Below are 142,384 nucleotides of genomic sequence, written 5' to 3'. Positions count from 1 at the left end.
GTCTCTCTCTCTCTCTCCTAGAAATAAATAAAAAATATTAAAAAAAAAAAAAAAAAAAAAGAATTCCAGGAAAGATGGGGCACCTGGGTGGCTCAGTCGGTTAAGTATCCGACTCTGGCTCAGGTCATGATCTCACGATTTATGACTTCAAGTCCTGCATGGTACTCTCTGCTGCTAGTGCAGAGCCTGCGTCAGAGCCTCTGTCCTTCTCTCTCTCTCTCCTCTCTCTACCCCTCCCCAACTCTCTCTCTCAAAAATAACATAACATAAAAAAAAAAAAAATTCCAGGAAAGAGGTTTTAAAAAGAAATTCTAAAGAAATCAGAACCCCAGAACCCTAAGCTCTTTGGCAATTTTACGTTTTAAGAACACAGATTAGTCCCTTCCAAGTGGTAGAAATCAGACAACTGTTACTATTCCAGAAGAAGGTGAAAACATGAAATTCAGAGGAAATCGTCAGGAATAAGACTTGCACAATCCTTTCCCCTCCCATTCTTCCTACAATGCTACACATCAGAGGATTTTGTTTTCATATGCCATAAAACACACTAATAAATTGAAGAAATTTTACTGAAATGACCAGAAGGATACTTCATGTTCTGTCAAAGTAAGAAATATCTTAAGAAACTATTCACTGAATAATTACATGTCTACATTACAAAAATCAAGTAGTCAACTATTATTAAACATAATAAAAATAATATATTATTGGTGAGGAAGAAAGGGTGTAAAGAAACTGGCTCAATGTTAAGGTGTCAGTGGCTGGTTGGTATGCTGGGTTATAAAAACTTGTATCTTAGATTCACAAACAAATACTAATTCAAAGATGTTGATTTCAAAGTATTAAAAGCAACAATTTCTAGCTCAACATGAATTTGCCAGAAAAGCAATACCTTATTTTTTTTTAAAGCATTCTAATTCAGATTCATAAGCTAATGAAGAAGTTTATTAGGGGAAACATTTCACAAAAGATTCCATTTTTAATTGCATCATTTTATTAGTCTCTTGCATTATCACAGACTGATTATTATATGGAAAAAACATAAAAACTGTAAAAACTTAAAACTCAATTTTCTTAAAGTTTGCATTAATACTCAGTCATTCTTTTTTTTTTTTTTTTTTTAATGTTTATTCATTTTTGAGAGAGAGAAAGAGGCAGAAGATCTGAAGCGGGCTCTGTGCTGAGACCAACATTGGACCTTAAACAACTGAGCCACCCAGGTGCCTCAATACTCAGCCGTTCTTATAACTTCAGTGATTATGGATAATGAATACAAATAATTACACTTAGGGGTGGCTGCTACTGAATTCTTACACCAGGTATTCATCTGTTCCATTTTACATTTTGACAATGACACAAATAATGGTTTTTAAAGTATGATAAACATTTAAAATAAAATTTGCTGTTCCCTAAACAATTTAATAATAATAATGTTTTTTACATTTCTATAAAGCATTACCAAATCTAGCCTTGGAAAAATCTAACTTGGGGGTTATTCTGTGAAACAAAACTTACATATTACGTATTTTTTTATCTGCTAAATTGTTATATCACAATTGAGCCTGTAGACCAAAGAAAGAACCATTGACCTGAAAAATCAATATAACTCAATGTATCGCAACTAAATGGGATAAAACATTACTAAACAAAAGCCTTAATTTATATGTAGAGCATTCAAAATAGTTCAAAGAGGATTTAGGTTTTTCAAAATGGTAACTAACACTTCTGTAGGAGTTACTTAAAACTTTAGAATTGGTAATAGTATTAATAATTTTGGGCTTCTCCCTTCTCTGGACAAAGCTAATATTTTAGTTGACATTTAAAACATAAATTAATGTGTCTAATCACCAATATTTGTCCAAACATACTTTTGATCATCTTTTTCATATTTGTTCACTGCTGTTCCGCAATTACTACTTTTGACTGTTTTACTCTAGCAATAAGGATCATGCTCTTTAGAATATAAATCTCTAATAATTTAGAGTTTAGTAGAGGCACATGTACAATTATATTTTTTAAAATTCCGCAAATAAAGCAAAACTAGATACCTCACAGTTTTTCCAAAGTTCCGAATCAGTCTTTCCACTGTGTTGTAGCTCTTGCATTAAAGAGGTTAGGACTCCAACTGTACCTTGAATTACAGATGGTCTGGTCTTCCCTGAGAAAGAGGATACCCCATTTGTACTAAGGTGGGGACTACTTCTGTTGAAACATAAATAATTCAAATGGTTTTCTTCATTCTACCAAGTGTTGAATAATTCAGCAGTTCAAGTTTAGCAGAGCAGTACAAAACCACTGATATTTAATCCTTCTTAATGGCACCTCGTTTGTTGAAAATCTGATCACGTTTGTCCACAAAAAGAAAATAGGAGTAAAAAGACAACACTTATTTAAGAACCCAACAGAGAGACCCTCTCCAGAAGGGCAAGAACGCTCCAAAGTGCCCGCAGAAAATAAGTCTAGGCCATGCAGTAAATAAGAAAAGGGCCTGGCTTCTCCAATCCACCTTATCCCAGAGGGTTATTACACTCCACTGTGAAAACAGCCTTTTTATTGTGGTGGAGACTCTTTCTCACTGCCCAGAACTGCAGTCAAGTCTTGTTAATCAGATCCCCCTAATTTGGTGATAAACTGATGCTTATCTTTTTTGCACTATCTTTCAATAAAAGTTGTGCCAAGCAAATTAGCAGCAAATATTCAGACTTATTTAGCCTATTCATTGTATAAAATAGCACTCATTCTTTCCAGGAGGACTGCTTTCCCAAACTTGAGAGGAAGTTATTTCAGATTTGCTTTATACAAACACAAAGCATAATTAAGAACAATAAAATCTGTTTAAATTCCAGTCTAAGAGGTCATTTTTCATTTATTGATAACCTACATTGTTTCATAAAGAGTTCCTTAAAAAAAGAAAAAGAAAAACAATACTAATTTTTTTTAAAACAATACTAATTAAAATAACAGAAAAACAGTAACAAGTAGGATCAGTGAAAGATTAATACAAACCCAAGGGAAAGAACAACATACATGTTGTCCTTAACGGATTTACACAATTGTACCATAATCAAGTCTAAATTTGGCTGATTTAACTGCCAGCCACAATGAAAAGGGAGACAATTTCAGTTACATAATTTTCATTACAAGGGCATATTTAGGGGGCACCTGGCTGGCTCAGTTGGTGGGACACACAACTCTTGATCTCAGGTTGGTGAGTTCAGGCCCCACGTTGGGGGTAGAGATGTAAAAAATTGTTTTGATTAAATCTTTAATAAAGAAAAAAAAAGGACACATTTAGGTTCCCCTAGGAAAATTATGTTCTAAAACGGATTTCCTCAGGGGTGCCTGAGTGCTTAGTTGGTTAAGCATCTGACTCTTGGTTTTGGCTCAGGACAAGATCTCAGAGTTTTTGAGTTCGAGCCCCACATTGGGCTTTGCACTGACAGTGTGAAGCCTGCTTGGGATTGCTTTCTCTCTCTCAAAGATAATAAACAGAAAAAAAAAAAAATTAAAGGGATTTCTTCATAGGGGCCACCAAGTGATAGAGGAAACAAATTTTCAGTACATGGGTATAGATTACAAAGACACACATCTCTCCTGGACCATCTGCCACACTTTTCCACCCTTTCCCCTTGCTTTCTCATTTTATATATTCTTGTAAGCTGCCTTATATTCCTCCTGAGGAGGGCAGAGAAGGAACAAACTTTTAAAAGAATTAATGAATTTATTACACACAATTTCATCAAGACCTACTGTGTTTGAAGATATCTGACCCTTTACCAGGAGGCCCCAGACTGGTGTTTTTTTGCTTCCTTGCACCTGCTTGGTATACAGCTGGTCTCCTCTCTAATGGACTCTACCCCTTTGCTGTTTTTAAGCTACCAGAAATTTAGAAATCAAATAATCCAAATTTGTCAGATTATGCACGAAATGAAAGTAAACAGGCTCTGATTAAAAACAAACCAAAGGGGCACCTGGGTGGCTCAGATGGTTAAGTGTCCAAAATCTGATTCCGGCTCAGGTCATGATCTCACGGTTCATGGGTTCAAGATGTACATCAGGCTCTGCGATGTTTGGAGCCTGCTTGGCCTGCTCTGTACCCCCCACCCCCAACTCTCTCTGCCCCTCATTCTCTCTCCCTTTCTCAAAAATAAATAAACTTTAAAGAAAAGTAAACATGGAATAGCTTAAAAAGAAAATGAGTAAGGATAGCATCTATTTTTGTCCACTCAGGGTCTGTTTTTTTGCTTACTTCCTAGTATTCAACTTTATTTTTTTTTCCTAGTATTCAACTTTAATTGTTACCTCCCAGATTGGTGAGGTAGTTCTGAAATATTAAACATTACTTGTATGTAAAAGCAGTATAAAGTCAACTAAAATTTAAAGACATGCTTGTAATCTATGAGGAATTTTTAAAAGTATATAGAGAACTGTAACTAAGAAAACAAGTTCTTTTTCACAGTGGTCCCCATGCAAAAGTATAGTATCTCTGGGAGAAACAAACAACAGGGAAAGACAAACTATTCTGGACTGAAACAACTATTCCTGAACAGCTCCTGCTCAGGGATTGTTGTTATTTAAATGCAAACCAATGACTGTGATGCTATTTGGATCAACTGTGCAAATAAAATTATTTTGATTTGTTGTTACATTAAAAAAAAAAATCTATCCCATTCTTACCTATTACTATTTAAGTTCAGTCCAAAAGAATGGGGAGGATTTTTTATATGAGATTCTATAGAAGATGACGTTTTCCGTAAGGGTTTCACCAAATCAAAATCTTCCATAGTGTATAGAAATCGTTACACTCTCTTATTGGGAAACGTAGGCTCTTTCAATGTTTGAAGAAACTGAATCCGAGTCATCTTCAGATGCTTCATCGTCTACAGGCATTTTCAGTGGCTAACATTCAGAACTCGGAAGTATCCTAAGCTCCCAAGAGAGTCTGAAAATGAATGGAGGAAAAAATACTATAAAAAGCCACTAAATCTAGCAACTGTCTTTTCATTAATTTGGAAACCTTGATCCTTTTATACAAATCGGCATTAAGAACAGCAACATTATTTATAACCGTTAAAATGCAGAAACAATCCAGTGGCCATCAACTGACGAATAAACTCAGGTTGTATATACATATAATGGAATATTTCTCAGCCATAAGAAGAAATTAAATACTGATACATACCACAATGCGGATAAACACTGAAATATTCTGCTCAAGTAAAGGAAGCTCAGTAAAAGATCACATAATGTCTGATTTCATTTATGTGAAAAATCTAGAATAGGCAAATCTCTTGAGACATAAAGTTGATTTACGGTTGCCAGAAGCTGGGGCATGGAGTGGCCAAAAATGGGTATGAGCTGTCTTTTTAGGGTGATGAGAAGTTCCAGAATTATACAGTGGTGATGGTTATACAACCCATCTGTGAACATACTAAAAACCAATGAATTGTACACTTTAAAAGGATGCATTTTACAATATGTGAATCGTATTTCAAAAAATTACAATAAGGGTGATTTGGAAAAGTAGCATCATCTTTTCCAGGTAATATTTCAGAATTTTATGTGTTTAACTATCAAGGTTCTGGACACTATTCTATGTAACAATTGGAATAGTTACATGCCTTGTTCATTTAAAAGCTCCACCCAGTACCCATGTCTGCTGATTTACACAGGGGATAAACTGCAACTACTTAGTTATTTAATTTGGTATTAAAAACAGCCAATTAAATGGTTAATAACACTTGTCTCTCCATCACCTGGAATGCATTTTGCACTACACAGCTTTTATTACTCCCTGCATTTATTACTTCTTAAATAAACTATTTGCCAGGTCAACTAAAAATAACTAATTGATGCAGGTTAACTGATGCTAAGCCTACAGAGACAAATCAGCTGTAACAATTCAAACACCATGCTTCCTACTTAGGGAAATCAAGTTTGTTTGTTTTTTTTAAGTGAAGGAGCAAGGAAAAAGAAAAACATTTATGCTGCTTATAAGATAAAAGGTTAAGGGAGTGTAAAAGAGGAAAATTACCTAGTATTCTGATTCCACTACGCTCCCACTTCTAGGGCCTGGTTTTACAAAGCACAACCCTAAAAAACATCAGTTCATAAAAGAACCATTTCCTTGGGGGAAGGTAGGTTTTGTGAGAGCCAAGGGTAACTGGACCTACCTAAATGGATTTCTCCCCAGTGGCTCAGCCCATCACCAGCCACAAACGGGGTATTGAAAAGGTCTGGGGCTGCACCTTCCACCTGGCAACGAAAATATCTGGATTCAAATCACCCCGGTCTTCTACCAGGAAAGCACAAGGCTCTCCAGGGACTTGGGTCTGCGACCCCATCTATTATTTCGCCCGCTGAAGTAATCCGGATACAGGAGATGCAGACGGAAAACCACTCGAAACGCAAAGATGCTTCCCCGGTGGGGGAGGGAAGGAGGGGAATGGGAAATGAAGAGGGGGAAGGGGAACCCGACATAAATGCAAAATTGAAAGGAAAACAACTCGATGGACAATGAATATAAGCACAGAACCATTTTTTATATCTCCCAGTAACGAAATGTGATGCTTTTGGTCACCAAAACCCTTAGCATAAAAACGGTCGCCGGGGGGTGGGGGGGAAGGTATGGTACAGACTGGGGTCTGCTGAGACTCGAAAAGTTAACCAGGTGTTTCGCTTTGCTGGGAGTCCGAGGGGGTAAGGAAGACGGGGTTCCAGAGGTTTTGAGGCCAGATCGGACATCCTCGCCTTCACAGCCAGACCTCAATTGCTGGTGGGGTGACTCTCGGGTCAAAGTGGGACGGCGAGCAAGAACCAAATGCGGTCGCCTGAACTGTGGGCAGCCCGGAGGCGAGAGGAAGAGCCGCTGCTCCCAAAACTACAATCGCGATTCCCAAAGTAAACCAGACCTTACCAAAAAAAAAAAAAAAAAGATGATGATGAAGAAAAATGCCACAAGCCCCCCGCCCCTCGGAAAGGGACGCTCTGCGATTGGGCCGCGCGGGTGTCACTCAAGGGCACTGAGTCTAGAAAAGGAACCCGGCGGCAGGCAAAGCCCCCACATAACCGAGGGCTGTGGTGGGGGTTGTGTTGTGTGGCTGTCGTCCTCCCCCGCCCTGAGCCCATCAGCACACTTAGGGTTCTGCTAAGTCCCTGTCTTCCGAGCCTCGTCCCCTTACCCCCTGCGACTGACGGCTCCCCACAGGCCCGCGACCACTCACCTGGCCGGGACTCCCACAGTGGATGTCAGGGTCAAGCGAGCGGCCTCTCGCGACCGTTAAACTCGAGGGAGCGTGCGCGCGCCCGGCGTCCGGCCTGTGATTGGTTGCTCTAAAAGGGGGCGGAGACGGTCGTACCGCAGCGCGCCCGTCCGCCGCCCCTTTCTCTACCCGCCCCTTGTGTCAAAGGGGCAGATCCGACGCTTGGGAAATAGGAGGGGGCGGAGCTTCTGCGAAGTTCTCCTGTCTGATTGGTTCTCTGGGAACCTACAGGTGCCACGCGAAAAATAGCCTCCGCTTCCCGCATGCGCAGTTGGTAAGAATGAGCCCAGGGCAAGTGAGCGATGCCATGGCAGGAGTACTGCGCGTGCGCAGACCCAGGAGCGCGATTGCGATGCACCTTCTGCAGTGGTTCGGGTTACCCCAGAAAGTGACGGGGGGAAGCCACACCTGAGGCCAGGTAAGCGTCCGTGGAGCAGCCAGCCTCCTGTACGGTTGCCTGCGACTGTCAAGGACTCTGGAGAGAGGACTGGGAGCTGGGATTCCTGACTTTCCCACCTTGCGATCCTGATTCGTGCAACCAGTTGACCTGAGGCACTGCTGGCGGTGAGGTGCCCCGGTCCAGACACTGAGCTCAGTTTTCTCTGCACCCGGTTTGCCCTAAGCTGCTGGGGGTCTTTCCCCAGGCTCTTCGAGGACTGGGGTGGGGAGGGGAGGACAGCCCACCGCCTTGGAAAAAATATGTCCACCGAAGCCCGAGAAGAAATGGAAAGATCTTCATTTACTTGTTCAGCAGAGCTTTATAGAGCTCTTAGCACGCAGCAGGTGCTGTTTCAAACTGGCACATAGTGTCAGCATGGCTCTTGCCAGGCCTTTCAAGGAGCACAGAGAATCCGTGTTCCTCCCTGTGGGCCCCACCATTTCGTTCTCTGTTCACTTCACATTCTTTTTTTTTTTCTTTTTAATGTTTATTTATTTTTGAGAGAGCATGAGCAGGGGAGGAGCAGAGAGGGGGAGAGAGGATCCGAAGCTGGCTGTGAATCGTTAGCACAGAACTTTGAGATCAGGACCTGAGCCGAAGTCAGATGCTTAAGCTACTGAGCCACCCAGGTGCCCCTGTTCAGTTCACATTCTTAAGACTAGTTAACCTTTAAGGCCAGCTCTTAGATTTCCCTTTGGGTCCAAAGTAAAAGAACTTCCCTGGCCCGATCATGTAGCTGTGGCTGGGAAGCCAGGATGCACGAGAAATGTATTGGCAGGAATGACAGATCTTCAAGGCATTCCATCTCATCTGAGCCTCCTAACAACTCTGTCTCAAAAAGTAAAAATCCAGTCTGTATCCAAAACCCCATCTGTGTATGGAAGATTTCAAGCTTAAATAAACTTAATCCATAACCCACCCCATTGTGTTAATCCACCTGTGCTCATGTAATACCTAACCAAAATCAAAATCAAACTAATTCTAAGCACATGGCTCTGACTTCAGTGATTATATTTCAGGCCCACACACACAAAAAAATAAGAATAAGAATAAGTTTTATCACTAATTTCAGTTGGTCATAATTGTACATAATTTCATTTATTATTTGAGACATCGAAGAATCTTTTACACTCAGAGGAACTGAGAAGTGTGAATTACTGAGACATCTCCAGGCAAACTGAGTTGTGTTACCTTACAAGAAAAAATATTAACCCCAAAATTGAGTACTGGTGATTAGTTCCTAACCATGCAAGAGGTAGGAAGTGATCACTTTTGGCTGCAAAATCCAAAGGGTTCTGTTCAGTTTGAGGATGTAGGTTTTTGGTTGTTTTTGGCTATGTGGTCTTAGGTACCTTTTTATCTATTAATGTCCTAATAAGCCAGTGTATTCAGGAGCTACTATTCTGGTTAACCAAGTTATCTTGTTTATGTTTTGTTTGTTTAATTTTTTTAATGTTTATTTATTTTTGAGAGAGAACAGAGTGCAAGCGGCGGAGGGGCAGAGAGAAAGGGAAACAGGATCTGAAGCAGGCTCCAGGCTCTGAGTTGTCAGTACAGAGCCTGACACAGGGCTTGAACTCAGGAACCACAAAACCATGACATGAGCTGAAGTCAGACTCCTAACTGAGCCACCCAGATGCCCGTTTTGTTGTTGTTGTGTTTTTTAATATTTACTTTTGAGAGAGTGAGATCCAGGATGTGATAGGGGAGGTACAGAGAGAGAGAGAGGAAAACACAGATCTGAAGCAGGCTCCAGGCTCTGAGCTGTCAGCACAGAGCCCAATGTGGGGCTCAAACCCATGAACTGCAAGATCATAACCTGAGCTGAAGTCAGATGCTTAACCGACTGAGCCACCCAGGCAGCCCCAAAAAAGGTAGTTTTTAAAGCCCATAGACATTATTTCTGAATATAGAAAACAGAAGTAGGCGGCTTCAGAAATTCCAGTAAATGTATAATAGCTTCATCTAATCTAAACTGACCTCCCATCCTGGAGATTTTGTACTACTTGTGTGCAAACTGACTCCACTATTTTATGGTCTTGATGATGGTATAATTACTATAGGACTTTATCATAACAAATTGCTCAAGTATCTCTTTGACCTTGAAGACTTCACACTGACAGCCTTTGAGCAGAGATCTTTCACATTGCTGTGGATAAGACTAGGCTGTACAGTCATAATGGCTGATAATGGCTTGTGGCATTTGGTGTCTGTTAACCCAGAGTTGCTACTCTTTATGTCCAAACAGTTTGTCATTTGGGGGGGGCCAGGTCTCCACAGCAAAAAAAAAGAGAAAAAAAAATATGAGGAACTTTAAAACTTTATAGTTTAATTATTAAGCATGAAATCATCAGCTATATATTTAAGTTTTTGAGGGGCACCTGGGTAGCTCAGTCAATTGAGTGTCCAACCCCCGATTTCAGCCCAAGTTATGATCCCCGGGCTGTGGGATCGAGCCCCACTTTGGGCTCCGCACTGAGTGTGGAGGCTGCTTGGGATTCTCTCCCTCTGCCCCTTTCCCCCGCCAGCATACACTTTCTCTCTCTCAAATTAAAAAATATGTAAATTGTTTCATCTTTCTTGTCCTTCACGATTTTTCTTCCCATATCAGATAATCCCTAAGGATCTTCATGTTTAAACTAGGACTTGCTTGGGTGAAGGTGGTTTGTCTTTCAATGTGAGCCTGCTGTTAAGTCACACTGTATTCTCAGCATCATAATTATCTCCTTGGCACCTGATTTCATAGACTACAATTATGACCTCACCAGATAGCATGTCTTTGGTAATTTCATGATTTTCAAGTACTTCTTAAATTGGTCCATACAAAGTGAAATAATTTGCAAGTCATTATTCTAGATGCCTTTCCACTCTGATCCTGGCTAGCTCGGTCAGAAGAGCATATGACTCTCGGGATCTTGAGTCACGAGTTCAAGCCCCACACTGGGGGTAGAGATGACTTAAATTTAAAAAGAAAAAAAAGAGGAAGTGTCAAGAAGAGAAAGTTGAGGAAAATAAACTAACTAACACTGTTAAGGAGTTGGGGGAAAGAACAGATCTAGAGATGTTATGAAAGGTGAAGGGAAAAAGGATAAAAAGAAAGCTGTTGAAATGATAAGTTTAGTTTAAAAATGGAATACCTGGCACTCCTGGGTAGCTCAGTTGAGTGTCTGACCAGCTCAGGGCATGATCTCAAGGTTCATGAGTTTGGTTCATGAGTTCGAGCCCCACATAGGGGTTGTTGGCAGGGAGCCTGCTTCAGATCCTTGTCCCCTTCTCTCTCTGTCCCTCCCCCATGTATGCACGCGCTCACACGAGCTCTCCCTCAAAAATAAACATTAAAATAATAATAATGGAATACCTAATGTTCTTCCAAGATAAATCCTCCTAAATTAATCCCTTCTTTTCTTTATTCCTGCCAAATATGATAATGTATTTGAAAGTACCTTGAAAGCAATAAGTCCTAAACAAGTACAAGGTATCATTCATAATAATAGAGGTGTTGAGAATTTAAGAACATGTAGAGTGTTATTACTGCTGCTTTTTTATGTGTTTCTGTCATATTTTAACAGTTGGCGGGGGGCGCCTGGGTGGCTCAGCCAGTTAAGCGTCCAACTCTTGATTTTGGCTCAGGTCATGATCTCACAGGTTTGTGAGTTTGAGTCCCACATCGGGTTCTGTGCAGACAGTGCGGAACCTGCTTGGGATTCTGTCTCTCCCCCTCTCTGTCGGCTCCTCCCCTGCTCATTCTCTCTCTCTCTCTCAAAATAAATAAACTTGAAAAATTATAATTAAAAAAGCCAGTGCAGCTGATAAAATTATAAAGTTCCTGTTAGATCCATAAATAGAGGAAAATCACAGCAATGCACACAAATAGGACAGGTGTCATTCTCTGTGGATTCAGAGTTTTCTGTTAAAAAAAAAAAAAAAAAGGAATGGGATGTTAGTGTCTATGAATTAAAAGCTTTTCTCTTTATCTCCTTCATGAGTTGTCTCTTGAGCTCTGTTACATTGAGACCAGACCTCGCGCCGTCCCCAGCTGGGCATTTCCTGCTCAATCTATTATGCTCATCTTAGTTGAGAAATAACCCTCTGCCAGCACTTCCTGTGAGTGAAAGGTGCTTTATCTTCAGAGCGAACCCCCAAGCCCAGGAAAGGACTTGGTCTCTTTCAGGCCTGAGCCACAGCCCCCAGCTGTTGCACTCTGGGAGGTGCTCCAGCCCCCGGAAGGCCTTCAGACAAGCCAAACGGGGATGAGCTGGATGGAGCCCTGGCTGCTTTTTTCTCACTCCCATTTTCCAGGGCGCACCTAAGTGTACTAGGAAACGTGGACTATGATTAAGCATTTCTCAGAAAATCATCCTCTCCCTTAGCTTCTGGTGCCATCAGCTGGCCATTGTGTCCCTTTCGAGATTCACCACCGTACGCCAGCCTGTGCCAGGCACCGTGCACCGTGTCTGGTCCTTCAGCGTCAATCACGTCACTGTTTTGCAGCCTGTCACTTTTTCTCTTGCTATGGAAGGGGAAATGGGACCATAACCAAGCAGGTAACCGGCACTCCAGAATATGGCCTCCGCTTCTTAAATATTAGAAGCATGAGAAACACCAGCTTTTGGAAGTGTCTGTCTGTCCCAGCAGGCGGAAACACTTGCTCGGTCCTGCGTCCTAGTACAATGCTTCTCAGACTTTGGGAGTGTGCCTCTGAGTCACCTGCGGATCTTCATGAAATGCAGGTTCTCAGTTAGGAAGTCTGGGGTAGGGCCTGACAGTCTCCATTCCTAACAAGCTCCCAAGTGGTGCTGTCGTTACTGCTCTGCAGACCATAACGAGCAAGATTCTGGAGCTACACTGTCTGACAGGGTAGATTTTGAAGACTTCATACAAATAATAAGGTATCTCAATAAATTGCATATTGATTACATGTTGAAATAATATTTTGGTCATACTGGGTTAATATAGTAAGTAAAGTCTATTTTAATAAATATCTTTAAAATACATTAACATTAAACTATTTGTAAAAAAAATAAAAAATAAAAAATAAAAAAATAAACTATTTGTAAAAAATTAATTAATTAATTAATAAAATACATTAACATTAATTTCACAGTTTTTTTACTGTTTTTATTTTATTTTTTTATGTATCTTTTTAATGCTTATTTATTTTCGACAGAGAGACACAGCATGAGTGGGGGAGGGACAGAGAGAGAAGGAGACAGAATCCAAAGCAGGCTCCAGGCTCTGAACTGTCAGCGCAGAGCCCGATGTGGGACTCAAACCCACGAACCATGAGATTATGACCTGAGCCAAAGTCGGATGGCTTAACCAACTGAGCTACCCAGGCACCCCTGGGTTTTTTTGTAAGATTTTATTTTTAAGTGATTTCTGCACCCAATTTGAGGCTTGAACTTCCGACCCCAAGATCAAGAAGTCACATGTTCCACAACTGAGCCGGCCAAGCACCCCTTTCTACTGTTTTTAAGGTGATACTAGAAAATTTGGAATTTCACACATGGCCTATGTTATGTTCATATCGGACAACACCAGTTAGAACACTAACGTAACAGAAACAACGTTATCGGTGTTCTTTTTCCGGATGACCCCATTTCTCAATCCCCTTTTTACCATTTCACATTCTCTATTTGTTCAAATCAATATTCATTCAGTTCTTTTCCTGTGAATGTTTTCTGTCCCCGCCATTACTCTCCTTCACACCTCCCTCATCTCCATCTTTTCCATCATCGTTCGGGGACTCCCATCCAGCATTGAGACAGTCCTAAGAGCCGCCACCATACAGGCAGCAGCGCTGCTCAGAGCTTTTGACCATGACTCTCAGAGTGGGGTTCCTGGAGGCAAGAGCCTCACCTGGGAGCTGGTTAGGAATGCAGAGGCTCGGGCCCCACCCGAAGCCTAGGGAGGCGGTATCCTACTTCCCAGGATTACCCAGGGCTCTGTCTTGGGAGGGCTTTAGCAGTCGTCTTTCCTAAGGCACCCCATCCCCATTCACCCCCACATCTGTTCCTTCGGTTGGCTTTGGTGAAGTTTCTCCGAGGTTGAGGTAACATGAAAGTTGTGGTTAAAGAAAAAATATTTTCTCTCTTTCTCTCTCTCTCTTCTCTCTCTCTCTCTCTCTCTCTCTCGGAAGAATAAACCATGAATTTTGGGCCAATGGCATCCAGAAGGTGAGTCCAGAGATTGAAATCCTATGACTTCCTCCAAACAGATTCAGATATCCCTCTCTGTCTCGGAGGCACAATGGGAAAGGCATCAGCGTCTCATCTTCGCCCATCTCGGGAGCATTAATGCTGCCAGTGAAGCGGGCCTCACCTCGCCGCGTCTGGCTTCCGTGTGGCTGGTTTGCTGCAGTCACAGGCCACGTTCCAGAGCCGACCGCACCACCCCCGCAGCTAGACGCCTTCCTAGGCGGGAATGGGTGGCGGCTGAACAGAATGCAGATTCCAAGTCCTGTAGTAAGCACTCCGGTGGGCTTGGGCGCAGCACAGTCCGAGAACCACTGCTCTCTGTAGCATCTTCTCCATTCCGGGCTACAGCACATCTCATATTTTGGGGCATCTTAATTTCTCATTTATGCGACAGGCTCCCTGGGCTCCCTGAGGCCCACGCCGGGCACCTAGTAGGTGTTGAAAATATGCACTGAACAGATTCACGTTCCCTTTTATAAAGTCCTCACGCCTGTTATCTCTGACTTGACCAAGTGGGAAGGGACTGGGACAGTGAGAGAGGCTTTAAGCCAAACTGCATCAGCTGTTCGGGGCCGAAGCCGTCAGAGGAACGGAGGGCAGGCCGGGGTGGAGAGCCGGCCCTGAACGGAGGGCACGCTCGCGGACAGGGACTGGGGCGAGCCGACACACTCCCGGTTTCCCCTTACTAGCACTTCTTATTACCACTTTTCCTTTTCTCCTTTTTAATGTCACGATGAGCTCTAATTGAAGCCGCTTGTATTGTTCCCCAAAGACTCTGAGTTGCTCAGCGGGTGTCACAAAAACTGAAACCCAATCCGAATTCTTCTCTGGGCTTTGGGGAAGTGGAACCATGGGTGAGTTTGTCATTTTTAGCAGTCACTGGAGTAGAGCCAACACTCCAGGAGATACTAAAGTATTCAGAACCGTCCGATCAGCTGTTAGAATTAGCTGTTAAACAAAACAGCCAGTAACTGAACACCGGGGGCCCTCGTGAACTCCAGTCAGGCGGGAGACCTTCTAGTGTGTGTGTGGCTCTGAACTAGGACAGAAAGGTAGAGACTGGAAACGCAGAAGGCCAGTGACAAAGCAGCTGATAAACGCACTCTCCTCTCCGCCCTTTGTCTGGGAGTCTCGCCTTGTCTCAGACTCCCTTCCTTCCTTTGTCCCTACACTCCATTCCAAGGCTGCCCTGCCCGGTCAGATTTACCAACCAGCGGAAGAGAAAGCCCAAGGGAGGCCCTGGGCTCGAATTCATGACGAATCTGATCCAGGGACTAGATGCTGTCTGGTACACAAAGGAATCTTGTTCTGTGGACTGAAAGCAGAAATAAGGGAAATGGGGATTTGGGGCATCGACTCCATCTCATTCACTCAGTTATAAGGGGGTGGATTCTTTGTTGCAGCGATTTCAGAGAAGTGCCTGAGTTTATGGGTTTATTGTTTTTCCGCTCCTGAGCAGACTTTGGAGAGATTTGACACACAATAAATAAACCCAGGTGTCATCGTTTTTAAGTGACACTGGCACTGGCACCCTCTGTTTCAAAATCTAGCCCCTCGCAGCAGCCACAGCATCTTACCAACAAACACCACGCTAATCCTCACCCCCCGGGACTGACCCACACGCTGAACGGTGTACTTTTCAGAAAGAAGTTACAAGTTGAGGGACGCCTGGGTGGCTCCATCGGTTAAGCGTCCGACTTCAGCTCAGGTCATGATCTCCCCATTTGTAGGTTCAAGCCCCATGTCGGGCTCTGTGCTGACAGCTCAGAGCCTGGAACCTGCTTTAGATTCTGTCTCCCTCTCTCTCTGCCCCTTCCCCAGCTCGTGCAGTCTCTCTCTCTCACTCTCTCAAAAATAAAAACATCTATTGAAAGGAAGGAAGAGAAGAAAGTTACGAGTTTAGACCATAACGTCAGTCATAGAATTGAAAATTGGCATTGGCATAAGGCTTGAAAAGTAGATTTCATTGTTATTGTTTTCCATAGAGAGAGATGAATACTTACTGTTACTCTAGAGATGGCCAGTGTCATCTCAGGGCCAGCTGAACGCATTACTCAGATAGGTACACGTACATATTTACAAGCAGCAATGCCCAGCACTATGTGTCTGCATTGAGCTTCCTCAAAGCTTGTTAGAGACCCGCGTGGGCTCAGTGGAAGTCAGCAGCCAGACCTGCCAGGGCAGAAGGTAAGTGAGCTGAGAGCAAACCTGTGGAAAGTATTTGGTGCAGGTTAAGCAACTTTTGGCTTAGGCATACTCTACCTCCTACCTATGTTAGAGACCGGGGGCCATCAGCTTGAATTTACAGGGTTTCAAGTGGTAAAAGTAGCTATTTCAAGTCTGAAAGGAAGCAGTTGTTAAAAAGGGCAGTTCATCACGTTTTAGCGCTTACACCGTCTTGGATCAAGAAGCATCAAGTTCATAGTTCCCATAATCCACCTGAGTGACACGAATTTTGCTACAAATTTCCTGCCTCCAAAGGTGTTCACCGACAGCTCTTTCCAGGATTTTTTTTTCCTCTGATCTTTATGCCTGTGCCCGATGGGTGAAGGGCTTATTCACCCATTTTCCAGAGAAGAAGACGGGCCTCATTTACCCACCTTTGAAAGGAGCTTATGTCTTTCCGCTCGATCTGCCCTCCTCCCTGGAGGAAAGCAAAGGCCCGTGGGTCCACCACGTCCTGGGAGCTCTGACCGTCCCCACTGTTACTTGTCAGCGAGATGCTTCCGCCCTCTGCTACGTCTCAAGAAGCTATTTCAATTCGATGGTTAAATACTGCTTTCCTGGGGCGCGTGGGGGGGCTCAGTAGGTTAAGCGTCTGACTTCAGCTCAGGTCATGATCTCACAACTCATGAGTTCGGGCTCTGTGCTGACAGCTGAGAGCCTGGAACCTGTTTCCGATTCTATGTCTCCCTGGAACCTGTTTCCGATTCTGTGTCTCCCTTTCTCTCTCTTTCCCTCCCCTGCTCTGCTCGTACTCTGTCTCTCTCTCTCTCTCTCTCTCTCTCTCTCTCTCAAAAATAAATAAGCGTTTAAAAAAAAGGTCCTAATAAATGAATACTGCTTTCTTTTTTTAGCATCTTCTGACTAGACTCTAAGCTCCATGAAGACAGAGGCTAGCTCTTTTCCACCTCGCACCACTCACTACACCCCGTGTGGCATTTTGAACCTAACCTTACCAAAAATCCGTTGGTGTGATGGCTCTAGTGAAGAGAGCCACTTGGATCACATTGTTGGCAGTGCATCTGAGGGAACAGATGTTCCTATTCAAACCCATGAAACTGGAAACATTAAAAAACAACAATCATGACATTGATTGATAGTGATATTTACCATGTCAGACTGTTTAAGCTCAGCTATAAAATAGACTCGCATACTGTCGTCTTTACATTTTAATTCCAAAGATTCTCAAATGTCGAAATCATGTCGCTTGACTCAGATCCTAATTCCTGCTTGATGCCCTGTGTCATACCTCCTTATCGAATTACGGCCCTGTTCTGTTGCATGTCACACTCAAAACCTCTCCTTCCTGAGAAAACGGCACCTCTGGGTGCTTCGACGACATTTTGAGTCCGTCATAAAATATTTATCAGCTGGGAGGGTGTGTGCTGCTAAGATCACAGGAGATGAATACAAGGCGATGCGTCGCTCGACGTCCTATCTTTGCCCATTTCCTAAATACCCTCGGTGACGGATGGGTGGCCGTCATCTGAACTGGTTTATAAAAGGTTGTCCTAAAGCCCGAAGTGTCATCTTGAGAGCAGACACATCTTCCTGAAAGGCTGTCTTTTTTCCTCCAACTCAGGTCCTGAGCACGCGGAGCCGTTCTCCATGAGTTCCTCGGGTTTCTTGCGCTGGTCCGCACCGCTGGCCAGAATGTGCACAGCGCCATGGGGGCTGCGGCTTCGGGAGAAGCCAGCGCTGTTAGCCCCGGGGGCGGCAGTCACTGCGGTCCAGATGGCAGGCAAGAGGGACCGCCCCGCCCCGCTGCCTCCCCTGGATGAGAGTGACCTTGAAGAGCAGTTCGTGAAAGGGCACGGTCCGGGAGGCCAGGCAACCAACAAAACCAGCAACTGTGTGGTGCTGAAGCACATCCCCTCGGGCATCGTTGTCAAGGTAGAGGAGGAAGCCCTCCGGGGGTCTCTGGGTTTCGGGGGGCTCGAGTGGTGGCGGCGGCCAGCCGACATGCATTCTCCTTGCCGCCCAGGCAGCGGTGGGCACTGCAGATCCCGGCTCCGGCCCTGGGGCAGAGCCTCAGAAGCCTCCTGCCGGGGTCCTCTGACACCAGGGGACGCCTGCTGGCCTGGCACCCAGCGGGCAGCGCATCCTTGCCAAACCACAGGGTGCACACAGCTGGCAGAGCTGCCGCGGGCTCCGGTCCCCGAGCAGCACGCTGGCCCAGGGTGCAGCCAGCCATCCCAGCCCCTGGTGACCTGGCCGGGTCCCTCTGTCCCCTCTTGGGTAAATGTCAGTGACACCATGGGGCACCGTGGTGGCTCAGTCGGTTAAGCAGCTGACTTCGACTTAGGTCATGATCTCATGGCTCATGAGTTCAAGCCCCACATTAGGCTCTTAACAGCTCGGAGCCTGGAGCCTGCTTCAGATTCTGTGTCTCCCTCTCTTCTCTGCTCCTCCCCTGATCACGCTGTCTCTCAAAAATAAATGTTAAAAAAATTTTAAAAAACGTCAGTGATACCTGCCCTTCTGAGAGTGAGGTAACAGAGGCACCTCTCTAGCCCTCAAGTAACATACAAGATGGCCGGCTGCCTGTAGGAGTCTTCCTTTTTTGTATGAAAACCAGTCTCTGATCAGAGCATCACCAGGTCTCGGCACATTTCGAAGCCCTAGGAAATACAGAAATGCTTTTCCCCGCTCTCCTGGTTTGTTAGTAGTGGGCCCGCTGCCTCAGTGGAACTGGCAGTCCATTCTGAGTGGGCAGAGGGCCCGAGTGGCAGCAGGGCCAGGGGAGCAGAGGAGATGGAAATGCAGGGTTCCTCGGGCCGGATACTGACGGCGGAGGCTGTCGGCACATCCGCACAGGGGGTGGCGCTGCGCAACTGTGCGCCGTCAGCCTTTGTCCTCGGGAGCCCTCCCGCCCCACCTTTTCCGTGGTACAAATGTGGAATCGGGCACAGAGAGGTTAAGTAACTTGCCCAAGATCCTACAGCCACAGGCATCGACCCAGGGCAAGCCCAGAGTCTGGCTCCTAACAGCTGCTCTTCACCGCCAAGGTTTTGAGCCGAGAAGCCTATCAACTAAAACCTCATTCGCTTTTCTTTTTTTCTCCATCGCTTTTTTCCTCCTTGAGAAAAAGTGTCCATTCCTGAGCAACAAATAATATTCTGAAGCCTGACGTGATTTCTGTTAAACTATTTTATAACCTTACTGCAGACTTGCCTTTAGTAGTATGCTTTCGCTCTGATTTCGCAGACTTCTTTATCAGGTAGCTTTGCAAGGCACTCACCCTTAATAACTCAGGTATGACATAATCAATGTTATGGCTGACTAACAATGAAGATGCTATCTCCCTCCTTGAGATATTTATAAATGTTTTAAGTTAGTTTATTTTCAGAGAGAGAACACAAGCAGGAGAGGGAGGGAGAGAGAGAGAATCCCAGACTCCGCACATCAGTGCAGAGCCCAACGCGGGGCTCAAACTCACAAACCACAAGATTATGACCTGAGCTGAAGTCAGGCGCGTAACTGACTGAGCCCCCCAGGCGCCCCCAGATTTTTACATTTATAAATGATGCAGAGCATTTGTTCCCTGGCCACAACTAGACACAGCAATTGATGTTTTCAAAACTATTTGGGGACTGTACGTTATTGCTGTCATTGCTTCCAAACAAAGCAATGCTCTTAATTATAAAATAATCACAGAGAAAGCCACATCATACACTCGCTGGGGGCGGGGTAGGGCAAGGGCTGAGCAGAGCAGAGCCAGAAGGGCACATGGTCTTTGTTCTGTCACAGACTCCATGGGATTCTTGACCAGTGGCCTTGCCTCTTGGCCTGTCCCCATCTATAAAGTGACCAGGTTGAGTGCCATGGTGTCTGAGGTCCCGTCCACAACGAACTGTCTCACGTTATAATTTCCTGTCTCCTGCAGTGCCACCAGACAAGATCAGTGGATCAGAACAGAAAGCTGGCCCGGAAAACCCTACAGCAGAAAGTGGATATTTTCTACAATGGTGAAAACAGTCTTGTTTACAAAGAAAAACGGGAGGCAGAGAAGAAAAAGCAAGAGAGGAAAAAAAGAGCAAAGGAAACCCTAGAAAAAAAGAAACTCCTGAAAGAACTGTGGGAATCAAGTAAAAACGTCCACTGAGATTCAGAAATCCTTTTTTGTTTGTTTGTTTTGAACTAATATCTACACCCAGTGTGGGGCTTGAACTCATGATGCTAAGATCAAGTCTCTCCACCGACTGAGCCAGCCAGGCGCCCCTGAAAGAACAGCGGATTCTGACTAAAGAACCTGCCAGATGTGTACAGGGAACAATGGTGGGGCGTTTTTTAAAGTTTTATTTATTTTGAGAGAGAGAAAGCAGGAGGGGAGCAGAGAGAGAGGGAGAAAATCCTAAGGAGGCTCCACACTGTCAGCCCAGAGTCCGATGCGGGGCTTGAACTCATGAACCGTGAGACATGACTTGAGCTGAAATCAGGAGTTCAACACTCAACCAACTGAGCCACCTAGGTGCCCTTATAGATGCATATTAAAAAAAGTTTAGGGGCTCCTGGGTGGCTCAGTTGGTTAAGCGTCTGACTTCAGCTCAGGTCATGATCTCGCAGTTCGCGGATTCAAGCCCCACATCAGGCTCTGTGCTGACAGTTCAGAGCCCAGAGCCTGCTTCAGATTCGGTCTCCCTCTCTCTCTGCCTCTCCCCTGCTCATGCTCCGTCTCTCTCTGTCTCTCTCTCAAAAATAAATAAACATTTTTTTAAAACTTTTTTTTTTTTTTTTTAGTTTATTCATTTGGGGCACCTGAGTAGCTAAGTCAGTTGAACACCTGACTCTTGGTTTCAGCTCAGGTCATGATCTCACGGTTCATGGGTTCAAGCCCCACGTTGGGCTCTGTGCTGACAGTGAAGAGCCTGCTTGGGATTTTTCTCTCTCCCTCTCTCTCTGTCCTCCCCTCCCCCCCACTCTCTCTCTCAAAATAAATAAACTTAAAAAAATACTATTAAAAATTAATAAAACTTTATTCATTTATTCAGAGAGAGAGCGTAATTAGGGGAGGGATGTTGGGTGGCTGGCGGTAATTAGACGGATGTCACCATATTTTTTTTAAGCTACACATTTGTGTGATTGTATCTTCTTTTATTATCAAAAAAGCAAAACTTGTTTGGAAACATTAATAAGGAAGGTCTGGTTGGGGGGGGAACTGTGGAGCTGAGTCAAACATCAATGGCATTTAGTGCCACCTCATCCGCTGGGAGGTCATTGTTTGGTGACACTTGATGTCACTTAGCTTAATGTTATGCTAAGAGAACAAGAAAACGTGGAGAAATATGTACAAGTCAGTAAGTTACTTGCCTGTTTACCCCATTAACTTAATAGACTGCATGTTGTCAAATATCCTTTCTGAAGTGAAAATACACAACTGAGGCGCCTGGCTGGCCCAGTCAGCAGAGCACGCGGCTCCTGATCCTTAGGGTTGTGAGTTTGAGCCCCACGTGGGGCGTAGAGCTTACTTAAAAAAAAAAATACACCCAACATTTCCTATATGTTGGTTTATATGTAGATTTACAAGCTGGAGGTCCAGATCCTAATTTGCAAATTTGTGCAACACCGATCACTCAGGCTGGACCTGACCCTACAACTGTTTGGGGGTTTTAGGGTAATAGCTTGGCTTGTCAGAACACATCTGGAGTTCACCCATAAAACAAGTAGGGGAAAAAACCATGAGGTGAGCAGGCCTATGTCAGACATAGTCCGCAGTCAAAACCAGCCCCTCCCACAGGCACAGACGGAACACCCAGGGCATGGATCCAACTCAGTTTACCTTCAGGGCAGCCAGGTAAGGCTCTTCTCACCTCCAGTGACCTGGTTTGGAAGTTTAAGCCGCTTCCAGGACCCTTCCCCGTCTAGACCTCCATTCAGAAGGCAGCCAAGTACCTGGAATGGCACATGACAAGCCAGTAACTTGAAGTGAAATTTGGGAGCTGCAGACAGGAGGGACAGAGGTTTCAATCTGTCTCCTCTCTTGCACCTTCTGGGACTTGCAGTCACGTGCACGAAAGAGGCAGACAAGCCCGCTCCCTAGAACACAATCTTAGCAGCCATTAGATCAGACACGGCTGGGACCTTGACTTTCGTCTGCAGAACTGCCCCTCATTTGTCTCTGTCTCCCCCTCACTACAGTGAATCCACGTTACACGGGATCAGTGCCTAAGGGATGTGGTCAAATTACCGCAAATCCCTTCGGAAGGCACTGCTGGAGGCCACCAGATTTTCAACACATCTGGCGCAACCCAGTTTTCCCGCCAAGGAGCAGCCCATCCTTCGGCGAGCACAGGCCAGCTCGAGTTTGGCGGCTGCATTACATGAAAACCAGATTCCTTTTTTTTTTAAGGCCTTATTTTTTTAAGACAGAGGGCGCGAGCAGGGGAGGGGCAGATGGAAAGACACAAGAATCCGAAGCAGGCTCCACCCTCCGAGCTGTCAGCACAGAGCCCGACATGGGGGGTGGGGACGCGTTCAAAGTCACAAACGCAAGATCGTGAGCTGAGCTGAAGTCAGACACTCAACCGACTGAGCAACCCAGGCACCCCTGAAAAATATTCCTTTAGCACCCCGGAAATGTTCATAGGATAAGCACCTCAAGATGGAGAATGGCCTCATCATGGGCGAGGCAGCGGGCAAAGTCAGTAACACTGCTTCCGCTAATGCATTCATCCCGGCGCACACTTAAGTCGGAGGCAGTTAAGACGCGCTGGAACACTACTGCACTTGACCCTACCTTCTGACTTAAGCAAACACATCCCTTCCTCCACACGTGGTGTTAACAGCATTGTCACACAAAATGTTTCTGGGCCAGCTGGGAAAACACTCTGTGACAGGTATCTCCCACTCCCATTGAGGAGATGTTTTTTTAAGATCCCACGTCAGAATTCAAGGAACCCACACCTTCATACAAATTGTTAATGAAAATAAGCTTTATTACATCAAGTAATAAATACATACAAAGATGCAAACAGGTTTAATCATTTTCTTCCAGATGTTTGGATCAACTTACAGGAAAGGCAGAACTGAAATCCACACACAGTCTTAGTAGGAATATTTTTGGGGGTTCTCGTTAGGTTTGGTAGGTTGCTCTTTCTTCTGTATTTATAACTTGTGCATTTTTAAGTTTGACCTCAAAGCACTAATAGTCATGCAGGCAAATGCTTAAGCACAAAAGAAGTTACATTAAGCGGAATCCACACCATGTGGCAAACGTATGCACTAGAAACAAACCCTGGAGTTGTTCTATTAGCTTATGAAAAGGAACGAAGAACAATCTGGGTAACATAACGGTATTCAAAATGGAGAATAAAACGGAGACACTGGTATCTTTGCTGTGAGATAGGTGTCTTTTCCGTGCATCTTCTAAATCAATGCTTAAAAAAAAGTAAGAAAAGAAAAAAAAACCTTGGGTAATTCCTAACTATTTAAAATGTAAATCCTAATCAACTGCAAAATATTTCTCAATCTTAGAGCCTCATGAACCATGGAAGGGACACGGGAAGGAAAAACCAAACTGTTACCATATTGAAAACAAAGAGTTTCTTGTGAACGTGGGAGCTGAGCTAGAACTTCTCTTCTTGGAAGATGGAAACCTTTCGCACTAACAGGCAGCTAGGATCTGGCGTTCCGTTCCGTTTCCGCCAAGCACTCCCGAACCAGTCCTCTGGCGTGAATGATGCCTGGGAGAGAAGCAGAGGCTGAGAATCATGCGGCAGGGCCCTTCCAGAAAGAGAGGGCCCTTGACAACCCAGCTGAAAAACCCTCACCCTGGAAGGGACCTGGGGACGGTATCCAAGCCACCCCAGGATTCCAGTGGTTCGGAAAGCCACCAGCATCCTGTCCCCTCCTCGGAGGCCTTCGCTCCTGGCCAGGACTCCTCTCCCTGGCTCCCTGACAACCCCTCCCCGCACACAAGCGGCCAGCCAGCAAGCTCTCGTCACGTCATGCCATCAGATGACTCGAGTAAACGTGTCTCCCGCTTTCATTAAGCCTGACCCACTTTGGAGATTCCATGACTTCAGACCATTATTTTCCTCTGGCTTCTTCAGATTCTAAACTCTAGAAAGGGCTTGTCCAATGTCCAGCCTGCACAGTTAGGATGCAAGACTGCTCACTTATGTTTGACCGTGGTCCACAGTGACGTCCGCCCACTGGCGTGCCTCGGGCACCTTCTGCCCTGCAACATACGCCCCGTGCATCTTTCTCTCTGCAGTGATGGTTACGGTTTGGTTGGTGGAGTTTTTTTGTTTTGGCCTTTACTGAACTCCGTTGAGATACTGATCTCATTTTAATAGACACCAAGAATCTATTCCTCCTGAGAGATGACTGCCGGAGGGCACTGTGAATGACATCCCCCAAGTCACGTAGGCGTCCCACATGTCACAACTCTTATCTCTGAGCTTTAGAGGACCTTTTCTGGAAAGGGCCAGACAGTAAATATCTCCAGCTCTGTGGGCCACACGGTGCCTATCACAACTACTCAACTCTGCCACCATATCGACAGAGGAAGCAGCCATTATAAAAGCAATGGGTATGGACATCTTCCAATAAACCTTTACTCATGGACACTGAAATGTGAATTTCCAGTAATTTTACATGTCACGAAATCAGTTTTTAACCTTACAAACTAAAAACCATTCTTGGCCTACTGGCTACAGTGTGCCGATCGAGCTCCGTGCGCCTGACTCCCGGGCGCCTTTTATGACCCTTCTTCGCCTCGTTATGGCATAAACTTGGCTAGCTTGTCCTTGGCTTATCGGTGATCATGACCATGGGACCAGCTACTCACGCAACACATGCCCTGGAGGGGTCCCCGGGCTTATCTGTATGCTGACTTGAACCACTGGTTTTTTGGGTGACTGCAGACTGCCTGCTCGACTCTGGGGTCCAGTATCTCTCCAGAGATTTCCACCCAGGGAACCAGCACATCAGGTGCCAGGACTGTCTTGCTTCTCCGGACTCCAAACGGCAGCCCCGACGCAGAGCGATGCCCACCTCACCCCCAGGTTAGGTCAGGGTCAGTCCCACCGCTTCCCAAGTCCTCTCCAGGCCCAGCCTCTAACTGCCAGCTCCCCTCCCGCACACCTGTGCCCTTCAACCAGCCAGTCAGCTGGTATCCCCACAAAGGCTTCGTCAAGAGCGGCGAAGGTCACAGCAGCCCCTCTTGATGCCCCACGTTTATAACCACAGAACGTTCCTCTCGTTTCTCTCTGAATTTGCCTCTCCAACCTTCTTCAGAAACCCCAGATCCCTTCTGAAATTAAACTGGCACCTAGGCCACTGCTGCTCTGAACTGCCACCTTCTACACCAGAAACCCTCTTCCCTCCCCACCCGACTCACGTAGTGAGGGGGCAGCCTACCTCACCTGCTCCTGTCCTCAGCCGGACAGCCACATCTTCATGGAAGTCCCTTGTCTTCTGTGGCATCATGCTCCCGCCCACCCTCCCCCTCCAATCACAGAATTTCGCAGTGTTCTTGCTTTCCCTGCCCAGGCTGGGCCAGCCCCACGCGCCCCCTCAGGCTCTGCTCCACAGATCTCACAGCAAAGGGCAAGACAGAGCCAGGACCGCAGGACTCCTGGCCACCGGCTCACCCGGGGGAGGGAGCCTCGTGTGTCTGGGCCCCTGCGGCTCCCCGGGACCAGTGCCGGCCAACGGGAGACAACGCTGCAGGATCTGCGCCGCACAGACGCCTTGTTTAAAGCACGTGGACCCTCTGGAGGCGCGCAAGGCCTTCCCGTCAGATCCCAGGGACGGTCTCCATCCCACATGCCTGCCCCCGCTGTCCCTGCCTGCTGCCGACATGCCACATGGGAGCCCAGGGAGCCCCTGGGGTGTGGGGGACTCTCCTCCCAGAAAATCCTTCCCAGCAGTTAGCACCCAGCAGGGGGGCGGCGCGCGTCTGGGGAGTCCGGGGCCCACGACTCACCTCGTTTTAGTCTCTCCATGGCGCTCTTGCTCCCCGCATAGGTGGGTCTGATCTCCTTCCCCAGCTCCTCGATGATGGCCAGCAGCTCGGCGTATTTGCTTTGGGGTACCTGGCTGTTCCCAGTTCCCTAGAATGAGAAGGAAGAGTTTAGATGGACCGAACCCTAACCTGACCCCAAGGCCACGGTCAGGGCCCTACCACGAGCCAGCCGCAGCAGCGAGGGCAGGGCAGGGAGAGGCCGGCCCGGAGGGTGCGGGCTGCGGGGCCTGTCTGCCATCCCTTACGCTCTGCGGCCCACGGAGCTTTTATCATCGCAAACGAGGAAAAACGAGGACTGGTTTTCTGGGCAAGAAAGGGTAACACCGGGAGTTTCCAAGGACCCAGGTGAACGTGCCAGAACATCCCGGGGCGGGGCGGGGGGGGGGGGGCGAAGGGCCGCCCAGAGCAGGTGCACGAGGCAGGGGCCACCCCTCAGGTCAGGAGGACTACAAATAACTGCCAAAGCCCATCTGGAGAGAATCCAGAATGGTTTCCAATTCCCCACCCGGCAGGGCCCACCCCACTAAACCCCTTTGTCTCAAGATCCCACCCTCCACCCAAGCAAGCACCGCGATGAGCGCGGCGGGGGTCCCCGCGGACCCCAGCGTGGCCCCGCCTGCTCCTCCCTCCTCCTCCGCTGCCTCTGCCTCCCGGCCTCCAGGGCCCCCGCCTGTCCTTGCCCAGCTCTTCAGCGCCCTCCGCGCCGCCGCGGATTCTTCAGGCAGTTGCGCTCCCGCGCCCACACCCACTTCTGCCCCTGGGACAGCATGGCCGGCCACCACCCCATCCCAGGGGCAGCCTCCACGGCGACCTCAGAACGCAGCCACGTTCCCATGGCGGCAGAGAACCCTACCACGGCCACGGCCTGGCCAGGTCCCTCCACGAGGGACAGGCAGTGAGGCCAGTGCCAGCGTCGACCCGCTCAGTGGTGAGGAACGGGATCTCTGCGAGGTCGCCAAGCAGGGGCCAGTCTCATAAGTGGCAGAATCAGGTGGAAACCCAAGCAGCCTGGCTGAAGAGCCACCAGCCCCCGATGAAGTGCATCTGGGCTCCAGGAGGATACGGGCCGTCCTCTATCTTTGCTGGGGCCATGACCTTGTGGGGAGGAAGTAGGCAAGGGTCCCCTCTCCTCTGTCCAGAGGAGAACCTAGGTCAGGCCTCACTTCCCCAAGACCAGGGATCAGAGACCCCAGCCAGGGACACACACGGGCGGTGGCACCAACGAAACAGCAGGCTTCTAGCCTTTCCTTGGGTTCTCCCACCCCCATCTCTCGGTGCCCCCATGACCCCGCTGCCACCCCCCATCTGTCGGTGCCCCCACAAACCACCCCCCGCTCTGAGGCCTCGAGACTTGAACACAACACCAAGCCAGAAAGCTCAGACGGCTGCTCCGTTACACCGTTTTTACTCCTTCATCTGTCCCACTGGCTCCCCGCCCTGGACGGTGGGAAGCGCGGCCCCTCAGTGGCCAGGCCAGCCCCAGAGCCGCCCCCACCCCCCCGTGCCAGGCAGCCCCCCACTGCCTACCTGGGTGTAGCCTAAAGATGGTGGCCCGTAGTCACTGAGCAGCTGGCGGTACTGTGAGGATGTGGCCATACTGGTGGAGGGCGGGTGCACGCTCCCAGCTATGGGGGAGGAGAGAAGAGTCAGGAATCGTGTAGTTGTGCCCAAAGCAAAGACTCTGGGTCTTGCAACAGTCCCCCTGCCCAAGACCCATGCCATCAACAGTGGTCTTTTGTCTTCGTAGGATACAACAGACACCCTGCTCCCGTCCTCTAGTTTGGTGATGGCCGACGCAGCCCAGATGAATCGTAGGCTGCAGCTCACTGCTCCTCGTAGCCACCACCGGAGAGGACGCCACTCATCAGCCACACAACTTCCCATCCATGCAGTCAGGATGGGTAGCGCAGATGAAACCCGCTGCCGCTCTCAGCCTAATCCTTGCTAGTCCCTTTTCCCTGGGTCCCGCTCCCCAGAGGTTCATGACCTAGAGCCCCATCACTGCCACAAGAGGCCACCGGCTCCTACGGCTGGTCTGCATCAGGCTAAAACCTGTCGTGTGCCCAAATCTCTGCTGGCCACACGGTAAGGAAGGCAGACAGAGGGTCTGGAGGATGAGACACAACCCTGGCTGGAGATGGGTTCACTGGACACCAAGTCCGGGATCCAGAGGGTATCACAGCTTCCCTGTGTCCCCAGAAGCCTCTCCATCTCCCTGAGCCCCCAGGGCCCCCTCCCCAGAGAGGGGACAGGACTCCTGACGGTCTGACTCGATGCCCGGATGGCTCACATCCAAAGAGGGGAGGGAGAAGGCCCCGTTTGTGGACTGCAACACTCGAAGACACCGTCCCTTGGCCGTGAGGGACCACGTGGGGACAGGACCCAGCTAAGAATGGAGACTCCTGGATGGGGGCTGGGGAGTCATCAGCAGGGAGTTTCCGGCTCCAGCTCAGTAGCTGGAAGCATGCAGACCCATAATGGCGTCCAAGTGGCCATTAGCGGGTAGAGGATGTCCTGCAGAATTACAAGCAGCGGTAACCATGGAGAATTTACCTAGCCCTCCTCGGCGGCCGCCGCCTGCCTCCACGCCCAGTCGAGGAGCAGCTCCCCCTCTGCCTGCCGCCCCCAGAGCCGAACGGTCTCGCGCACACGGCGGACTACGCAGACTTGGCCCCGGGGATGGACAGCTGGTGCCAGGCTGGCCAAACCGACCAGCTGCTCATCTGGTGTGAGCAGGGGAGGGAAGGGGAGGAAGGAGGCTCAGGGGCTCAGGCGGATGGAGTGGAAGGGGCCCGAGGGGGGGCCTGGAGCCCCTCTCTGTAGAGAGACAAACAGTCCAGAGAGGGGAGGCGGTCCCCTGAGCCACATGGCACAGAGGAGGCTGGCCCCCTGACACCTGTCCCTCCCTCCAGGAGCTGGGGACAGCTCTGTATCCAAAATGCCTTCCTCGCTCTCAGGCCTGCCCTGGATCTCACCCACCCACCCACCCCCACGCCCCAGGACCCAGGTTTAGGCTCAAATGTGGGATGCCCAGTCAAGAAACAAAGGTTCTGCCACCTCTAAGCTGCTCGGTAGGCACATCACTGGGCCACTCCTAGCCTCAGTGGCCATGCCTCTAAAGTGGGGATGATAAAACACCTGGCCACGGGCGCGTGCCGCTCAGGACAGGGGCGCACTACTAGCACATCCGTGACCTCCATCCAAGGCAACCGCGCACGTGCGGCAGCCCGAGCACAGGAACAGGGCAGGGTGGATGCACCCCAAGCACCCCTCGCCCCATCAGCCAAACCCCAACTTCCTGAACCCTCTGATGCGGGCAGTGAGTGGCATTTGCAGCCCCAGGCCCGGGTCCCAGTCCTGACGCTACAAGACATTGGCCTCTCTCCGAGGCCAGGATGCTAAATGTCCAGGCCACAGGGGACAGATCACCACAGAGCACCTCAAGTGTCTAGAAGATTCCAGTTCTCTGGCAGGAGGTAATGGGACTCGGGGGTGCGTTCCCTGCACTACCCTTCGCCCTCACCTCTTGTCGTTCGTGTCCCTGTTTCTCGCCTCTGCGGCCCATCCTCTCTCCTAGTGACGAAGGCCTGGGCCAGGAGCCGGTCTGGCTGTGCCACTGCTGGCCGTGTGACCTTGGACTAGGGCCTTGCCTCTCTGGGTCTCAGTTTCTCCATCTGTCTAAGGGAATGGTTCCCAACAGAATGTCTAAACGCTCTAGGTCCCACTCTTCCACGGGGCTAGGGTTCGGTCGGGGGGGGGGGGGCTGAGGGAGAGGGAGGAGAAACTGCCCAGTTCGGGCTGGGGGGAGGGTCAGACAACAGCTCTGGGCTTGCCTCTCCCATCGCCAGGTGACGCAGTACATGACCCCGATTCTGTGCCAGTGCCAATCCCTTACTCGGTGTTGAAGGTGGGGGCGGGGGGGGAGCCTCTGTGGCCCTGGAGAGAGTTGGCAGAAGGGCCCTGAGTTCGACTCCTGCGGACACACGGAGCCGGTGCATCGGGCTGCAGGAGGCCAGGGAGAAAACCAGACTGGGCGTGAGCACGGCTGTCTCTGAGCATCACAGACAATGCGCGCAGTGTGCGGGGACCAGGGAGGGCCCGGAGCCGAGGGAGGGATTGGCAGAGGCCAGCAGCTCCTGGGGCCAGGCGCAGCTCCCCGCCCCCACGCCAGACAAAGAGCAGCCTGGGCCTGGGGAGCTGGCGGCCTTCCCGCCACTTGGGGCGCCTGGGGAGGGGGGATGTGCTCTCCGGCGGGGAGGCGGGGGCTTTGTCTAACTCCGCCACCGCCGGCCAGGCCGCGGCTTGGCAACCCGCGCGGAGGCAGGGCTGGAGGGCGTGAGGGATGATGACAAGGAAGCCGGAGGAGCGGCAGCGAAGAGTCCATCTTGGATGCAAATGGCAGGGACAGACTGGGGCTTTCTAAAGGGTCCACGGGGAAGGGCACAGCCCGCCACCGAAACACCAGATTAGCTGGGGGCTTCAGCGGTCCTCCTGGAATTCTCCATAGAAGAAAACCTGTGCACAGTGCCAGCCAGCCCAGAACAGGGCGTCAGGGGTCCTGAGTGGGTGCCCCTGGCACTTGACCCCAATCCCCAACGGTCCCAGTTTAAGGCACCTGCCTCAACTACACTAGGGCAGGCCTGAGGTTTCCGGGGTCCAGGTGGGCAGCAAGACCTTCCACCCGCCCACCCCGGAGACGGGCGCGGGAGTCAGGCAGAGATCCCACCTGGGCCCCAACGCCTGTCTTTGTAAGGTCTGCAGACCCCAAAGGTGCTGAGAACATTTGAGAAAATAGTGGCTTGTTTGCTCTTGGGACTCAGTAACCAAAGTTAACCAATTCAACTATGCCCCCCACCGCACCCTGCATCTTAACCCCTTCCAACCCCCCAATCGTTGTCCCGTACCTTAAAATACATATACTTGATTTTCGGGGTCCCTCTTCAGATTTTTGGACTTATGGACTCATCCTTTGGAGACAAGGCCCAAAACTTGCGGCCAACTGCCAACGTGGCATTTCTGACCAGCAAGGCCAATCCCCTCCCCCACAGGGCCTCTGCCCCCTCCCCCCTCCAACGCGCCTGCTTTTCTGGAAGTCTATTTCTAACCAAGTGTCTAAAGGAGAAAAGACCCAGGCCACACCTGGGTCACACCCTAACTCACAATTTTCTTCCCCCCACCCCCACCCCCGCCCACCCCGTGTCTCCCTTGATCCCTGGGGCAAGCCCCTAGGCACAGCCTAAAGCTCCTGACAACTTCTGGAGGAGTTTCTGGGATCGCCCAGGTCCAGCGCCGGGAAGGGAGAGGACGCCCCCTCCCATTCATTCCCTGGCTACCGCAGAAGGGGCCTTCTAAGCCCAGACTTGGGGGCTCCGAGATTCGGGGTCTGCACTGAAACGCCGCTCTCAGCCCACCGCCCGCAGGCACTCCGGAGCCCCCAGTCTCCAACTTCTGTCACTCCGCGCACGCCTGAGGGGACCTCCGGCGTGCCGCGTTCCGGGTACCCCTGCTCCGGCGCGCCCGGCCGAGGCCCCCCCACCCCGCCCTCTGACGATCGAGTCCCACCGCCGGTGACCCCAGCGGCCCCGCGCCCTCAGGGGCGCCCGCACCTGGCACGTGGGCCGCCCCCGCCCTGCCCACGCATGGCTTGGGCCTTGCTCTCGTGCACCCCTGCGGCCCGGGTTCCCCCCCCGCCACCCTCGACCCCCAACCCGGGCCCGCGCCCCCGCTCCCCAAGGGCGGCCCGGGCCCCGCGCCCCGCGCCCCGCTCCCGGCGTGGCCCGGCCGCTCCCGACTCCCGCCGGCAGGGGCCCTCGCCGAGCCGCCCAAAAGCCGGAGGAAAAAGGAGCAGAGAAAAGCCTCCCCCGCCCTCGCCCGCCGCGCTCCCCGCGATCCCTCGGCCGCCGGCGTGGGGGGGACCGCGGCGGCCGCCCGCGCCCCCGGCCCCGGCCCAGCCGATTCCCGCCGCGGCGCGGGGCGCCCCCGCGAACTTTGGCGGCCCGGGCGCCGGAATCATGGCGGCGGCCGCCGCGCTGCCCCGGGCCGGGACCCGGCGCCCCCGGCCACCGCGGGCCCCCGGGAGCCGGGGCCGGGCGCGCCGGCCCCCAACTTGGCTGCACTTGGGGCGCGGCGCACGCGGCCCGCGGGGCGCACTCACTCACCGGCGTTGAGGGAGGCGGCGGGCATGTGCGCGGCCAAGTTCGGTTTGTAAGACATCCCCCCGAGCGGCGGGGCGCGCCGGGGCGCCGCGGGGCCAGGCCCGCGAGGGCGGCGGCGGCGGCGGCGGCGAGGCCGGGCGGCGGCGAGGCGGGCCCGGCGTCCGAGCGCCCGTCCGTGCGCCCGCCGAGCTCCCGCGCACTTTTTGTTGTTGACGGCTCGGGCCGCACCGGCAAATATGGCCGTCCCTCACCCTGACACCCGCTGCAGTATATCACCCATACATCGGGCGGGCGGGCGCAGGGGCGGCCGCAAACTTTGAGCGGAGCCAGCGGGGCCGGCCCGGGCCGGGAGGGGGCGGCCCGGCGCGCCGCGGCCCGGCGTCAGGGGGCGGCTCCGCCCGCGGCCGCGCCCCGCGCCTCCGGCCGCGCTCGGCGCCCGCAACTTGGCAAAGTTTGGGGGGCTGGGTCCCGGCGGCGCCCGAGGCCCGCGTGGGTCCCTTTCTTCCTCGGGGCTCTCGGTGTGCCTGGAGATTCGCCGTTTTACCGCTTCGTTTCTCTCCTTTTTTTTTTTTTTTTTTTAATAGGTAGGATTTCAGAATTACTTTTTCCCCCTTGACTGTGGGGGCAGGGATGGAAAATTACCTGGAGAAAATGGTGGCGAGTGGTATTTTTAAGCACGTAGATCATTCCAGACGCCGAAGTCTGGCCGCTCCCCAGAATAAGAACAACGAATTCTTGACATTGATTTCAAATAAATTTCATGTCCCTGTCTGTATTAAGTGGTTTTTAACTCTTTGGGGGCCTACGAGTCTCCTTGGATTCTGACAAAAGCCAGCAGCGTCTCCTCTGGAAAATTCACCCTTCAATCCACAAAATGTGTGTGCATCTTACTTTAGTCAGGTATTTAAGAAGCGCCTACTGTGTGCCCGGCACCGGTCCAGGCGCCAAGGAGAATGAATTTGATAAAGTTTCCAGTCTTCTGGAGTTTGCATTACAATTTTTGATTCTCCTCCAGCCCCTCCTCAGGTCTGACCAAAACATATCAAATATATATCTTGGATTTTATGACTAAGCTTTTGAAGGTACTGCCTCTTGGGGTTCCACTTAAATAATAAAGCTCCTCAAAATACACAAGATGCCCACCCTTTTCTGCTATTTTTAATCTCCATGCCTTGCAGATTTTTTAATTAGTCACAGACCTTCAGGCACATCTGGATCTAGTGAGGAAGGCATCAAGCTCTCAGCCAAGAGGGAAGGGATACCACACACGCCTGCCTGCCTAACCTTTAGGATTAAAAGTGCAGGTCAGGGGCACCTAGCTGCCTCAGTCAGCAGAATATTGACTCTTGAACTCCAGGTCAGGGGTTCAAACCCCAGGTTGGGCGTGGAGCCTACTTAAAAAAGAATAAATATTTTTTAATGTTTATTGCTTGATACTTGTTTTGTTTATTTATTATTGAGATAGAGCACAAGCTGGGGAGAGAAGGCGGGGGCGGGGGACACAAGCCAAAGCAGGATCCAGGCTCTGAGCTGTCAGCACAGAGTCTCATGTGAGGCTCAAACCCATAGACCTACAGACTGCGAGATCACGACCTGAGCTGAACTCAGACACTTAACCAACTGAACCACTCAGGCGCCCCAAATATTTTTTAAAAAGTGCAGGTGATACCCCCTCTCCAGCTTAACCATCGGCCCCGGTGATCAGCCTCAGGCTAGTTCAACCAAGGATGCTCAAGGAAATTTTATTTAGTGAATGAATTAATGCCACCCTCTCCTATGCTGCCCCAGGGGCCCACTGAGTAGCACTGTCCAATGAAAATATAAATGCGAGCCACAAATAGAATTTTCAATTTTTTAGTGGTCACGGTTTAGAAAGTAAAAAGAAACTGGCAAAATTGGTCATATACTTAACCCAATATGTCTTCAACAGTATGATTTAATTATATAATGAACATAAAGACATTAAGGTACTTTATATTCTTTTCATCTTACAGTCATCAAAACCGAGCGTGTGTTGTACTTTCATAGTACATCTTAATTCAAACTAGCCACATTTGTTTTTATTTAAAAAGTTTTTTAATGTTTAGTTTTGAAAGAGAGAGAGTGAGCAGGGGAGAGGCAGAAAGAGGGAGACACAGAATCTGAAGCAAGCTCCAGGCTCTGAGGACAGAGCCCGATATGGGGCTCGAACCCATGAACCACGAGATCATGACCTGAGCCAAAGTCAGATGCTTAAGGGACTGAGCCACCCAGGTGCCCCTAGACCAGCCACATTTCAAGCATGCAATATCCACGGGAGTTAGTGGTTTGCCCATTGGGCAACGCAGGGCTAGAAGCTGCAAGCAGACAGCTCATGAAGCAGACACATCTGGGCACCGATCTGGCTCCACCCATTTGAGTCTTCCTTGACACAAGAATCTGACTCTCGGCGACCTGCCCCATCCCTCCTACAAATGGTCTGGGCTATTCTCTTTCAATATTAATTTTTAACACATTGCTCATCCCCCTTACTTTAAGGTCTGATCATCACCAAAATAAGTTTTTACCTTTTGGAGTTTTTTTGTTTGTTTTTTATTTTTTTAACGTTTTATTAATTTTTTAAAGTCAGAGGGGCGCTTGGGTGGCTCAGTTGGTTAAATGTCCAACTTCGGCTCAGGGCATGATCTCGTGGTTCATGAGTGCGAACCCCGCATTGGGCTCCATGCTGATAGCTCAGAGCCTGGAGCCTGCCTTAGATGCTGTGTCTCCCTCTCTCTCTGCCCCTTCCCTGCTCATGCTCTTTCTCTCTCAAAAAATAAAAATAAACATTAAAAAATAATAATTTTTGAAAGTCAGAAAGAGACAGAACGTGAGCGAGGGAGAAGCAGAGAGAAAGGGAGACACAGAATCCCAAGCAGCTGTCAGCACAGAGCCTGACGCGGGGCTCGAACCCACAAGCTGTGAGATCATGACCTGAGCTGAAGTCAGACGTTTAGCCAACTGAGCCCACCAGGTGCCCCTCCTTTTGTTTTTAATTGACATATAATTTACTTAGCATAAAATCTGCCCTTTGAAATATACAGTTCACTGGTTTTTAGTATACTCACAGTTGTGCAGCCATCATCAGTACCTAATTCTAGGACATTTTTGTCACCCCCTAAAGATACCCAATGGCAGTCACTGCCCACTTCTTACTACTCCTAGCTTTAGGCAACCACTGATCTAAATTCTGTCTCTATGAAGTTACCTATTCTCAACATTTCACATAAATGGAATTATACAGGGGCGCCTGGGTGGCTCAGTCAGTTGAGTGTCTTGATTTCAGCTCAGGTCATGATCTCACCATTCGTGAGTCCAAGCCCCATATTGGGGCTCTGTTCAGACAAGTGCAGAGCCTACTTGGGATTTTCTGTCTCCCTCTCCCTCTCCCCTGCTCATTCTTTCTCAAAATAAATAAACATTAAATAAATAAATAAATAAATAAATAAATAAATAAATAAATATGGAACTACACGATATGTGACCCTTTGTGCCTGGGTTCTTTCACTTAGCACGATTTTTTCAAGACTCATCCATGTTGTAACACAAATCAGTACTTTTTTCCTTTTTTATGGCGGAATAATATTCCACTGTATGGATAAGCTACATTTTGTTTATCTCCATACCTGTTGAGGTCCATCTGGATTATTTCCACTTTTTGGCTATTGTGAAAAGTGCTGCTATGAACGTGGGTGTGCAAGTGTTTGTGTGAACATGTTTTCAATCCTTTGGGATCCATACCCAGGTATGGAATTGCTAGGCCATGTGGTAACTCAGTTTCGCGTTTTGAGAAACTATCAAACTGCTTTCCATAGTGGCTGTGCCGTTCTCCACTCGCAGCAGTGACGTGAAAGTGTTCCAACTTCTCCACGTCTTCACTAACATTTTTATTATCTGGCTGCCTTTTTTTTTGTTTGTTTAGGCTTCCTAGTGGGTGCAAACTGGTTATCTCATGATTAATTTACATCTCCCTAACGAATAGTGATGTTAAACATTTTTTCCCGTGCTTCCCAGCCATATCTTCTTTGGAGAAATATCTATTCTGATCCTTTGCCCATTTTTACGGCTTTTTTTTTTTTAACGTTTATTTATTTTTGAGAGACAGAAACAGAGCCTGAGTGGGGGGAGGGGCAGAGAGAGAGGGAGACACAGAATCTGAAACAGGCTCCAGGTTCTGAGCTGTCCGCACAGAGCCTGACGCAGGTTCAAACCCATGAACAGCGAGGTCATGACTTGAGCCAAAGTCAGACGCTTAACCGACTGAGCCACCCAGGTGCCCCTTATGGGTTTTTTAAAGATTTTATTTTTAAGGAATCTCTACATCTAATGTGGGGCTCAAACTTAAGGAATTCTTTATATGTTCTGGAAACCAGTTTCTTCTCAGATGTATAATTTGCAAATAATTTCTCCCATTCTGTGTGTTGTCTTTTCATTTTCTTATTTCAAAAAAAATTTTTAATGTTTATTTTTGAGAAAGAGAGAGACAGAGCACGAGCAAGGGAGGGAGGGCAGAGAGAGAGAGAGGGAGACGCAGAATCAAAACAGGCTCGAGACACGGGCCTCGAACTCACGAACCACGAGATCATGACCTGAGCCAAAGTCGGAGGCTTAACCAACTGAGCAACCCGGGAGCCCCATTTCTTTTTCTTTTTCTTTTTTTTTTTTTAAGTTATTTATTTAGTTTGAGAGACAGAGAATGTGTGCGCATAAGCAGGGGAGGGGCAGCAAGAGAGTGAGAGAGAGAAAATCCCAAAGTAGGCCCTACACTGACTGACAAGGCTCGAACAGGCTTGAACAGCACAGGGCTTGAACTTTTGAACCTCCAGATCATGGCCTGAGCCGAAATCAAGAGTTGGACACTCAACCAACCAAGCTACCCAGGCGCCCCTCTTTTTTCATTTTGATACTGTCCTTGGACACACACCAATTCTTAATTCGATAATTGAGGTCTGATTTATCTCTTTTTTTCCTTTGGTTTTACTTGTGCTTTTGGTGTCATATCAATTCCAGGGTCACAGAGATTTTCACCTACGCTTTCTTCAAAGAGTTTTATAGTTCTATAGTTTTATACTTTGTTCTTACATTTAAGAGTTTAACCCATTTTTAAATTTTTTTGTGTGTGTATGGTGTGAGATGGGCCCAAGTTCTTTCTTTGTATGGGGGTACCTGGTTGGTCCAGTACCATTTATTGAAAAGACTATTTTTCCCCATTGAATGGTCCCGACAGCCTTGTTGAAAATCAGTAGATGATAAATATGAAAGTTTATTTCTGAACTCTTAATTTTTGTTCCATTGACCTGTATTCCTTTTTTTAATCAAAAAATTTTTTATTTATGTTTTATTTATGTTTATTTTTGGGAGAGACAGATAGAGACAGAATGCAAGTAGGGGAGGGGCAGAGAGAGAGGGAGACACAGAATCCAAAGCAGGCTCCAGGCTCTGAGCTGTCAGCACAGAGCCTGACGCACGGCTCAAACTCACGGACCAAGAGATCATGACCTCAGCTGCAGTCAGAAGCCCAGGCGACTGAGCCACCCAGGCACCACATCCACCTGTATTTCTATCCTTACACCAAAATGTCACTGCTTTGATTACCCTGGCTTTGAAGTGAGCTTTGAATTTAGGAAGGGTGAGCACTCCAACTTTGTTTTTCTTTTTCAAGATTGTTGTGGCTATTCTGGGTTCCTTGTATTTCCATAGGAGTTTCAGAATTGGCTTGTCCGTTTTTCCAAAAACAAAAAAGGCAACTGGAATTCCAAAAGGGTTTGTATTAAATCTGTGTAGCAATTTGGGGAGTATTGCGTTTTTTTTGTTTTTTTTTTAAGTGTTATTTTGAGAGAGAGTGAGCACAAGCAGAGGAGGGACAGTGAGAGAGAATCCCAAGCAGGCTCCATGCAGTCAGGATGGAGCCCGACCCATGAACCTTGAGATCGTGAACTGAGCGAAAATCAAGAGTCAGACCCTGAACGGACTGAGCCACCCAGGCGCCCCAGGGCATTTTGCCACCTTAACTACAATATATTATGTCTTCCAGCCCATGAATGCAGGATGTCTTTATATTGACTTAGGTTTTTTTCCCTTTAATTTCAGCAATGGTTTTTATAGTTTACAGTGTTCGAGTCTTGTAGTTCTTTGGTTAAACTTATTCCTAAGTATTTCACTATTGAAAATGTTGAACATCTCACTGTTGAAAATGGAATGGTTTTCTTGATTTTTGTATTGTTCATTGCTAATTTATTTTTTTTAATATATTTTTAAAATTTATTTTGAGAGACAGCGTGAGCAGGGGAGGGTCAGAGAGAAAGGGTGTCACAGACTGAAACAGGCTCCAGGCTCTGAGCTGGCAGTCAGCACAGAGCCCGACGCAGGGCTCGAACCCGCGAACCGTGAGATCATGACCTAAGCAAAAGTCGGACGCTTAACCGACTAAGCCACCCAGGCGCCCCTGTTCATTGCTAGTTTATACAAATACAACTGATTTTTGTGTATTGCTGTCTATCCTGCAACTTCCCTGAACTTACTTTTTGACGCTACTGGTTTGCTTAGCTGTCTATATGGTGTCTTTACGATTTTCTGTATATAAGGTCACGTCTTCTGTAAAGAATGTTACTTCTTCCTTTCCAAGTGGGATGTCTTTCATTTCCCTTTCTTGCCTAATTGCCCTCACTAGAATCTCGGGAACAATCTGGGTATAGGTGGTGAGAGCAGACATCCTTGTCTCGTTCCCAGCGTAGGGGGGGAGGATTTCAGTGTTTCACCACTAAGTACCGATGTTCACCGCAGGCCTTTCCGAGATGCCCTTCATGAGGCGGAGGAATTTCTCTTCTATTACTAAGTTTGTGGAGCATTTTTATCATGAGAGTTGGATTTTGTTAAATGCTTTTTTCTGCATCTGTCGAGAGGATCATGTGGGAATCCTTTTCCCTCTATTCAACAAATATGCATTGACAGTCTCCTAAGTGTCAGACGCTATTCTAGAAGCACCGAAGGAAGACAACCCCCATGCTGTCGTGAAACTTCGTGCTCTAGGCACAGACACATTTAGCTCTCCCCCTTCACCCCTCCACATCGGAGTCATTACCTCACCCCTCACCTCCCACTGTTTCTTACTCTTCTTCAGGCCAGACTGGGTTATGAGCCTGGTCCTTGTTCAGCTTCACACCTAAGCCTTCATTACACTAACCTTGACCCTGTGCTCCAGTGGGCAAACTTCTGCTCCTCCATCGAAGGCCAGCTCCACTCTCCCCACCTCTGAAAAGCACCCCCGCCCCCGGCTGGCTGCCCTCTATTGACGCCCACTCTTGCCTTTAATCTGGTCTGTCACCTTCCTGAAGAATTGCATCCTTGCATGTTCTAGTCAGGGACATAGAGCGTTTCATAAATGGCCTCCATATGGCCCTAGAAATGAGAGCCATTCTCCCCTGTAGGAAGGTCTGCAGTTCCCAACCTGTTTCCTGCTCACAGCTCACTTTCTGGAACAGATGTCTGGGTCTCCTTGCAAATTACCTGGAACTTGTTGGCTTCAAACGACAGAAGTGTATTCTCTTATGGTTCTGGAGGCCAGAAGCCTGAAATCAAGGTGTCCCCTCCAAGACTCTAGGGAAGGACACAAGCAGAGGATTCTCTGCTCTCCCAGCCACTGGCGGCTCCAGGTGTCCCTTGGCTTGTGGCCGCATCACTCCAAGCCTGTCTTCACACAGTCTTCCTCTCGCCTTGTCTTCTCCCCTCACAGAACACTGGTCGTTGGATTTACGAGCCACCCTAATCTAGGATGATCTCATCCTGAGATCTCTTTTTTTTTTTTTAATTATTTTTTTAATGTTTATTTTGAAAGAGAGTGAGCCGGAGAGGGACAGAAGAGAGACAGAATCCCAAGCAAGCTCTGAGCTTCAGCACTGAGGGCCTGACGCAGTGCTCAAACCCACAAACCGTGGTGACCTGGGCCGAAATCAAGAGCTGGCCACTTAACCACTTAACCGACTAAGCCACCCAGGCACCCCTCATCTTGAGATCCTTACTTACCTGTGTAACGATATCCGCCCCCGCCGCTCTAAAAGGTCACATTTAATGATTCCGGGTGGACATCTCTTTTAGGAGGCCACCATTCAACCCACTACAACAGGCTTCAAAAAGGATCTGGAGTTTTCTCCCTTTCTTCTCTTCCTTTTGTGTCTGAGTTAAAACCCCTAGAAGGAGAAGCAAAGAGACCTAGCAGCTCCATTAAAAACATGTCTGTGATGACACTTGAAGAAGAACCTTTTAATGAGTGGTTTTAGAATGCTCTAGAATGTTTCCCTATTAGTTCAATGGGTATTTCACAGGTTGGCTTGCCAGGGAGCAGAGCAGATGAAGGAAGGACACCGGGAAGCCTGGTGAAAGAGCTTGGCACATGGGGCGCCCGGGTGGCTTAGTCGGTTAAACGTCCAACTTTCGCTTAGGTCATGATCTCGCGGTTCGCGGGTTCGAGCCCCGCGTCGGGCTCTGTGCTGACTGCCAGCTCAGAGCCTGGAGCCTGTTTCAGTCTGTGACTCCCTCTCTCTGACCCTCCCCTGCTCACGCTGTCTCTCTCTCTCTCTCTCCTAGAAATAAATAAAACATTAAAAAAAAAAAAAAAGAAAGAGCTTGGCACAAATCAGGAGACATTATTTTAGCTCTGGGTCCACATATACTTCTTAGCCCTCAGATAGCTTATGTAACCTCCCTGGGCTTTAGTCTCAACTGTAAATTTGGGAGGTTTGATGGGACAGAGCTCTAAGAATTCTGGCAGCTCTGACATCCTAAGAAAGCAGGGAGACAATGCACAGGCCATTTTCTCTAATGATCTCTCAAGCATCAGCCCAGAAAGGCCTTTGCATCATCACTTTGGAGCCATTTCCATCACCGGACAACATTCTGGGGGCAATCTGCTCAAGGCGGGGTACACCTGCCCCAGGTGGTAAGAAGGGGCGCTCCTAGGACTGGGGGATATTAGGAATTCTATTTACATGGGATTTACTGGGTACATATTACTAGAGCAGCACACACAGAACTTACAAATAGCCTAATCAACAGTAGTTAAAGGTATTCTCAGAAAAAAACTTTCTACTCAGAAAAAAACTTTCTACTTTTTTAAAAAAACATTTTTTTGAACATTTATTTATTATTGGGAAACAGAGAGAGACAGAGCATGAGCAGGGGAGGGACAGAGAGAAGGGGAGACACAGAAATTGAAGCAGGCTCCAGGCTCTGCACTGTCAGCACAGAGCCTGACGTGGGGCTCGAACCCACAAAGTGCGAGGTCATGACCTGAGCTGAGGTCGGACGTTTAACTGACTGAGCCACCCAGGCGCCCCAAGAAAAAAGCTTTTTCAATATATGACCTAAAAATGTTTGGAGACCACCGACCTAAGGAACTCGTTACGTAGGTGGTCCGACCGCCAGGCAAGTTGTGGGCGGCAGTACCACGGTTAGCTTAGCACGGTTAGTGACTCCCATGTGGTGTATGTCCTCAGGACACTAAAACCCTACTTAATTTTATATCAAGTCAGGTTTTGATCAGAGAGCTATTCCCAAGTGTATTAACTCTCGGTTATGCTTCTGTCATTACTCCTGTTTGTACGCAAGGAGCCAGCAAGCTTCTCCTGCAAAGGGTCAGAAGACAAATTTCGTAGCCTTTGCCATAGAGTTTGGCCATAAGGTCTCTAACTATGCGAGTCCGCCACTGGAGCACTAAAGCAGCTTTACACAACACATAAAAGGGATGGCGCGATTGCGTGCCAATAAAACTTTATTTACAAATACTGAAATTTGAACTTCAGGTGGTTTTCGCAGGTCATAAAACGATCTTTTTATTTTTTTCCACCATTGAAGAATGTAAAGACTATTCTTAGCTTGCAGGGTCATTCAAAAACAGGTGATGCACTGGCGTGGCCCGTGGACTGTAGTTCGCCAGTCCATTTTTGACCACGAAAGTTTGTTTCTCAAGCTTGATTCCCTGTGGTTAGCACACTGAAAAACAGAGCTTGTATACATTCGGGGGCATATTGAACTTATTTTCATATCACTACCTCTGAACAAGAAACACAGGCCAAAAAGAAACTGTGGGAACACAAAGCTAAACAAAAACCCAGTATTAGCGCAGGAACTGAGAGAAATGTACAATTTATCTTGATCTTGGGCTAGAGATGAAAATGGGCGGAATTCTGGAGCCTTCCTGCTCTAACCAGTGGGCACCTTCACAGAGCACTCGACTTCCTTTTACAAAGGGGTTCATGCTGTTAAGCTTCCTATCATCCTAATTTTTTCTAGTTTGGATTTCTCTAGTGATTAAGGGCTCGCACATCAATCTCTGTTGAAAACTCATCTTGCCTGGAACCAACCAAAGGTAAGTATTTTGGTGTTTTTGTTACTTACAAAGTTCCCCTCCCGAGTTCCCCAAGAAAGGATACCGAGGAAATGGGCGAGACAGACCACCTTGAAGTGGTGAGATGGGAACTGGGGGCGGAGGGGGCCAAGTGGTATAGGAGCAAAAGCGGCGTTCCTCGTTACGTTCTCATCTGCCTATTGACTTCGGTCACGTGGTATTAGTTAAGCCAACAACCCAAAACATTAAGTATTCCAGACTGATTTGGCATTCACGTAGCCCTTACCTTTGCGTGACACTCTGGGGTGGTTCTTAAATGAGAGGGTTTGGTGATTTGGGACCAACCGTAAGGCGCTTGCCTCTCCTAACCCAGTAATGCACTCGATGCCCAGAGTGGGCAGCTTTCAGGAGATGAAGCCAACGTGCTGAGAATTGGACTCTAAAAATAAGCATTTTGCACATTTCTTTTAGTCTCCTTTCTCTCCATAAAGGCCTCCACAGATGGCTTCTTTACATCATGCTCTCAAATGACTAGCTGTTAAATATTCATACTTATGGAAATTGTACTGTACGTACTCCAACCCCACCCCCACCCCCGCCAGTTAACATTCGTATTTCCCGTATCTCAAGGCCCTTGTTCCTGGGTCTTGTCCTCCGTAGACCACAGACTCGTGCACACACATACACACCCATCGCAGACACCAACTTTTGCCTCTTTATGACTAATTTGCCTAGAGCAGTGGTTCTTTTATTTTGAAAGCTTATTTTGTTTCTCTTGAGAAGTGGGGAGGGGCAGAGAGAGAATCCCAAGTAGGCTCCGAGCCATCAGCAGAGCTCAATCCGGGGCTTGAACTCATAAAACCATGAGATCATGACCTGAGCCAAAATCAAGTCAGATCCTTAACCTAATGAGCCATCCACACCCACACCCACACCCACACGCCCCTCGGGCAGTAGTTAAGTGTTTGCGGCTCAGGTCATGATCTCATGGTTCCTGAGTTTGAGCCCCAGGTAGGGCTCTGTGCTGACAGCTTGGAGCCTGGAGCCTGCTTTGGATTCTGTCTCCCTCTCTCTCTACCTCTCCCCCACTCACTCTGTCTCTCTAAAAATAAATGTTCAAAAAACTTCTTTTAATCCTAAGTTTCCTTTCAGTCTTCAAGCTCAACTTAAAAATACTTTATTTTGTATTTTTAAAAGATTTTTATTTTTTAAGTAACCTCTACGCCCAGTGTGGGGCTCAAACCTACAACCCTGAGATCAAGAGTCGCATGCTCTACTGACTGAGCCAGACAGGCGCCCCCTCAACTTACCAGTATCTTAATAACATTTTTGTTAAAACGTATAACACTCCCTTGTTCCATTAATACTCCATTATCTCACGTATTTGACAGATTAACATTAGTGCCATTTACAAATTTGATTAAGGATTTCAAGCTACAAATGGAGTATGGTTCTCTTAAGCATTTCAAAACCCATAAAGACTCACAAGTAGGCCGTATTCCAAACATTAAAAAAGAGGGGCACCTGGGTGGCTCAGTCGGTTAAGCATCCGACTTCGGCTCAGATCGTGATTTCGAGCCCCTCGTCGGGCTCTGTGCTGACAGCCAGCTCAGAGCCTGGAGCCTGTTTCAGATTCTGTGTCTCCCTCTCTCTCTGACCCTCCCCTGCTCACGCTGTCTCTCTCTCTCAGAAATAAATAAAACATTAAAAATTAAAAAAAAAAAAAGTCCATCCACGCGTGGACACCCTCCCTCCCACACTGCCTTTCTCTAGGACAGCACTGCTGGACCCTGGCCCAGGCCACTGAAGCTGGACACGAGCCTACCCCAAGCCGGCTCCCAGATCTGTGCAGGTCTCATCTGTGAAGAGTGAGGGGGCTCCAGCCTCACAGGGAAGGAGGCTCATCTCCCTCCTGTGCTGTTTTCTCGACCGTTCGTTCCCTGTTCTCTGGCTTCCCAGGGCCAGCGCGGGACTGGGCCTCCTTGCCCATCCTTACGGTCTTATCAACGAGCCCCAGAGCTCAGAGTGGCATGACTCAACCCGGCCCTGCCCGCCCCCGCGTCTTTGGTCAGTCACCTCCCGGGCCTGCCCTGCTCAGCCACGTAAGCATTCCTGATGTTTTCTAACGGCCGGCACCACAGGAATCTTTTTTTTTTTTTAATATTTTGTTTATTTCTAGGAGAGAGAGAGAGAGAGAGACAGTGCGAGCAGGGGAGGGTCAGAAAGAGAGGGAGTCACAGACTGAAACAGGCTCCAGGCTCCGAGCTGGCAGTCAGCACAGAGCCCGACGCGGGGCTCGAACCCACGAACCGCGAGATCATGACCTAAGCGAAAGTCGGACGCTTAACCGACTAAGCCACCCAGGCACCCCCGGGACCACAGGAATCTTATCTGCTGTCTTGACAGTAGAGTGAGTACCCGTGCGGAATCACTGCTGGGGACAGCATGTGACCCGATGCCAGACACACACAGCTTATTCAATTCTTAGTAAATACAGGCACCGATCCCCCCAAATGAAGACACTCAACACCTTCCATAGTTCGTGAGCAAAGCAACTTGTCCGAGAACTAGGGAAGGACTGACCACCGCGGAGAGGAGCACAGCGAACACTCCACCGCCACCGGCACACAGCAGGCGCTCCAAACTCCCTGCGAGTTTTCTACATTAACTCGTCTTTTCATGAACAGAGCTCAAATCTTGGGACTCACAGACCAGGTGGTTGCTCAACACCAGGAATGATTTTAAACAAGAACCTTGTGCCTGCCCCCAAGTCCTCCAACACTGGAGGCTGCCCTTCCGTTCTGTGGCACCGTGCAGGGCACACCCTCACGAGCGGAGCCTCAGGAGCCAGGGGGAGGCTGGAGGACCTCAGCCCAGGCCCTGCTGCACTGTCCACAGGCGCGCCGGTGTGCACACTTCTCACTCTGCCAGAGTGCTGGCCTGGGTGGCTCTGTCAGCTGAGTGACCCACTTTTGATTTTGGCTCAGGCCATGATCTCATAGTTCATGGGATCGAGTCCCCTGTCAGGCTCTGTGCTGACAGTGTGGAGCCTGCTTGGGACTCTCTCTTTGCCCCTCCCCTACTCTCTCTCTCAAAATAAACAAACTTAAAAAAAAAAAAGAGTACTGGCTTCCATCCTATCTACACTGTGCGAAGTCTCCTAGAATTCATTCTAAAGAAAATGTTGGGGCGCCTGGGTGGCTCAGTCAGTTGGGCGTCTGACTTCGGCTCAGGTCATGATCTCACGGTTCGTGGGTTCGAGCCCCGCGTCGGGCTCTGTGCTGACAGCCAGCTCAGAGCCAGAAGCCGGTTTCAGATTCTGTGCTTCCCTTTCTGACTCTCCCCTGCTCACGCTGTCTCGCTCTCTCAGAAATAAAAAAAAAAATTAAAAATTAAAAAAAAAAAAAAGTCAACGTTAAAAAGTCCACACCCCCAAAAGGAGAGCTCTCTCAGTGAGCGTGGTGGCACGATGCAAGCCCAGCAGGTGCTCAGCACCCAGATAAAGAACACACAAAGAGGGAAAAAGTGTATTAGCCAGTTTAATTTATTTAAGAATCTTACAAAAAAAAGAAAACAAAACAAAAAACACGACAACAAAAAACTAAATACAGAATTTGTTATGCTTCATGGTTGATCATTTTTTACTTGCAAGGGTAAACCTCGCTAAATGCAGCCAACACACTTTTATTGCATGAGACCCAATTTTTAGTTACAGATCAAAATGGCTGGAACAACCCTTTGTGGACACCGGGTACTGTGATAACCACGGAAGGCTAAAGGAAGCAGTGCAGTGGCGTCAGAACAGTGCGTCCCCTTCACACACTAACACACATTCAAGACAGAGTAGCAATATAAAAAGGGAGATTTAAAAAAAGAGAACCAAATAAAAACAGCCAAGGGTTTACATCCACCTCTGTTTTCAAATTGTCTTTGGATTCCATCACACATGGTCTCAAGATGCACCAAGTCAGATCAGTAAAGGGGGAAGATCTATGCCTACATAGAAAAGTATCCTTTGCTCAGTGGAGGTAGAACCTGGCAAAAGTTTTATTGCAGAGATACAGCCGCGTACCTCTTCCCACCTCTCATGGCTGATGGTAGATACAAGTGGTTATTGAAAAATAATATCAGTAGTTTGCAAATTCAGTATAAACCATGAACAGGATGATTTTTTTTTCCAATGGCGGTGAGACTGCAATGTGCTACGTAGAAAAAAAGCTCTCTGCCCCCCAAAGCGGGAGTCAGAAAGGCGGCTCAAGCTTCTTTATCCTCTTCAGTGCCACAAATACTGTCATAGCAAGAAAGGCCCTTGGGGGGCAGAGGGGTGGCGAGGGGAGCTGGAAGAACGGGGTGTCCTCACTAAGGGCCCTGTGGACTGACCTTCAGACCAGGAGGCGGCCTCACCTGGCAGTAGCAAAAAGAACCGAGTCTGCCAGGCTGCGTCCCCCGCCGCTCGGCACTGCTGCGCGCCACAGCTCAACCACCCCTTGGGCACCAGGGGAAGCAGGTGAGCAGGGTGGGTTTGGGCCAGGATTCGCACTGAAGCTCATCTCTGACAGGGCCTAATTCAAGGCAAGTTAGGTTCCCAAGACTTACCTAAATGCAAACAACTTCTCAATTTTCAGCAAGTCTACCAAGTTCAATAGTGGTAAATGGAACGCGTACGTGAGGAAAAGGCCCGAGAAATGCTCACAGCGAGCCCTCCGAAAAGGTACAGGGGAACATTTCCTTAACGGTGCAAAATCTTTACAGAGAAACCAATTTTGCCTCCCAGCGGATGATGACCACCCTTGTTAAGAGCCACCCCAGGTGGCAACGCTTCCCTGTCGGCAACACTAATGGTCAAGAATGCCTTAATCCACCTCAGCAGCTAGGTCTGTGGCTGATCCAGGCAAGGTCAACTCACCAGTAGCAGTAGCTGGTGGAGACGGCAGCTCAGGGGACCCCGCTGGCCAGTCTGTCCCGTTCACTGCCCGCTTTACCCTCAGCGTACAATCAGCCGTGAGCTGAAGGCCGTGGAAGGCCCCACAGCAGCCGTGTTGCTCTCTGGGAGGACAACTGTTCCTTCCAGTACATTCTTCAATGTCACCTGTCCAAAAGGAGACCCACATGTACCAGGCCGGTCTCCCCACCTGCTACTAACATCCTTAACAGGCGAGAGCAGAAGCAGATTACCTGTGCTCTCTGCAAAATCAATTCCTGATTATTACTGCTGACTGGTACAGGCCTGACCTGTTTAATTAAAGAAAACAACACGCACAGAAACTCTGCAGCAGCAGGGCCGCAAACCACTGTTCAGACCTGCAAGAGCTGCTTCTCAGCGGGAGAGCCGCAGACGAAGGATCTGGTACAGGCCTGAAAAATGGCAAGGGCAGGAGCAAGGCAGGTAACTGAAGAGCTATGTTTGATCCCAAACGCACTGAAGAAGTTAGAGGAGCTTAAAGAAGTCGTGGGAAGAAATTTGTTTTTATGTGAAAACATCAGGCTCACTACAGCTTCCAAAGAGCAACATAAATGAGCATAACTAGTCATATAATGACAGTATCAGAAATTGCACTCAAGTACATTCCCCCCAATACAATGCATTGCACACAGTAAAAATCTGTAATAAAAATGCAAAACACAATCAGGCATGTTGAAAAATATTAACACAAAACAGACATAGGAATTCTATAGTCAAGATGCAAAACTGAATCCTAAAATACATGAACAAATTCAACTAAGAAGTTTTTCATACTTTTATAGATATAAAAAAAAATTAGAAGATGCCCCGTATGGGAAGTCAAGAAAAGAATAAATAGGATTGAAGGGAGGAGGGAAAGAGAAAAAAAGTGGGTAGGGTCCCAATTTACAAGAAATATTTACATTCAGAATTCAAAAGAACTCAGCATTTCTATATATACACATTTATGTACATATATATAAGTACAGCATAAAATCAGAAAGTGGGTTTTGGGATTTCACCTCAAGTACTCAGAAAGAAATTACTAGCTAGCTTGACTTGCAGGTATCTATTTAGATGTGTTTCCTTCACTTACATGCCCTTAAAAGACACCGCATTTGTACTGGAAAATCAGCATCCCATGAGGAATTTTCACAAATGGTTTTCACTCGCAGCTACCGCCGCGACGGGGACTGCTTGCCGTGTTGCAGTAACAAACTGCGCCCAGCCCTATGAGTGGGTTACGCAGTTAGCCTGGGAGATCCTGGGCACAGGAGGGGGAGGCAACAAATGCCCATCGTCACAGCGGCTGCCTTTGCCACTGGGATGCCTGAACTAACCAGACATCCGGCTAACCAGCCTAACGGCGACTCTCACGTAGCACCACTCCTAGAAACTATCAAATAACACTCAGGTATGTTTTTAAACTAAGTATTTAGATAGGGACCTTCCTCTTAATATCTTATCAAGAAAAGGACCGAAAGGGAAAAAACTTTTCCTCTGCTCCGACTTTCATAAATTGAGATGCACCAATCATATGTAATCCGCCACTCTTTGCCCTCATGCTAAACTGGAAGCAGAGGGGGCGGGGGCAAGGGCTCCCGTCACACAACTGGTAAGTGCTGCCCTAGTCATGCCTGTTACAAGTTCTAATCGCATCACATGGAGGCTAGCAAATGAATGCCCCATGGGCCACAGACACGAAACTGAGCGTCTTAAATGTTATATTCCCCTAGAGCTTGGTAATCTAGAACTTTTACCTTCACAGCTGAAGCACGCTAAAATGAAAAGGGTCATTGTTGCAGCTCAAAAAAAGTTCTCAAGTGCTAATTAATTGGACTGGAATAAATATATGTACACAAACACACACTACTACGTTGCTTTGGATGCAAGTTCTTGCTAACTTATACACAGATGTAAAGAAAAGGTATTAAAGAGTGTATCTGCAATATAGCAGCAAAAAGGGAAAATTGCTTAGGATATTTACTTTTTGATCAAGTTGTGTTTAAAGAAATACTTTGTTAATACTTCTAGGAATTTACACATCATTGATACCTATCTGGATGATCACACTAAACTGCAGATAAAGACCTTGTGGTGTGGAGGTTGCTAAATTAGGGGAATAGTAATTCCCCCCAAGATACCATCTGAGCAGCTCTGGACTCAGGAAGTGAGTGGTTTTCAGCACAATCGACACTGTAAACTCTGAAAACACTAACATGATTTACAATCAAATCTTTGTGCTCAGAGCCATATTGCTAAAAAGGGAGGAAAGGCATTGCAGGGGCCAAATGGACTCACATCGGGTTCGGCAAGGCCCTGGGGTCAGACGTGGCATTCAGATCCTGAAACACACGGACCTGTTCTATAGAAGTTAGCTGTTGTTAAGACTTGATTTTTTGACAGAGGAGGACCCTGAATGCCGGGTTTCCCATGCTGGCCAACCTGAACGTGCTGACTTAGATGAAGATGAGGGCACAGTGTAAAGGTCGTTATGTTCAACCTCCAGAGAGGGGGTGAGCAGCAGACTCAAGGTGCCCTGATGGGAGGAGCACAGGCGTGTGGCACCTCAACAGCCCCCCCAAACACACACTGGTTGCCTTTTTGAGGTCTCCTTTCAGACTTTTCAGAGGTCTTACTTCTGGACCTTATTTTTAAGAGCAAACCAATGCCGTTCCTCAATGAACAGAACACACTTATGCCCCTTTGTATCAAGACAGCTATTCAAAGAACCAGCACCACATCAGGAATAGTGGGGGTCAACTGACCACATTCGTCTCCCTGGAGGGAGCAGTTCTGCTAGGGTTCCCTTCCCCAGCTCTACTTCACTGCAGCGTGAGGATGGATGGATGCCGAGCGGGCTACCGGATTAAAGCACAGGAACTGACTGGGAAGTTCTGCTGCAGGGGGGATGGTCCACCCTTGGCTGCCAGCTGGGTCCAGCGGCCCTGACAAGGAACACTGGTTGATATTCACACGGATCACTGCCTGAGATAGAAAGCCTAGACTGAGGATAAAAGTTGCATCCACTTGGCAAAACATGCCAAAGAACAGAAATGATTCTCAACGTGTTCTTTCAGGTATCAAGAATAAATAAATCCAAAGGAAACTTACGGTAAACTCGACATAAGCAAACTCAGGCTTAAAGAAACACAGGAAGATGAAAGCCCTAGCCTTCGACCACCGAACAGACATCTTGCCTGATTCTGCAAGAAGTTTCAAAAGTGACAAAGGAGAACAATTCAACTTGAGAAACATTCAAAATGACTATCATTGCACCCCTTCCTCGACACCATCTCAGTTTTGAGGGGCAGGTTTTAAGCCAGAAAAGAAGGCTACCTGGCATGCTGGGTAACACAGCGGTTCTGCAGAACCCCCGTCACACACTGCCTCTGAAGGTGGGGAGGGCCTAAGCAAGAGTCCACTTCTGGTTAGTATAACAACTTTTTATTTGACATCTACAAGACTGTGGCATCTTGCAGCTTTTGACCAGGTTTATACAATCTCATTTTTATCAATAGTGCAACCTGTGCAGGCAAAACAAAGGGAAAGGAAAACAAAAGGAAACAAAAAAACCAATTGTCCCCTCACTTGTTTTCATAAACATCTATTATAGGCGAAACAAAACTTACCCATATTATAGATAAGTATCTATTCACATTTGTACATTACCATTTTTAACAGCTTGAGATAAACTCTACAATGTCTTACAACACATTAAACAATATTCAAGTTACTGGGTAACAACAATAACAACAAGAAATAAACATACAGCAGAAGCCTCAAGTGTTTCCTCATTGTCTAGTTTACAGCTCAAGTACGGTTTCCTTTTTTATGAGTGACAAATTAAGATAATGAAGTAAAAAAAGATTGTTTGCAGGATGGAAGCCAATTTGTACTTCTAAAACTATCTTTAAGTTAAGGAAAATGTAATTTTAAGAAAAGGAGGCTTGTAGCCATTTTTGCAGCACACATTAGGAATACTATTAATACATTAAAATTAACTTTTAAGAGTTTTACCACAAAAAAAAGTATATACTCATTACCTTGACAAGAAACCTGGGACAGGGAGAAGGAGGTGGGGGGGGGGGGAATCCGCGGGGTGAGAAGCAATACCCAGGTATAAACACTATAAAAATGCAATAACCAATGCTGTACATCTACAAATGTTTCTCTCTGTTACTTGACTTGTTTTAATCTTGTTTACGCATGCTTTCAAAGACATGCACTGTCAGAACAAAAACTAAAAAGAACCCGAATGCATGATATGCAACCTTTCATTTCATGCTTTAATAAACCTATTGTTTAATACGTTGGAAAAAGAAACCAATATATATTTTCTATATTTATAGACTCAAAACACATGCATCTGGGGATAACTCCCACAGCAATTGCATGGATGTACTGCGTTAACCCTGAGCACTGTATAACATAAAAGTAAAGCCAGTTTGGGAAGTTCCAAGCATTTTTAAACCAATTGTGGTTTGTAGCCTTTAACAAACTCACAAACAAACAGACACACACGCACGCATCCGTACCCCTCTGCTCGCCCAAAGTAAAAGCATATGGGAAGTACCATGGGAAAAGCAAAAGGAAAGACATATGTACCACCATCGGCACTGCTGATTTTCAGTTTTGCTATCTATTCCAGGTTTGTCCTTATTCCCAAAAAAATTAACGAGAGAGAGCACAACTGAAAAAAATTATAATTCTTTGGAAACTGTCCCTGATTTTTATGCAAATGATATGCTTCAACAGCATTTCAGATACATCCATGTTGAAACCTGTCTGTTCTTAAGCGTTGCTCAAGTTGGCGATGCTCTGCGGGTGACGCTGCTGCCAGAGCTGTTTCTGTTGGACCGCAAGCTGTTGAGACTGGTCTGAAGTTGACAGGAGATTTACAAGAGGAGACACACAATTTGCAGGAATGATCAGACCTGCAATTAGAAACAAGAATTTATCAAGGCCGTAACCAGGAAAAATCTTACTGCGGTTTTTTACAGCTTCATAGCACATTCCAAATGAAGCGTAATATTAAGTGTTAAGGATTAAGACTCCACCCAAAAACTAAACGAATACTTAAGAACCGAGCTGTCCCTTCAGAAGTAACCCAGTTCCTCAGCAGCACTGCTCGCAGAGATCTAAGCACACGCACATCTACTGCAACACCATCTTCTTGGTGGAGGAATGAAGGTCTGCTAGTGTCTTTCTATCTACTGTCTTCGCAGCTCCACAAATGCAGGCGAACACAACCGTCTTTGGCAAGTATTAACGTACGCAAAGACTCCAGAAGAGTGGTTGTGAATTCAACTGCTTTTAGTGAAGCAGGTACCTTCTAAGTGGGCACACCACAGATGTCAGCAAACTGTGGGAAGTATTCGCCCTCCGTGAAGGAACTTCAACTCCTCCCATGTGGGAACAGGGGCTAGATGTTCCACATAAACTGTTGTGTGTGTGTGTGTGTGTGTGTGTGTGTGTGTGCGTGCACGCGCGCGTGTGCACGCACACACACGCACAGGTACACGGTTTTTGAGAAAACAGAACCCAGCCTTTTGATTTTTAAATGCTGGCAACTAATTCAAATGCAAACTTGTAACAACCAAAAATATTGGAGGGTCAAAAAAAAAAGGTCAAGGACTGACTCTGGCCCACGGGTTGCCAATCCGCAGCCCCTTGATAAAAAGGAAGGTAGTTGTAAATGCAACAAACACGAAGCCACATGGAAAAGTGCAGTAACGATGAATTCTTGCGAGGCCTGCTGTTTAGAGAATGGCGGGAACAGCTAGCCTGGTCTGCTCATGCGCTCTGCAAAACTCCAGTCCCTCCTCTGTGCAGTGACTTCTGTTCCAGTCTCAATTTGCTCAATGACTAGAAACTAGTAGACTTCAGAGAATCCTGAGCAAGAAGCTGGGCTTAGTCTTTACACCAGAGAGCTTGCACAGACAGCAACAGTGAGGAAGGGGAGCAAGAACAGCTGAGAGCAGCCTAAAATAAATGACATCGTAACTTTAGCTAGAATCAACAAGGCCCATTCAAAGGCTTAACTTCCATTCAACCTTTTAGGAACATATAAAGCAAACTCTACCCCATTACTGGAACAGATACTAATTCTACAGTGTTAGAAGCAAAGTAAGAAAAGGATAGGATCTGATTTTTCCCGATAGCTCAAACCCCTCCAAATTAGACTCACCTACAATCCGTTGTCCATCCTCTGTTCTTAGCCGAACAATCTGCATTTTCACATTTGTGCCACTGACGGATGCTAGAACACCCTCAACCTTTGTCCAGACACTCAGTACGGAGCCACATAATACATAATATGTGCGGCAACGGAGACCTATTTCACAAACTAATCCCAAGCTTGCTTTTTTGCAGTTGCCACGCCTAGGAAAAATGGGGGGGGGGAGAATGTATAAGTATACACATACACACACGTGAACAGCTCGCAAAGTCTACCTATGTTTCAAATGGAAAGTGTCCTAGCACAATTTGCCTTTATTGACAGTTTCTTAGATTACATTCTTTTTGACATAGTGGATTATGCTTTCCAATTTAAGGTGTCATTACTGGTTTATTAAATTTCTAAAATTTGTTTTAGAAAATAAAATTTCTGGGGCCTGACTCCGGTTAAAAAGGTTTATTTACTGGGTTTGATACCCATTTAAACATCTGTCATTTTAAAAATTTTAATTTACATCCAGGTTAGTTAGCATATAGGACAATAATAATTTCAGGAGTAGATTCTAGTAATTCATCCCCTATGTAGAACACCCAGTGCTCATCCCAACAAGTGTCTTCCTTAACGGCCCTTGCCCATTTAGCCCCCCTCCCAGCCGACAACCCCTCCAGTAAACATTTGTCACTTTAACATCTGTTAGTTTACTATATTGATGCTAGTTTATAAAATAATTCTGCCGGTTACTTCTAAAGTATAAAACCAATGTATTATAAAATCATGTGAGAAAGTCCTCAGCAAACCAAAAGAATGAAACTATTAAATTTTTTTAAAACTGTAAAAAAAATAAATAAATAAAAGACACGGTTTATAAAATTATACAATTCTTCAACAAAATTATCTTTTAATAGTAACTCAAAAGAATACACAGTATTGGACACTTTTCTTGCTAATACTCAAAGCAAATGTTTTAGAAAGGACTACTGTAAGTTAACTTTAAGAATATTTGATCTTGAAAGTTTTCCCTAATTTCCAAAAGCACTAATTTGCTCTCAAAATGACAACAAATTTATCTTCCTACATGTGTCTTAAAAGAAGAAAAAAACCTAAAAATTCATCTATGTCCTATATTCCTTTTCATAAATGAGCCAGATACCCCAGTGACTACTTAATGGGTAAGGAAACAGTGAGGGAACTACGACGTGCAGGGTACTGAATCCCCCCCACACCTACGGGCCCGGAGCGGACACAGGAAGTAAGGGGCCGCCGCAGTGACTGGAAGGAGCGCGCCCCAGGCGGCCCAGCAGCGCCGCAGAAGCACCCGCAGGGCCAGCAACTGTAATTTCCTACAGGTTTCCTAGCCTCAAAAATGAAAGTGATTTGAGACGCCAGTACATCTTTTTTTTAAGAAAGAGAGAAAGCAAAAAATTAAGGGAAAAAAGGAGAGAAGGAGGGAGAGAAAGTCAGCTTTAACAAGGAGGTGGACGGTCAAGTCTCTACTGCCAGGGAGCAGCTGGCTGGAAGTAAAGCATTCGTGAGGAGCAGGGGACACCTCAACAGCACGTGGCCCACAGACACACAAGCATTTCTGACTGAAGGAACGACACCTAACAGCACATCATTTGTTCATGGACTTCGAGAGACAGACAACTAAAAAGCAAACGTGGGCTTCAATTAAGTCTTGATTACATTTTGGAAAATACGGTGAGAAACATGAAAATACTAACCAATAAGCATGAGTACAAGTATCTGCAGATGAATTATACTGATCTAACCAGTGGATCAGGGCATCATCTGAGACTACCTGTAAAATAAGACAAAAATTCCATTGAAACAGGATTGTTTTAAACTCACTGGTTGCCTTCCTATGGTCTCTAAAGCCAACTTAAAATCCTCTCGGTACAGAAAATCTGGCCCTTGTTACCAGCTGCATTGGAATACCATTCATAAAATCCTGCCAACAGGTTCTTCCTATATAACAAATGTCTCAAATAGCCAGCTTAATGATAACTGTTGAAATTGGCTAGGAAGAATAGTAATACAAGGTAATACTAAGAATAAATCATAGTAATGCTAGGAAAAAAGTATTCATTCACCGTTTCTCTACAAATTGTTACAAAACATAAATGTATTTAATGGTTCTATTTTTTCTAGTTAATGCTGGAAGTTTCCTTTTCTGACAACAGAAGCTCTTTCAAATAATCATCTTAAAGTTTCTTAAATGGTTGGTAATATTAAGACTGGTATGTTAATATAGCAAAATTTGACAAAATGTTTTCTAAAAACAATTTTCCTATAATCAAATAGGGAAAATTGGTAACATGATTTTATATACAGACACAAAGCGCTCCTAAACATGGGTTCAATATATTATTATAAAACAAGTATTCATAAACAATATAATGTACAAATGAAAAGTTACCTTCTTATATTTCTTTTTTAGATCAGCATAAATTTCTAACTTGAGCTGTTTTCCAGTATTTGGTCTATAGACTAAGAAAAGCTTCTTTTTTGGGTTCACTTCTTTAACTAAGATGGCAGTTTTCTTGTTGTTCCTTATCTATTAAAAGAAAGTGAGAAAGTATGAAGGTTCGTACTGCACACCTTACGATACACTTGTGTTTTGTACCATCACATTAGCAATGCAACCCTCTGAAAGGCTGTAACGCCACAGCAGCACCCGAATCCATAACTGTGGAAAAGGACAGCAGCTGCTTGGCCACCAGAGTCTCACCAGGTCTCAGCAAAATGAAGACTGTTGGATCTGAATTCTGAGGGTCGCTCAAAACATAGATTGAGGGCCAAAATACTCTTTAGGAGATTGTTTAGAATAAGCTTTAAAGCAAAAATGTCCAGTGGAGACAATTTTGCTTCTTCTAGTCCATGTTCTTGCCTCAGAGATCTATGAGGTAGGAGTTTAGGGAGGGGGCAAGTAGGGAATTCACAGGAAAATCCTTTTACCTCTATTGTTCTTTTTTTTTTTTTTTTTAATATATTTTTAATTTATTTCTAGGAGAGAGAGTGTGAGCAGGGGAGGGTCAGAGAGAGAGGGAGACACAGACTCTGAAATTGGCTCCAGGCTCTGAGCTGGCAGTCAGCACAGACCCTGACGTGGGGCTCGAACCCACAAACCGCGAGATCATGACCCAAGCGAAAGTCGGACGCTTAACCGACTAAGCCACCCAGGCGCCCCTCTATTGTTCTTTTTTAAGTGTTTATTATTTTTGAGAGCAAGCATGAATGGGGGAAGCGGGGGGTGGGGGGGGAGACAACACAGAGGATCCTAAGTGCGCTCTGCGCTGACAGCAAAGAGCCTGATGCTGGACTCAAACCCACAAACTGTGAGATCGTAACCTGAGCTGAAATTGGACACATAACCAACTCGGCCACCCAGGTTCCCCCGTTTCTTCTTTTATTTACTCTGAGAGAGACAGGGAGACAGGGAGACCATGTGCAGGGAAGGAACGGGGGGGGGGGGGGAAGAAAATCCCAAGCAGGTGCCAGGTTATCGGCACAAGAGCCCAACGCGGGACTCCAACTCATGAACTTAAACCTGAAATCAAGAGTCAGACATTCAACTGAGTGAGCCACCCAGGCGCCCCACCTCTACTCTATGTTTAAAATTTTTTATAATAAAATTTTGTAAGAAAAATCTACTCTCTTTGAAGTTACAATGAAACATAACCTCTAAGATCACAGTTCCCTGCACTCATCTAGTCCATAGATAGCCGTCTATCCCTATGTTCGTAGAGGGTGAATGAGACGTCACATGACCTGTGAACAGTAAAGCTATGACCCAAAAAACCAAAATGTTGGGCAAATGGTATGTAATACATACATACATATATACATATATATACATCGGTAACAGGGGAAGCAATGGGTGTATCAGACAAATGATGTAGCTTATACATATTTTTAGTTTTTGAAAAAAGTTGGAGTTATGGCAGAAATACTAAGAAGAAGTAAAAAAAAGCCATTAAACACAAGGAAAATTAAGATTGGAAAATTAAGATCTCCTTTAAAGAATGGTGAACAATTTCTAAGCAATAGTCTCTGGAGCAAAACTGAAGGAAAAAGAAAAGTTTCAAAGTAAAGATACTTTCCTAGCCCCTCTACAAAACAAATTGCTCTCTGAGCTACTAACTTGACATTCTTACACTGATAAAAGAAAAACACTTAATATTTTTCTTCTCTCATGGACATTAAATATCATTTGTCTGTTGTTCAAATGATTTGAAACATTGTTTATATAATTACGAGGTCTATAAAACAATAGTTAAGGTAAAAACTACATTATATGATGCTTTATCCATTGATGTGAAACACTCAATAAAATTAATATACTTGGAAGACATTGTTTAAAGCACTTAACAGTATAATCCATCTTTACAGTGTCAAGTTAGTTCATTACAATTACAAAATAAATCATCACTTCCCAGTGGAAATAAGTGATTTTGACATGGTTTTCCTAATGTTAACACACATTAAACACTGTAAAGCACATCTGCTTATTTTTGTACCGTGTCAAAGACGACACCTGCACCTTCCTGGAAGGACGCCCCTTCTAAGGCTCCAACCGCCCGCTGCTGCCATGCAGGAAGCAACAAAGGACCATTATCACCACACCCTTCCACTCAAAGGGAGATGAGGATCAGCACTTTCCTCAAAACCTACCAGTGTGTAAGTTCTGGCCATCGTTGGAACAAAGAAACAATAACCAATGCCCTAACCAGCATCAATAAAAATCCCATCTATGGGAGAATAATAAAATCTGTTGAATTCTGTCAGTAATTGTGATATAATACTGGTTTTGTTATTATGTTGCTACAGTTTTATAAAACGTTACCGGTGGTGAAAACTGGTATCCAAGGAATTTCTTTGTATCAGTTCTCATAACCTCATGTGAATCTACAAGTATCTCAGTAAGACTTTCAAAAAACTAACTTAACCAGGATCCAGATTCAGGGTGACAGCTTTGCTCTTGGATCAAGGGCCAGTAAATCAGGACTGTGACCAAATCTGGCCTGAGGCTCCTAAGCTTAAAACAGTTTAAGGAAAGAAGGAAGGAAGAAAGGAAGGGAAAAAGGAAAAACTAAAAACAAAAAAGAATACTCAATAGAAACCATCCACAGTCTACAAAACCTAAAATATTTACTATCTGATCCTTTATAGAAGTTGTTTAGGGACACCTGCTCTAGATAGCTTATGACATCACCATATATGGTCTCTCTTATGCAGTTACATCTTCAACTTGGTCTTTAATTTATAGTTGGTCTCTCCACAAATCTGACAAATCAAAAATAAAATGTGTATACATACAATGAAACATCATTCAGTCGCACAAAGGAATGAAGTACGGACACATGCTACAACATGAATGAACCCTGCAGGCTTTTATGCTGAGGGAAAGAACCAGACATAAAAGGACAGGTATTGTATGACTGCACTTAGATACACGAGGCATGCAGATATGCAGGTTCATAGACAGATGGTACTTAGAGATTATTAGCAGCTTAATGGAAGGGGGAATGGAGAGTTAGTGTTTAATGGTTATAGTTTGTGTGGGATGATAAAAAAAGTTTTGAAAATGGACAGTGGTAATGGTTACGCAACACTGACCATCATTAATGCCACTGAATTATACACTTGAAAAGCGTTAAAATGGTAGATTTCATTACATATTTTACCACAACTTTACAAATTAACAATGTACCAAAAGTTACTGAACTATATACACTGAAGTGGTGAATTGTACGGTGTAGGAGTTCTATCTTCATAAAGCTGTTTAAAAGAAATGAAGGAACAAACTTAGAAAAACTCAAGAGAAAATAACAAAAGGCGAAAATCTAATCAACTTCCCTTAATGTTTATTTTTGAGAGAGACGGAGTGAGAGGAGTGGGGGAGGGGCAGAGACAGAGGGAGAGACAGAATTTGAAACAGGCTCCAGGCGCTGAGCCATCAGCAGAGACCAACGCAGGGCTTGAACACAGGAACCACAAGATCATGATGTGAGCCAAAATTGGACTGAGCCACCCAGGCATCCCTCTAACAGTTAGATAAGAAATCTTGATAAAAGAGACATTCAAGGAACCATACTAAAGCCTTTCCAAATAAGCATAACTTAGAAAACTTCCTGAAATAAAAAGGTTCGGGAAAAAAAAGATTCAAAACTACCTATTCAAACAGCATATCACATACCTGAAAACAGTAACCTAGAATGACTAATACCAGGATATACATTCACAAACTTAACAAACTCTAAAGGGAATCCTTTGAGCATGTAGATGAAAACAAAAAAAATTTTTTTTTTAAATTAAAAGGGAAAATTCCGGGCACCTGGGTGGCTCAGTCAATTAAGCACCCGACCCTTAATTTCAGCTCAGGTCATGATCTTGCAGTTTGTGGGTTCAAGCCCCACATCAGACTCTGCTGGGAGCACAGATCCTGCTTGGGATTCTTCCTCTCATGATGCCCCTCTCCTACTTGTGCTTTGTCTCTCAAAATGAATAGATTTAAAAAGGGGAGGAATTCACTGAACTGTGTAAGATTTACATTCTTTATGCATGTATGCATGCTATACTTTAATTAAAACATGTAACACAAAAGCTGAGAAAAAATTCTTTAAAGGGAAAGAAAATTACAACATCACTGAACAATGACAGCAACTCTTCACCTCAGAAGGACAAGTGGTAGCATATTAAGATATTCAAGGGAAGAAAATGTGAACCAAAGACATCATGTCAGGATGCCTAGTTGATCAGTCAGTAGAGCACGCCACTCGTGATCTTGGGCGTTCGAGCCCTATGCTGGGCATAAAGCATACTTACAAAAAAAAAAAAAAAAAAATTAATCAACAAATAAAGATGTCATGTCAGGTAAAGTGGTTTTTAAGTACAAAGGCACAAACTTTGAGCATTCAAGAACTCAGTGAGTAATGCTCCCATAGAAGCCTTTCTTGAGGATTCCACTACAGAATAGGCTTCAAACAAAATGATTAGAGATAGTAACCTCAGAACTAGTGAGAGGTGAGCATTAAGTGTAAGTTAGTTACCCAGAGCAAAGATTAACTAAAAGCATACTACGTAAGTGCCATATGCTGACAATGCAGAAAAACACTGTTTTAAAATGGGAGAATGGGGAGAAGGAGAAGCAAAAATAAACCCTCATGCATTTCTTCCAAATTATTTTCAGGAATACTTAGGAATACTAGCGATATTATTTTATCATCCTATGTGCAATAGAGAATAAAGATTATTACTGTAGAAGGAGAAAACACAGTTAAATACCAGAGAATAGGTGACATAAAAATTCCAATCTTTAAGAAGGAAGTTCAAGATATTAGGCCATATATGATTTCATACAGACATGAATGAATGCATTTGTGGATAGAGGGATGTGTGTTGACATGTAAATGAACATGCATGTACACAAGTACACGTTTATACACACCAACCTCCTCCTTAGCTCTACCCACAAATAGTAAAGAATTGTTTACACTAATAACTAAAAATGAATCAATGTTTAAGATACAAAGCTTAGGGCGCCTGGGTGGCTCCGTTGGTTTAGCATCCAACTTCAGCTCAGGTTCATGAGTTCAAGCCCCACGTCAGGCTCTGTGATGACAGCTCAGAGCCTGGAGCCTGTTTTACATTCTGTGTCTCCCTCTCTCTCTGCCCCTCCCCTGCTTGCGCGGTCTCTGTCTCTCAAAACTAAACATAGAAAAATAAAAGATATACAACTTAATATAGGACTAATGAACTAAGCAGTCTTTTATATTGGCAAAAAAAAGGTCATTATACCACGAAAAAAAGTCCAATTAACTAATATATAATAATTCAAAACTTGCACCTAATAACAGCCTTCAAAATACATTAAATGAAAGTGTCTATAAAAGGACAAACCCAGTTTCAGTGATAAATGATCAAAACAGGGAAAGCTAAATACATTGGAAAACCGGCACAAAGCAAATAGATAATTAGAATTCTGGCAATGGTAATGCATTATCTATCTGAACACTTAACACTGCAAGGAAACAAGTCTTACCTGCAATGACAAGTAAAAGCCATCATCTGGTCCTGTCAGCTCAGCCCAAATCTTGGTAGCTTCCTCCCAAGACATTCCTCTCTCCACACTAATCTATAAAAAAAAATAATAGAACTTAAGTTACATTCATTTCTGTGAGCGCCTGTCACAAAAAGGAAATTACATTTAAATGTGCACATTTTCCAAACTTACAGTGTATAACTCTACATGACCAGAGGTTGAATATCCTGGAGTCAGAAACTTCTTAACATCACTTTTCCTCACTTTTTCATCTCCAGAACCAAGATCTTAAAGAAAAAGCAACATGTAAGTGGAAAAAGAACATTTTATTAGGAACACACATGACATTTTCAAGTTTCTCCACTTACCTAAAATTCCCATATCATATCTTCCATTTTTTTTGGCATTCTGAACAACAGCTGTAAGCGTGTCTGCAAAATACTGAAAGAGTGCATTCTGCTGGTGCACCTCCATGCCGAGAATTCTGTTTAAGAATTTTCCTATGTTATTATAATCTGCAAGAACAAGATTATATAAAAGATTTAATATATTCAAATGGCAATTAAAATCCACTTGTGCCTGGAATTAAAATAAAAAACAAGATGGGGTGCCTGGGTGGCTCAGGTCATGACTCAGCTCAGGTCACGATCTCGCTGTTCGTGAGTTCAAGCCCTGCATCAGGCTCTGTGCTGACAGCTCAGAACCTGGAGCCTGCCTCATATTCTGTGACTCCCTCTCTGCCCCTCCCCCACTCACGTTCCATCTGTTTCCGTCTCCCCCAAAATAAACATTAAAACACACACACACGAAAAAGTTCATTCACCTAAGCCTAGACAAAGTCTCCCTTCTCCCCCATGCTCTTCCCTCAAAGCCTCAACATCCCCCTGCTCCCAGAACAGAGCTGTAATCGGACTATGTCTACCTCTAGCAATTAGCATGACCACATACACGTTCCAGAAGATAATGATCTTACTGAATTTCTGCGTCTTCAACTCTACTTACTGCAAGTATGAACACAATTTAGCATATGAAAATGTTTGTTCTCCAACATGAATTAAATTTCTTAAAATGTTTTATTTATTTCTGAGAGAGAGAGAGAGAGAGAGAGAGAGAGAGAGAGCGCGCGCGTGCGCGCAACAGGGTAGGGGAGGGTCAGAGAGAGAGGGAGATACAGAATCTGAAGCAGGCTCCAGGCTCTGAGCTAGCTGTCAGCACAGAGCCTGATGCGGGGCTCAAACCCATGAACCGTGTGATCATGACGTGAGCTGAAGTCAGATGCTTAACCTTAAGACTGAGCCACCCAGGCACCCACCAACATGAAATCTTGACTCGTAAAGTTCTTTTTTTTTTTTTTAATGTTTTTTTATTTATTTCTAGGAGAGAGACAGCATGAGTAGGGGAGGGTCAGAGAGAGAGGGAGTCACAGACTCTGAAACAGGCTCCAGGCTCTGAGCTGGCAGTCAGCACAGAGCCCGACGCGGGGCTCGAACCCACGAACCGTGAGATCATGACCTAAGCGAAAGTCGAACGCTTAACCAACTAAGCCACCCAGGCGCCCCTTGACTCGTAAAGTTCTAAGTGCTATACATCTGTGAAGCTCAACTTTGGCTGCAAATTAAAGCTTGGAACTGTGGGAAATTAGCAATGTCTAAGCCCCAGCCCTGGCTTTAGCATTTTTTTAAAAGCTGGACAGTTGATCATATATGCAACCTGGGCTGAAAATTGCTGCTGTAGGACAGAATAAAGGTGTAATCTCCTTTGTATAACCACATTAGCAAAACCAGCCAGAGTTCTTTATGAGCACTGAGGAGCGACTGAGAAAGGCAAACTTGAAGCTTCAAGTTGACAAAACACAAACAAAAGGGGCTGGAATAATACAGCAATGTACAAAACTTGTACTCTTACCCTTATCTAGAGTAAGAATGCCCGAGCGATCTTCTATATTTATCAGGCCAACTCCGATCAGTCCCTGTCGAACATCTGTAAGAAATGAATAAAAAACCGTATAGCCCAAATGACTCAATGAGCTGTTACCTGACCAATCAAACTACATCAAGTTCCAACATTAAAACACAGCCTGAAGTATTTTTCATAGCTCCTATTAGCCGAATGAAATGGAACGTACCATCCCCACAGGTCTCCAGGCACTCCAAAATCCTACAGTACTCAAACTTCACACTACACTATTTCATTAAAACATTTTCTTTCCAATAGCAGTCTTTGGAGGTGGAGATCTCTGGTTATACAGCTGTCACCCAAAGACAGTTGTCACCCACAGAATATAAACAATTTGGGACATGTAAAGAAGACTAGCTGATTAAATAATTATGTAAACAAGCTATTAATCTTGCTTCTCTCCCAAACCTTACCCATCAGCACTGACAAGGTAGTACATAAGATAAGCAACACGTGTAACAGTTAACATGTTCTGAATTGTGTTACTAAGAAGGCAGTATATGAGGCTTTTGTTTTGAAGTTTATTTATTGGGGCATCTGGGTGGCTCAGTCTGTTAAGCATCGGACTTCGGCTCAGGTCATGATCTCATGGTTTGTGAGTTTGAGCCCTGCATCAGGTTCTGTGCTGACAGCTCAGAGTCTGAAGACTGCTTTGGATTCTGTGCCTCGCTCTCTTCCCTGTCCTTCCCCTGCTTGTGCGTGCTCTCTCTCAATCTCTCTCAAAAAATTAATAGAAACATTAAAAATACAGTTTATTTATATATTTATCTATTTAAAGAGAGAGCGAGCACTTGCATGTGCGTGAGCGTGCATGCCAAGCAGTAGAAGAGGAGAGAGAGAATCCCAAGCAGGCTCTGTGCTGCTAGCATAAGGACCAACATGGAGCTCGAACCCATGAACCGCAAGACCGTGACCTGAGTCGAAAGCCAGAGTCGGATGATTAACCAACTAAGCTACCTATGCACCCTAGTTTATAGGGCTTTTTAATACTCATGTCCAGGCTCTAAATCAGACTTACAGAATAAGGGTCTAAGAGAATAGTGGATAGGAAAGCATGATTGCATCCTATCTACACATTCAATAAATCAGCCACTACTCTGTTACCCACACAAAACTGTTTAAATTCTGTAGGTGACAAGTGTGCAGCCAGAGATCTCTGCTACCAAAAATCCTCTTTTGGAAACCAGTCTTGAGGGAGAAAATCTGTACAGAAAGATACCTGTATAATTTCATCACTGTTTATGATGGGAAAAAAATGAAAAACACCTGAATACTAATAACGGAATGATTAAAAAACTGTTGTATAGTCTAACTGTAGAATATTATCCAAATGTTCAAAATATATCAGTGCTGGGGCACCTGGGTGGCTAAGCTGGTTGAGCGTCCAACACTTGATTTTGGCTTAGATCACAATCTCATGGTTCGTGAATTCAAGCCCCAGATTGGGCTCTGTGCTATCAGTGAGGAGCCTGCTTGGGATTCTCTCTGTGCCCTGGCCCTACTCATGCTGTCTCTGTCTCTCTCCAAACAAATACATGAAATTTTTAAAAAGGAAAAAAAATTAAAAAAAAAAAAAAAAAGTGCTACAGCTATGGATTTTTAAGAAGGATCTATAATGTTATTAAATGAGAGAAGTACACTGTAAGTGATATCAACAATATTCAAAAGAAAAGCCCTGTGTTTAGACAAACAAGGAGAAAAGATGTGGAAGGCGGCCCCTGTTCAGCCTGTCACCATTTGTGACCTCAGCAGTTAAGAATGGAAAGGGGAGATAGAGGGGAGAGTATTGGTTTTCATTACATACTTTTTAATTTTTTTTTTCATTGCTGGTAAGTAACATTAAATTTACTTATTTTTTAAAAGATTTTAGGGCGCCTAGGTGGCTCAGTCAGTTAAGTGTCCAACTTCGGCTCAGGTCATGATCTCATGGTTCATGGGTTCAAGCCCTGCGTCAGGCTCTGCGCTGACAGCCAGCTCAGAGCCTGGAGCCTGTTTCAGATTCTGTGTCTCCCTCTCTCTCTGCCCCTCATGCTCTGTCTCTCTCTCTCTCAAAAATAAATAAGCTATGAGAGAAAAAATTTTAGGATTTTATTTTTAAGTAATCTCCACACCCAGTGTGAGACTCGAACACACAACCCCAAGATCAGGGGTTGTGTATTTTATTTTATTTTAAACATTTTATTTATTTCTGAGAAAAAGAGAGTGAGTGAGCAGGGGAGGGTCAGAGAGAGAGGGAGACACAGAATCTGAAACAGGCTCCAGGCTCTGAGCTTGCAGTCGGCACAGAACCCGACGCGGGGCTCAAACCCACAAACTATGAGATCATGACCTGAGCCTAAGTCGGCCGCTTAACCGACTGAGCCACCCAGGCGCCCCAGGGGTTGTGTTTTTTAGCAACTGAGCCATGAGGTGTCCCAACATGTAATGAAAAAATATTAGAAATAAATGACTCATTTTAAACACAATAAAAAACAGAAAGGGAAACACAAAAGAAGAAAAAAGAAAGGGAAAGGCTTTATCGGTTCTTTATCAGTTCTTTGCTTTGTGTTTTTTTTTCCTTTTTCTTTTTTTTTGAGAGAGAGGGGCAGCACGAGATGGGGAGAAAGGCAAAGAGAGAGACAGAATCTTAAGCAGGCTCCACACCCAGCGCAGAGCCTGATGCAGTGCTCAATCCCATGACGTTGGGATCATGACCTGAGCTAAAATCAAGAGACAATCAACTGAGCCACCCAGACACCCCTGTATTTTTTGATGTGCTGATAAATGCCATCAGTGATTATAAGCACCCTTGCCAGAATGTCAACACAGCTTGTTACCAACACGAAACACTGGCTCAACTGAAAGGACTTTCTAGGGAAAAATTCTAACTCTCCAATGATAATGTTTCTAATACCCTACACATCTACATATTTACCAAAATAGTTTCTTTTTTCTTTTCTTTCCTTTTTTTTATAAAGTTTATTCAGGGGCGCCTGAGTGGCTCAGTCGATTGAGTGTCCAGCTTCGGCTCAGGCCATGATCACGTGGTTTGTGGGTCCAAGCCCCACATCGGGCTCTGTGCTGACAGCTCAGAGCCTGGAGCCTGCTTCAGATTCTGTATCTCCCTCTCTCTCTGACCCTACCCTATTCACGCTGTCTCTCTCTCAGAAATAAATAAAAGACATTAAACAAAATTTTTTAAATTAAAAAAAATAAAATTTATTTATTTTGAGGGGCACTTGGGTGGCTCAGTTAGTTAAGCACCTGACTTCAGCTCAGGTCATGATCTCGCATTGGACTCTGTATGGACACTGAGAGCCTGAAGCCTGCTTCAGATTCTGTGTAACCCCCCTCTTCCCCTCCCCAGCTCGCATTCTCTCTCTCTCTCCCTCAAAATAAACATTAAAGGGGCGCCTGGGTTGCTCAGTCGGTTGGGTGGCCGACTTCGGCTCAGGTCATGATCTCACGGTTCATGGGTTCCAGCCCTGTGTCAGGCTCTGTGCTGACAGCTAGCTCAGAGCCTGGAGCCTGTTTCAGATTCTCTGTCTCCCTCCCTCTCTGACCCTCCCCTTCTCACACTGTCTCCCTCTCTCAGAAAGCTTTAAAACGTTAAAACAAATTTTTTTAAACATTAAAAATTATTTAATAATAATAATAAAGTTTATTTATTTGGAGAGAGAGAAAAAGAGAGAAAGCACACGCACGCAAGTGGAGGGAGGACAGAGAGGAGAGATGGAATACCAAGCAGGCTCTGCACCATCAGCACAGAGCCCAATGTGAGGCTCAAATTCACAAATTATTACATCATGACCTGAGCCACGATCAAGAGTCATATGCTTAACTGATTGCACACCCAGGCACCCCTCCAAAATATTTTCACAGCTTTCTGAACTATAAAACAAATCATCAAAAATCAAAATCATCTAGACTACTTACATTTATGGGGAAAATGTATTCTACAGATTTGCAAAACAGATCAAAAGAATTTCTACAACACTACCTTGGACTTTTTTTTTTAATATAGAAATTTCCAAACAGATAGAAGTGTAAAAAGAAGGATTCTTTTTATTATTATTATTTTTTAATGTTTTATTTATTTCTGAGAGAGACCGCAAGAGCAGGTGAGGGTCAGAGAGAGAGAGGGAGACACAGAATCTAAAACAGGCTCCAAGGTCAGAGCTAGCTGTCAGCACAGAGCCCAATGCAGGGCTTGAACCCACAAACCACAAGATCATGACCTGAGCCAATGTCGGACGCTTAACCAACCGATCCTCCCAGGCGCCTCTAAAAAGAATTATTCTAGAACCACATACACATAACCCATCACCTCATTTTAATAACTATTAATACATGGCCAATTTTGTTTTATGTACACTCGATACCAACTTCCAGATTATTTACCTAGGTACTTTCTAAAATTAAATTTTAAAAACTATCTGGCATAGTGATTTTAAATTAATCTAACAAATCCACTTTTCTCTATTAATCTAGTATTAACATGCAATAAACCACCAAAGGCAAAAAAAAATACTTCATATAAACGAAATTTAATAATCTACTGATTGTAAGAAGTCAACTTAGGTGTCTATTTACTTTTATTTAATCTTTATTTTTCAGAGAGAGAGAGGCACAGAGCATGAGCATAGGAGGGGCAGAGAGGAAGACACAGAATCTGAAGCAGGCTCCAGGCTCTGAGTTGACAACACAGAGCCCAATGTGGGGCTCAAATTCACGGACAGCAAGATCATGACCTGAGCCGAAGTCGGATGCTTAACCAACTGAGCCACCCAAGGGCCCCAACCTTAAATTTCTATATTTTATACAATTTATATCCAAAGAAACTGTGAAACAAGAGCGCATGTCAGAATAAGTTTTAGCACCTACCTTGTACTTGTTTTCCTCTACTGTGATTATTTTTATTTTTAGTTTGAGAGGGAGAAAGTGTGAGCAGGAGAGGGGCAGAGGGTGAGGGGAGAGCAAGAGTGCCAAGCAGGCTCTGCCATTTCCAGCGTGGAGCCCAATGAGCGGCTTAAACTCATGAACTGTGAGATCATGACCTGAGCTTAGTTGGATGTTTAGCAGACTGAGCCACCAAGGTGCCCCTGAGTGACACAGTCGGTTAAGCGTCCGACTTCAGCTCCCATCATGATCTCACAGTTTGTGAGTTTGAGCCCCGCGTTGGGCTCTGTGCTTTCAGCTCAGAGCCTGGAGACTGCTTTGGATTCTGTGTTTCCCTCTCTCTCTGCCCCTACCTCACTCCTGCTCTCTTGAAAATAAACATAAAAAAAAAATTTTTTTAATATAAACAAACAAACAAAATAAATAAAAGTACCTTTAAAGAATTCTCCAGGATAGTCCGGAGGTGGTGATACCATAGGAGAATCCAGGTTGACGATAGATTTCATGACAATTTCCAAAGCGTTTCTTCCATACTGCAGTAAAGAACAAAAAAAAAGTCAACCAATTCCAGCACTTGCTGCCCTTCAAACACATGACCAGCTAAGTGCTATAAAAACTACTACATATGATACCAAAGATTCAAAAAATAGCAGGACTTTATACTAGTTCACACAGAAGCACAAAGCAGATGTCCAATAAATAACTTCCCTTATTTCTGGAAATTCACACTCGATTCATTCACAAGTATTTATTATATTCCTATTTCCTAAAAGGAATGAAAATATGATTACACTGCAGAGTTGACCATCAAAGATTGGATACGGGAAAATCTGTGTCTTACAGGATGCTATCATTTTATAGCAAAAAGGTAAGAATAGGCAGTTTTAAGTTTTAAATAGTAATCACTTTCCCTTTTTGTTCACCAAAGATACTAGACACTGACACAAATCTTCAGAGATGTGGAAAGCTGCAATGTACCTTATTATCAAAATTGAACCTGCTCAGATCTCTGGACTCTGTAGCTCTTCTGTCACCGTGCGTGAGCGCCCCCTAGCAAGAGAGAAAGTTCCTATCAAGGCACAGAAGCCAGGTAACATTCACCATCTTTTACACACAACTACAAAACTTCAAAAACTTACCAAACTTTCAAGTCTTTTAGCAACAATAGAAGCAAATCTTTGTTCTCCTGCCAATTCAGAAATCAGAAACACATATTCGGGAGCAGTAACTTGGTTTGATCTGTGAGTCCGTCCTATAACGACATTAAAAATACTTAACTGTTCCCTATATAAAAGTATTCTGAAATCTATTCCCAGCATTTTCACACTAAGCTGGTATCCAGAAACCCTTAAGAGGAAAATTAAAGAATTTAACATTTGGGGCACCTCCGTGGCTCAGTCGGTTAAGCTTCCAACTCAGGTTATGATCTCATAGTTAGACTGAGCCCCGCGCTGGGCTCAGCACTGATACTGTAGAACCTTCTTAGAATTTTCACTTCCTCTCTGTCCCTCTCCCACAGTCTCTCTCTCAAAATAAACATTTAAAACAAAAAGAATGTAACAACTACTGTGATTCCCCAAAATGTACGAAATAAAAAAACACTGATTGAACAATATCCACATTCAGAACAATGCTCCCCCTTACAAAGGAACAGAAACTACCACAGAACCATCCAATAATAAACATATTATTACTTGGGTTAACCACAATGTTTGTGAAGTAGAGCTGCTCTAGATTCTTCCAAAATTGTTGTTTTTTAAATCATCAGGTCACAGGGACATGAAGGTGTAGGCAAGGGAAGAGTGATATGATATGCCTTCAAGCCACGGAGGGGTGAAAAGAACATGAGGTGGCAGGTGCTCCGACAGAGCCCACATACATCCTGAAGATCTATAATGAAGATATTCCCAAGGAACCTCATTCTTAGAGATAATGCCAGAAACCCCAAGAAATCCAACAGAAGTCTTTTACATTTCTTACAACAGTTAAGAAATGAATTCATGCATTCTAGATTTTAAGGTATAAGCAATACAAAATCAGCTCCAAAATTACATATACATGTTTTAAGGTATGTGACATTAAATATAGGTTCTGATATGTACACATTTCCCCAATGATTCACAACTATTAAGTGATATTCAATGTAGAAACTCACCAAACTGCTGAATTGCTCTATCAGCACTCCAGGGTAATTCCAAAGTCATGTGAACTCGTCGCCTTTGATTTTTAGCTCTCCGATCTGCTTGTAATGAAATACCTGAGCTGGCAGCTTCTGAGATGATAGCAATATTCTGTGTCAAATGTAAGGAGAAAAAAAATAACCGCCTTCGTACAAAGACAAGTAGGCAAGTTCCCTAAATAAATTTCTTAATTAGAGTACTAGTGGTCCACCAATACCTATTCTCCCCTTCTTCCTCAATTACACAACCCCGTATTAGGCAGGTATACGGCCATCCAGAATCAAGACTGTATTTCTCACTTTCTGGTGTAGCTAATTGTGGCCATACTCCAGTAGATTGTAGGTGATATGAACATCTAAGAAATATCCTTCAAAGCCAAGAAGATGCCTTTCTCTTTTCTCCTCTCTGCTAGATGAAACGTACAGGTATCAGGATTAAATTTGAAATAGGTAACTTGAAAATGGAGGCCCACGTATTAAAGGAGTAAGACAGAAGAGGCATAGTCTTTAAGAAGGGTTAACAGTCCTGGTCTACATACTCAAACTGTACATGGAAGAAATTACCTTCTACCTTGTTTAAGTCAATATGACTTTGGATTTTCTGACACTTAACAGCTAAAACTAATTCCAACTAATACAATTCCTAATGCGTATGGGTATACATTCATGAAACAATGTACATAACTGGTAATAGCTCTTCCTACAATCTTTAAAACATGTAACATGAGCATTTAAATATATAAGGGGGCACCTGGGTGGCTCACTCAGTTAAGCATCCAACTCTTGGTACTGATTCAGGTCATGATCTCACGGCTGTTAAGACTGATCCCCATGAAGGGCTACAGGCTGATAGCAGAGAGCCTGCTTAGGATTCTCTCTCTCTCCCTCTCTCTCTCTCTCTTATCCTACTGTTCATGTGTGCTCTCTCTCAAATAATTTTTTAAAATATATATATTTCTAAAAGATGACTTTGACAGTGGTAACTATCTTCAATATTTTTATTTGCAGAGGCATAAAAATTCACCGAAATATAAAGAAAAATGTGGGTAAAAATTTAAGATTTTATTCTACCTTTTAAATTAAGGAATTAAGTTTAAGTGGTACTTCTGTTCTTTAGCAATCTCATCAGCAAATGCTTATGGTAATTCCAACTAAATGTGGAAGAACTAATCTGAGAATCTAAAAATTGACTGATGGTCACTTAACAGTAAAAGGCTATACAAAGAGCCTATGGAGGCCACCAAGGTCTGTCTCCACAGTGGTGAGGTATGCAAGCCAAACTACATGTCATTCAGGGTACTCATCCTAATGTGACATGGCACAGCGGTAAGAATCAGCAAAACCAAAGGACACTAGTCATCTGGGTATGTGTAAATGTATTTCTCAACTCAAAATGAGACTTAACACTAGAGAGTAGCATTAGTTGTGAAGCCACTAAGATGACCTGAGAGAACACAGTATTTTCATATTCTGATTAAAAATTTAGACAGCCTCCAAAGTTATTAAGATCCACATCTAATTTTGTGCACAATAGAAAATACTATATTCAATTTATGAGAAAATAATGAAAATGTGTACAATGTGCAGTGATTATGTGCAATTACTAAAAAATACAGAACATTCAACACAATGTCTTTTATTTATTTTTAAAGTTTATTTACTTTGAGAAAGAGAAGGGGGGGTGTTAGAGAGGGAAGAGAGAATAACAAGAAGGTTCCATCCTGGCAACCCAACACAGGGCTCAATCCCACAACCCTAGGATGATGACCCGAGCTGAAATTAAGAGTCGGAAGCTTAACCAAATGAGCCACCCAGGCGCCCCCACACATAATTTATTTTAAAAGAAAAAACACAAAAAACCCTAAATAGTATAGGCAGTGTTCTTTTCACTGAAAAACATCCCAGGAAAACATACCTTATCTCCATCCATAAACCTTTGTTTTTCCGTGATATTTAGTATTTCCACAGGGACATCAAGCTCAGATCTTGACTCATAAGATATGCTTCCATCATCATTGCTTACAACCCTCCCTTTGCGGCCAGTCATCTGAAAAACCAAAGTGTCATGACAATTAAGGTACCTGATTAAGGTGCAGGAAACTCAGGACTCCTTCATTAGAGCAACTTGGTGGGAGACGGAAGGGGATGATGAAGCCAGCACATACTGTGCAGCCGGCTGTGGGGGAGAGAACGCTGCAACACAATCTCTGGTTTGTAAAAGTTCAGATGCCAACAGAGAAGGCAGATGTGTGGCAATGATCACAAAGGCTGCATGACAGGTGCAGTAACAGATCAACGTGTTGAATAAACACCAGACACTAAGGATAAGAATTCACTGACTCTAGAATGACAAATAGAGAAAAGGATTCTAAGATCTAAGAGAATATCAGACACATTATTATGATATCCAAAAAGCACTCATTCTACAGGATTTTCGAAGTGGCCAAAAGGGGGAAGAAAAAAAAAAGACCAAGAAGAGGCATAAAGCTCTGATCGAGTCATATTTACCTCAGCAACATTCTCAGGGCCACCAAGTTCATCAATAAGTTCATCCAGGGTGTTAGGAGGGAGGTCTTCAGCTAATTTTTCTAGTTTATCAAGTAGGTCTTTCTTCATCTGCTGGGCTCTTTCCACAGCATCCTGACTTGTTATAAGGCTGTTGTTACTGTTGGTGTTACTGTTGGCTAGATAAAGTACATTTGTTAAAAAAAAAAATCAGTACCAAGTTCAAATATGTTTTGTTTAAAAAGTACATTTCAAGGACAAAGCAAGCTTCCTCTTAAGATACCTGGTGCACTGTTAGGAGTAGGCAAAATTACTGGTGTAGATGAAAAACTAGGCCGTTTTGATCCAAGACCTGATGCTAATAAGGCACTTTGAATAGAATCTGGATCTATACTTTTCCTTTTTTTTTTATCTTTGTTTTTCTTGTGATCTTTCCTGATTAACCAGGGATCTGAAAGTTAAGAAAAGAGGTGTCAAATGTAAATGAAGCAGAATCTTCAAAGGCAACAACACTTGAATTTTCTGTATTAACTAGTAACTTAGAATTGTCACCAACTACAGTGATCCAGTAGTACGTCCAATATACCATAAGGTACAAAACCATAGTTTGAGGATAAAAAGCAGTATACAAAATTGAGGCCACCATCTCCCATAAATGAGATAGACTACCAAAAGACAAACAAGCTTGGGAATTGTCTACAAAACAAAGATAAGAGTGTACAGTGACTTGTACTGCACAGGAAAAAAAAAAAGGTTTTAAAACAATATCCCATTTCAGAAACAGAGAGAAGTATCCTTTAGTCTGTATTTAACCGACACACTTACCATCTTCGTCATCCTCACTAGACTCATCTCTGAATGGGTTGAAGTCATCGTCATCCCCAGAACTCATGTTTTTCGAGCTCTCATAATCACTTTCTTCATGATCAGATGCATCAGATTCACTCCCACTGTCATCAGAACTGCTACCAGTAAGGCCACCTACTTTTCGTGCTTTTTTGGCTTCTCGAGTTATTTCTTCACCTACCCTCAAACCCCAAACAAGACAGTCAATCCAAACACCCTGTTCTAAATATCCAAAATATTACATTTACCTCATGAGTTATTCAAATGAGAAACACAAGAGGGGGCAGGGCACCTAAGTGGCTCAGTCGATTAAGCATCCGACTTTGGCTCAGGTTCCTAAGTTCAAGCCTGGAACCTGCTTCAGATTCTGTGTCTCTCTCTCTCTGAGCCCCTCCCTTACTCGTGTTCTGCCTCTCTCAAAAAGAAACATTAAAAACATTTTTTTAATCAAATGAGAAACAGAAGAAAAACATTTTAAGCACATAAAACTCACAAATAATTGTTAACCTTTTTAGACTCCCATAAGAAATCAGGTTGAGTTTAATTATTAACAAGAAATGAAGCATGTCAATACAAATTCAAAACCCCCTTTAAATGTATACATTTCATAACAAATTCAGGACAACAAGACAAAACAGAATCTCTGGCATTTTCACAATCCAATTGTGTATCAGGTTGAGAAAACAGACTTAATATTATAGGTTTATGGAATACTTAAAAAAATAAAATACCTTAAAAATAATTTATAGAATACTTAAAAAAATCTAAAACACTTCATTTTTTAATTTTTTTTTATATTTTTATTTATTTCTAGGAGAGAAAGAGAGAGAGAGAGAGGGACAGCGTGAGCAGGGTAGGGTCAGTGAGAGAGGGAGATACAGACTCTGAAATAGGCTCCAGGCTCTGAGCTGGCAGTCAGCACAGAGCCCGACGCGGGGCTCGAACCCACGAACCGCAAGATCATGACCTAAGCGAAAGTCGAACGCTTAACCGACTAAGCCACCCAGGCGCCCCTATAACACTTCATTTTAAAAGTCAAACAGGGGAGCCTGAGTGGCTCAGTCGGTTGAGCATCCAACTTCAGCTCAGGTCATGATCTCACAATTGGTGAGTTCAAGCCCTGCGTCAGGCTCTGTGCTGACTGCTAGCTCAGAGCCTGGAGCCTATTTCAGATTCTGTCTCCCTCTCTCTCTGACCCTCCTCTGTTCACACTGTCTCTCTCTCTCTCTCAGAAATAAATAAAACATTAAAAAGAAAAAAAAAATCAAACAAGATGCTGATATGAATTATCTTACTGAATATTCAGAAAAGACATTTGGAACAAATAATTAAAAGTTCACATATTAATGATATACATGGTAAGAACACAACTCAGGAAAGGGAAATGACCATGCAACCATTTAAGAGGTCACTGATTCTAAAACAGAGCATTACTTTTTTTTGCCATTACCGTAAAAACTGTTGCCAATTACGATAACCAACTCACTTTCAAGCATATTAAAAATGTAGGGGAAGCTGGGTGGCTCATCGGTTAAGCATCTGACTCTTGATTTCAGCTCAGATCATGATCCCTGAGTTGTGGGTTTGAGCCCTGCTTAGTATTCCCTCTCCACTCTCCCTGCCCCTGCTCAGCTCAGGTGCTTTGTCTTTCAAAATAAACATTTTAAAATGTAAAAAAACTGTACTTCTTTGGACAGATAAAAAAAAATTAGGGTTCAAGTGTCAGCCACTGTATTTAGAATACACAGTATCACAGACATTCCAATGGAAGTTATCACCGTTCTGGAGAGAGACTTTGAAGTTAACTTTTTTTTTAATGTTTATTTTTTTTGAGAAAGAGACAGAGAGCAAGTAGGGGAAGGGCATAGAGAGAGACACACACAGAATCCGAAGCAGGCTCCAGGCCCTGAGCTGTCAGCAGAACCCAGTGCAGGGCTTGAATTCACGAACAGTGAGACAATGACCTGAACGAAACTCAGACGCTTAACCAACTGAGCCACCCAGGCGCCCCAAGATGTTTAACTTCTGAAAGCCAAACATCTCACTAACCATCTAAACACAAGCTGAAGTTTGCATATTATAAAATATCTAATAAGCACTGAGTGTATTCTTAATAATTAGACCATAAATTAACAAATGCCTCTTCAAAGACTATAGAAACACCATATGCATGTGTGCATATGCAGGTGTATCAATAACAAGGCCCAGACTTCGCTTTTCATGTATTGTCCGCTAGCTATTTGAACCTGGGAAGATTCCTTAGCCTCTTAATGTTTCTGTGCCTTAGTGACCTCTGTCTAGAAAACAAAATATAAGACCTATCTTCACATGGCCCCCTTGTGGGTGAAATGAAACAATGTATGGCCAGTGCTTAATATAGTGCCTAGCACTAAATTGTTCAAGCCCTAATTTAAAACAGGGAGTTATTTGTGTGTTCAAATCTACACAGGCAACAGTGAAAATATATAACCACATGCCAACTTAAGGAAGGCAGCTCAATCCTAAAATACAGCTGCTTCAAAATGCTCAAATTCACTCTATTTTCAATATCATTTAAAGAAAAGAACCTACCTTTCCGCTTCTTCACTTTGTTTTCTTTACAAGGACTATCTCTTGGTGAACTATTATTACTTGGAGCTGTCAAGTCAATTCCTAACAAACTATAAAGTTTTTTCCGGTCTGGAGCAGGGAAGTGTTTTTCAATTAGTGACTGCAACACTCCTCTGTTTACAGGAGAGAAAAAGTGACAATTAGTGGGTCAGTGTGCCAAATAGTTTATCATATATAAAGTCTTACTGAATATATTTTTAAATCTATGTCTTAAAAAGTAAATACTGTATACTTCATTCAGTTTTACAAAATATTGATAATCCAGCCAACATAAATTTAATATTCTAGGCCAAGGCTAACTGAAATATAGTTCAAGCCAAGCATGCAATTTTTACATTTTCTAAAAAGTAAAAGAAAAGTAGATTTTTAAATATTTTTTAATAATATACTTCAGGATATATTCTAGTACTATGTATCAGTGTATCATTTCAACATTCAATCATGGAGATGTAACATATATACTTTAAGTCGATGAATGAAATCTGGTGTTTATATTCACAGCATATATCAATTTGGACTAGCCATTGATAGGCATGTGTGACTAGCTCCTACCGTTTTAAACAACACAGTAATAGGCATATAATTTCAGAAGAAGACGGACTGGTAGGTGAATGTTTTGCTTTTAGAAGCAGTTTTGGATTATATCCATCTTAAAAGGAACCACTCAAATATACTGCCGAAAGCAAGAGAGTAGGTGGGGCAAAGGTTATTTTGCTAATTTTACTACTATAGTTAGTGGGTAGGGTAGGCAAATAAACTGAGAAACAGTGTCTAAAAACTTCTTTCTAAAACTCTTTTTGAATATCCCATGACTGTCTGCAATTTTCATACTACAGATACTAAACTGGAACAAACTCCACTTATTGTTCGTGTGGATAATGGTAATTTCAAACACTACAAAGCTGAAACTAAAACTGAAATTAACCCAAGCTGCCACACGTTTCCAAGATCTACAAGACAAAAGTCATACCCTTCCATTAGTCCAAATACTGGGCAAAATACTGTCAAAACGCTTAACAACTGAGCATTTGTATGTTGTTTTCCAAAGGATATACTGTCATGGATATGCACAGAACTGTAAAAACTAAGATCAGAAAAACTTTAAATACGATGAATCAAAACTTTTGCCTCCAGGAAATGCCAACACTTAAAACTAATCTAAAAAAAACCTTAAAACCAAAAACATTACTTGGCAGTTGAAACGAAATCATTCAATTCGCCTCCACCCTCCTCCAAGGCTTCTAATGTCCTAGCTTCTCCTGTTGACTGCAGACCAATGACAACACACTGGAGAGAAAAACAGACTTATAAATAAAACTATGCATGTGGTTTCTTAAGACATATTTTAAATATTTAGTTAAGAAAGAGGATTTCAAACAAGAATGACCCATTACTGTACATGTGTGCTCATTTATTTATTCTGTATATATCTGAGGCATGCTATGTGTAAAAAACTTAATCAGGAAATAGGACTACAGCAGTGGACATAATTGAAGCCCCACCCTCAGTTCTTTGTGCTTCAAGTAAATCTGTATTTTGCTAAAAAGAAAAAACCGTATAGCAATAAATACCCTCATGTCATCAGTAGTTATATCTATGGATGACCAAATTACAGTGGTTTATTTCTATATACTCTTTTAAGCTATCTAAATTGTTTATAAACAAGTATTACTTTTATTATTTAAAAAATGTATAAAGTCTGAAAACTTTTACAACTCTCAGAAAGAGCAGGATTTATAAGCAGAAAGCCTCAACGCACATAAGACCAGAAAACATAACCAAAGAATAAATAATCTACTAATGTGTTCTTCAACTTACTTTTCCATTCTTTATTTCTTCTCGAGCTAGTTGCACAACCCTTTTAACTTTGGATGCTATGCACAAGTATTTGAAAAATCTCTGGTGAGCAGACCAGAACTGACCCCACATGGATTTCTTCATGCGTTGCTCAGCATCAATCAGATCTGCAGCTTGCTGAAATCGCTCTCTGGCTATGACCCACTGAAGACACACAATCAACATTTTAGATATTTCATCTAGGAGTGTGAATTATTTAAAAATGACAGATTTGGGGCACCCGAGTGGCTCAGTCAGTTAAGCATCTGACTCTATTTTGGCTCAGGTCATGATCTAACAGTTTGAGTTCCAGCCCTGCATCAGGCTCTATCTACCTGGACAGCATGAAGGCTGACTGGGATTCTCTCTCTGTGTCTCCCTCTCTGTCCCTCCCCTGCTGGTGTACTTGCTCTCTCAAAAGTAAGTAAACACTTGTAAAAAATGACCGATTCAAGTAATGTTAGATGCAAGACTACTTAACTTTAATAAACCATCTTCAGTAGCTTGGGAAGCTCCAAACAAATGTTTTTCAGGATGTTCACAGAGTTGTCTCCAAATTCTTCTTAGCAACCAGTCTTTTTAGGGAATAGTTAAACTGCAATTTTAAAACTATGTAACTTGGGGCACCTGGGTGGCTCAGCTGGATAAGCATCCGACTTCAGCTCAGGTCATGATCTTGCAGTTTATGGGTTTGAGCCCCGCATTGGGCTCTGTGCTGACAGCTCAGAGCCTGGATCCTGCTTCAGATTCTGTATCTCCAACCCCCCAACCCTCCCCCGCCTCTCTCTCTCTCTGCCCCTCTTCTACTTGTACTGTTTCTCCCTCTCAAAAATAAACATTAAAAAAATTTTTTAAACTATGCAACTTAAATAAATGGCTTTTTAAAAAGTCCATGTATTTATTTAAGTGATCTCTACAATAAATGTGGGGCTCTAACTCATAACCCTGAGGATTGAGTTGTATGCTCTTTGACTGAGCCAGCCAGGCACTCCATTATAAAAAGCTTTTTTATGTTGTTTTATTTATATTTCTTTGAAAGAGAGAAAGAGTGCGTGCGCAAAGGGAGGCAGCGGGGGAGAGAAAGAATCTTCAGCAGGCTCCACACCCAGTGTAGACCCTGATGCAGGGCTCAATCCCACAACCCTGGGATCATGACCTGAGCTGAAATCAAGAGTCAGACGCTCAACTGACAAACCGCCCAGGCTCTCCAATAGCTTTTTTTTCCCCCTAATAAATTACTTTAACAAAGAGATAGTTTAGAAAATAAAGGAAGGAAGGATCTGGCGATTTATCTGTTGTTTTAAGCAAAATATACTCCTGTGGGCTGAGAGATATTAAAAATACTAGGAATTAAGAAAGAACTTCTCACCAGCTTGACTGCTTTGTTATACATTTTCACATAGCTCTGAGAAAGAAGAACTTCCTCAATTTTGAAGGTCACTCCAGTGAAGCTCAGCTGTCGAGCAATGTACATTCCTCTAAGTTTCATATCCATAGCAACTATTTCCATGGCACCAACACCTCTGAATAAAATTAAAACACACAGTAACTATCATTAAATATAGTAGGGCTTTAATATAAGTGGAAAAGGTTTTAGCAGTAACACTTCTTTTTAGACTGCGACTGAGAACAAACAGCATCTACCGTAAACTGCATTACCTCCGTTCTACTGCCTGGATAAAATCACTGAATTCTCTAAATGGAGTTCCCTCACCCCATATCCCAAGACGGTTCATATAGGCCATGTTTCGTGGTTCAGAAGCACCTGAAAAATCCCAAAACAAAACATGTTGTAGTTGAAAAAATAACCCACACATGTATCTTTCAAATAAACTAACAACTCACCAGTAGCACTAGCATAAACCACTCTGGCCTTCGGCAATTTGTTCTGAAGCTCTAACACGGCCAAGCCGGTCTTGGTTGGCTTTGAAGAACCAACAGGACATAAGTTTTTTGCTTTATGGCATTCATCAAACACGATCTGTACACGATGGATTAAGGAGCATATCAAAGTAGCAAGTATTTCTAATCTTTAAGGATGATTTAACTTTTATTTCCTTAAGGTCCTGGGAAACATCCCAAATTTCTGGGGTAGAGGAGTGGGCCAAGTTCAAGATAATCAGGAGGGGAGAGTTGCCATGGATAATAAACCCGAGTATGAACCTTTTAAAATAACACCAACATACCCATCATCAAGGTTTGTAAAACCTGTAATTTTTACCTTATTTGCCTCAGACTCCTTTTCCTTTAAGAATACAAACATAAATGAAGCCCTCATGTGCCCCTCTCCGATATAACCCCTCCCTCTCAAGTCTGAGGCAACCACTGATTTGGGTATTTGTATTAACCAAATATTTAATTCCTGATTAGAATGGAGGAAATGATCCACCACGCAGGCAATTTTGGGAAATTCTCTAAGTAGAAATACATCTGGTAACTAACTTAATCAGCATTTCAAAAACTGGCATTTCTCATGCAGGACAGCAAATGGGTTTGTAAATCACCAACTTCAGTTTTTTCCCCTTAGTCTTCTCAAGTGCTCTACTATATAAATATGCACTGTGAATCCCCAAAAGAGGAATACAGTATTCATCACGTCCCACACCTCTCAACATTTCCTTAAACCAGGAGCTTACATACTGGCCTCCTATATGGCAGCTACAAAACAGAATCAACTTTCTTACCCCTTGGACACTGAGCAATCATTAAAGCTCTCATCCCAGCAATTTCAGTTAATCTCAGGATGTAGTTTTCCAAAGGTTTATTCTTACATTCACTTTTATGTCATTTAAAAATATAAAAATGGGGCGCCTGGGTGGCTCAGCAAGTTAAGTGCCTGACTTCGACTCAGGTCATGATCTTGTGGTTTTTGAGTTCGAGTTCTGCGTCAGGCTCTGTGCTGACAGTTCAGAGCCTGGAGCCTGCTTAGGATTCTGTGTCATCCCCACTCATGCTCGGTCTTTCAAAAATAAATAAAAACATAAAAAAAACATATATGAACATTTATTGCAAAGGATACCACTCCATCGAAGTCATCACCACACCAATGCAGAAGTTGTTTTAATCGAGTTTTGTATTTACCGCCAGACTGACTTTCACCGATAAGGGAAGAATAGGTAGCAAAAATAACACCCTTTTTCACGCTCCCATTATGTTTGGAAGAAATTTTTCCGTATTTAAACTAAAAAAAAGAAAAAAGAAGTTATAAATACACTTTTCTTTCTGAAACATTTATCTTACCCAAGCTCCTATAGCAGAAAACTGGTGGTTCCATCATGGGTTTTAGGGAAGTCAAAGGACCCCCTAAGATCATACACACAATTTCTTCTACATATATACATACACACATGTGCCATTGTATGTATGTATGTATATATGTACATACACACACTTCATGATATAAGGATTCAGTTTTCATCAAAGTCTCAAAAACCTTTTTTTGAGAGATAGCTCGCCCTGCTGGTAGGGGAGGGGCAGAGGGAGAGTAAGAGGCTCTTAAGCAGGCTCCACACCCAGCAGGGAGCCACCCAGGCCAACTCCTCAAAAAACTTTTATTGACACAAAAAGATTACAACGGGGCCTGGGTGGCTAAGTCAGTTAAGCATCCTACTCTTGATTTCAGTTCACGTCATGATTTCACCACCATGGAAATGAGCCCCACATGGGGCTCTGTGCTGGGCATAGGGTCTGCCTAAGATTCTCTTCTCCTCTCTCCCTATGCCCCTCCCCCCCACACTCTCTCAGTCAAAAACAAAGCAAAACAAAAAACCCAAAGATTCTAAATCGAACTCCCCTCCAAGAATAAAGTAATGACATTCATTCTATGAATATTTATTGTGCACTTACTATATGCCAAGTCACTATAAGTCCTGAGTCATATATAATGAACTACATTCAATAGTTAATATGCCCTTCTTCAATTATACTGGCTCAAATCAAAAATATTTCCAGATGCCAGTTACAGATGTTTAGTTTCGAGCTGTGAGCTATCAATTCAAGAACGAGTACTTTACCTACCAATCCACTCAGTCATACCTGCCCAAAAAGCCAATGATGAGCAGAGCAACACTGAACTAATTTGGGGCTCACATGGAATGTCTGTATTTACTTATTTTCAAAAGGCTAACAGGGAGGCACTTGCAGGAACCAGGTGTGTCTATTCTACCCTGGTAATTCCGGCAGTTGGTGCATAAGAGGAAGTCAGTAAAAATTTGCTAAATGAACATTAAGATTCTTACCACATTAGATTGCTTTACATATTTACCCACATTTTCTTCCACTTGACAGTACTGTTCTAGCATAAATGCCGGTATAGACAGCCAAATCTACTGGACATACAAATAGTCTCCAAATTTCAACAATTCTCTATGTGCTGTGATGGGCACACTACCTGTCCACACAGCTTTACTACATTGCACCCTTGTACACACAGTTGTGAGTTTCAGCCATATAAAGTTAACTCAGAAACAAAGAGCAACACTGAAGACTGAGAATAAACTCCGCAACAACAGAGACAAGGCCTATTTTGTTTGGCACTACACAACCATACTGGGCATAGTAGCTCAGGTACAGAATCCAGAACCCAACAAGAATGGCCAGCCCTCAACTAATGCTCCCTGTAAAATAACTCATTTGATCCTCATAATTCTACAAAGTAGAAACTGTTATTCCCATTTCACAGATGAATCAATATTTACTGAATCACTAACTGAAGAGAAAACTTTCATACCTTATTTAATGAATGAACCAAAATGTTTTTTGCTCCAATATCCCTCAAATCTCTTTCAGCATCATACTTTAAATCATTTGAGACACTGAACCTGCCACATAAAAAAGAAAAAGAAAAACACACAAATTAAATGCAAACTCCCATCAATCTAGCAATATTCAGGATAAATAACACCAGGCCTTGACACTTAAAAAAAATACACCTACTCAGTAAAACCCATCTCATGTGCGTACGTAATTATTCACAAAGGCAAGCTTCCACGGCCAGTCTTTGGCACTTACTTACCATAATGCTCTTTTTCTACTCAACAAATAATTTTCATAGATGATTCCTGCTATCGTCCTTCCTTTTCCTACACCAGCACCATCACCTATTAAGAAGCCAGCACGATCTCCATTAGGTAGGAATGTTTCATGTTGCTGAAAAAGAGAAGTCGATAATTAGTTTACTCCTTTAAATACCTTAGTTCAGTCTTTCAAATAGGAAGATATTAATGTTATCTGTGTATACAAATGGCATACACTTTGGCTTAGTATGAAAATTTTCTTTCTATTTACCATGTATTCTTTCTTTCTACAGTCACATGCACCAGGTAACTGAAATTAACAAACTGATTGATGAGGATTCTCCCATACCTGTTTCAAAACTTGCAATGTCAAATACAAACTTTTAACCACACATAAACATGGAGAATGGTCAGCTGTTCGGCCATTTCTTATTTTGCAGAAATGGAGTATGACAAATCCTCTCAAGCACACTAGCATAACTCTAATTCCTGGTTTTAAAAGCTGGTACTACACCCATACAACAATACCACAGTTTATTCAAACACTCCCAAAGATGTGGGCTTTTAAGTCTTTTCCAGCATTCAACCACGAGGGTTAAAAAAGCTGTAACACACAGTTACACACACACACAAGTCAACCACCCACCCACCCACCCATCTCCTTAATATATAATATTCTCAATCTAACAGTTCTGTCAAATAGATTTTCAATAATGGAATTGTTAGGTCAAAGGATATATGTTATTTTTTCAAACAAGCTCTATGCCCCACATGGGGCTTGAACTCATGACCCCAAGATCAAGAGTTGCATGACCCCAAAGCCACATGACTGAGCCAGCCAGGTGCCCTAGGATATATGTATTTTTAATTTTATACACATTCCAAAAAGGCAGTAACATTGGTCACTTCTACTAGAAACACACCCCCTGAATCCATGCTACCTGAATCCATGTTAATTTTCTAACACATGAAACTTCTATAAAAATCACATTCACAAGTTTTTCATGCAAGGAAAACTTAACTTTTGCATTAAAACAACTATATTACATGTACCAGGATTCAAAGATAAATATCATATGTAGCTACAAAATATTATTGCTTACCTGGGCTGCATATGTAATTGCCTCAAGTTGTAATGCTGATAACCAGCCATTATCAATGGTTTCTTCAGAAATGGATGTTTTATACCAAACATCAGGAGGAGTAACACTGGATAAAGAACTAGTTTCCACTACAGCATCTGGGTGACGTAGTCCAATTTTTACTAAATGAAAATTTTTAAATACTTAATTTTAATTTTTCTAGGTAATAACACTTCCAGTTTTATATAACATTGCCATATTTTTCCTATTACACAAAACATAAAAGTAAATAACTATACACTTCAGGATTCTATAAAGGCATTGATAGGTAATAAATTACTATTTAAATTTGACTAAAAGGACTTGTTTATCAAATACTTATGCTTTAAACAGAAACCTGCTGATTAAAAAAATCTAGAGAAATAGGAACTTGGTTCATACCACTAGGTTCTCCAATAGCAACAAACACAATCCTAGATTTGGGAATTTATTTGAATGAATCACTCACTTGCATCAGTGAAACAAAAGTTTGGAATGTAATTTTATCTTGAAAGGTATTTTAATGGAAATCTTGGCTATAAAATTAAATAGGAACTAATTCCCCAAAATGCATTATGTGAACAGCTTTAAATAGAGGTCAGCAAACCTTTTCTACATATAGTCAGACAGTAAATATTTCCAGCTTTGCAGAGGATCTTGTCTGTTATTGAACACTGGTGTTGTAGCAGTGTAAAAACAGTCATAGCCAATAAACAAACAAACTCATGGGCATGGTTATGTTCCAATAAAACTTTATAAGAACAAGCAATATTCCAAATTTAGCTTGATTTTGGTTTAAAGGGCCATGGATAAACTTTCAATCCTTTTATGAAAACTATTCGGGGTGGGAGGGGGAAACTAGCCATTTCAGATACCACAATCTGAAGATGTTTAAAAATTTATGTATGTATGTATTATTTTTAAGTAGATTCCACACCAAAGTGGGGCTCAAGCTCATGACTCTGAAATGAAGAGCTGCATGCTCTTATCGACTGAGCAAGCCAAGTGCCCACTAAAGTTCATTTAAAAAAAAATTACTTGGGGCGCCTGGGTGGCTTAGTCGGTTAAGCGTCCAACTTTCGCTTAGGTCATGATCTCGCGGTTCGTGGGTTCGAGCCCCGCATCGGGCTCTGTGCTGACTGCCAGCTCAGAGCCTGGAGCCGGTTTCAGTCTGTGACTCCCTCTCTCTCTGACCCTCCCCTGCTCACGCTGTCTCTCTCTCTCCTAGAAATAAATATTAAAAAAAAATTTTTTTTTTAAAATTACTTTTGGGGGCGCCTGGATGGCTCAGTCGGTTAAGCGTCCGACTTTCGCTTAGGTCATGATCTCTCGGTTCGTGGGTTCGAGCCCCGCTTCGGGCTCTGTGCTGACTGCCAGCTCAGAGCCTGGAGCCTGTTTCAGAGTCTGTGCCTCCCTCTCTCTCTGACCCTCCCCTGCTCACGCTCTCTCTCTCTCCTAGAAATAAATAAAAAACATTAAAAAAATTTTAAAAAATAAAAAAAATTACTTTTACTGTATGTTCACTAACTTGATTTAAATTTTAAAAAAATAAAATAAAATTTAAAGGTGCCTGGGTGGCTCAGTTAAATGTCTGACCTCAGCTCAGGTCATGATCTCATGGTTCGTGGGTTTGAGCCCCACATCGGGCTCTGTGCTGCTCAGAGCCTGTAGCCTGCTTCAGATTCTGTGTCTCCCTTTCTCTGGCACTGCCCTGCTTGTGCTTTGTCTCAAAAATAAACAGTAAAAAAAAAATGAAAAAGATAAAATAAAATTTAAAGAAAATTTTTTCTTTTATTTCTAAAGTTCATTTTAGGGGCTCCTGGATGGCTCAGTCGATTAAGTGTCTGATTAAGTGTCTCTTAGTTTTGGCTCAGGTCATAATCTGACAGTTAATGAGATTTAAGTCCTGAGTTGGGCTCCACTAACAGCCCGGAGGCTGCTTGGGGTTCCCTCTCTCCCTGTCTCTGTCCTTCCCTTGCTAGCTCTCTCAAAATAAATAAATAAACTTAAATAAATAAATAGAGGCATTGGGTGGCTCAGTAGGTTGAGCGTCAGACTTCAGCTCAGGTCATGATCTCATGGTTCATGGATTCAAGGCCCCATGTCCAGCTCTCTGCTCTCAGTGTGGAGCCCGCTTCAGACTCCCTGTCCCTCTCTCTTTCTGCCCCTCCCCCTCCCGCTCACCTGCATGCATGCTTTCTCTCAAAAATAAACATTAAAAATAAATAATTTCTTTTTAAATGACCAAAAAATTACAGGATCTTGAAGTCCATACACAGTTGGTAAACAGATTCTTTAGTTCAAGCAGTAATATTAGTGGCTTTTTACAGAAACTCAGAATACATAAAAGATTCTAGCCATATGTATATATTTTTCACTTTATCACCACCATATAATGAGAAAGTGAACTTTTTTTTTGAGAGAGAGAGTACATGCTCAAGGGAGGGGACAAAGAGAAAGGGAGAGGGAAGAGAGAGAGAGAGGGTGGGAGGGGAGAGGGGGGAGAGGGGGGAGAGGGGGGAGGGAGAGAAAGGGAGGGAGGGAGGGAGAGAGGGGGGGGAGAGAGAGGGGGGAGAGAGAGGGGGGAGAGAGAGAGGGAGAGGGAGAGAGAGAGAGAGAGAGAGAATGAATCTTAAGCAAGCTCCATGTCAAGCTGGAGCCCCACTGGGCTCAATCACACAACCATGAGATCATGATCTGAGCCTAAATCAGAAGTCAGGTGCTTAACCGAATGAGTCACCCAAAGTGAACATTTTTGTACCAAAGGTAAAAACTATTAATTTTCAATCTGACATAGTGGCCGCTAAATAAATAAATCATGATTGTTGTGGCAAAAAGGGAGATATGTTAATGTACACCACTGAAATAACACATTGCATTTCCTAGATCCCCATGCTTTTGTTTTGTTTGCATAAAGTATACAAAGCTAAGGTACAGATTTACATCTCTACAGTTTACTATGATTTTATACTCACTGCTGACATGAGCGAAATTAACTTGAAACAAAATAAACCCCAAACTTTTTTACTCTCAGTTTTAAAGGACTTCAACCCGAAACAATTTTAAGTTGCTGTAGGAAAAAATACACCAGTGAAATTTTCACCTAGATATTTTAAAACCTATAATAGTTTAAAACAGAGTATAAGGCTCATACTTGTCAAATTCCAAGGTACTCAATATTGATAGATCCTAAGAGATAATAACGTGTGTAGGAAAGTTACTCAAGTTCAAAAGGAACCCAGAAGTCTTTCATCATCTTGACAAATCCCAAAGACATACATTTTATTGGCATATACTCGGCATAGGTTTCTGCATGACCCATTTCTTCTTCATCTTCTTCCTCTGGTTCATCTTCCTCTTTCACAACAGGGACCTTCTGTAACACAGAGCACAATCAGAGACTAGAGGTCCAGCCAACACACAGAAAAATTCCTCTGTAGGAATACTAACAGTCTTCAGTCTTGGAAATACAACATTCTTCTATATTTCCTCAAACCTGGATCCTACTTTCGTTCTTCCATGCTTCTCTGATAAGCAAAGATAATCCGTGCCCTACTCTCAGCTCTAACACACCACTGAGTCACCACAGGGCTCCACCTTCCTTCTAGCCACTATCTGCTCAAATTACTTTCCCCTCTGCCTACAACCTTCCCTATTGCCCAGAACTCTTTCTAACCTCAGTCCTTCATATCAATTCCAGGAATAGAAGGACCAAAAGGTTTAGAGAGAAAGATGGATGAGCCCCAGCAGCTCATCCTACAACCTCAATGGCAGCAACTGTTGAAGCCATACATCCCACTCTCATTTCAGTGCACCTTCATGTCACTTGTCTTCTCTCCTTTGGACACTGAAACCAAAACCCCAGAGAACTCTGGATTTAAAGGTTCTTCTGAAGGACAGAGAATTTACTTCGGATATCTGTGTCTCCACAGACACAGCAACAATCACATATAAGAAAGCCGTATCACGTGGGGCGCCTGGGTGGCTCAGTTGGTTAAGTGTCCGCGTTCAGCTCAGGTCATGATCTCACGGTTTGTGAGTTTGAGTCCCGAATGGGGCTCCGTGCTGACAGGTTGGAGCCTGGAGCCTGCTTCAGACTCTGTCTCCTTCTCTCTCTGCCCCTTCCCTACTTGTGCTCTGTCTTAAAAAAAAAAAAAAATGTAAAAAAAAAAAAAAAAAAAAAGGTTAAAAAAAAAGCCATATCACTTACTCTCTAAACCTTGACACATGTGAAAATGAAATGGGGAGCTGTTAGTAAGTACACCAAGAAAACTGGAATAAAGCCAGACTATCCTAGGCAACTTGCATGAATGGTTACCAGTCACATGTTCCTTTCTTTCTTCACAGAATCTTAAGCAGGAGAGGTAGGGAGAAATAGGGAAAAAGAAAGACCCTGAACAAGCCTCTTTTCACTACAAGTAAAACCATCATCAAAGATATTTATTAATGTGCTTGTTCAAAAAAAAAAAAAAAAACTATAGAGAAAAAGCTGTGAAATCCAGCGTATCCAGAAGAGGAGGAGGAAAAAAAAAAAAGAGAGAGAGAGAAGCCAGTCAAGGCCTACAGCCAACGCCAAGGATAACAGAGCTTTGGAAGGTGAGGGCAGGTTCTTCCATTTCTTTTTATTTTGTCCAGAGTTATGGTGGCACACAGACACTCCATAAAAGTGGGAAGGAAAAGGGAGAAGGTAGATAAACATCCAATCAACATCAATCCATGGAAGCCTCAGGAAAAAATCCCCAAAAGTTCCCAATGTTCTTAGAAAGTATGCCAAAATAAAACTCAATTTCAGAAACTGGAGACAAAATGGGGTTGGCAAAGATACACATATAAATCCTCCTTCTGCTGTTAAGTGTATGTGGCCTCGTGAAAATTACTTAAATTCTGTGTCCTCCCAATCCCCACTTCAGCCCTTTCCCACCCATCAAATAAGAATGCATACTATATACCATGCTCAGTGGGTTGAGCTTCTGACTTTGGTTCAGGTCATGATCGCACAGCTGTGAGTTCGAGCCCTGTATCAGGCTCTGTCCTGTCAGTGCAGAGCCTGCTTCAGATCCTGTCCTCTCTCTGTTCTACCTCCACTCATGCTCTCTCAAAAATAAATAAAACATAAAACGTTTAAAAAAAATGGATACAGCCCCCTTCCTTCTCCATCTTATCTTCCCATACATGAATTAAAACAAAGCAAAAAAACCCACCAACCACCAACAGTGTAATTGGAAGACACTGTCTGGTCACAAAATCCAGGGAGAGACACGTAAATTTCAAAGCCAATAAAATGGCAACCATGGGTCACCAAGCTTCGGGTCAAGGAGATAAATGAGGGGGAGCAGGGAGACTGTGGTATCTGGTGAATAACCTGCCCAACATACAAAGTACGTGCTCCCAACTAGGAGCCTGTTTAACTAGGTGGGGAATGTGGGCCCAGGGTCGTCAGGTACTCCTGTTTTCAGGAGAACCTGGAAATTGGTATTTTTATGTGGTAGCAACAAATTCAAACTTTTTCAAAATAGTGTGGAGGCCTACCCAACAAAACACATCTGTCAACTGGCTTTGGTCCATAGTCTACCAGTTTCCAATTACTACATATATATGTACATATATATATATGGTTGGTTTTTGTTTTGTTTTGTTTTGAAAGTAAGCTCTATGCCCAATGTGGGGCCAGACCTTAAGACCTCAAGATCAAGGGGTGCCTGGGTGGCTTAGTCGGTTAAGCGTCCGACTTTCGCTTAGGTCATGATCTCATGGTTCGTGGGTTCGAGTCCCGCGTCGGGCTCTGTGCTGACTGCCAGCTCAGAGCCTGGAGCCTGTTTCAGAGTCTGTGACTCCCTCTCTCTCTGACCCTCCCCTGTTCACGCGGTCTCTCTCTCAGAAATAAATTTAAAAAATATTAAAAAAAAAAAAAAAGAAAAAGAAAAAGAAAAAAGAAATTAGGCCAAGGACCATAGCAATATTTAAAAAAAAAAAAAAAAAAAAGACCTCAAGATCAAGAGTCACATGCTCAACTGACTGAGCTAGCCAGGCACCAGTTTTTTTTTTTGGTTTTTTTTTTTTAGGTTTGTTGATTTTGAGAGAGAGAGAGAGAGAGATCATGAAGTGGGTAGGGGCAGAGAGAGAGGAAGACAGAATTCCAAGCAAGCTCTTCACTGTTAGTACAGAGCCTGATGCAGGGCTTGACCCACAAGCTATGGGATCATGACCTGAGCCGAAGTCACTCTACTAAGACAACCCTGTGCCCCTCTTTTTTTTTTTTTTGTTTATTTTTGAGAAAGAGAGAAAGCACCTGCAGGGGAGAAGGAGAAGGAGAAGGAGACAGGAGTATCTGAAATGTGCTTTGTGCAGAGTGCCCCAGGCAGGGCTTGAACTCACAAATTGTGAGAACATGACCTGAGCTGAAGCCACCCAGGCACTCCCTGTAAGATGTTTCCTAACTTCAAGGACAATGGAGAACTTTTTGGCATATTATGGGCAAACATAAACTGGACTGGGAACCTGAGTACGAAATACATTAAAAAACAAAAACAAAAACAAAAACACACAACCTTGGGGTGCCTACGTGGCTCAGATGGTTAAGCGTCAGGCTTGGGCTCAGTCATGATCTCACAGTTCACGGGTTCAAGCCACGCATGGGGCTGTCTGCTGTCAGCACAGAGCCTGCTTGGGATCCCCTGTCCCCCACTCTGCCCCTTCTCCGCTGGTTCTCTCTCTCAAAAATAAACTTAAAAAAAAAAAAAAAGAAAGACGCAATCTTATTTTCTAAAAGTCAATTTGCATGTTAAGTTGCTGGCACATAACCATTAAGTAAACTGGGTCCTGCCAGCTTTCACCTTCCTAGTCCCTGTTCAAAGCCTCAGGTACAGATGGCTGTGCTCTCTCTCCAATTCCTTATTCCATCCCCAAGTCTTATTAACCCTCTGGTATTTTTTAAAAATGTTTTTATTTATTTTTGAGAGAGATAGAGACAGCGTGAAGAGGGGAGGGTCAGAGAGAGAGGGAGTTACAGAATCGGAAGCAGGCTCCAGGCTCTGAGCTGTCAGCACAGAGCCCAATGTGGGGCTCGAACCCACGAACCGTGAGATCATGACCTGAGCTGAAGTCGGACGCTTAACCGACTGAGCCACCCAGGCGCCCCAATCCTCTAGTATTTTTACATGTTCTTTTTTTCTTTCCTCTCATCTTGTTCCCATCATTCTCTTTGTAGTCCCCCAAGTTTAATTTCTTAACACTTCCCTTCTGGAGTAATTAACCAACCTTCCAACCTGCCTCTTTTCCCCACTGAACCATCCCGAGTCACTAACAGGATCCTCCACTTCCAGTGGCCCCCACTGGTGCTACACCGTCTGAATCTTTCAAACTCAACTCAGGACCCTCCAAGGTGCCCAATCCAACTTCCTTCTGGCTTACAGTCATCTAAACACATGGCCACCATCTCCTCTGTGCCAACCAATGCGTTAGCTCCCTTCCTAAAATGAGCTCTTACAGTCTCTTCAAACTCAACACCCAATCTCCATTATACCTCTGCCACAAAACAAAATCTTCCCAGGCCATTTGAGTATAGGGAGATCTCCTCTTCCTCCAAAGTCATAACCCTAATTGTGAGTATCCCAATGTACTTTTTGCTGTACCTTCTATTACTACTTAAACCATGTGCTTGTCAAATTGTGTGATTATGGAAGGGGGAGCCAGGTAGTGTACCTCTTGTTCAAACCCACCACACACATGCAGTGTTATACACAGCACAGTAATGAAATAAATGTATAGAGTTAATTAATCCAAAGCATACAACATTTCAAACTATAAGAAAAAAAATTACTTCTAACTAGAACATTACATGATCTGAAGCTCCTAACTAGCTATATATTCAAGTTCAATCCTAAAATGGACACACTTATCAAATACTTTTGGTTAACTCCACATTGTCTCTCATCAGATGAGATTCACAATAGAAGGACGTGAGTCCTGCGTGTAATACTACATCCAATCAAATATCTAAGTTATAATCACCTTGCTCGGTATGTTAGTTTATTTCAGTGAGACTTAATGCTTATTCATTAGTTTATGCAGTTGAGTAGCTCCCCTTGCCCCAAAAAAGTTTTCTGAAAGTTGTTTTAGAGTACTTTTAGCCAAGTGTACTTCCATACCACCCAATACAGATACAGCTTTTGAAACTCACCATGGTTGGGGAAAAACTCCTCATTTTCATGTCGTTTATCCATATTCTTGCTACTTCTTTATTAGAAGACTCTTTCTTTACTGTGCCATTGCTTACATCAGCTGAGGGGGAGAGTCATTACGTTTTAGAACAAAATCTGAATTTCTTTTCCGACAGTTTTTCAAAAATTCAGTAGTTTACCCACTTCACAAAAGAATATCAATCTGCTTATCACTAACTTAAATTAAGTATAAGGATAAAAACATTCAAAGCAATGTGTTATCCTGAAAGTAGAAATTAACTTTAGAAAACAAGTACCTTAAATAGAAACGTGTGTACAGAAAACTTAAAAACTATCAAAAAGATACCTTAACCCCAGAAGTATTTGATAGCTTATTTCAACACAAATATCAAGAGTTAGCATTACTTTGGGACACTTCAGTTGGTTTATAAAAAAAACCCCACAAAACTTGGTGTTATCACCAAGACAGAATCAATCTCACCTGAGTTGAAACTTGCTTTCAAGGCAAAATAATTCTTTCTTGGAAGGGGAAAGAAAAACAATTTGGAAATTCTACATTCCTCCTTCCCTCAGAATAAAGATCCAAAAGATGAATCTTTTCTTCTTCTATACCAGTAGTTTGAAACTCTTTTTACATGCAGTAAGAGAACTGAATCCTTCAATTCAGAGGCTAGAGCCCCGTAATCAGCCTGCATCCCTGAAGTGCTCACTTCAGGTACCTGGGACCCTTGAGCTCACAGTGTGAAAATCATACCAGGAGGACTGACTGGATCTTATCTATCTACCAAATGATAGGGAGTGCTTGGGAGGCCTGTCACTTGGGACTCCGAAATAACAAAGTGTTAGCAAAATAAGGAGGCTAGAACAGAGATAATGAATTTACTTGTTTAATGTAACTGTGGGAGAGCCCTGTGAACAGTTCACAGATTTACAGGACTGAACCTCAAGTGAGAGCTCAAAACCCAAAGAGAGACCCAAAGGGCTCATGGCTCCAAAAGGGGCAATACCCATAGATAAGTGAGGGAGGAACATGCAAAATCTTGCTCTTTGCAGTTTCATACTTTTATTGTTCTTTTCCTTTAGTAAAAAGATGATCCTCTGCTAAAACACAAAAGTATGCTTATCTTCGGCATTCGCTTACATGTTTCTTTTTCAGCCCTGGACTAGTCTGACGGTTTCTCAGGCTTCCACACAAGGATGGCCTTGATTTGTACTCTTCTGTCTTTTTAAAATTACTCCACTGAGCATGGGAGATGTTACTGTACTTACTAAGCGTTACTCAATCGGCTCCAAATCTATCCGGTTTTGTTTTGCTTTCTAAACTTCCCTCACAATAACAGTCTTCTTTAAATTATGAGGACACATGCTGATCTGAGGAGTGGAATACTCAGAAAGCCACTCAAAATAGTAGTAGTATTTCTCCTCAAACCCAAAAACTTTTAATGAAAGCTGCTTCCACTAACTGCTGATCATCCCCCCCAAGTCTCCCAGGAGCCATTCCAGATGCTGCCTCGCACCCCAGCTAGGTCAGGGCCATGGTCCTGCTCTCCATGGCAGAAAATAAAAATCAATCCTAAGGCAGTTAAAATGATTTTTCAGTGGACATCTAGCTGCTAGGCTACAGTTAGTTTAGGACAATGACCTTGAGTAAACTATAACCATAAAGCTGCAATGGTAAGGACTCAAAGAAAAGATATAAAGAAAAATTAAATTATCTGATATTTTTAATTGCATGTCACTGGAGACAAAGTTAGTTCTACAACATGCTACAAACACTTTTTGACCACTGCTTTAGAACACTCCAGTCGTCGTCTTTATAAAAATAAGCACAGCTTTCAAGCAGTCAATTAGGCCACAAAATTATATATTGGTCTGTATCAGATATTAAAACTTATTTCCCACAAGTGTACAGAAATACAATGCAACTGTTTGGAAAAAGGAACGGTCCATACAATACCTATCACCTCATTCCAAAACCCTAATAAAATACTATTTATGTACTAGTTAAATCATCAGGAATCTCCATTCTATCTCCTTAATCCAAACATACGATAATCCCAAAGAAAATCTACTTTTTAAAAAAGGCACCAATTCCTATGCTAAAATCATAAAAGAGCAGTCAGCTCAGACTATAACTGAAGTCAGTTATCATTTCTAACAGTGCCTTGCCATAGTACTGTTACATAAAAGGCACTCAAATCTACTTCAGCTGAATGTAGAGGGAAGGAAAGAATATCCCTCTAAAGAGTTCACATTTTTCAGCATCTAAAACTCTACTAAAATATGATATAGCTAAGGTCTTTTAAAACACCAATTAATTCTATTTTACCCTTAAAAATTATCTTACTACACTTAACATGACGCTTCCTCTGAACAATCCACTTAAAACTATAACCTCTTCCTGGCCCACACCTCATTTTCTTTCCATAGTGCTTATCCACATCAGACACACTATATAACTTATTGTCTCTCTCCACTAGGATGCAAGCCCCATGACAGCAGAAATTTCAACAGTTTTCCTGCTAGCCATAGCCTCAAAATCCCAGAATAGTGATTGGCATACAGTTGGCACTTAATAATTATTTGCTGAATAAACGAGCAACAACAAACTCCAAAGAAAAACTATAAAATCTATATTCTTTATGCATAAATGAACTCTTTAAAAATGTAATCAAACCACTGTTGAACTTTTCCCCTTTAAGCCCTATCCTTAAGGTATTACGGATTAGCTACTGGTGATGGTTTAACAACTGAATCTACTAAAATCTACTCAACTGTATACTTTAAAAGGGAAAATTTTATGGTATGTACATTATACCTCAATAAAGCTTGTTTTTAAAAAAGAATTTATTAAATACACGATTACCCACAAGCAATGAAGCCAATGACAGTCAAAATCACAAAACTGTAAAAGTCACAGTTAAAAAGTAAAGTATCAGTTTAAACCCAGTTACCTCACAAATGGTTCAAAGACCACCAGCAATAGCATCTCCAAAAAGCTTGTTAGAAATGGAGAATCTTCGGCCCCACCCCAGACCTACTGAATCTGATTCTCGTTTTCAACAAGATGACATAAAGTTTAAGAAGCACAGATTTAAAAGACTGAGAAAGTGTTAACCAGTTATTCCCAGTATATAAAACCTGTATCTCATGGTGTTAATGAATGTAGCCACCTGGAAATTCCATACTTTACCTCAAAGTAAATGTTACGGCTCCTAAATTCCTTCTTCCTTTGAACTGTATAAATACTGTAATTTCAGAGAGTCATATAGACATCTGCTTCATGCCCAGTTCTTTTAAGATCCAAACAAACCCTTAAAAACACACTGACCTATCTTACCAAAGGGAGACAGATGACACTATTGAAAACAGAAACTTACTAGCTGCTGTTGCAACTGGCTGAGCAATATTAGCTGGTGGCTTCAGTTTCATGAGTTCGTTCAAACTATTATTTTTTAGTAGATCCTTCAGCTGAACCTGGTCTTTTGAGGGGGCAGAGGTCATGGCATTTCGTACTGCTGGTGCTGAGACTGAAGGGCGTGTGTTTGCAGTAGTCTGGATAAACTTTGTTAATGTGATGGTCTGCCTATTCGTTGTTACAGGCGGTGTTTTAGTCATTACAATTGTAGATCCCAAGGTCGGAAGCTGATTTATTTGATTCAGCACAAATGTTGTAGTAGATGGAGGCTGCTGCTATAAAAGAAAACCATAACACATCAGACCATTGAGAAGTACTTTACTCTCTAACACAGCCTAGATCCATAAATACGGAAGGCCATTTAAAAATCTAAAACCAGGGGCTCAGTTGAGTGTGTGACTCTTGATTTCGACTCCAGGTCATGTTCCCAGAGTCATGGGGTCGAGCCCAGTGTCAGCACGGAACCTGCTTAAGATTCTCTTTCTCCCTCTGCCCCCTCCCCGGGTCACTCCCACTCTATAAAATTAAAAACGAGGCAACTGAGTGGCTCACTCAGTTAAGCATCCAACACTTGGTTTGGCTCAGGTCATGCTCTCATGGTTTCTGGGTTCAAGTCCCACATGAGGCTCTGCAAGTCTGCTTGGGATTCTCACTCTCTGTGTCCCTTCACTACTCCTACATGAATACATGTACGCGCTTGCTCTCTCTCAAAATAAATAAACACTTAAAAGTTAATAAAAAAAAAAATCTAAAACTGACTTTAATTCTTACCTAACCTTGGTGCTGTATTTTAAATTAAATATGCCTAACTACAAACTACCAAGTTAAAACACACCACTTTGAGGGGGAAAATGGTATAGTAGTAGTGTGACATTTTCTATAAATGTCAGGGGCAGCAAGCATTAAATAAGACTATCCCAAGCCAAGCTGTGATGTATAGCAACCCTATATAATACAAAGACTAGGAAGAGAAAGAATTTCTAATCCCAGCACTGCCTCAACTAGGTCAATAACCTTCGGCAAATCACTCCACCCCTGGAGGCCCAGGCTCTCTGAAGTTCATTTTCCATTTCTAACATTCTGTGATTCTTATATGATGCTTTGTTTGCTATCATTCAGACTGTACCAATGTTTAGAACTTAAAAGATAAAACCGCCAAGCAGTGTTTTTTGTTGTTGTTGAAGATTTTATTTTTAAGTAATTTCTGCACCCAATGTGGGACTCAATCTTATGACTCTGAGATCAAGAGTCCCATACTCTAATGACTGAGCCACCCAGGCGCCCCTCCAAGCAGCATTTTAAATACCTATCTCTCAAGTATGATCCAGGGAATACACCAATATCAAATACTGATAATATAGGTACTACCTTTGAACCTAAGAAAAGCTATAAAGCATTTTATTTTTTATAGTTGGGGGCGGGAAGCATAGACAAAATGGAGGGGAAAAAAGGTCAAAGATTTGAGGATGATAAAATATCTGTGATCTTAAGCAACTGAAGTACAACTATTTTTTTTTAATTTTTTTTTTTAATGTTTTATTTATTTCTAGGAGAGAGAGAGACAGTGTGAGCAGGGGAGGGTCAGAGAGAGAGGGAGTCACAGACTGAAACAGGCTTCAGGCTCTGAGATGGCAGTCAGCATGGAGCCCGACGCGGGGCTCGAACCCACGAACTGCGAGATCATGACCTAAGCGAAAGTCGGACGCTTAACCGACTAAGCCACCCAGGCGCCCCATAACTGAGTATTTTTATAAATTTCAGTCTATTTCTACTTCCTTTCCTCTTCAAAGTATTTCTAATTTTTCATGACTCTTATAATAAGAATTTTGTAGATTACCACTTATCCTGCCTTTTTTAAAGCAACTTTCTTAATTGTTTAACATTTTTGTTTATTATTGACAGACCGAGAGAGACAGAGCATGAGCACGAAAGTGGAAGAGAGAGAGGGAGACACAGAATCTGAAAGAGGCTCCAGACTCTGAGCTGTCAGCACAGAGCCCGACGCAGGGTTCGAACTCACAAACCGCGAGATCATGACCTGAGCTGAAGTCGGATGCTTAACCAACTGAGCCACCCAGGTACCCCAAGCAAGAAAATTTTTAAAAATTTAGTTAAGTTAGGGGCGCCTGGGTGGCTCAGTTGGTTAAGCGTCCAACTTCGGCTCAGGTCATGATCTCATGGTTCGTGGGTTTGAGCCCCGCATCAGGCTCTGTGCTGACAGCTAGCTCAGAGTCTGGAGCCTGTTTTGGATTCTGTGTCTCCCTCTCTCTCTGACCCTCCCCTGTTCACACTGTCTCTCTCTCTCAGAAATAAATGAAACATTAAAAAAAAAATTTTAGTTAAGTAATGTCTATACAAAATACAGGGATCAAACTCACAATCCTCAGATCAAGAGTCACATGCTCTTCCAATTGAGCCAACCAGGCATCTCACCACTTACCACTTTCAAATAAAGCCCTCGACAATAATTTATCATAAATTATCAAATTTTTAACTAGGTTGTCCTTTACACCACTAGGCTTAGTTAATAACTGCTACATTTAAGATTAAATCAGAGGAACTCTATTTAAAGCACAATTACGATCACATAATGGACAAAAGCTGAAATCAACACAGAAGAATGAAAAGTGTAGTTGGGTTTATGTGTAGTTCATAAATTCTGTATCACTTACAAGAAGTTCAAAAAATTTTCTGTTTTGTCCTTTTGATCAAAATAACTACCAGAAGAATGAAAGAAATATTTTATCAAGTAGAAGGTGAGAGTAGTATATTGGAGAGAAGTACCGAAAAGCAGAACTAGTAAGATAAAAATTACTTCATATTACAGGTTATTTTCTGACTATAATCCTAAACCATTTTCATAATAATGCCAAATATAAATCGTTCTTACCCTAACATTTAACAGTGCTGGAGTAGGTACCGTTTCTTGTTCTGGTTTAACAGGAACTGCTGCTTCAGTCTCCAAACCTAGTTCTAATGCACTAAGTGGCACTGACTGGAGAGAAAATAACATCAGAGAAAGAAATAAAAAATGACGGCAGAGAACGATTTCAAGAACCAAAGGTGTATTCATTTCATTAAAACTAAAAATGTCAAGTTTTACACTCAAAAAAATCTGATACTAAGCATAAAGTAATAATCTTTCCAAGTACATCATCTTCACAAAACTATGCTAACACCATAATCTTATTTTAACTTTCAGAGAAAGTGTATAGTGAAACCTCAGAAGGTCCTCATAAAATACAAAGACAACTAGTAAAGCAATTAACAAACCTCCCCCAAGAGCTCTAAATAATAATACATCTGTTTTATATAAATATTTATCAAAGCAGAAAACATCTTAATTTTTCACTGCAAATATTTTCCATCTCATGAAGACTAATAACATAAAAATAACATGCACATGCATACTTAAAATTATGTCTTGGGGCGCCTGGGTGGCTCAGTCAGCTGAGCGTCATATTCTCATGGCTCAGTTGGTGGGTTTGATCCCCGCACCAGGCTCCCAGAACCCACTTAATATCCTCTGCCTCCCTTTCTCTCTGTCCCTCCCCCGCTTGCACATGTGTGCTCTCTCTCAAAAATAAACTTAAAAAAAAAATTTTTTTAAATGTCTTAATAATGCCTATTTCTAGACGTAGAAATCAAAATTAAGCAATCTACTTTTTACAGAGGCTTTGGAAAACTCTTACCTGCTGAACCGGAGTAGGAGGTGTTGGGGTTGCAAGCCCGGCATCTCCACCATCAATATCAAAGAGGTCATTCGGACTAATTCCACTCTCACTCAAAGCAGCAAGCAGTAAATCTTGCCCTGGCTCCACCATCTTTAGAACAAAATATTTAATGTTAACATAAAACAATTAAAATGGCAATTAACTCTCTTCTAAATATAAACCAACATTTTCTACCAGATCCATCCATTTGATATTTATGAAGAACTTACTACATATCAAGAAAGAAGGACTAAATGAGAAATAGTCTCTGATCCCAAGAAATTCACAGTAAGATGGAAAGGACAGAGAAATATGTAAAACAAAGCAAGAGTATTTGCGTACAAAATGCAGTGGGAATAGAAAAGGAATGCTAAACTTTTCCTAGGAAGAGAGGGGAGAAAGATGACTGGGAACTGGGTCTCAAGGAAGAAATCACCAGGTGGGTAAGCATCTTCTGGACAGGGCATTAAAATTTATGGAGGCGTGAAAGACATTAGTACTTTAAGAACAATGGTTAGAGTAATTTACCATTGGTATGGAAACTCAGAACAGAAATCCAAGGCTCAGATAGGTGATCACAAGAGCTGAGGAAAATGTCACCCACAACCTTCTATACCATGCCAGAGAGTTCACTAGGTGGTGGAGGTCACTGAAGAGTTTTTAGATAGAGGAATGCATGACACAGTCAGATTTGTAACTTAAAATACTCCACAGAAATATGAAAGTAAACTGAGAATGGGTAGACTAAGACCAGAAGCAGAGAGACAATTTAGGAAACTGCTACGACACACCAAGAGAGTTGATGTGCTATAATAACAGAGTGTGGAAAGAAGAGGGATAGATTCCAAGATATTTAGGAAGGACAATCCATAGGGCTAACTTTATATAGAAGTTCAAAATGAAGGAGAATATGAAATACACAAAAAGCATGAATTGATGGATGATTACAGATAAACCAACACAAAGTGAAAAAGATAAATGTTGAGCCTAGGACACACACAAAAAGAAAAAACCTATGGGTTATATAGGTTAGTAGGGGAAAATGAAGCAAGCAAATACATTTTAGGTTTGAGTTTTCCAACTGTACTCTAAGGAACCAAATGTACTTTGATCCAAAGTAATTTAGCACCAACACAGAGTTTTGTCCATTTTGTAGGGGGTGGGGGGGGGAAACAACTTTCTCAATTTTTAACTTTTGTCATTATCTGAAATAACTAATTTATATACATAAACACTGAAAAAATGACTGTACTTGTTTTTCTCAAAACACTAATTTCATGTTAAATAAATATACTTTCAGCTAGTTCATCTGTTATCAGGCTGTGTGACAGAATTAATGTTAGTGTCTTCCTACTTAAAGAAAGATGTTAGCCACCATGACTTATCACATATAAGAAGTAATGTTTCAAATGAAAGCAAGATACTTAACAGAGAAATCCTTTACTAGGTAGACCTATGTCACATGAGCCTAAGTATCAATGAGAAAGAAGTTCTAACAGAAACATGAATGAGTTTAAGATAGAAACCACAGATATCCAGGAATTAAACTAAAGGCAGACTGTTTAACAAGTTTTTATTGTTACTGTTGTTTTCCTGAGAGAAAGAGACAGACAGTGTGAGCAGGGGAGGGTCAGAAAGGGAGGGAGACACAGAATCCGAAACAGACTCCAGGCTCTGAGCTGTCAGCACAGAGCCTGACACAGGTCTTGAACCCACGAACTGTGAGATCATGACCTGAGCTGAAGTCGGATGCTCAACCAACTGAGCCACCCAGACGCCCCAAGGGCAGACTGTTTAAAGAGGGTCTTAAACAGCCCCAAGGAAGAAGAGATAAGCCAAATGAAATTTCCCCAAAAATTTTTCAGAAAAAGGAAGTCTATGGAATACATTTTGAGCAGGAAAGAGGACGGTAAGGAAACTGACAACTAATTATGTTTTCAAAGCTCACACAGTGTTTAGGCTCTTCACGTACACTATGAGCCCACAAAACCCCCGAAAAAGATAGGTATTACAATTTTAGAAATGAAACTGAAGCACAGAAAGCTTACATTACCTACACCTACCCAGATCTAGATTGTTCAAAATCCCAAAGCCCATGCATTCTCTTTCCAATGAATAGATCAATAAATCAATGTTGCTAACCTAAGAAGTTTCAATACTTAACTTTGGAATGCCAGTTTGAGATTAAAACAGCAAGGAAGACAGATTATTGGACAGCAAGATGGAAACGGTATGAAGAAAGTGAACAGAGGAGACAAATAAGAAAAATGTCCCAAAGGAGATGTAAAATAGCTAACAATACTTTACAAATTAATCTGAATATTACAAAGATGTACCAAGAGCTAATCCAATGCTTTAGAAACATTTTCAGGGCACTTGTGTGGCTCAGTTGGTTAAGCATCAGATTCTTGGTTTCAACTGAGGTCAGGATCTCATGATTCATGGGTTCAAGCCCCGCATCCAGCTCTATGCTGACAGCACATGACAGCACAGAGCCTACCTGAGATTCTGTCTCCTTCGCTCTGTACCTACCCTGCTCGCTCACTCTCTAATAAACATTTAAAAATGAAAAATAAATAAAAACATTTTCAAGCCACAAAATACTTCACTAAGTGACCTGGGAAAATGTAGGGTGGTCTTGGTCTGCCTGCTATGACTAATCCTGACCTAGACTGACAAAATTCCAGAGCCTATCAATGTCATCTTTTTAAAGTCGGTATTAGAAATAATTATTTACTTAAATCTGAAACAAAAACACACTGTTGTAAACCAGTGACTACTAAACTACAGACCAAAGAATGCTTAGGAGGCCAAGGGATCCATTAATCCATTAGATGCACACCAAGCCCTGCCTAATTATACTAAAAACTACAAAATCATTATTAATGAAAAAACTCATTGAAAAGCATTACTAAATTCATGAGAGGTTTTTGAAACATATTTTCTGAACAATGAGCACTGAAAGTACAAAAATATTATCATGGAAGGGAAAACCTTGATATTTTTACAAGACGTAGCAGCACGGTTGTAAATAACACTCTCAATGACCTACTGAAAATTCATTCACAAGAATCACAACTTGAGACCTCTAACCTCAGTAGTGACTTGGTAATGACAATGACTTTTACAAGCTATTAATGAAGAAGATTTTAGGTTTATATACATCTTAAACACAAAATCTAGGAATCCCTTTTTTAAAAAAATTTTAATGTTTATTTTTGAGAGAGACAGAGAAATGAATGGGGGAGGGGCATAAAGAGCCAGAGACACAGAATCCAAAGCAGGCTCCACGCTCCAAGCTGTCAGCACAGAGCCTAACGCAGGGCTCGAACCCAAGAACCATGAGATAATGACCTGAGCCCAAGTCGGACGCCCAACTGACTGAGCCACCTAGGCATCCCTAGGCATCCTTTTTTAGCCAACTGGGCACAAATTCTTTACTTGCACTTCTTAAAAAAAATTTTTTTTAATGTTTTATTTATTCCTGAGAGAGAGAGAGAGACGGCGTGAGCAGGGGATGGTCAGAGAGAGAGGGAGACACAGAATCTGAAACAGGCTCCAGGCTCTGAGCTAGCTGTCTGCAAAGAGCCTGATGCAGGGCTTAAACCCACAAACCATGAGATGACGACCTGAGCCGAAGTCGGCTGCCCAACCGACTGAGCCACCCAGACACTCCTTTACTTGCACTTTTTTGCAGTGAGAAAGGGGGAAAGGGATATGGAGGAACATCTCATGCCATTCTCTAATCCCATTAGGCAACACTCTTAATACTTAATTTTCCTATTCTGAAACTATTACAGACTCACAGAATTTCAGTGTTCAGGCTGAGAGAGCTCTTAAAAAGGTTGTATTATTCAATCTTCTCCTCACCTTACAAGTAAGATGTATTCTTCAGAGGAAAAACATTTTCATTTTGAACCCTCTAAATACAATATAAACGCAAATACTGTTAGATGTAAGAGAACTGTGTTACAGTGTATCTAACAAAGGATTTCATAGACCTTAGGTGACGCTTAACATGTAGCAATGTAACAAACCCAAAAATTACTAACCTCAGAGTGACTCTATCTCAAAACAATAAACAAAAGGTTCCATTTCTATCATAAACATTCAAAAATATCACGTATTTCAATATAGTACACCCATGAAAGTGTCTCCAATAAATAAGAAACAAGGACACAATAGTAGAGAGAAATGAAGAACCATCTTTGGCAGGAGGAGAATCCTGAGAAACAGCAGCCAATCAGAAGAATGCAAGGGTACAGTTCCCACTGAGAATACCAACACTGAAACCTATCAAGCAGGACAGGATTGCTCTTGTTGAGACCTAAGGCAGATCTTTACAGCTGGGGGCCGATACAAGGGGTCTATCTGCACCAGTGGCAGCGCAGACGATGGAATCAAACAGCATATCTGGGTTCAAATCCTGACTACATCATGCACTAATAGTATAACACGATCAAATAATAACTAAATGTGATCAAGCAGTAACTTGTTTCCTCATCGGAATAAAAACAGAACCTATTTTATAGGATTGCTGTTGCATAAATATTATATTACTATTAACTATCATTTTGATAAACATTAGTATCACGTCAAAAATACAGGTTTTCTTCCACATCACTGATGCAACACTTTATTTCCTAAACTACAAACTTTACTTGTTGGCAATCTATTCAATAATTTCCAAATTAGTTCTATAAAACACCAATTCCTAGGGTTCCTGGGTGGCTCAGTCAGTTAAGCGTCCAACTTTGGCTCAGGTCACGATCTCACGGTTCGTGGGTTCCAGCCCCGCGTCCAGCTCTGTGCTTGACAGCCTGGAGCCTGGAGCCTGTTTCAGATTCTGTGTCTCCCTCTCTCTCTGACTCCCCCACCCCCACCCCCGCTTATGCTCTTTCTCAGAAATAAATAAAAACACATTAAAAAAAATAAAAACATCAATTCCTTTTTACCTATAAGTGTCACACATTCAATTTGTCCAGCTAATCAGTTAGTTTGCCTAGAGGGGAGACTGGTAGACCTCTTTATGTAAAGATATCACTTAGCAAGTATCTCTCTTTGCCAGAACTAATAACAAGCAGGACCTCTCTTTAACAACACTAAGTATGTCTGACTTTTAAGTCCGCTTCAACTTTGCTTTTACAAAGCCCAGACATTAACAACTGACATTTAGTTTAAGAAGTTGAAGGATAATGACCCACTCAGAATTTAGCTAATATAGTCCATGAATAATGTATTTTAGTATCTACTGCATGCTGGTTCCTTAATTAAGAACATCAGGAGAGGGGCACCTGGGTGGGTTAAGCACCCAACTCTTGGTTTCAGCTCAGGTCATGATCTCACAGTTTATGAGTTCAAGCCCCATATCAGGCTCTGCAATGACAGTGTGGAGCCTACTTGGAATTCTCTCTTCCTCTCTCTCTCTGCCCCTCCTACGCATGCACACTCTCTTGTCCTCTCTTCCTTTCTCAAAATGAATAAATGAAATTTTTAAAAAAAGAACATCAGGAAATATAGAAAGTAATATTAAAAAGTTCATTAACAAGGATTTTCATTACCTCGAGGGACATAACTTGTATTTTTTTTAATAGCTATTTTTCAAGAGAGCAATTGCTCACTAAAGTTTGCCCCTTCCGGCTCTCACTACAAAACGTATAGGAAGAATGGCTTCACTAAGGAATTTGCAGATAACAAAATTTCAAATATGCTTTACAAAAAAGCGCATGAAAGAGTGGAGGGCATGAGACAACTTTCTTGATTACCACCATCAACTTCAGATGACTAGACATATCTCGAGATTTATTACAGTGCTGATTTTCTTTCTCTTCTAACCCTCCAGGTAACCCATGAATAAATATTACCCGTCATCTCTTTGTCACAGATAAAAACAGGCTGAGAGAGATGGACTGTAACAATGTAACAACAAAGCAAGCAGAGAGCAGAATTAGAAACCCAGGAGCTCTGACTCTACTTCCCCCTAAGATACAGTACTCTTAACCCTAGAACATATTTTTCAATCTGTTGGTCACACCACAGTGAGTTGTCAAGTCAATTCAGTGTATCATGATCAGCATTCTTAAATATTTCAGCATAGAAAACTAGTGCAGAGTGTACAGAGAGGCTAAATATTACTTCACGACAGGACTTTGTCAGTTCCAAGTGTATATTACTAGGTCACAATGTAAAACATGTCTTACAGAGGATGCAACAAAAAAGTTTTAAAATCCTTACTCTGTACTATATATTTCCTCCCAAGAATTAAGTACGCAAGTTAATTTGATGGGTTTTGTACCATACTCATAAAACCGGAGTTCCTGCTCTTCAAGAGCCTATCTTTCCATCTACACAAAATTTCAGTAGTATCCCAAGATGTCCTTACTAATAAGTTCAACTACAAAGTAGGAAAAAAAAAAAAAAAAAGAACTGCAACAACTTTAGGATATCATTTTGGTTACTAATTAGCTATTTAACGTGAAAGCAATTCTTCTCGGAAAGTATCTTTACACCAATTTTAGGCAGGCAAAGCATGGGAACCGAGAGACTCATGAAGTCAGGTTCCTTGGGGAGATCAGACTTCAGATGCAAGTGTTCAGGATCTTCACAGGCCACAAATCTCAAATCAAAGCTCAATTTAGAAACTAAGAAACGCCAAAGTATATCTGCACCTAGAGTCTCTGAGATGAATCATTTTAAAAAGCATGTAAAGAACCTCCATACTGTCAGTTTTTAAGCAGTGCATGATTTCAGCAAAGCCCTTAAGTAAAACTGCCTGACACTTCACAGCATTCAATGAATGAATGAATGGACTGTAAACCACCAACTAAGCCTCTCTTTCTAATACCAACCCACCAGGTAGAGTAAAAATTTACTTAAAATTCTATAGACAACTGTAATTAAGTTAGACTGGGAAATAAAAGAGCAGAAGCCAAAAGAATAAATAAAGGTGCTTTTTCAGATAATCTAAATTTTGGAAGCAGCTTCTTTAAACATGGAAATTAAAACGTTTTCTTGCTCGCAAAATAAATGTCCCATGCAAAATTCTTCATTTTATCCTAGAAATTCTAGACAAACTATCTTTCGGGGAATGATGCTGGCTTTCCCACAGCTTAGGAAAATATCCCTTCTGACTGCCGTAAATATAAGGGGGAAAACGAACCCCTTCGCCGGTTAGCTGCTTCGTGTCTCTAAGCGTTAAGTTCATCTGCTCTAGGACAACTCTGGATTTGACAGCTTTCTAGACAGACCTTCCGGGCCTAGTCTGTACAAGCCCTACTTCGTCCCTAATCACGGCTGTCTAGAAAGAAAGAAAAAAACATTTAGCCCAACATAAACTGCCAATAATCAACTTTCAAAGGTCAAAGGGGACCCAGTTTTTATCCTTCCCTCAGCAACACGTGTTTAGTACAAACTTCCGGGTGCGGTTACAATTGGCTGCGCAATTCAATGGATAAAAACGTCGTTTTATTCGACTCGCATTTTCTTGCCCGTTCTTTCCCCACGTTTCTCATCCAGCGACTCCCCAAAACAAAAGCTTCCTACAGTAAACGGAGCCCGCACATAAAAAGGGCTTCTCTGTGTGATGATCAAGTTAGGGTCCGCAAACATTAACCAAACAGCAGCACAAAGCCCGGGTGGAAAGGGGAGGAGCTGGGTGCCAGGGTCAGGAAAGAAACAATCACAAGGCTCCGGGCACATCCAAATCTCCTCCGCGGTTAAACCGATCCCAAACCACTTCAGGGAAACCACCAGCATACACTGGTTTGGGGAACTTTAGATGCTCGTTACGCCAAGCACTCTTACAGTAAGCAAATCCGCAACCGCCTTTCACTGCATACATGCTTAGAGTCTGGGAGGCGAGCGAGGTGGAGACAAAATTAACCTAATAACCCGGTGAGGCTTGAAGGTGGCCCCCACGTGTCCCACGTACCGCTTCGACGCGCTGAGAGCGAGGTAATCAGAAAACTGCAGCTGCGGGGTCCAGATTTGGGGCGCTCCTGTCGCCTCCCGCACTCGCCCTAAACCGGGGGCAATCTTCCGGCAGGAGGACTTTTGAAGGATTGCGGAGCTCACTTTCCTGCGGGTCCGGGACCTCGCAGTCCTCGAGTGGCGCGGGGAAGGCAAGGGGCGCGACCCAAGTAGAGTCGGAGCCAGCGTCCGCAGACCCTGCCTCCCCGCCCAAACTGGGTACCTCCGGCCCGGGACAGCGGGGCCCCCGGGGCCCGAGAGCCCCACGCGCATCGACCGCAGGGCCCGGCGCTGACGGGCGGAGGAAGCGAGCGCGTCGGGGCTGCCGCTAGGACCGTGGCCCCGAGAGCCCCCGGGCGCGCAGCTGAGGGGGCGGCGAGGGAGGCCCCAAGCCGGGGTGAGGTGGCTGCCCCCCCCAGCCCGGCCCCACACGGCCCCCTGAGGAGGGTGGGAGTGGGAGACTGGCTGTCCAGGAGGGGGAGTGTGGAAGCAGAAGAGGGCTAGGGGAAGGACTTACTTTCCCCGCGGGATCCGACGTCGGAACAGCTTCTCCCGGGCGGCGAGAGCTTGAAGAACTAGAGACGACTGGAGCGGAGGCGGCGGTGGCGGCGGCAGCAGCAGCGTCCGGCTCTGCCTACCTCCCCGCCGCCATCTTGACGCCCCTCCCCCCGGCCCCCCCGCCCCGCCGGAGGGGAGGGGGTGGGGCGACGGATGAGGCGCCGCGCGCACGCAGCGCGCGCCGCGCATCCCACGTGACTTCCTCCCTTCCCCCCCACCCTGCTCCCCAGCGCCCCCCTCCGCCCCGCCTCCCTCCTAGGTGAAGGAAGATGATTTCCCCCCCCATCTTGACCGCCCCCTGCCTTCACTGCCAAGCACGGACTCCGCCGGCCCCAGCGGACCCGGTACCAGTGGTTGGATCCAAGAGAATTCCGGAACCCAAACGGTCCATTACCGCGGCTCCGGGGTGGGCGAGGGGTGAGGGGGCCGGGTTTCCGAGAAGGGGGAGGGGGGGAAGGCGAAGGCCTCCTAGAAGAGTCACGTGTCTACTGCTTCCGCCGGCCCTCAAAGACCTCGCGAGAATTCCGTTCCCCCTCCCTTTCTGCCCCGCGGGCCGTCGGGAGGAAGGTCTGCGCTCTGGTCTTGCCACGAGGAGGTCAGCCGGTGGGCCGGGCGCATGCGTCCCATACCTGCTTTCAAAAGTCGGGTCAGGAGGGGCCCGAAGCTATTTTCAAAAGCCTTTTGGTGTCTGGCTTAGGCCCGGGAAGTTATCTAGTGGCGTCTGTGTCACGTTGGAAAGCTCTTCATTATACCCAGTCAATCCTAGAAAAAAATATTCGCGTATTCTTTGCTTGTTAGGCTCGCTCAAAGCACTTTATTCAACATGAAACCGCAGTATAACTCGGAGACCTTCGGCTGGTCCACGGTCATTATCAAACCCTACGGAGTGTGAGCCGTCAGCCCCACTTCTTTTTTCTGAACAAACTATTGCTCTTAATGATTGCTGCAGAAAAGGTTTGTCGCCACCACCTCTCGCTTCCTGATTTCCTTCTCTTTCTCCTTATTCTTACTACTACTATTGTTATTATTAAATGACCTAACAGAATAAACAAATTAACTTCTTGGTAACCCTTTTGTAAAGTCATTCTGAATGCTGTTTGACTCCGTTGCTTAGGTAATAGGCACGCTTGGGTGAGTCTTGCCCCCTACTGGCGGCGCATCCCGCTCGCCTTGTGTTGAAAGAATCCAAGTCCCCAAACATTTGGAGGTTAAGGTGTGATCTCCTCAGGAGAAAGTAGAGGGGAAGTGAGGAGGGAAAAATAAAAGTAGTCATGGCAAGATAATTATGCATCTTCCAACTTGGCGTTTATATACATAAGTATGTGGGGCGCCTGGGTGGCTCAGTCAGTTAAGCGTCCGACTTTGGTCATGACTTCAGGTCATGATCTCATGGTTCGTGGGTTCGGTCCCTGAGACGGGCTCTGTGCTGACAGCTAGCCCAGAGCCTGGAGACTGCTTCGGATTCTGTGTCTCCCCCTCTCTCTGACCCTCTCCTGCTCACACTGCCTCTCTCTCTCTCACTCAGAAATAAAACATTTAAAAAATTAAAAAATATATGTATACATAAGTATGTATTTTATATATATACTTACATATATGTTAGTGAACATTTTAAATTGCTAATTGCTCTCATTATTTCATTTCATCCTTGCAAAGAAACCTGGCAACAGTAAGAATGAAAAAACTAGTCTCATAAGAACAAGGCCCTGTTCACAGCTAGCCACTAGGCTAGTCCTAGTTTATTGGCTAGTGTAGATGACACCAAATAAGCTATTACAAATCTGTCACATTGTGGGGGCTCCCGGGTGGCTCAGTCAGTTAGGTGTCCCATTTCGGCTCAGATCATGATCTCAGTCCGTGGGTTCAAGCCCTGAATCAGGCTCTGTGCTGACAGCTCAGAGCCTGGAGCCTGCTTCAGATTCTGTGTCTCCCTCTCTCTCTGACCCTCTCCTGCTCGCTCTCTGTCTGTGTCTCTCAAAATAAAGAAATAAAAAAATATTTTTAATCTGTCACATTATGAAAGGAGAAAGGATGCAACAAAAAAATGTAACAACATTATATGTAATGCATCGCTGTCTTCTGAGCTCGGCTGGTACAATTTGGTTTCCAAGTGGCCCTCAAACTCTAGCTGCACACTAGGGCTAGGTAAATACTAGATTCCAAAAAGTGGAGATCTGGCCTAGAAACTCCCACTTTTACAGGTACTGAGCATCCAAACCAGATCCTTGCTGCTAGATCTGCATAATCTCCTTCTCTGGGACCAAAGTATAAGATGGTATTTCAGGAGATATTGCAACATAACTGCGTATTTGGACACAATGTCACACACAAGGTTATTCACTGCAGCATTATTTGAGGAATCAAAAGATAGGAAACGAACTAAATGTCTGAGGAAAGGACTGGTTAACTGAACTGTGGTACTTGCCTGCAGTGAAAAACAGTTGTTCAAGAGAATGAAGCACCTCTATCAGAACATATAATATATTTTGCTTGTGTGTACACTTAGAGTATCTCAGAATGACAATGCAAATAGCAGCGGTACCAGGGGACAGGAGTCAAGCTACTGAGGACAAGAAGCAGGAGGAAGATTTATTGGGTTCACCCAGGACAAAGATGCTATTGGAAGCAGCTAATTCAAAAACAAGACAAAACTCTGTTGCGGTGTTGAGGCGTGGTAATCACTTCCCCATGGCTGTTAAAACTGCACTTCTCACTCCATTCAACAGGTTATCTGTTGAGTCCTTACTATGGGCCAGGTACATTGTTAGACATTAGGGGCACAAAGAAAACCAGATGTACATAGATTCATGTCCTTACAGTGTTGGGGCACCTGGGTAGCTCAGTCGGTTAAGCCTCCGACTTTGGCTCAGGTCATGATCTCATGATCCCTGAGCCCCACGTTGGACTCTGTGCTGACAGCTCAGAGCCTGGAGCCTGTTTTGGATTCTGTGTCTCCCTCGCTCTGTCCCTCCCCTGCTCACACTCTGTCTCTCTAAAAAGTAAATATAGGGGCGGTGCCTGGGTGGCCCAGTGGTTAAGCAGTTGACTTCGGCTCATATCATGATCTCACAGTTTATGGGATCAAGCCCCGCTTTGGGCTCTGTGCTGACAGCTCAGAGCCTGGAGGCTGTTTCAGATTCTGTGTCTCTCTGTTCTCTCTCACTCTCTCTCAGAAATAAATTTTAAAAAAGTAAATTAACATAAAAAAATTGTTCAATATCCTTACATTGTAGCGGATGTTAATCCAAAAATTACACAAAATGTAAACTTGTAACTGTGACATTATTACAAAGAAGCTAACAGTCTATTACAGAGAGATTTGACCCCACCAGGGGACTCAAAGGCTTCCACGAGGAAGTGGGAAAAGTAGGTAGTAAGTAGGCAAAGAAAGAAGGAACTGCATTTCAAGAAGAGGAAACAGCACATGCAAATATCCTGAAACAGGTAGGAGCAAAGCAAAGTGACAGTAAGAAGGCAAGTGCATGGGTCGTTAAGACAGACAGTCTCTCAGCTCCAAACCCAGGCTTCTAGCCTGTACTGTGATGCGCTGCAAAACCACATTTCTGCTCTGCCAGCTGTTTCAGGTTTGTTTCTGCAACGGGGAGTGCCAGAGGGAGGCGAGGCTGGAGGAGGAAAAGTTTCCTGTGAACGTCATCCCAACAACACTCCTTCACCCTGGCGGCCTCGTCTCCTGCTGAATGTAGCAGCAGCCCTTCTCCGTCTCCCCCAGGCTTGCCAGACTGGCCTCCCCAAACCCTCCTCCCAGAGGGCGGGACCAGTGGGAACCTCCATAGGGCCACCCTGTAAGTACTGAGATGTGAGCACCAGCTGAGCAGAGGCCCCTCCTCGGAGTTGAGGTCTAAGCAACACGGGTCCCTCTTTTATGTTTCTATTTTTTTATTTCTTCTTTTAATGTTTTATTTATTTCTGAGAGACAGAGAGAGAGAGACAGTGTGAGCAGGGGAGGGTCAGAGAGAGAGGGAGATACAGAATCTGAACCAGGCTCCAGGCTCTGAGCTGGCTGTCAGCACAGAGCCCGACGCAGGGCTCGAACCCATGAACCGTATGATCATGACCTGAGCCGAAGTCGGACGCTTAACCTACTGAGCCACCCAGGTGCCCCCATCCCTCTTTCTTCAGATAGTGGCCCTTTAATTTTTATCTGTCTGTCTCCAAGTCTATGTGGTTTAGAAACCATGAATCATCCCCCATACACATTACTCCAGAGTTGAGCATATAATTCATATAATTCAGTTCTGGCAAATTGAAATGGTGGATGCACTTCCAGGCCACATTGATTGATAGATTCAGGGCCAAGCCAATGAGTTTCAGTTTCAGAACTTTATATTGAAAGTAGTAGGAAAAAGAGGTGCCTGGCTGGCTCAGTCAGTACAGCATGCAACTCTTGATCTCAGGGTTGTGAGTTCAAGCCCTATGTTGGGCCTAGAGCTTAAAAAAATAAATAAATAAATAATTGTAAAACACAAGACATGAACTGAAAGTAGTTGGGAAAAGACAGTTCCTTGCCAATGACATTGCTAAGATAGCATTGGGAAGTGGGGGCAGAGGCTGTGTTGAATGGGTAACCAGTCTGTCAGGCCAACCTAACAGCAGTAGGGCAAAGAGGTGGACAGGGAGGAGAGCGAGACACTAAATCCAGATGATACTCTGACTCCCTGGATCCTGTCCTGCCTGAAGTTACTTTTACCCTTGAACTTTTCTGTTACCAGCAATAATCCACTTCCTCATTTCCTTGAGCCAGGTTAAGCTGGGCTTCCTTCACTGACAATCCAAAAACAATCTTGATTAATACAGATACTAATTAAAATGAAAAGTTGAGAGGTTTAAACCTATATTTTAACTAATTTTTAAAAGTCTTCCCTTGCCTAAATCAAGAGTAAAAATGAACTATTGGGACCTCATCAAGATTAAAATCTACACGGCAAAGGAAACAATCCATAAAACTAATAGGCAACCGACAGAATGGGAAAAAAATAATTGCAAATGACATATCAGATAAAGGGCTAGTATCCAAAATCTATAAGGAACTCAACAAACTCCACACCCGAAAAACAAACAATCTAGTGAAGAAATGGGCAGAAGATATGAACAGACACTTCTCCAAAGAGGACATCCAGATGGCCAACAGACACATGAAACGATGCTCAGCGTCCCTCCTCATCAGGGAAATACAAATTAAAACCACACTGAGGTACCACTTCATGCTGGTCAGAGTGGCTAAAATGAGCAAATCAGAGGACTCTAGATGCTGGCGAGGATGTGGAGAAACGGGCACCTTCCTACACTGCTGGTGGGAGTGTAAACTGGTGCAGCCCCTCTGAAAAACAGTGTGGAGGTTCCTCAGGAAACTAACAATAGAACTCCCCTAGGACCCAGCAATAGCACTGCTAGGAATTTACCCAAGGGATACAGGAGTGCTGATGCATAGGGGCTCATGTACCCCAGTGTTCATAGCAGCACTCTCCACAATAGCCAAAACATGGAAAGAGCCTAAGTGTGTCAACAGACAAATGGATCGAGAAGATGTGGTTTATCTACACGATGGAATACTACATGGCAATGAGAAAGAATGAAATCTGGCCATGTGTAGCAACATGGATGGAACTCGAGGGTGTTATGCTGAGCAAAATAAGTCAGGCAGAGAAGGGCAGATACCGTATGTTTGCACGTACAGGAGGATTAGGAGGAACTTAACAGAGGACCACGGGGGAGGAGAAGGGGAAGAATAGTTGGGGAGAGGGAGGGAGGCAAACCATGAGAGACTCTTGAATACTGAGAACAAACTGAGGGCTGATGGGGGTGGGGGGGAGGTGGGAGATGGGCACGGAGGAGGGCACCTGTGGGGATGAGCACTGGGTGTTATATGGAAACCAACTTGACAATAAACTACTTAAAAAAAAAAAGTCTTCCCTGGCCTAAGTATCAAACTTTTTGGAGTTCAGACTGATATGGACTCAAACTGTCCCCAGAAAGTATGGACATTTTGGGGGGGAGGAGGGATGGGCATGGAGGAGGGCACTTGTGGGGATGAGCACTGAGTGTTATGTGGAAACTAATTTGACAATAAACTATTTGTAAAAAAAATAAAATAAAAAAAAAAGAAAGTATGGACATTTTTAATCCGTGTAGATTATCTCTTTAGGAAAAGGAAAATGGAGGAGCACCTGGGTGTCTCAGTCCGCTAAGCGTCCGACTTCGGCTCAGGTCATGATCTCACGGTTCGTGGGTTCGAGCCCCATGTCAGGCTCTGTGCTGACAACAGAGCCTGTTTCAGATTCTGTGTCTCCCTCTCTCTCTCTCTGATCCTCTCCTGCTCACGCTGTCTCTCTCTCAGAAATTAAAAAAAAAAAAATTAAAACCAACATTAAAAAAAAAAGGGAAAGGAAAATGGAATGGAAGAATGGCCAAAAAAAAAAAAAAAAAAAAAAAATCAAAGGCCAAGACTTCAGATACAGGTGCCCTGGCCAGGGTAACAAGGGTTGAGTTTCTTGTGGGGCTCTATGCCATGATGCTGGGATCATGATCTGAGCTAAAATCAAGAGTCAAAGGCTCAACCAAATGACTGAGTCACCTCAGTCCCTATTACCTGTTTCTTAATACAGATTTTCAGAATGTTCTGATGACTCTTCACACACAAAAAGTTTGATGGTCATTATTTGTTTGGATCGTTGCTATACCCTGTCTTTTCCTTCTCTAGAGTATTCCAGCAGCATATGCATAGAATGGTTCTGGAGCTGGGAGAACGAGATTAAGGATGAGAAGGGTTTCTGTTTAAAGTTTTCACCCCTTGTGTATATTCACTTAAAATGATCGTTTTAATCATTTTTTATGCTTTTATAATGGATGCCCTGCTATTCATTTTTGTGAGTTACACTTAAAAGCATCACATTTAAATTTTTTAAATGTTTATTTATTTTTGAGAGAGAGAGACAGAGTGCAAGTGGGAGAGGGGCAGAGAGAGAGGGAGACACAGAATCTGAAGCAGACTCCAGGCTCTGAGCTGTCAGCACAGAGCCTGACGCGGGGCTCAAACTCACTCACGGACCATGAGAACATGACCTGAGCTGAAGTCGGTTGCTTAACCAACTGAGCTACTCAGGTGCCCCAAAAGCATCACATTTAAATTAGACATAAGACACATCACATTAGACATAGATGTCTGAATTATTAAACTCAGACACACTATTGGAACGGGCTGAATTGTGTCCCCCACAAATTCACATATTGGAGTTCTGACCCCCAGCACCTCAGAATGTGACCTTGGAGATAGCGTCTTTACAGATCAAGTTCAAACAAGTTCATTAGTGTGATCCCAAATCCAACATGGCTGTGTCCTTTTGCAAGGGAAATTTAGAGGCACGTGTGGACAGGCAGAAGGCCATGTGAAGATAAAGGCAGAGGTCAGGGTGATGCTTCTATAAACCAAGGAACACCAAGCATTGTCATGATGCCACCAGAAAGCAGGGGCAGTCATGGAACAGACCCCTCCTCAGAGCCTTCCAAGGGAACCAGCCTTGCCAATATTTCAGGGTTTTTTTTAAGTTTTTTAAAAATTTTAAATGTTTATTTATTTTTTAGGGGGGAGGGGCAGAGAGAAAAAGAGACACAGAATGTGAAGCAGGCTCCAGGGTCCAAGCTGTCTGCACAGAGCCTGATGCAGGGCTCAAACCCATGAACTTCAAGATCATGACCTGAGCGGAAATCAGAAGCTCAAACGACTGAGCCACCCAGGCGCCCCTGCCAAATACTTCAGATTTTGGACTTCCAGCCTCCACAACTGTGAGACGAGATGTTTTTGTCATTTAAACCACTCGGTTTGTGGAGCTCTGTTACAGCAGCCCCAGCAAACTAATCCAGCTATTTCAAGTACATCTCTCAGAAAGAAAATGTTTATTCATCCCTTCAAACTTACAAAGTAAAGGGCTATCCAAAAAATAAAACAAAAGCCCATGCAGAAAAAAATTTAAAAATCACATTCTAAGGGCACCTGGGTGGTTCAGTCAGTTAAGCACCCAACTCTTGATTTTGGTGTAGGTGATGATCTTGCAGTTTGTGGGTTTGAGTGCTGTGCTGACAGCATGGAGCCTGTTTGGGATTCTCTCTGTCCCTCTCTCTCTCTCTCTCTTGTCCCTCCTCAATCTTCCTCTTTATCTCTCTCAAAAATTAAAAAAAAATTTTTTTAACATTTATTTATTTTTGAGAGACAGAGGGACAGAGCATGAGTAGGGGAGGGGCAGGGAGAGAGAGGGAGACACAGGATCCGAAGCAAGCTCAAAAATTTTTTTTAATCACAGTCTAAATTAAACAGTTTGACCTGTGCTGGTGCTGTTAAATCATCTTTAAGCTGACAAACACCCTTACTGATCAATATATACTTTCCCCATTGACTTTTTCAATATAATAATATTAAACCTTTAAGGAATTCTACCCAACTGAAAAACTGGTTTATTATAACTTTTCTTGGGGCGTCTGGGTGGCTCAGTTGGTTAAGTGTCTGACTTCAGCTCAGGTCATGATCTCACAGGGTTTGATCTCACATGATCTCACGTGGGGTTTGAGCCCTGCGTTGGGCTCTGTGCTGATACCTAGCTCAAAGCCTGCAGCCTGTCTTCAGATTCTGTGTCTCCCTCTCTTTCTGACTCTCCCCTGCTCATGCTGTCTCTCTCAAAAATAAATAAAAGATTTTAAAAATTTATAATACCTTTTCTTAAAAAAAAAAAGAGATGTAAGATGGAAAGAAGATACACCCATTTAAAGGATGAGAAAAAAGACTCAAGCATAGAAGCTACTGGCTGTATATCATCTGGTACCAAATATGCTATCAACATCATTTTTGTGTTTCGTCTCCATACTCAATAACCAGGAGCCTGACCACTGAGTCCTCTCTTGAAATGCTACTTAATAAACAGGTTTTGGCTTCCCTCTGAAGACACCAAGAAAAGAATGGAGACAGCAAGGAAACTGTTAATAACCCAAATTATAGCAATTCACTAAGATGCAATTTTGTAACTTTATTTTAGTCACTGCTAAATGGCTACCATTTCCAACTCCTACATCTCCATATGCTATATATTCAGGGTCCCATTTAAGCCTAACAATAAGCCTATGAGGTAAAGAGTATTGTTTTACTGTCACTTGTTTGCATTCCAAATATTATTATATAATACACATATTAATGTATTATGTGTATATGCATATAGAGGGGGAAGGTTTATATACTTATGTGTGTATCCATGCATCCTTACATATACATATAAACACACACACACATATATATATAACAGAAAAAATATATGTTTGTCTATATGTGTATTCACAGAGGATGGGATGGAGTTAGTAGATCCCAATGGCCACCAGCTATGAAACTTAGGGTACACATTCCTCATTTGATAGAACCTTACAAGGACTGATGCTAACATGAAATATTTAACAATAGCCAAAGCCTGGAGCAAATATGAAAGCAAAAATAACACCAGAGTATGGAAAGTAATCTTAGCATTGGTGTGATTTCACCCACATGATGTAACCATCTTAGGAAAGTGGGGATCATTAAGCAAACAGTCCAGAAACATGTCACATTATTCCAAGATTCCAAACCTCAAAATAGATTATTGTAATTTTTGTAACTCTTTGCAGTGAGTAACTGTTCAGGTTCACCTATCTCTCTATCCTTGGCTTGAGGCCATTTAGTGGCTTCCCATTAGACATGGAATAGAAGTCTGAGTCCTCGCTATGAGACCTTTGTGTCTGTCTGGGTCTGGTTGGGAAAATAGAATCTAAAATAGGAAAGTCAGAGGTGTCTGGGGGGCTCAGTTGGTTAAGCATCTGACTTTGGCTCAGGTCATGATCTCATGGTTTGTGGGTTTGACCCCCCCCCCCCATCGGCCTCTGAGTTGACAGCTTGGAGCCTGGAGCCTCCTTCAGATTCTCTCTCCTTCTCTCTCTGCCCCTATCCTGCTCGCAGTCTGTCTCTCTCTCTCTCAAAAATAAGTAAACATTAAAAATATTTTAAAATAAAATAGGAAATTCACTAAAGAGGTAGTGGGGCCACTAAGGTAACTTAACTGCAGGAAATGGCTCCTGTCTTGAGGGCTGGAGAACAAGTTGGGGAGATTAGAGCTAGAAAAATCAGAGGGGAAGCCTATAAGAACAGGGACACTGAACCAAATGCCACTGTTAGAAGCAAAATGTCACTACTTAGGTGGCCATGATGAGACTTGCAAGCAAGCAGGTATTAGCAAGTCCCTCCCCCGCCCCCCCTTCTAGATTCCCTCCTTCCTCTCTTGTTGACAGAACCTAACAGTGTCTGACAAAGGAGCAATATGCTTTACAGCCCTAATATTCCAGAAGGGTCTAGAAAACTGGATTTGGAGCTGAGAGGCCACCACAGCCTTCAAGGGCCTATGTGATCTAACACTTGTCTACTTCTCCAGCCTGATTCCCTCCATTCTCCCCACCACGTACTCAATTCCAATGACGTTGGGTGTCTTTTTCTTTCCCAAGCACACTAAGCTCATTCTTGCCTCCAGACATTCACACATGATATTCCCTCTACCAGAAGTACCTTTTCCCTTGTGTCCTATTTTTTTTTAAGTTTATTTATTCTTGAGAAAGAGAGAGAGAGACAGAGCATGAGCAGGGTAGGGGGCAAAGAGAGAGAGGAAGACAAAGAATCTGAAGCAGACTCCAGGCTTCAAGCTGTCAGCACAGAGCTGGATGTGGGGCTCGAACCACGAGATCATGAGCTGAGCCTAAGTCGGACACTTAACCAACTGAGCCACTCAGATGCCCCCCTTATGTCCTATTTATTTAGGTTATAACTTAAAGTTACTAATCAAAAGGATATATCTTGCTTCATCAAATCTATAGATGCAACCCTCTCCCCACTCATCTTTGGTAAAATTCTCCCTTTTCACTTTACTCATAGCATTCCTCACTATTCATCTTTTTATTTATTTTTATTTTTTTAAATGTTTTATTTATTTCTAGGAGAGAGAGAGAGACAGCGTGAGCAGGAGAGGGTCAGAGAGAGAGGGAGTCACAGACTCTGAAACAGGCTCCAGGCTCTGAGCTGGCAGTCAGCACAGAGCCCAACGCGGGGCTCGAACCCACGAACCGCGAGATCATGCCCTAAGCAAAAGTCGGACGCTTAACCGACTAAGCCACCCAGGCGCCCCACTATTCATCTTTTTAAAAAGTGGTTTCTTGTTTGTTTCTTCCCTAAAAAATATGATGAAAGATCTGTCTTATTCATCACTGTATCTTTAGGGTACCAGATGGTGCCAGGTATATAATTTAGTAGGTAGTGAATTAATGCATTTTAGAGAAAGTAAAAGCCTATGTACATTTGGTGACGCTGGAAGGAACCTTAAAGAGAACAGCCCTACTCCATCATTTGACAACTGGGGAAGTTGAGTTCAGAGAGATGAACCCATATACCCAAGCCACACAGAGAAATCGTGACAAAAGTGTTACTTTGTACTTTGCCTAGTGTTTTAACATGTATCACCGCATCACCTTAGTTTTCCTTTTTTTTTTTTTTTTTTTGGTGCAATGGTAGAGTCCTTGGGGTGATGTCATGGACTCCAAAACCTTCTTGGGGACCAAAGAAAGACAATGGATGAGTGACCTCTGCCTACATGCCCAGGAGGGGTCCCCAGAGAATAGGTGTAATTGGACACCTTCCCTGTGTTGGAAGAATATCCAAGACATATTGTGTTTCTCCCGAACGTAGGATCAAGGGCCCCCTGGGTGGCGCACAAGGCAAGGTTGTTTCCCTGGGATTAAGGTAGACCTCTAGTGACTCAAAGTCACAAAACCGATCCCGGCCCTGCAATAAAACTGCTGGGTGATCTTGGGCAGCAAGTTACCTGGTCCTTCTGGCCGTCTCTCTTTCTCCGTCTGTAAAATGGGTAGGTAGGTTGGGCTGGGATCTCTGAGGTTCTGGGAGATTCGCCCTCTGACCCATTGAGTTGGTAGGAGGTGTGCCACCTGGTTTTGAATACTGAATAGACTCCGTAAACCTTTCAAATTTAGGAATGAATGAATTAAACTGCTAGGGTGGGTCAAGGTGCTGGAGGCGTCAAACTGCTGGGAGAACCAGGCTTTGCAGGTCACAAGGGGAGACCGAGGGGTCAGAGGTCGGATTCCGGTCCAACCCGAGAAGAACCGGAAGTCCCAAATCCGGTCCACTCTGGGCCCGGGCCTCCAGCCGCGTGACTAAACCTCCCGAGGCGGAGCTTCAGCACCAGGAGCGGGCGGAGTTTGGAGCCTCCCAATGACAGCGCGGGTGTCCTCGCACTGCAGCCAATCAGCGCAGGACGACGGTAAATTTAAACCCCCCCCCCCCTCCCCCGCCGGGACCCGTCCCTAAAGCGCTCGTAGAAAGTGAGGCCGCTCGCCCCGCCCCGCCAGGGAGGCGGGAAGGAGGGCGGGCTTTCCCTCCGGCGTTCGCCTATCACGGTGCGCAGCCTCGGGAGAGGCGGGCGGCGGCACCAATCAGGGCAGCAGCCGTAGCTCCGCGGAGCAGTTGGCTACAGTTGTTGCAACTTTTTTCGAAAGCTGCGTTTCCCGGGAGATCCCAGGCGGTGACAGAGCCGGGCCATGGCTAGAGGTATTTGCCCGGGTGGCCAGCGCCGGGACGGCTCGGGGTGGGGAGGGTCATGTTGCGAGTGGGGGACCAGGGCGGCCGGCGCGGCAGCGGGGAAGCGCCCTGCCGAGGGCTGCTCGGACCCAGCGCGGAGACCCGGCGGCGCGGGGGGGTGCTGCGGAACCTTCTCTAACCAACCCCCCCAAGCCTCCAGAAGTCCCTCCCACTGCCATGCCCAGGTTTCCCCTTTCTAGAGTACGGGCACCCGCTGGCCGGCTTCTCCAGGGACAACAGATCCATATGTCAAAGCTCTTTGGAAACTAAAGCACAGGGCACCTCCAAGGGATGGTTGTTACTGATATGAGGAAGGGGGAGGGCGAGGTTTTGCCCGCTTCGGGTCTCTCTTTTGCTGGAAACGGAGGTGCCTTCCAGGCCAGGGCGCAGATGGGTACCCTCCATGGTGGGGAGCGCATCGGAGTGGACACCGCAGCAGCGCCTTCCCTCCCCACGCCCTGAGTCAGCTCTGCGCTGCAGGGGCGAGGACTGGGCCCCGCCGGCCCACTTTGGGGTGAGCTGACTCTCACCGCACCATCCCGGGCAGCCCTTCGTCCTGAGGCTGGTCAGGACTCATGCCCTCGGGAGACGGCTTGGGTGGGATTGTCCATCGCGGGAGGCGATGTCCCAGCCTTAAGTCCTTCTTTGCCGACTTAGTTCGCTGTCAGGGCACTAAGTCCCACGTTATGCGGCAAAGTGATTGCTTACCGCCAGTCATTTCCAGCCTCTGTGTCTCCTTCAATGCAAAAACTTGGAGCATGAAGGTTGAGTGGAATTATTATTTTAGAAAAATAAGTTGCGGTTTGACATTTTTCTCAAAATTCCATGGGACTACATGTTAGTAGGAATTTGCCTTCGTGCACTGTGCTCCCTTTGGCAGTAAAAATGAATAAAATAACGATTCATTTGGCAAATATTTATTGGGCACCTTTGTTTTCAGGCCCTGCACTCAGCTGCATCTTTTATTATCCCAGCGTCTGCTTAGGGTCTTTTGGGACAAACCAGATTCTGATTCAGAAAGGAGACAAACTGAATTTCAAGTTCTTACAAGAGCTTTGTAACCCAATCCACAGAGAAGGCCAAGAGGAATCTTTTTTCCTTGGAAAAGTGTTAAGCATCTAAAAATATATTTAATAGTATCTGACAAATCTTAATAAATCTCTGCTTCCCTGGTTCGTTTTGCCCATTAGAGCAAAAATCATTTAAGCTAACTGCTTCAACAGTAGTGCTTTTTTAAAAAACAAAATAACAACATGGCTTGCTTTAATTAATCTATGGGGAAAACAAAACTAAGCACTTTGCCATTGAAGTATTTAAGAACTTAATAGGGGCAGATAATAATTACCGGTAAGGGCCAGGCAACAATAACAAGTTGTTATTTCCGTTTTTCAGAGGTAGAAGCCGAAGTCCACAGTCAGAGTCTAGACGCTGGCCAGTCTGTGCCTTTGCATGTTGCACTCTACCTCCCTTAGCCAACGTGAACGCAAGTGTTCCCAGCTCCTACCACAGCAGGCTTATGAATTACCTTTGTAATTTATTGGTTAGAGATTCACACTTTTTCACTTGACCCCCAAATTAGTAGTTACTCTTTTTTTTTTTTTTTTAATGTTTGTTTATTTTTGAGAGAGAGACAGAAACAGCATGAGTCGGGGAGGGGCAGAGAGAGAGGGAGACACAGAATCTGAAGTAGGCTCCAGGCTCTGAGCTGTCAGCACAGACCCCCATGCGGGGCTCGAACTCACGACCTGAGCTGGGGTCTGATGCTTAACCTACTGAGCCACCCAGGGGTCCCATTAGTTGCTTATTTCCTAGGCTTTATTTCTCTTGTAGATTACTAAATTGGGCACTTGGTAGTGTAAATATCAAATCATTTATAGTACTTCAAATGAAGGGTCAATCTTTTTCTTCTAGAAAACTCTGTGTTGCAAACTTGTAGTTCACTTTGAGAACCTTGCTGGGTCACTTGAACGAAATGTTCAGGTACCAGGCATTTCCTCTCTGGTTCTGAAGTTTTACAATCATGTAGATATTTTCCACCCTCAGTATATTAGTTTGAGAAGGATCAGTCCATCTGCTTTTCTCCATTTCTGCTGCCACAGCCAGATGGCCTTCTATTTGGTCTCCCTCTTTCTACTTTTACCATTTCCAATTTATTATCCCCCCAGCAACTAGAGTGGTCCCCAAGAACACAGATTTTTATCATGTGAACTTCACTCCTCTTTCCTCCCCCACTGCTCTTAGGATCAAATCCACAATCCTCACTATGGCCTGTAGGGTCTTGCCTACCCCTCTGGCCTCAATTTGCCCCATCTGCCTCTACCTTTACTGTTGTGTCCTTAGCAAGGGCCTGATACAAAGTGGGTATTCAATAAATGTTTGTGGAGTGAATGGATTGCTGTTTTTGTGTCTGAGTTCAAGGGACGCGATATGCATTCTTTTTTTTTTTTTAATGTTTATTTATTTTGAGAGAGAGAGAGAAGAGAGCGAGCATGTGAGCAGGATAGGGGCAGAAAGAGAGGGAGAGAGAGAATCCTAAGCAGGCTCTGGACCATAAGCACAGAGCCCTTAAGATCATGACCTGAGCTGAAATCAAGAGTCAGACGCTTAACTGACTGAACCACCCAGGCACCCCAGCAATATACATTCTTTCTGATAAAGTACCCCCATATTGTAGCTCTGGGTTCTGCTCTCAGATCTATTACCACTTCAGTCATAGAATCCTTAGTCAAATGATTTATCTTCCCTGAGCTTCGATTTCTACTTCTGTGAAATAGGAATAGTACCCTCTCATAAAGGGTTAAAGGTTATAAAGTTTAAATTAAATAATGCATTATTATAGGGCCTAACACATAGTAAACATTGAATAAATGTTAGTTAGCTAATGGTATCATTCCTGTTGAATTCTATTTCTGTGCAATCCTGGGCAACAATATATATTTTTACACACACCTGAACACCTCATGTACAGAGAAAGACAGTTCTGAAGCTTACCTTGAATAGTTTGTATTATATCTTCTAGATACAATACAATACCAGAGCTGCAGTGTTGAGAAATGGGTGCTAGACTTGGACCTTAATGTATGTACCCCTGCATTTGAGGGCTGAAATGGAGAACGCTGCAGCCATGAGCATGTGTGTGTAGTTGAGGGTGGGGGTGGGGTGACCGTTGAAACAGATGCAGACAGGATAACCCGAGTGGCTGCTTCCTGTTCGCAAACCGCCATTCCCGTGATAGTTTAAAGACAAACTGCAAACCTCCGCCCTGGAGATGTAGCACACACTGTTTCAAACGGCTGGGCCTTGGTGTCAGAGTGTTATTCTAGAATCCCCTTTCACTCTCTGCGTAGTGTCTTGGGTATTCACGTGGTCAGTGGTCAGAGGACCCTAGCCGACTGGCGTTAGGGTTGGGTGGAGACTGGGGTCTGGTGGGGAGGAGGGTGCTCTCCAGCCCTGCCCAGGATGCTAAAGCATGAGCTGATTTGGGAGACATTGTCCTGAGCCTGTTCCTGCCACTTAATCCTACTTAGTCTTATCCCTTCTAAGGGGAGGCAGCTACTTAAAGCGACAGCCATTTGTTTATCTGTAGACGTTGAAAGGTGCCCTGGGTGCGTTCAGGAATTCAAGATTCTTGGTTTTGATTGATGAGGACGCTGAGGCCTAGTCCAGGGAAGTGACTTTGTGGGCACAGTCACAAAGCACCTCTGGGGCAGATGCGGGGAGAGAAACCCAATCCTTGCCTCCTGGGGCCATGACCCAAGCAGTAGGAGCTAGATGTCCCGAGGTGTCTTGTTTGCATCTATGACTTTGCACAAATACAGTGCAGTGACTCTTGGCTGTGGGCCCTAATGGCTTCAGCACAGTGGTGCAGGGCCATGAGCTGTGCCAACACAAGACACCTGAGTGTCTGGTGCCCCCCCCCCTCGCCTCCTTAGGATATTTTCTCAATGGGTGGCCAGGAGAACCGGTGACTTGCCAAAGGCTTCTGTCCCTCCCATCTTGAATTTCCTCATCTGTGTCTGGGAGTTCAGCCCCCGGGGTCAGTGGGCCCTTGGAAATCCATTTCTAGTGCTGAGAATTTGGCCAAAGCTCCTCACTTCTGAGCCTCAGTTTCTCCATCTGTGGAAAGGACGTAATACCTGTGTGTACCTTCACAGGCCTGTTGTGAGGTTTGGATGAGATCTTGTGGGCACGGGAAGCACCCCACCAACTTACCGTAATAACCACTGACTCTATTTCCCCAGGGTCTGAACGGATCTAGTGCAGACGCCTGGGTTTGACACTTGATCCCATGGCTTTTTAGTTCTGTGGCCTAAGGCAAGCCCCTGCACCTCCCCGGAGCCTCTGTAAGGGCTTTGACACAGGACCTGCCTCCCTCTCTCCACTCCCCGCCCCCGCGGGGACTTGCGTGGAGAATGAAATGCCCATATAATGCTCAGGGAGCCCCGGCTCGGGCACGCAGGAAGACTCCCGTCTGTCGCGCTCCCCGCTGCTGGCTGCGCCTGGCACCGACGGGTCTCCCAAAATATCCGCGGAGCCAGCCCGAGAAGGAGCCCGGCCGGCGAGAGCCCGGGCTGTCGTTATCTTGTTTCCCACCCCTTCCTCCCGGAGTGGCTGAGGACGCGCGAGAGGGGGCGCGCCCGAGTCGGGATTCGTCGCGGCCGCGCGGCCCGCCCAGCCCCCCTCCCTCCCGAGGAGCCTCGCAGCGCCGCCCCTGCCAGCCCCCCTCCCCGGGCCGGGAGCCGGACGGTGGGCGGCGGCGGCGGCGGCGAGCGGGCGGGCCGCGGAGGACGCGCCGCCAGCGCCCTCCCTCCCTGCGTCCTCGGTCCCGGGCCGGCCGGGGCTGCCGCGGCGCGCGGGTGCCGGGCCCTGCCTCGCAGGCCATGGGGGAAGGGGGCGCCGTGGGGCGCCGCCGGCCCTTCCCCGGGGCGCCGCGGCGGCGCTGGTGGCGGCGGCAGCAGCAGCAGCAGCGGCAGCGGCAGCGGTGGTGGCCGGGCCGCGGCGGCGAGGGCGCGGGGCGCGCCGCCATGGGCCTGGCCGGGCTGCAGGTGGGTGTGGCGGGCCCGGCCGCGCGGGGGGCGGGCGGTGCGCGGGGCCCGGCCGGGCCGGGCGGCGGGAGGGCGACGGGGGCCCCGGCCCGGCCCGGCCGGCCGGCCCCTGGCTCCCGGCGGCGCGGGCGGCCCACCACCGCCAGGCCCTCGGAACATGGCTGCGGCGGGAGGCGCCGCCGCGGCGCCCGGCCCGGGCGGCCCCGCTCCCCGCCCCGCCGCGCCCTGAGCGCCCCCTCCCCCGCTTCCCCCGGGTCCCCCTCTCCAGGCAGGAAGATGTCCAAGCCCCGCGCGGTGGAGGCGGCGGCGGCGGCGGCGGCGGTGGCAGCGACGGCCCCGGGCCCGGAGATGGTGGAGCGGAGGGGCCCGGGGAGGCCCCGCACCAACGGGGTAAGCAGGCACCCTCCCCGCACTCACTCAGCGCGCCCCGAGGGGCCGCGCGGCCGGCCGCCCCCGCCGGCCCCGCGCCGCGAGCACGTGCGCGCGCCCCGGGACCCCTCCTCCCCTTCCCGCCCGCGGCCCTGGGCCCTGCGGGCGGGGCGCCCGGCTCCGGCGGCTTCCTTTTCTGCTGCCTGCCTGGGAGTGGCGTCCACCCTGGCTCCGCCATGACCCTGGCAATATATGACCTCGGAAAAGTTTGTGTCTTTATGGGATTTCCGCACCCCGAGACCCAGCTCGCCCGGCGGTGGCTGCCTTCCCAGGGTGTACGGGGCCTGCCCGGGGCCCTCAGAGAGGTCACGGGTCTCACCGACTTGGTGTTTAAAGGGTCACCAGGCAGAAAGGCCCCAGCAGTGTTCTGGGGAAGTCCTCCCTCATTCCGTGCTTACTCAGAGGAGAGGCCCCACGCCCAGAGACGCCATCAGTGACCTATACCGCCCCACCCGCCGGCTCACCCTCCTACTATTGATGCCAAGACGCCGTCTGTAATAGAGTGACCGCCCTAAATGAGCTGGCCATAGGCTCTGGTTTTATTAAGCTCTCCACTCCCCACCTCACCCCTCAATTACCACTGCAGTCCAGTCCCGCAGTCCTGGGAGGCTGCTGGGCTGCATTGATTTGAAAGGGGCCAGGCTTGGGCACACAGAAGGCTCAGGCAGTGAGAAGTCCTATCCGCTGACTTAAGGACCAAGAAGTAGTTAATCAGATTCCTCGAGGCCTGTGTCAGCTCCTGCATGGAGGTCAGCCCTTCAGATTCCGCAGTTGTTTAGTCTGGGTCATTCTGACCTCTCTGCTACTGGTAGGTTGTCTGCTTCTGGACACCTTGGTACACAGCTGGCTTCCTGCTGGCCAGATGTGCCCTGAGCAACCAGAATCAGACCACCTGAGTTCAGGAAATGTCTAACTTGGACCTGGGAGATCCTAAACCTCGCCCTGATCTCCTGGGCCTGGCAACCCTGGGCTGGCTCGGCTTTTGAGAGATGGTGTCTGTTTCTGGTTTTCGTATTCTGATTGCTCTTCTCCGCCATTTGCCACGGGATCTTCTTCAAGCCTCTTTCAGGGCATGCATTTGTCGTTTTAGGAGAATGTATTTACCGGGCAATCAAAGATCTATTCCTACATGAGCCCCAACAAATGCTCTGGAATGCGTTCCCCCCTTCAGGAAGAGAACTCAGTTGCACATCACGAAGTCAAATGCCAGGGGAAGCCATTAGCCGGCCTCTACAGGAAACGAGAAGGTAAGGTTCTGATGTGGCCCTGTTCTGACCGCAGCTGGTTGGGTTGCAGAAAGCCCTTCTTTGCCCTTAATTATGCATATATACTAAATGTTTACCCAGCCTTTTCAAGCCTAAGTTCACAAGGTTGGATCCATGTTCTGTCTTGCTGCTAAGAAACAGGCACGGGGGGGGGGGGGGGGGGGGGGGGGGGGGGGGGGGGGCTGTCCTGTCCTAGGGTGTGGACCCTGTCGGTCTAACCGGTTTTCCCTGCTTTCACAAGAGTTTAGCAAGGCCTTCAAGCTTGATTGTGTTGCCAAGTTGCAAGAATAACATACCTGGTCTGTAGTTAAAGAGCCTCACATGAGCCCAAAGTACAGAAATTCCGAGTCTGAGTTGTACAGACCATGTGGCTGCAGTCCTGACTGTGTTGTGTAAACGTCGGGAACCGACTTCCTTCCCTCTTTTGAGCTGGCCTTGACCTCATTTCTGAGTTTCTTTCTACTCAAGTGTTCGGTGCAGCTCTCTGAAGCAGCATACTCTCTGATGAAATTTAGAGGTAAAATACTAAACAAGAAATATATGGTTGCTGAAAATCCTGTATGGCCTACAAAAGCAGCTGAAACCTTATGGAAATCTTGGTCTATTCCAAATATTTCCTTTTAGAGCTGCAGCGGGGAATATGAGCTTTCCCCAGTTCACCACGCTACCTTCTGATTAAAACTTGCCTTGAAGATCTAGAACTCTGACTAGCAGCAGCTTAATACAAGGAAGCCTTGTAATCCCTTTACTGAAAGCGCCATAAGTGATGTTTAGGCCAATGTCTGGGACCAGATCTGAGAAGCGGGGGTTGGGACACCCAGAACTAGGGGCAGGAGCCAGCCCTCTGCCCAATTCCCCTCCCCAGTGCAGTGGGTGATAACTCTTTTTCAGTCAGTCTTCCAATGGCTTGGGTTCAAATCCTAGCTCTACCACATATGCGAGGTTTGAGCAGGTTACTCCTATTTTCTGAGCCTCAGTTCTTCTGTCTCTGAAGTGGGAGGGAGGGTTCCTACCTCACAAGGCTATTCTGAAGATTGGCTAAAGCATGGATGCAAAAGGCTTTGTACAGTACTCCACATTGGCAGCCGGTTCCCCTGCCTCTCCCTGGATGGCCAGCACTTAGGATAGCACCTAGCAGGCAGGGACTGGGGAAAGGGCCCTCTCTCAGTGTGGGCAGCCAGTCTCCCATCCCTTCTGGGATGGGGTGGGATGTAAATCATCCTAAATGGTGACACGGCGCACGAGCTAGCTTATTTGGCCTGTAGTGTCACTACATGGCAACGATTAGAATTTGGGGCCAGATATACTTTGGGAGAGAGCCCAGGGGCGAGGCTTTTTGTCCTTGATTCTCAACCTTTTTTCTGCCTTGATGCAGACTGATGTGATAGCGGACGTTCACAGGCATCACACGCTCCTCGGGTTTATGTGTAATGTCCTGGACTTAACTCCCTCCGGTTCCACTTAAGGCATGTAAGGGAGTGAGAATGGTCTGGATGGACTTTGATGTATTTATTTTTCTCTTCAGCTGGTTGAGATACAGTTCACGTGTCAGAGCGTTCACCGTTTTCAAGTGTACAGTTCAGTGGGTTTTGGTCTGTTGACCCACAGGTGCAACCATCACCAAGCTGTCTAATACCAGAACATTTCCTCACCCCATAGAAGAAACCTCGTGTCCATTAGCGGTCATTCCCCATTCCCCTGCCGCCCCATCACCCCCCCCCACCCCCCCAGGCCTGGCCACTGCTAATTTACTTTCTGTCTCTGTGGATTTGCTGTATTGGACGTACCATGTGAGTGGATCCATACATAACATGTGCCCTTTCACGCCTGGCTTCTCTGACCCAGCACCATGTTGTCAAGGGCCATCCGTGTTGTAGCAGGTGCTCGGGCCTCCTTCCTTTCTGTGGCTGAATAATAGTCCATGGTGTGGAGAGATCCCATTTCACTTATCCCTCCATCAGCTGATGGCCATTTGGGTGGTTTCCGCTTTTTGGCTATTGTGAATAATGCTGCCACAAACTTTCCCATACAGGTCTTTGTGTGGACATATGTTTTTAATTCTCCTAATAGCCGCCTAGGCGTGGAATTGCCGGGTCATATGGTAACTCCATGTTGAACTCTTTGAACGGCTGCCAGACTCTTTTCTAAAGTGACTGCGCCATTTTACATTCCTACCAGCTATGTATTATTTACTTATTTTTTTAAAGTAAATCATTTTTTTAAAAAGATCGTTCACCCACACTGTGTTTCACAACTATTTTTCGTAAGAAATCATTTTTGACGTCCCTTAACGTGATTGGGTCACCATACTGAGAAGCACTGTGAGCATAGAGCCTTGACCCCGTTAGAAGAGGAAACTTCTGTTTTTAAGTTTATTTATTTTGAGAGAGGAGAGAGAGAGAGAACGTGAGTGGGAGAGAGGTGGAGAGGGAGAGAGAAAATACCAAACGGGCCCCACACTGTCAGCACAGAGCCCGGATGAAGGCCTCAAACTCATGAACCTCAAGATCATGACCTGAGCTGAAATCAACATCAGACACTTAACCCACTGAGACACCCAGGCACCTCAAAACTTTCTTTTCCTTGTTGTTTTTTTTTAAAGAGTCTGAAATGAAGCACTCTAGGCTTGGGGAGGAGGTCTTTGCTAGGGAAGAAGTCCTTCTTTATGACCTTATTCCTGTCCATCAATGCTGGCCCACTCGTTAGGAATTTAGCTCTTTCTCCAGGGTGTGCAGCCCAGTTCCCGAAAGCTACGGGCCGAGCACTTACGCTGCTCTTGCCGTCTGTGGCGGTCCTGCAAGGCCTCTCCCCGCCACGATGCAGGAGACCAGAGGCGTTCATGGTTAGATGGGATGGATGCTTCCACAATGTGTATCAAATCCTCATGAAGTACGCAGTCAGTATCTTGTGATTTTTGTCAGCTCTACCTTAATAAAGCTGGGAAAAAAATAAGAAAGATGCAGACCGGAAGCCCTGACTGATGCCTGGGTACAAAAGTAAGGCCCCATGCTTCTCCCAAGAAAGCCATTAACAGGCCAAGGGCAGTGCTGCCTGGCACACCCAGGACCCTCTTTCCTCTAAAAGCGTGTCTTAGGGGCGTCTGGGTGGCTCAGTCGGTTGAGCATCTGGCTTTAGGTCAGGGCATGATCTCACAGCTCATGGGTTCAAGCCCTGCATCAGGATGTGTGCTGACAACTGTCTCTCTCTCTGTCTCTCTGTCTCTCTCTCTCAAAATAAATAAACATTCAAAAAAAACTTAAAAGACACCAAAAAAGTAAAAAATGAAAGCCTGTTAGAATCAACTGTTAGAATGCAGTTGATGGTCTGGAAATGGAGAGACAGAGAGTCCAGACTAAAGTTCTCTCTCTCTCCACCCTCTGCCTGCAGAGAAAAGGAACGGTGGGAACGCAATCCGAAGCGCCATGAAGTCCGAGGAACAGAAGATCAAAGACGCCGGGAGAGGTCCCCTGGCACCTTTTCCAAACCAAAAATCCGAAGCAGCAGAACCTCCAAAAACTCCGACCTCGTCTTGTGACCCTCCCATTGCGGCCATCGCCAAGCAGGCCCTGAAAAAGCCCGTCAAGGGCAAACAGGCCCCGCGGAAGAAGTGAGTGCCCCCCGGAGCCCTTCCCCTAACTAATGCAGGGCAGTTTGGCTGTGACCCCTGCGGACCCCCTGCTCAGGTGCTAGCTGAGGGGGCGGGGGGCGCAGTGTCCCCGCTCGGCCTGGCTCTTATCAAGGCTCGGTCCCCCTGAGTGACTACCAGTGATGTCACTGTCTGCCTCTCAGTCTGGTATGAGTCCATACCTCTTCCCCCCTCGCACATGGAGAGTAGGCAGCCTGTCTTTGACCCTGGGAAGTCCCCTTGGGCACATGAGCCTATGTGGGCCCCAGTGGACAAAGGCGTTTAAGTGACCTCATTTCTTTTTTTTTTTTTTTTTTATGTTTTATTTATTTCTAGGAGAGAGAAACAGCGTGAGCAGGGGAGGGTCAGAGAGAGAGGGAGGCACAGAATCTGAAACAGGCTCCAGGCTCTGAGCTGGCAGTCAGCACAGAGCCCGATGCGGGGCTCGAACCCACGAACCGCGAGATCATGACCTAAGTGAAAGTCGGACGCTTAACCGACTAAGCCACCCAGGCGCCCCTAAGTGACCTCATTTCTGAGGAGCCACCTCCCGAGGGACCGGGTGCCTCCTAAGAGTGGCTTCAGTGCTAACACTTGGTTTTCTCCTCTTCCCTTCCCACCCAAGAGCTCAAGGGAAAACACAGCAGAATCGCAAACTCACGGATTTCTACCCCGTGCGCAGGAGCTCCAGGAAGAGCAAAGCCGAGCTGCAGGTAGAGTCGTGTGGCTTTCACGGTGGCTCCTGGAGGGGCAGGGCGGCTCCGCGGGCAGCGCGTGGAGGGCAGGACTTGAGCTTTCTCTCCGTCATCCTGGGGCAGCTCTGCTTCTGCGGCCTTGGCACTCTCCTTGGTCTCGTGGGGCTCATCCTAATGTTTGGGGGCGCTGTGAGGCTTGGTTAAGATGCGTCTGTGACGGAGCCTTGTAACTGGTAGCACGTAGTGTGGAAAGTCCTGTGTTCCCACAAAGGCGTCTTTTCCGGGACTTGTTGGTGGGACAGTCAGAGCGTGGAACCTCGGAGAAGGCTGTGCGTGCTTTCGGAGGCTCGTCTGTCTGTCCGTCCACCGGTTCCCATGTCGTGTCTCAAGATGGTAAAGAGCAGTGGCTTGGAGGCCACTTACTGGTTGTATGCCCAAGGGCCAGGTACTTAACTGCTCTGAGCCTCGGTTGCCCTGTTTCTAAAATGGGATAATAAGGTAGCATCTGTGGGGGTGTTGGGAGGATTAGATGAATCCGTGTACAGAGCACACTTGGAACCATGCCTGGCCCCCAGTTAAGCACTAGCTCACTTCTTATCGTCACCACGGCCTCCCCATCGTTGTCATTTCCGAGGCCCCTTCTCTCCTTCCCTCCCGGCTGTGGTCCCGGGACCACCGGAACAGTGGCGGGAAGGCCGGCCGCGCGGAGCAGGCCCCGCCCTGTGTTCGCGGAGTGCTGAGCTGTACTTGACACAGTGACGCGTGGTTATTGCTTTTCTGTTACGGAAACCCAGGGCGGGGTCTGGGCTCGCAGCCTGCCGCCCTCCCACGGCCCCTGGCCAGCCCCCCGGGTCCCCACACCCTCAGAGCCACCTCAGGGTGGAGGAGCGGTGTCAGGCTGGCCTGGCCGCCATGAGGTGTTAGCATTTCGGCCTGAACCCAGACCCCTTCAGCATTTCTTACGTAGATGTGGTGATTTAGCGTTCACTTCCTCTGCTTATTTGAATTGACGAGGTTTCGTTTGAAACTAACGAGAAAAGGGGTCCATTTTTCCCCTCAGAAGCTTTGGCTTTCTTTCCTCAGAAAGGTGGCGGCTTTCAGCCAACAGCAGGCTGTTGGGAGCTGTCTGCCTACAGGGGGAGGCCGTGCCGGGTCACTCTTGGAGACAGTGCTGCGGAGGGCGAGGCGGCCTCCCAGCCGAGGTCGGGCTGCCGTGGCTGCAGTGGGGCGCAGTGGAGGTTGCCTTTTTAATAAAGAACAAAAAGAAGGGCTTTCTGGCTGGAGGAGGGAAGGCCTCGCAGGAGGTGATGCAGGCCTGCTCAGTCTTGCAGCAGATGAGCAGAGGGGAGCCGATCCTTCCTCCCCCAGCTTGGTCCGCAGCACAGTGACGCTCTGTCACCGGACAGAGGGCCAGTTGCACGGGAGAGCCACGCTGTGCTCTCACTGTTGTGCTGGCTCTGGGCCAGGCGGCGAGGCGGCTGTGGCCGGGGTGAGGCGACTGCTAGCCGGAGCGAGGCGGCTGCTGGCTGGGGTGCTGCAGCCTCCCTCCTGGCTGTACAGGTCAAGATCAAGGCCGGGGCGGCTGGACCTCCCTCACCTGCCTGCTCTCCCGGGCCACGGAAACCAGGGCGCAGATCTGTGGGGCCTGAGAGAGGGGTGGGGGTGAGGCAGGAGAGGGACTAAAATGAAAAGCCTTGCAGACACTTGACTGAATTTGAAGACCCAGCAGGCAGGGCCAGGGCCGGGTCCAGGGCGAGAGGGTGGGCACGGCGCCTGGGGGAGAAGCCCTGATGCTTTGCTGCGGGGACCCCTTGGCTGGTTGGCCTGCTGGAGGGAGGGGTGACGGGCGGCACTGGGGCCGGGGCCGTACGCTGGCCTCTCCATCCCGGCCCAGCCCAGGCCTGGTGCGCAGAGCAGCTGGACCTCCTTCAGGCCTTGCTCGCGTCCCACTCGGTCTGCCTCTAGCCGCGCTCCACGCCCGTACGCTGCTGCCTGGATTCTCCTTTGGAAGCCTGGGGCTGGTTGACGCAGGCCCCTAAGCACTGAGGCTGCAGAGCAAAAGACTCGGAGGCTCCGTGTTCAGGCCATGCAGCCCGGTCCCCGCTGTCCCCAGCTCCGCTCCTCCCGGCACACGCGGTCCTGGCGGGAAGGTTCGCGGGTGCCTGGCTCACGACCACTCAGAGCTTCCTGTACTTCTCGCTGGTCTCTGCACGCCCATAATTAGTTATTTAGCAGGGTGGTTGTGTGTGCGCGCGCGTGTGTGTGATTGCTGCTGTTGCTTCAAGGGCTTACTACGTGCCAGGCCCAGTTCTAGGCCAGGAGATTCCATGGGAGAGCAGATCAGGCCCCTGCACTCAGGGAGCTTGTACTCCAGCGATTAGCAGTTAAGACAGCCATAGAACGAGAGAATTTCAGATCGTCTTTTAACATTAATAAGACAGTGGTTTGAAGGCATGGTGACACTTTAGGCTACCTTAGCTGCAGCAGTCAAGGAAGTTTCTCTGAGGAGGCGCCTTTAGAGCAGAGCTTGGAAGGAAGAGAGGACAGGAGCCAGGCGAGTGGATTAGGGAAAGGGTATTCTAGGCAGGGGCAATCCCAAGTGCAAAGGCCCTGGGGCAGGAACGAGCCTGGTCCTATAAGGGAGTCAGCCAGTGTGACCAGAATGTGGGAGCAGGGGTGAAGCCTGCAGATGAGGCTGCAGAGGCGGGGCCGGGGTCCTGCAGAGACTCACAGTGGGAAGGTACGGAAAAGCTTTTGCTTCTCTTTAAACAAACCTTTTATTTTGGAATAGTTTTAGATTTACAGAGGAGTGGCAAAGATAGTACAGAGTATTCCCATTGCCCCCTTTATCCAGCTTCCCCTGTCATTACCCCCATATACTATCCTGGTACATTTGTCACACTTAGGAACCAATGTTGGCACATTACTATGCAGTAAACTTCTTGCAAGACTTGAAACAGGGAAAAGATATGATCTTATTTACATTTTCTTTAAGTGTTTGCTTGTTTTTGAGAGAGAGAGAAAACACAAGAAGAGGAGGGGCGGGGCGGGTAGACAGAATTCAAGCAGGCTCCACACTGTCAGCGTGGAGCCCAAGTTGGGACTTGACCCCACAAACCATGAGATCATGACCTGAGCCGAAGTTGGATGCTCCACCGACTGACCCAGGCACCCCTTTATGTACATTTTAAACAATTTTTTTAATGTTTTATTTATTTCTAGGAGAGAGAGAAAGAGAGACAGCGTGAGCAGGGGAGGGTCAGAGAGAGAGGGAGTCACAGACTGAAACAGGCTCCAGGCTCTGAGCTGGCAGTCAGCACAGAGCCCGACGCGGGGCTCGAACCCACGAACCACGAGATCATGACCCAAGTGAAAGTCGGACGCTTAACCGACTAAGCCACCCAGGCGCCCCTATGTACATTTTAAAAAGACCCCTGTGGCTGCTGTGCGGGGAATAGAGTGGAAGCCAGGAGACCAGTGAGGTGGCCACAGCATGGCTGGCAGAAGAGCAGGGATGGCTGGACCCAGGGGTGACAGCGCAAACCTGCAGAGACCCGGTCACGCCTGTCATGCCGCGGGAGTGCAGTTCATCTGTGTGGAGAGGGACTGGGAAAGTGCACGCGGGCCGTCGGCCGTGTCCTGAGGCCTCTGTGCGGGCCGCTCAGTGCTCAGCTGTGGGCGTGGCCACCACATGTGCCAGCCAGGGCCGGGCCTGGGCTTCTGCTGGGTCCCTGGGTGGCTCTCTGCCGGCCTGCAGCCCTGTGTGTGGGTGGAGTGTGGGATCTGGGTCTGGGAGGGAGGCGGTGGCAGAAGGGGTGGCCCTGAGGGGCAGGCGAGACCAGGAGCGTCCACTCCTGTCTAACTTCCCTGTTCGGGGTGGTATCGCCTCCTTAGGGTGGGAGGCCCTCTTCGCATATGTGGCGGTGGCTTCCGGAGAGACCCAACTCCCAAGAGTTCTTCAACCAAGGTGCCCATCAGGGCCATCAGACAGGAGGAGCGTGGTGTGCGCGTGCCCCTTCGGAAGGGGGTGGCCTCTGATCTGCCTCTGTCGTGGTTACATGAAGTCAGAGTCCTGATTTGTAGATGTCGGCAATTTAGATCTTTTTAAAAACACCGCATGTGCCAAATGGAACATAGTCCCCCCAACCCAGCTCTGCCCTTGGGCCACCACTGTGACCCTCCTGGTCCGTTTGACCCCCAGGTGCCAAACTGTCCACAGCAGGTGGGCAGTGAGAGAAGGACAGGGGTGTGGGAGCTTGGATGGCCTTGGGGACCCATGTCGTCAAGGCCAAATGGGAGTCGCCCTGGGGGTGGCCTAGGCCACCAGGCTGCCCTGAATGGCCCAGGAGAGAATGCTCAAGTGCTTCTTGCTTTTCTTCCCTCTCCACCCAGTCTGAAGAGAGGAAAAGAATAGATGAGCTGATTGAAAGCGGGAAGGAAGAAGGAATGAAGGTAAGGGGCAGCGGGGCCCAGCGAACGGAGGTGAGCCCGGAGGGTGCCTAGAGAAACCAATAAATTTTTCCTAAACCGTTTTCCTGGGAAATGACAGTACCCAAGAAATTTGCTTTTCTTTTCACGTATTGCAAACACATTGGGTGGATGAGAGGGGCAGGACTCTACAGTGGCGGCCACGTGGGTCTGGGCTGGGACTCCAGAGTCATAATAAAGCTCCAGTTCCACGCACCATCTAGAAGGATCCAAACTTAAGTCTCCCCCTCAAGCGGTCACCCTGCAACCCCATTTATAACGAGTGAGCAGAAGCACAGGAGGGCACATTACAGGAAAGGGAGAGACGTGGAACATGGGGTCCCACTCCCACCCCTGTCTCCTCCAGAAGGGGCCACGTATGTGGATGCGAGCCAGACTTTTACCACTTCCCAGCCATGTGGCCTTGGACATAGATCTGCCTCTGAGCCTCTGTTTTCTCATCTGCAAAATGGGGCCACATCCACCCAGCAGATCCCTCGGGAGGATCAGGGGTAACACTGCTTGGCAAAGGGCACAAGGGAACTTTTTGGGGTGACGGATCATGGCGATAGTTGCACAGCTGAGTACGGTGAATAATACCAGTTGTGCTGCGCACGTAAAACGAGTGAGGGCTGGGCCATATCTCAGTAAAGCCGATGAAGGAAGGGGGGCAACCCCAGGCGCCGAGGAAGCCGGCCGTGCATGGTGTTGGGAAGCAATGCTCTCTCCTGGTCCCCCAACAGATTGACCTCATCGATGGCAAGGGCAGGGGCGTGATAGCCACCAAGCAGTTCTCCCGGGGCGAGTTCGTGGTCGAGTACCACGGGGACCTCATCGAGATCACCGATGCCAAGAAGCGGGAGGCTTTGTATGCACAAGACCCCTCCACGGGCTGCTACATGTACTATTTTCAGTATCTGAGCAAAACTTACTGGTAAGTCCGCTAGTGCTTCGAGTGGCGTTTCCGCGCCCTGGCAGAGAGGACAGGCCCGAGCGCCACAAGGCCACGACCGCCTCCTGAGTCTTTCTGTTGCTCCTGCTTCTTGCTTAGTTCTCGCGGTCTTTTTCCAAAGCCGTGAAGCGGCCCCACACACCCCCTTGCCATTTGAGTCTTTGGGGTCGGAGCTGTTCGGGCCGCTGTCTGGCCCAGTGAGAAGCGGAAGTGGACCCACCCATGCAGACCCGCCGCTCCCTCTCGTGGCATTTGGCTAGAGCAGCCCTGAAATCAGCGACTGCTCTGTCCCCATATGGCCGGTGTACTTGATTCGGTTTTGTTGTTGTAGTTTTTTAAATAAGGCTTTATTTTTCCGACCAGTTCTGGGTTCCCAGCAAAATTGAGCAGAAGGTACGGAGAGTTCCGATACTCCTGCCTCCTCCCAGCTCCCCCCACTCTCCGCAGAGTTGATTTCTATTCATTTATTTATTAGGCCCTTGCCTCACAGGACTCCACAAAGAGCCTTCTGCAGCCCCGTCTCCTCCCACCCCTCCGCGCTCTCACCCAGTGCCTCCCTTGGCTCTTAAAAAATGTTGTTTTGACTTGAATTGCTTTCCCCAAAACGTGGCTATAAATCGACGCCCCACCAGCGCCTCGAGCTGGCTGTGACTGGGATCAAAAGCCTCTTTATGAATTTGCACCCTCTGTTGCCCCCCCTCCCGCCAGCGTGGATGCGACCAGAGAGACGAACCGCCTGGGGAGACTGATCAACCACAGTAAGTGTGGGAACTGCCAAACCAAACTGCACGACATTGACGGCGTGCCTCACCTCATCCTCATCGCCTCCCGTGACATCGAGGCCGGGGAGGAGCTCCTGTACGACTACGGGGACCGCAGCCGGGCTTCCATCGAAGCCTACCCCTGGCTGAAGCATTAACCGCCCCGCCCGCCCCGCCCTCCCCCTTCTTCCATGGACAAAGTGCCCTCAAAGGGAATTGATTTTTTTTTTTACACACTTAAATCTTAGCGGATTACTTCAGATGTTTTTAAAAAGTATATTAAGATGCCTTTTCACTGTAGTATTTAAATATCTGTTACAGGTTTCCAAGGTGGACTTGAACAGATGGCCTTATATTACCAAAACTTTTATATTCTAGTTGTTTTTGTACCTTTTTTGCATACAAGTCAAACGTTTGTGCTTCCCGTGCATGCAGTCAAAGACGCAGCACAGGCTTTAGAGGAAAGAGTGAACATGAACTAGGAAGCTGGGCGACTCTCCAGCCGTAGAGCCAGGACTCTCTTCCCCACGCCCCCCCGACGGCCGTCGGCTGAGCGCAGGCCAGTCCCGGAGGAGCCGCCTCCCGAGGCCCGGACGGGGTGTTCCCAAGCTCTTGTTTTCCTGACGTCTGGACAGGCGCACAAGGAAGTGTATGAATATTTTTTAAAAAAGGTTTCGCAGTAAGCTAGTCTTCCCCTCTGCTTTCTCGAAAGCTTACTGACCCGGTGGCCCGCGAGCGCGGGTCACTCTTCCGCAGGCTGCCGCTCCTCGGGGCACCTCCACGCATCAGGGCGGGTAGTCAGAGTCGACGTGGGCAGGGAAAGGCATTGCTCGCCTAGCCCTGCCGGGGCAGGGTTTCCCAAAACTGGGTTGATTCTTTATAGAAATGTGAACACTGAGTTTATTTTAAAAAATAATAATAAAAATTTAAAAATTTAAAAATACAAAAAAAAAAAAGAAAAAAACCACAGAAAACAACTTACATGTATATAGGTCTTGAAGTGAGTGAAGTGGCTGCGATTTTTTTCCTTCTTCTTTCTCCTTTTTTTCTTTTTTTTTTTTTGGTTTTGTAGAAGAGATTTGAGATGGTACTCTATTCTAATCAAAAATAAGTTTTGTAGTGGGACCAGAAATTACTTACCCGCTATCCCACCCTCTTCCTCCCCCCCACCCCCCAAAACCGTGTCCCAATTCCAATGGGTTGAAAGTTCTAGACCTTCTGTCAGGCTTTCTGTTTGTCAGACCACCTGGTGTCCTTCCTGCAAAACTGAAGGTGCAGCCATGAACCGAAGGGGGAGCCTGCTCGCCCCGAAACGCGTGGCCCCCACCCCAGCCGCTGGTGCGCAGGGGAGTGGGCAGGCCCGGCAGCCCAGGGATCAAGGCTAAGGGTAAAGTTTTCACCTTGACTGTGATGCAGGAGGGTAGGTCGCTTCCTCCTCCCTCCTGAAGGGAGACCTATTCTCACTCTGTCAACCTGTAGTCCAGGGGCCCTGGCCCTGGAGCCATGACCTGGGGTCTCCTGGCCTCCCCTGGGCCTGGGTAAATGTGAATAGAGACAGGTATGACAGCCTGTCGTCAACCTTGATGTCCCTCCAGCCCTGGCCTCACCACGGTGCTACCTACGAAAGTCTCCCCCCCCCCACCGCCCCCCACTTGCCTGGTCAGTGGTCAGAGAATCGGAGGAGGATCCGACAGAGTGTGTAAATGTGAGATAAAATGTCTTGGTTGTACCTGTTTGTGGTTTAGCTTTGTATTTAAAAAAAAAAAAAAAAGGAAATAACTTGAAAATTATTTGTCATCATAAAAATGAAACAAAAATTAAAATATTTATTGCCAGGCGAGGCCACCTGTGTGTCTTTCTGGTTGGTTGGTTTGTTTGTTTTTTTACGAAGTGAAACTAGAAAGAGGGTTGGATTTCCTGCTTTGTCTTCCGGAAGGTCCCACAGCAGGGGCGCCTGGCCGGCTCAGTCGGTAAAGCACACAACTCTTGATCTCAGGGTTGTGGGTTCAAGCCCCATGTTGGGTGCAGACATTACTTAAAATTTTTTAAAAGAGGTTATGCAGCAGTATGTGTGTGTTTTGGTGAGTGTCCTAGTGGATAGGTTATTTGTGTGATCGGGGTCACGGGTGCTAGATAAGGTGAAGAGCGGATGCATGTCGAGTCCTCCCTTAGGCCGCCACCCAGCACACAGTCAGCACGGGTTTTTAGCGGCTGTGCTCACCATTGTGTTTCTAACGTAGGAGATTTGGTTCTCGGGCAGGAGTCTCAGTCGTCAGCTGTGCCCGTCTTGTGCTGGCAGTCACTCCTACCAGTCAGGTCGCCGTCCCCACCACACCCTCCACCGGCTGCCCTCAACCCGCTGCTTTGAGTGTCTGTCAGCCTGTCCCCTTGCACAAATCGCTTTCCTTCTCTGATGCTTGCGCATCAGCTGGGAACAGCCTCTGCCTCCATGACATGCAGCGGGGTCCTGAGGATTCAGCCGCCACAGATGACTACGTCTTCACCTCGGACGGGGACGGAGGGGCCTGGCGGCCAAGTGCCTGGAACAGAACCTCTATCTCCACCCACTTTGCAGCTATGTGTCCTCGGGCAGGTGACAGCTCTGTGCGCACGACACTTCCCTCCTCAGCAACACAGGGCAGTGCTGGCGCACAGGTGCCGGGGGTGGGTGGGGGTGCGGTTGAGTTAGTGCAGGAACAGCTCATGGAGCAGCACCTTGCCCACAGATTAATCCCCAGTCACTGATGTTTGCTGTCAGGATCAAAACTTGGCGTTTCTACCACTGGCTGTTTACAAGTTCCAGGGAATGATGGCGAAAAGCCTCCACTTGGATAGTTGCTGTATTGATTTATTTATTTTTTAAAAATATATTTTAAGTTTATTTGAGAGAGAGCAAGAGAGAGAGAGAGAGAGAGAGCACGGGCGGGGGAGGAACAGAGAGAGGGAGAGAGAATTCCCAAACGGGCTCCAAGCAGTCAGCAGAGCCTGTGCGGGGCTTGAACTCACAAACTGTGAGCTCATGACTTGAGCTGAAATCAAGAGTTGGACGCTAGCTGACTGAGCTACCCAGGCGCCCCATTCATTTTTTTTAAAGATGATTGCTACAGCAAACACTTCTTGTGCCTTGTGAAACCCCGACTTCTCAAGCCTGCTCCTCCCGGAGCTGGGTTTGGTGAAGAAAGCCCGCAGTGTGGGAGCAAAGGTAACTGTTTTCTGTGGTCACACCAGGCCCCACCTCCAAGAGAAATGCTCCCAGGACTTACCCTCCCACACCCCAGTGTGAGTCCACCAAGAGTTGGTAAGATCTGAGCACTCTTAACTGTCCCTTTCTTTTCTTCCTTCTCTCTCTCTCTTTCTTTCTTTCAATGTTTTATTTATTTCTGAGAGAGAAAGAGGCAGTGTGAGCAGGGGAGGGTCAGAGAGAGAGGGAGACACAGAATCAGAAGCAGGCTCCAGGCTCTGAGCTGTCAGCACAGAGGCCGATGCGGGGCTCGAACCCATGAGCTATGAGATCATGACCTGAGCCGAAGTCGGACGCTTAACCGACTGAGCCACCCAGGCGCCCCTAACTGTCACCTTTCTTATAGTCTCTCCCAGGATACATAGGAACCTCGGCTGTTTTTTCTTTTTTCTTTTTTTTTTTTAATGTTTTTTATTTATTTTTGAGAGAGAGAGACAGCATGAGCAGGGGAGGGTCAGAGAAAGAGAGAGACACAGAATCCAAAGACGCTCCAGGCTCTGAGCTAGCTGTCAGCACAGAGCCTGACACGGGGCTCAAACCCACGAACCGTGAGACCATGACCTGAGCCGAGGTCGGACACTTAACCGACTGAGCCACCCAGGCGCCCCTCTTTTTTTTTTTTTAATGTTTATTTTTGAGAGAGCTCGAACTGGGGATGGGGGGGAGAGAGAGAGGAACAGAGGATCC

The 142,384-nt window shown here is 45.4% G+C and overlaps 5 protein-coding genes across 15 annotated transcripts in view; 2 read left to right on the top strand and 3 right to left on the bottom strand.

Annotated features, from left to right (window-relative positions):
• MPHOSPH9 (M-phase phosphoprotein 9) overlaps positions 1–7,288 on the bottom strand; it is a 59,410-nt gene extending 52,122 nt beyond the window's left edge. For 4 of the 5 annotated variants that reach the window (XM_039245682.1, XM_039245813.1, XM_039245744.1 and 1 more), the window contains exons 1-3: positions 7,224–7,288; positions 4,678–4,942; positions 2,049–2,202 (exon numbers count right to left, since the gene is read on the bottom strand). In XM_039245682.1, coding sequence (XP_039101613.1) covers positions 2,049–2,202; positions 4,678–4,784 — 261 coding nt within the window. In that variant the 5' untranslated portion in view covers positions 4,785–4,942; positions 7,224–7,288. Of the gene's footprint in view, positions 1–2,048; positions 2,203–4,677; positions 4,943–7,223 lie in introns of those variants that run through there. The other variant, XM_039245890.1, reaches the window with a different exon arrangement.
• A 246-nt stretch (positions 7,289–7,534) lies between these two features.
• On the top strand, positions 7,535–20,228 carry MTRFR (mitochondrial translation release factor in rescue). The gene is made up of 3 exons (XM_039246049.1): positions 7,535–7,680; positions 17,704–18,014; positions 20,008–20,228. The coding sequence occupies exons 2-3, from the start codon at positions 17,730–17,732 to the stop codon at positions 20,224–20,226; spliced, it is 504 nt and encodes a 167-aa protein (XP_039101980.1). The 5' UTR covers positions 7,535–7,680; positions 17,704–17,729; the 3' UTR covers positions 20,227–20,228.
• A 2,803-nt stretch (positions 20,229–23,031) lies between these two features.
• On the bottom strand, positions 23,032–32,580 carry CDK2AP1 (cyclin dependent kinase 2 associated protein 1). Its single transcript, XM_039218717.1, has 4 exons — positions 32,250–32,580; positions 27,619–27,716; positions 26,053–26,179; positions 23,032–23,803 (listed from the first exon to the last, which is right to left on the bottom strand). The coding sequence occupies exons 1-4, from the start codon at positions 32,302–32,304 to the stop codon at positions 23,736–23,738; spliced, it is 348 nt and encodes a 115-aa protein (XP_039074648.1). The 5' UTR covers positions 32,305–32,580; the 3' UTR covers positions 23,032–23,735.
• An 18,393-nt stretch (positions 32,581–50,973) lies between these two features.
• SBNO1 (strawberry notch homolog 1) lies at positions 50,974–108,654 on the bottom strand. 4 transcript variants are annotated; one of them, XM_039233165.1, is made up of 33 exons: positions 108,513–108,654; positions 107,958–108,128; positions 100,007–100,138; positions 99,205–99,309; positions 96,277–96,589; positions 92,896–92,996; positions 87,996–88,092; positions 84,699–84,859; positions 83,595–83,728; positions 83,310–83,400; positions 81,600–81,761; positions 80,426–80,561; positions 80,240–80,345; positions 79,950–80,103; positions 78,563–78,745; positions 77,934–78,031; positions 76,706–76,857; positions 74,114–74,311; positions 73,572–73,739; positions 73,292–73,467; positions 72,699–72,830; positions 70,760–70,895; positions 69,744–69,856; positions 69,583–69,654; positions 69,038–69,137; positions 63,676–63,750; positions 62,139–62,285; positions 61,963–62,057; positions 61,771–61,863; positions 56,146–56,283; positions 55,451–55,527; positions 53,739–53,932; positions 50,974–52,485 (listed from the first exon to the last, which is right to left on the bottom strand). In XM_039233165.1, exons 3-33 carry the CDS (start codon positions 100,136–100,138, stop codon positions 52,343–52,345), a joined length of 4,182 nt encoding a protein of 1,393 aa, XP_039089096.1. In that variant the 5' UTR covers positions 107,958–108,128; positions 108,513–108,654; the 3' UTR covers positions 50,974–52,342. The 4 variants fall into 4 exon arrangements, with proteins under 4 accessions (XP_039089096.1, XP_039089015.1, XP_039089249.1 ...); XM_039233084.1 differs by lacking the exon at positions 107,958–108,128; XM_039233318.1 differs by lacking the exon at positions 107,958–108,128 and having other exon boundaries at positions 87,996–88,089.
• A 12,462-nt stretch (positions 108,655–121,116) lies between these two features.
• KMT5A (lysine methyltransferase 5A) lies at positions 121,117–140,108 on the top strand. 4 transcript variants are annotated; one of them, XM_039239858.1, is made up of 8 exons: positions 121,117–121,187; positions 126,531–126,652; positions 127,782–127,938; positions 131,344–131,563; positions 132,207–132,294; positions 136,669–136,728; positions 137,487–137,677; positions 138,404–140,108. In XM_039239858.1, the coding sequence occupies exons 1-8, from the start codon at positions 121,178–121,180 to the stop codon at positions 138,612–138,614; spliced, it is 1,059 nt and encodes a 352-aa protein (XP_039095789.1). In that variant the 5' UTR covers positions 121,117–121,177; the 3' UTR covers positions 138,615–140,108. The 4 variants fall into 4 exon arrangements, with proteins under 4 accessions (XP_039095789.1, XP_039095870.1, XP_039095711.1 ...); XM_039240008.1 differs by lacking the exon at positions 121,117–121,187 and adding an exon at positions 126,198–126,262; XM_039239939.1 differs by lacking the exons at positions 121,117–121,187; positions 126,531–126,652 and adding an exon at positions 125,961–126,262 and having other exon boundaries at positions 127,863–127,938.
• The last annotated feature ends 2,276 nt before the right edge of the window (positions 140,109–142,384 follow it).

The sequence above is a fragment of the Hyaena hyaena genome, unplaced genomic scaffold (genome assembly GCF_003009895.1).
Source record: "Hyaena hyaena isolate Hyena2069 unplaced genomic scaffold, ASM300989v1 scaffold_0, whole genome shotgun sequence".
Classification (NCBI taxonomy): Eukaryota; Metazoa; Chordata; class Mammalia; order Carnivora; family Hyaenidae; genus Hyaena; species Hyaena hyaena.
The sequence above is the reverse complement of the archived record's forward strand: the minus strand, read 5'-3'. Positions and strand labels throughout refer to the sequence as shown.

Coding starts and splice junctions, on each gene's coding strand:
- KMT5A (XM_039239780.1), top strand. CDS start 126,098: ATGGGGGAAGGGGGCGCCGTGGGGCGCCGCCGGCCCTTCCCCGGGGCG. Junction 126,263..127,781: donor TGGGCCTGGCCGGGCTGCAG/GTGGGTGTGGCG, acceptor TTGTCGTTTTAG/GAGAATGTATTTACCGGGCA. Junction 127,939..131,343: donor CCTCTACAGGAAACGAGAAG/GTAAGGTTCTGA, acceptor CTCTGCCTGCAG/AGAAAAGGAACGGTGGGAAC.
- CDK2AP1 (XM_039218717.1), bottom strand. CDS start 32,304: ATGTCTTACAAACCGAACTTGGCCGCGCACATGCCCGCCGCCTCCCTC. Junction 27,717..32,249: donor CGCCGCCTCCCTCAACGCCG/GTGAGTGAGTGC, acceptor CCTCCCCCATAG/CTGGGAGCGTGCACCCGCCC. Junction 23,804..26,052: donor CATGGAGAGACTAAAACGAG/GTGAGTCGTGGG, acceptor CTTCTCTCCCAG/GCATCATTCACGCCAGAGGA.
- SBNO1 (XM_039233165.1), bottom strand. CDS start 100,138: ATGGTGGAGCCAGGGCAAGATTTACTGCTTGCTGCTTTGAGTGAGAGT. Junction 76,858..77,933: donor GATTTCGTTTCAACTGCCAA/GTAATGTTTTTG, acceptor TCCTGTAAACAG/AGGAGTGTTGCAGTCACTAA. Junction 63,751..69,037: donor TCCTGGAGAATTCTTTAAAG/GTACTTTTATTT, acceptor CATTTCTTACAG/ATGTTCGACAGGGACTGATC.
- MTRFR (XM_039246049.1), top strand. CDS start 17,730: ATGAGTTCCTCGGGTTTCTTGCGCTGGTCCGCACCGCTGGCCAGAATG. Junction 18,015..20,007: donor CCTCGGGCATCGTTGTCAAG/GTAGAGGAGGAA, acceptor TGTCTCCTGCAG/TGCCACCAGACAAGATCAGT.